This window comes from Onychomys torridus, chromosome 6 (assembly GCF_903995425.1).
Source record: "Onychomys torridus chromosome 6, mOncTor1.1, whole genome shotgun sequence".
NCBI lineage: Eukaryota > Metazoa > Chordata > Mammalia > Rodentia > Cricetidae > Onychomys > Onychomys torridus.
The window spans coordinates 21,087,308-21,225,632 of NC_050448.1; the positions used below are offsets into that span (position 1 = coordinate 21,087,308).

At 41.5% G+C, this 138,325-nt stretch overlaps 2 protein-coding genes and 1 pseudogene across 4 annotated transcripts; 2 read left to right on the top strand and 1 right to left on the bottom strand.

Moving 5' to 3' along the window:
- Nucleotides 1–30,073: 30,073 nt before the first annotated feature.
- On the top strand, nucleotides 30,074–105,294 carry Intu (inturned planar cell polarity protein). Of its 3 annotated transcripts, none has more exons than XM_036190257.1 (16): nucleotides 30,074–30,469; nucleotides 52,366–52,904; nucleotides 59,988–60,073; nucleotides 69,586–69,789; nucleotides 71,851–71,969; nucleotides 75,353–75,442; nucleotides 77,778–77,855; nucleotides 81,905–82,094; nucleotides 87,467–87,520; nucleotides 90,635–90,697; nucleotides 91,694–91,915; nucleotides 92,605–93,075; nucleotides 94,324–94,421; nucleotides 98,325–98,514; nucleotides 100,899–101,056; nucleotides 104,180–105,294. In XM_036190257.1, exons 1-16 carry the CDS (start codon nucleotides 30,381–30,383, stop codon nucleotides 104,289–104,291), a joined length of 2,763 nt encoding a protein of 920 aa, XP_036046150.1. In that variant the 5' UTR covers nucleotides 30,074–30,380; the 3' UTR covers nucleotides 104,292–105,294. The 3 variants fall into 3 exon arrangements, with proteins under 3 accessions (XP_036046150.1, XP_036046148.1, XP_036046149.1); XM_036190255.1 differs by lacking the exon at nucleotides 30,074–30,469 and adding an exon at nucleotides 39,396–39,617; XM_036190256.1 differs by lacking the exon at nucleotides 30,074–30,469 and adding an exon at nucleotides 39,396–39,617 and having other exon boundaries at nucleotides 71,854–71,969.
- Nucleotides 55,729–56,179, bottom strand: LOC118585490 (annotated as a pseudogene).
- Nucleotides 105,295–110,602: 5,308 nt separating the features above from the next.
- Slc25a31 (solute carrier family 25 member 31) lies at nucleotides 110,603–127,092 on the top strand. The gene is made up of 6 exons (XM_036190258.1): nucleotides 110,603–111,009; nucleotides 118,089–118,216; nucleotides 120,953–121,070; nucleotides 121,835–121,989; nucleotides 123,587–123,712; nucleotides 126,263–127,092. The coding sequence occupies exons 1-6, from the start codon at nucleotides 110,778–110,780 to the stop codon at nucleotides 126,461–126,463; spliced, it is 960 nt and encodes a 319-aa protein (XP_036046151.1). The 5' UTR covers nucleotides 110,603–110,777; the 3' UTR covers nucleotides 126,464–127,092.
- The last annotated feature ends 11,233 nt before the right edge of the window (nucleotides 127,093–138,325 follow it).

The window sequence follows — 138,325 nt, forward strand, 5'->3', positions numbered from 1 at the left end:
TTTTCATTTAAAAATTATTCTGAAAGTTGAAACAACTTCCTCAATATTTTTGATTACATCTTCAGGAAACTGCTGATTCCTGTAGGTCATTGGTTGTTTGCTATTGTTTCGTTTTTCTTCATTGGTCTGGCTAATGGGTCTCTTCCTACATTCCTTCATGCCCTATCTTGTCATGCTGCATTTAAAGTGGGAATGATCTTGTCATGTACCATGTACCATCTTGTCATGCTGCATTTAAAATGGTGCACACCTTTAATCCCAGCACTTGGGAGGCAGAGGCAGGCGAATCTCTGAGTTTGAAGCCAGTCTAGTCCAGGACAGCCAGGAATACAGAAAAACCCTCTCTCAAAAACTAAATGAATAAATGAATGAATGAAAACGTTCAGGGTGTGTTATGCTATGGTAACAAGATCATCCTTGCTAAGTAGAGAAGTGATAAAATACCAAGAGATAAACGAGTGAGCAAGCAATGAGACACCTTGAAGGCCCAGTATCAGCATTTGGATCTTTGAGCCAATCTTTGCTGGCACTGGCCCACTCTTGTCTCTTGTCTATGCTCCCTCAGTACCTTCTCTTGCCAAGCCTACAGCCCATCTTCCCTCCTTCTTTAAGCCATGTGTGTCCATGTTTCAGATCGGTAAAGGCATTGTGGGAACCCAGGTGATAAACTGAGGCGGACACATGTGTCTATTGGAGTCCTCTTACACCCTCTGGCTGATCTTGTCTGTGCCCTCAGGCTGGTCTCAGGCTATTTTGTCAGCAGCTGCATCTTTTTGACTAGAGCTCCTCTCCCAGAACAAGACCAACAGGCAAAGAAGTATCAGGGTATGAACTCGCTTTTGAATAGCTGTGACTGTAATGTCTCACAGGAACCACTGAAAGGAAGGACAGTTGAGTTGAGTTTACAGTTTCAGGGGGTGTAAGTCCATCTTGGTGAGAAGGCACAGTGAAGCAGCCTGGTCAGTGGCAGTGGGGCGTGCAGTGAAAGCTGCTCACATCATGGCAGAAGAGGAAGCAGAAAGGGAGACAGAGTTAGAAGAGAAATAATGAATTCCCACAGGCCCTCCACCAGTGTCCTGCATCAGCCAACCAGGTCTCCCTTCCTGAAGATTCTATAGTCTCCCAAAAAAAAAGTACCACCATCTGGGGAGCAAGCATTCAAAACATGAGCTTGGGGTGGATGAGAGAGACTGCAGATCCAACTCCAGCACTCTCCCTGAAAGAAGCCCCATCCACAGATGATGACTTTGGTATGTGGTACCCAGTTCTCTAAAAGGAGTCCTATCCATAGATGATGACATTGGTATGTGGTACCCAGTTCTCTCACCCCTCTGGTGAGATGCTTAAAACACATCTTCTAAATGGCTCCCAGAGTTCTCCAGTGGGATAAAGCACCAGTTTTTAAGGTAGTTGCTTGGGTTTTATGGCTTTCTTCCCTTCCCTCACTTACCCACTGGAGTTTAACGGGATTGCCTTCCAGATAAACTACTCATACTTAAGTCTGCTTCAAGAGCCTTTTCTGTGGTTCCCAAATTAAGAAGTTGTGATGGCTATTTGCTAATAATAGGCCATGTCAGAGACAGCGTTCCCTGTCTTACTGTGCAGTGCTTCCTGCATAGTAAGCCACGTACACACTACATTGTTGGATAAGATGGTTTCATCATTCTGGAAGGAAATCTGGAACACAAAGAGGTGAATAGTCACCGTTTGAGCCTAGCCTATGTGGCTTCAGAACCTGTGTACTTATGGTATGCTGTGCTGTGTTTCCTCACACAAGCCTTTGAAAAACAAACTAATAGAACATACAAGGTAGAAAATCAGAAACCTGGGTTTCCCAGCAACTGATTAATAAGTCCTGGTAGCATGAAAGAGGAAGAACTGTCTGGAACATTTAATAGATCCAGTACAAAGAAGGGAGCAAAGAATAGTGTGGAGACAGTGGGAGGCAGACCCCTAGAGAAGAATGTACACCAGCCTCTGGCCTCTGTGCACAGCACACACAGATACATAATTAAAATAATAAAAATAAATCTTAAGCCCAAAAAAAGGAAGGCTCAGCAGCTAAAGGATCTTGCTGTGTAACCCTGGTAATCTGAGTTAGATCCCAAAATCCACATAAAGGTGGAAGGAGAGAACACGCTCCACAGAGTTGTTCTTAGACCTCCAAACACACACTATGCATGCATGTGCGTGTGTGCATGCACTCACATGTGCACACTCACGCATGGATACACACACTAATATTTTTTTAATTTTTATCATATGTATTTTAAGTAAATACAAAATAACATTTTCTCTAGCTTTTGAAAACATCCTTAGTGTTATTTTATACCCTCCCTCTCCCCTTCCAAGTTAGAGCATCCCCTGCTATTTTCCCATTTCCCCTTTGAGCACCTGTGGCTTACTACCCCACTACTGCCCCACTCTCTAGAGCTTGCTCTTCCTGACCCCCAGGGTCCCTTTTGACTTTCCCTGTATCTATTATAGTTACACACTCACATCTGAAGATTAGGAACTAAGATCCACAGAGAAGAAAAAAAATGTGACATTTGTCTTTCTTGGTCTGGTTACCTCACTCAGTATGCTTTCTTGTTTTATCCATTACCTGCAACTTTCTATTTTTTATTTACAGCTGAATAATATCCTTTTGTGTGTATGTACCACACTTTCATGATCTATTCCTTGGTTGAAGGACCTGTACATTGTTTCCGTTTCCTAGATACTGTAAATAATGCAGCAATGAACATGGCTGAGCAGGTACCTGTGGAGTAGGATGTCCCGTGCTTTGGACATGTCCCAAGCTGCTGTGGAAATTGCTCTGTGTAAATAAAATGCTGATTGGCCAGTAGCCAGGCAGGAAGGATAGGCAGGACAGCCGAGAAGAGAAATTGGGGAGCAGGAAGGCAGAGGGAGAGAGCTGCCAGCAAGATGTAAGGTACAGGTAAGCCACGAGCCACGTGGCAAGTTATAGATTAATAGAAATGGGTTAATTTAAGATATAAGAACTAAATAACAAGAAGCCTGCCACGGCCATAGAGTTTATAAGTAATATAAGCATCTGAGTGATTATTTTATAAGTGGGTTGTGGGACCGCGGGGGCTTGGTGGCACCTGGAGAGAAGCCGGGTCACACTAGAGATTGATATTTTGCTTTTGGAGGGTTCTCCACATTGATTTCCAGAGTGGCCGCACCAACGTGGCTGAGCAGGTACCTGAGGAGTAGGATGTCCAGTGCTTTGGACATATGCCAAGCAGTGGTGGAGCCGGGTCATACTCTAGATTGATGTTTAGCTTTTGGAGGGTTCTCCACGTTGATTTCCAGAGTGGCCGCACCAGTTCGCATTCTCCCCAACAGTGCCAGAGAGTGCCCTGCACACCCCAGCATTTGTTGTCAACTGTTTTCTTGATCTTAGGGATGAGATGGACTCTCAGAGCTGCTTTAATTTACGTTTCTGTTTTAATTTACATTTCTCTAATTGCCAAGGACCTTGAGCACTTTGACTTCTTGGTCATTTTTACTTCCTTTCAGAGCTCTGTGTTTGGCTCTGTAGCCCAATTTTTCAATGGGGTCATTTGTTCCTTGAGTCTTTGTTTTCTGAGTACTTTGTACAGTTTAGATATTAATCCTCTAACAAATGTATAGATAGCTGGACACAATTCTCTCCCACTCTGTGAGTTTCTTCTTCATTCAGTTGATTATTTCCTTTGTTGTACAGAAGTTTCTCAGTTTTATAAGGTCCCATTTGTCAATTATTGACCATAATTCAGAAAGTCCTTTTCACACCGTCCTTGCAGGGTCCTGCCTGTGTTTTCTTCTAGCAGTCTCAGTATTTCCGGTTTCACACTGGGGTCCTTGATCCATTTGGAGTGGATTTTGTGCAGGGTAACAGATATGAGTCTAATTTCATTCCTAAAGGATGCTCACAGCAGAAGGCCGGTAAAGGATCAAAGGAGAGAATCAACCAGGAATGTGGGGCTGTCTGTAGAAGAAAGAGACTGCCCGAATTACAAAGGGAGCTCTTGCGTCTAGAGCCCCCCCACACACACAGTGTGACTTGCTGAATATACATGAATATAGAAAATACATGCTGAACACCTACTGTGTGCCAAGCCACATGCTGGAAATCTGTCTGTGTCTCATGTGAGCTACACTCTCTGGAAATGCACAGAAGTGAGCTGGCAAATTCAGGATAGAACTTTATCTCAGGAAGGCAATGGAGGCGGGTAAGCCAGAGGACCCGTGGCAGGTGAGGAAAGCTTAATAAACTGCACTGTATCAAAAGTAGAAACTTCCATCTTCTAAAGGCCGTGTGGAGGGAGGGGAGGTGCAAGGCTGGGAGAAAGCGCTGCAGAACGCTTAGACAAAGGATGGGGTCTGGACTTTTCCATCTCTCAAAATCAGTTGTTAGGGGCTGGTGAGAAAGCTGTTGGATGTGTTTGCCTCACAACCAATGAAAGACTAAGTCCTGAATCCCCAGAACCCATGTTAAAGATGCTGGGTGTGGTGGTACACACCTGTAATCTCTTCAGTGGTGAGACGGAGTTAGAGCCAGGCAGATTCCTGGAAGCTTCCATGTCTGGTCAGCTAGCCTAGCCCACTCAGCAAAGTTCCAGGCCAATGAGAGGCCCTGTCTCAACAGGTGGAAAGTTCCTTCAGACCAACAACAGAGGCTGTGACACACACACACACACACACACACACACACACACACACACACAAACGTGCGTACATCCACACAATAAAAAGTAAAAAAATTTAAAACTCCAATTAGAAGATGAATAGAAGACATGGAAGGCACAGCGGGGGTGTGTATGTGTATAATAAACACATAAAGAGACATTCAAATCAGCCAGTAGGGAAAGGCAAGGTAGTTTTACAGACCTCTTGGGATTGCCAAAATAGCCCAAAGACAACGCCTGATGGGTCACAGGTTTCAGAACTCTTGGGACTTTGCTCCATCTGCTTTTGGTTGCTGCATTACACTGCCTTTAAAATATTTTATCACATTTGTTTATTTATTTGTGTGTGTGTGTGTGTGTGTGTGTGTGTGTGTGTGTGTGTGTGTGTGACAGTGCATACTCATGCCAAGGGGTGTGGGAGGGTGTGTGTGTGTGTGTGTGTGTGTGTAAGTCAGAGGACAACCTCCAGGTCTTGGTTCTCTACTTCCACCATGTGGTTCTGGGGACTGAATTCAGTCTGTGAGGGTTGGTGACAAGTGCCTTTACCTAGTCTTATACTTCCTGTTAGCTTACAGTGGAAAAGCTAGCAACCACCCTGCTGAGCAGAGATCATGAGGCACAGAGAGTGAGACTTAGCACACATTCTCTTCCCCAAACTGGTCCTCCAGCAAGTCAGAAATGAAAAGGCAGAGCAGGTCATCATCTACATGGAAGAAAGCTGGCGGATCAGGTGAACATCCACCGTTTGCTGGACAAGGGAAGCAAGTGCCTGCCGCTGCTTCCTGCACCCCCGGGTGGGTATGAAAGATGATGGGGAGCCCTGATCTCTTTTAAGAAAATATTTCCATTCTCTATTGGCAACAAAACCACCACTTCACAAAGAAATCCAAGAGTAAGAGTAGGAAGCCAGTCACTAGCACCTCAGTTAGTCAGGGACAAAGCCAAGATTCAGAGCCATTTCTTCTGATTCCAAGGCCAACTCTCCAGAGGCCAGCTGCATCTCTCCAGCTAACAGCTTCAGACAGCCTTTGGCTAACAACTCCACAGAAAGCTGGGCTGGCAGGAGGAGGAAGTGTGATTCAATTGATCATTCCCACCTCTCGTCATGTGGGTTCTGAACACCAGTTTGGGCAGATTAAAACTTTTGAGTTCCTATTTGGAAAACTATATTGCCTGTGGACACCGCCTTTCATTAATAACACACCAAATGCTTTCAAGTACACTTGATCCTCACACAATCCTATGAAAAGGTAAGGCTGGCTTTGTTAAAAACCATTTATTTAAAAGTGAGACTAAGTGCCTTGCCAAAAATGACATGGTTTTCAGTGGAGGCGGACTGGGATGAGAAGTCACATTCTCTCTTGGCGGCCTTTTTTCCCTTTTTGTTCTTCTTTTCGTGTGTTTGTATGTGTGACGTGTTCGTGTGCATACGTGTGTTTACTTGTGTGTGTGCACGCGCACAGGAGTGCATGTGGAGACGGAGGTTGATATGAGAAATCTTTGGTGACTGCTTGTCCACCCTGTTCTTTTAAGGCAGTTTCTCTCATTCACACCTAGAGCTCACTAATATGCCTAGTCTTGACAGCTGGCTTTCTCCAAGCATCCTGTCTCCACCTTCCCAGGTTGGAATCTGAACTCTGATTGTCTGGCACACGTGGCAAGCATTATAGCCACTGAGCCATCTTCCTAGATGTTCTAGCTGGATTTCTCTGCTGCGGTGATAAAACATTAACCAAAAGCAACTAGTGAAGCAAAGGGTTTGTTTCATCTTAAGACTCCCAGGTCACACTCCATCACTGAGGAAAGTCAAGGCAGGAACTCCAGCCAGAGCTGAAGCAGAGAGCATGGAGGAGTGCTGCTTACTGGCTTGCTTGCTATCCAGTGCTCAGCCTGCTTCCTCATACATCCCAAGACCATATACCACATTCTTTTCAAAGCAGTCTGAGCCTTCCCACATCAGTTAATCAAGAAAACACCTCCACAAACTTGCCTACAGGTCAATCTGATGAAGGCAATTCCTCAAGTGAGGGTCTCTCTTCCCTAGTGACTCTAATTTGTGTCAAGTTGGAAAAAAACAACCAGAACACCACCCCAAAATCTTTCAAAAAAAATTTTTTTTGAGACTAAATCTTACTTATGTAGTCCAGGCTGGACTTGAACCTCTGAACCTCTGAACCTCTGTTAGGATCCTGTACATGCGCAGCTCAGGGTCTTGTGTCTTATGTCATCAGGGTTTGCTGGCAACTATGTGGTCACACAATCTGCGCCTTAAAAAAGCCAGCCTCGGGCGGGGTGGGGGTGGTGCACACCTTTAATCCCAGCACTCGGGAGGCAGAGCCAGGCAGATCTCTGTGAGTTCAAGGCTAGCCTGGACTACAGAGTGAGTTCTAGGAAAGGTGCAAAGCTACACAGAGAAACCCTGTCTTGAAAAAACAAAAACAAACAAACAAAAAAGCTGGCCTCAGACCCTATCCTCTCTTTTTGTTCTCTGCTCTCTGCTCTGCTCCCTCCCCCCAGGCCTGGCTCCCCTCTCTCTCCCCTACCCCTTTTCCCTCTTAATAAAGCTCTAAAAACTACCACTGGGTTCTGCTGTGGCTCCTGACTTTTCTGCTGGTAACCAGCGCCACCAGCCAGCGCCGTTTATCTTTCAACCTCCTCTTGCCTTAGATTCATGAATGCAGGGGTCCAGGTTCAGTTTTATTCATTCTTTTATATGTGAAAATATTTATATTAGTAACTACCCAGATTGAGATAGTAAGCATCACTTTGGACACCCCCCCCCCCAGATCAATCCCAGGAATCACCAGCAGTGAATGGTAGATAGAGCAGGCTGACACCCTGATGCTCTGCCTCAGCAGCCGGTTTCTGTCTCCCTTCCCCTCAGTCTTCACTTCTGCCATCATTCCCTTGTGTTCCTGATGTTTCACTACATACCTTTATTTCTGTAAAACATGCTGCTTATCTTTGCCCAGTCTTCTCGAACTAGCTTTTCCAGTCCATGTTTTGCTTGCAAGGTATGTCTATCTTTTATTTTTCCCTGCAGTGTGGGATTTCATAGCATGAATCCCTAGAGCTTGTTCATCAAGCACCCTTCCACTGAACTTGGGCTTTGCTTCCTGACTGGGACTATCAGAAACACCGCATCTGGGGCTATTCTTGGACATCTCTCGTGAGCTACAGGCATAAAACTTCCCCTGGGGATGAAACAGTAATGTAACTGGTAGGAGGAAAGATTTGCAGTCTCCATCACGACTGCATCCTTTCAGGTTTTCCAGTCTCTGTGCCTTTTAACCATCATGGTGTAGGGCTCTGCTCTATTGGTACCTCTCTAGAGGAGGTATAAAATCTCACTGTACCTCTTTGTGACTCTGGTTTGCATTTTATTGGTCACTGGTAGGATTGGTATCTTTTCAAACATTTTTTTTTCCGGAGCTGAGGGCCAAACCCAGGGCCCTGTGCTTGCTAGGTAAGCACTCCACCACTGAGCTAAATCCCCAGCCCCAAACATCTTTTTTCACTTCTGTTTTTGGGTTTTTTTTCCTTTTGTGCAGTGCATGGTCATGGGTTGTTTGCCTTTTTCTTGCCAGTATTTTAAAGGAGTTTGTGTTTATTTGTCAATAATGCGTCTTACATTTATTCTTTACAGACTAGAGAGTGATCGTGATAGCCACCCTTGGGGTCTTAATGAATGAGTTGATTAACTACATGGCAAGCAAAAGTAAAAGAATAAAAGTAGCAGACAGAGAGAAGCAGCAGACAGGGAAACACCATCAGATCAGGAGTTTACAACATTGAGCAGATGTTCTAACAACAAGCCCCCCCCCCCAATTTCAATCCTAAAATAGAGTAAAGGTTTTGTCAGAACAGTGTTTGATTTCTATATTCACATGTGCTAAGATACATCTTACTAGGATAAAAAGAAATGGGGAAAATCTATGGGAGACAGTTTTAAGTTTCATGCTAGTTAAACATTTTTAATCTAAGTTTTTAGTAGAGGCGAGTTAAAGACATAGATAATCATAAACAAAAATAATATTCCTAATCACCCACAACTATCACAACTGCTCTAGGTGGAAATGTACAGACATATACTACACCTGCATATATTTTCATATACATGTAACAACACACTGTGAATTTTTATCTAAGGAAATATAGATATACAATAGTTATAACAAATAAGTAGTACTTCATAAACAAATGAATTAAAATTTATCTTAATATCATTCTTATTGCCTAGTACATTTGAGTCAAATTCTATTTTTACTGTCATACTTCCTCAAGGTACAGCTTGATATTTCCAGATTGGTTTATTTATTTTGTTACTTCCTGGGTAAACATCTGTAGATGTGGTTTAGCTGTGTCTGTTTTCGAATTGGCAAATTCTCCAGTCTTTGGAATTTTCCAGATCATTTAGTTGCCTGAAGAAGAAAAAAAAATATAGATTAGATTCTTTTGACACCCCTACCCCCACCCTGCTGGTCAATAAATCCAATTACTTCCAAAGTTATAGAGTGCCAAAGATTACTTAGCCAGGTGTGGACCAAGAAAGAACTCTCTAGAATCCTTCGGGATATATACATAGCAGTCTTCCCCCACAAGGAAGACAAAACAAAGACAAGGCAAAAATTCAAAGAAAACCTGCTATGTTTTCTGTTTCAACATACCGCAATGATTAATCTGTCATTTGCAAATGATGATTCAAAGTTATTCTGCTCAGATAACACATATTTCTCCTCTCCAAAGATGATGACTTATATGTCTTCCTGCTTAGCTTTCTTTAAAGTGGCCATCTCTGGAGACAGGAAAACAATTAAACAGGAGGCTGGTTTCTGGCAGGACAGAGTGGCCCGCACTGGTCACCGCTAAGTGCACTCTGCCTCACCCCTAGTGCATTGCTCTTGGGGAAAAAAATAAGAGGATTATTCTCCTTAATCTCATGTAGTTTAATTTGGAAGCATTCCTAGCCCAACATGGAAAATAATTTAGGTCAAGCAAAAAGAGTGATGCTGACCTTGAGCAAAATTCAAGTAACTTCTCAAGGCTGGCTGTGTGTGAAGACAGTGCGTGGCAAGGGGGCCAACTAAGGAAGAGAAGCTCCTTCATCCCTAACGTCATTGTGTGGCCAGGGCTGGATGGGGTCAAAAAGTGGACTGATATCCTAAAAAGAACCCTTAAATGGGGCTATAAGGGCTTTGGTTTTTGACCCATTGCTTCTGACTGCCACCTTGGAGTCCCTTTCCCTCAGAAACAATAGAGTGCTCAGTAGCCTGGGCTTTGGAGTCAAGCAAAAGAAAAAGAGAGTACCTGTCCCCAGACTCAAGGACCTTGGATCCTTAAAATGTCCACATGACAATACAACTCTCACACAAAGAGAATAAGAATTTATCCAGGGAGCTGGGGAGATGGCTAGTGAGTAAAGTGCTTGCTCTGTGCAAGTGTAAGGACCTGAGTTTGAATCCCCAGAACCCACATAAGAGAGCAGACACATGGTACAAGCATCTCTAAGCCCAGTGCTCCTACAGAGAGATGGGAGGTAGAGACAGGAGACACTGTGGAAACTAATGAGTCAGCCAGCCTTGCATGCAAAACAGGAAACAGCAAGAGACCCAACACCCAAGGCTGTCACCTGGCCTGTCCTCAGTCCACTTACACCATGAAATGTGTGTACCCATGAATAACCACAAGAGTTGAGTTCTGGATGCTCAAAAAAATATGACATGGGGGCTTGGGGATTTAGCTCAGTGGCAGAGTGCTTGTCTAGCAAGTGAAAGGCCCTGGGTTCGGTCCTCAGCTCCGACAAAGAAAAAAAATATATGACATGGACTTGGAGAGATGGCTCAGTGTTAAGAGCATGCTCTTGCACAGGACCTGAGTTTAGTTCCCAGGGTCCATATCAGGCTCATGAACACCCATCACTTCTCCAGCTCCAGGGGGACCCAGTTCTGGTGTCTCCAGGCATTCATGCGCGCGCGCGCGCGCGCGCGCGCGCGCACACACACACACACACACACACACGATTAAAAAGAAAAACATGACAGTCATAAGTAGGAACACTTATAATGGCCAACATTCTTTTATATATGTCATTGTGGTTTCATCAATGATAAAAAAAATAACTTTACATAATTTCATTTATGTCTACATTTTTTGAGAGTCGAGAAACAATGGGCAAATCTGAAGTACCCCTATCTCAGAACTTGTTCAGCCAAGAGAGGAAAAGAGGGACATGGAGACAGAGTGGATAGAAGGGTAATAGACAGCAGTGATAAGTTAGAAGCAGACACATCAGCCATGCAGGGCATGTGGAGACCAGCCATGCATTCCATATGTACTGAATGTTACCTCTCTAAAAGGCCTTTTGTGAGTCTAATATTCATTGTTCTTATTTCAAAAATAGAGTCCTGCCTGTATTATTTCTGCAATCTACTCAGACACAAACATGCTCATTCGCTTTTTTGAGGTATTATTTTGCAGACTTTTTTTTACATACTACATGTGTACCTGGCAAGTTATTTACACACACATATACACAGTCTGCTATGCAGCCCAGGCTAGCCTTGAATTGACAGTCCTCCTGCCTCTATCTCCTGAATACTGGGATTATAGGCATGCACCACCTGGTGTGTGTGTGTGTGTGTGTGTGTGTGTGTGTGTGTGTGTGTGTTATAAAATTTCAAATATTTAAAGTACTTTGTATGATTATAATAGTAACTTTATAAAGTGTTTAGAAACACAGAAAGTGCATTAAATACACATAACCCGCATGAAAATGTTGTTGTATTTCACACACAAAAACACACTCATACATACATGGGTTATATGTCATTTAACTAACAAATGGTATACAGTATCTGCTGTGCATTTTTTTCTTGATAATAAACACAATCTCTCTATGCAATTTTGTCCACAATTCCAAAATCCATTCTAAGGACTTTGTAAATTCTAATGAAGAATGTGCATAAGTAATTTGCTGTTCTAATGGCTCAGAACTTTCATGAACGTTTTATTTTCATTACAGTAAAAATATTTGCATAAATAAATTAGCTTGAGAATTTATCTTCACGTAAATGAATCCCTATAAATCTGAGGCCTTTATTTTTGTTCCTCCTTAAAAGGGCCTTAGGCAAGTTCCACATGCCTACCCTAATTTCTGATATTGACATGACACAAAAAAAGTGAGCATCTTTAATGGCTTTCCAGACTAACTGGCAAAAGCCATCCAAAGATCAGGTGGCCTCCCAGAGCTTAGCGGTCCTTGGTCCAGTGTAATACCTTTCAATTCACAGCCGTCACTTTTAGAACATTGATTTTCCTGTTACAGGAAGCATATATGTGCTTCTCAGAGAGAATTTTAACAACAGTAGTGATTGGAAAGGAAGCCTCAGTAACAGTGTGATGACTGAAGAGACCAAAGAAGGCACAGCTGAAGAGGCCTAATGTCTCACCAGGCTGGGGTGCTCACGCCACACACAGGAAGCTGGCGGAGTCCACAATGTTGATCTGGAATGTAGCTGATGTCAACATGAGGCCAGCAGGCATGTTTTAGTGTGTGGAGTACCCAAGACATGGTCCGCAAACATCAGTATAATTCCCCCACCCCATCCCTCTAAATAAACATTAAATTGAACTTACTACTTTTGGTTTGGGAGGTTTGGGGTTTGCTTTGAGACAGAGACTTGCTCTGTTGCCCAAGCTAGTCTCAAACTTACATGCTTTAAGCACTTAAATCATCCTCCTGCCTCAGCCTACTTGGACCGCAGCTTCCTTGGCATGTTCTACTAAACAATACAAAAGTTATGTTCTTTTGACTTGCTTTGGAACGCTAGCAGGTCGGCTTTTCCATTTATGTCCAAGGCGCTTGTCCTTTATTTTCTAATGTGATGCTGGTTGATCCACTAGGGAACAGGTCAGAATGAGGCAGAGTGACATGAATGATCTGTAAACAAGAGAGTAAAAGGACAGCAACTTAGATGAGCCGTAAATGTTAGACAGTCACACACACACACACACACACACACACACACACACACGCATGCACGCACATGCACACGCACACGAACATGCGCACACACGCACACTGTTAGCCTGGGAATGTCACAACAGATAAAATGGAAGACTTCATTTCTACTCATCTCCAGTTCCCCTTATCTGATGGAATTTCCCTGCTTTCTCTTCTGGCTCTCTTGACCTCTGCCTCCTGCAGCTCCTGGACCTTCTCCAGGCTGGACTGCCATTGCTCAGGAGAGCACTCGCTCACTCCTGAAGGTGGGGAGCCATCAAGTCTGACAAATGAGAGCACTCAGTGGACAGATGTCAACATCAGAACCCAAACCCCCAAATGACAGTTTCTTGAGTTATACAGCATGTCACACTTTTAAAAGATTCACGTGCAGCACTGAAATTTAACTAACTTTCAATAGATTTTCACCTAATATGAAAAATGAGTTCCTACAGGCCAGGAAGGAATATGTTAATAGCATAGTTATCAAACTTAGATGAAATGAATATAAAAACATAAAAATTCAAGGATAAAAATGTGAGGAAACCCTTGATTTCCTCAGTTCTTTGTTAAGCAATGTCATTTTATGTTTTGAGAAGAGCGATGAATGCCCTCTAGTGTTTGTTGGAATAGATGTTTTGAGAACAGAAAGATAAATAGTCTATTTAAATAACATTTCAAAACTACTTAAAAAGTAAATGCTGCCAGATATGGTGGCTCACACCTATAACCCCAGTACATAGGAAGATCATTAATATAAGACCGGCTTGGGCTAATGAATTGTAGGAGGGCATAGGTCATAAAGTGAGGCCTTGTCTCAAAAATAAACAAACAAATAAATAAATAATTCATAAATAATTTCTAAAAAACTGAAGAAGTAAAATGTTTTACATATTACAATAAGCAAGAGAAGCAAGACAGGTTGTCTTGCCTAAATAGTATATATTATGGTATTATACACAAGATGATAACAATGAGAGCCGCACCTGAGAGTTTTCTGGAGATATATATATATACACACACACATATACATATACATATACATATACATATACATATACATATACATATACATATACATATACATATACATATACATCATATACATATACATATACATATACATATACATATACATATACATATACATATACATATACATATACATATACATATACATATACATATACATATACATATACATATACATATACATATACATATACATATACATATACATACACATACACATATACATATACATATACATATACATATACATATACATATACATATACATACACATACACATACACATATACATATACATATACATATACATATACATATACATATACATATACATACACATACACATATACATATACATATACATATACATATACATATACATATACATATACATATACATACACATATACATATACATATACATATACATATACATATACATATACATATACATATACATACACATATACATATACATATACATATACATATACATACACATATACATATACATATACATATACATATACATATACATACACATATACATATACATATACATATACATATACATATACATACACATATACATATACATATACATATACATATACATATACATATACATATACATATACATATACATATACATATATTAGACCCATTTTGCCTCCGTTCTAGTTTTCACCACTCGAAAGCAGTTGCAAGAGCCGTTCTCAAAGGAACAACATGCAGAGTTGATCTCAAAAGCCACACTTGTATACAAAGATCTTCATTAGAGGAAAAGAGCTAGACTTCACTCCACGGCCATCCGCCAGCCCTGGGAAGTGAGTGCTCTTGTTGATAACGGCTGTGGTAGAGAAAGAAAATCAGATACAGTGATGATTTGCCCAGGCAGGTGCCAAAATACATCTTGCCTCAACTCTACATCTCAGCAATCGTTCTGAGAAGCCATGCCAAGAATAAGAAATGCCAGCCCCTCAGGGTTTGATAACTAATGCTCTGTCTTCCTTATATGGCATATCCAGAGAGGTGTAAAATAAGCATGTGGAGATGCTATCTGACGAAATTCTGTCACACGATCTCTGAAAAACGGGGAAAATAAAACCGTCACAGACAAAGAGAGCGTTGGCAGGTGAGGAATAAGTCAGGCATTTGGTGCCTGTTATGGCTCTTGCCAGCATCACTTAGCCTCTTTCCAGGGGCTGCCCATCTTCCGTAGAACTGGTATTTTGTGGAGGATATTTCACAGTCTGAAGACCAAGGAATGGGCACAAAAGACAGCCTTGGTCAGAGTTTAACCCAACAATCTAAAGCTTGGATAAGACAGAGGGAGAAAAAGTGTGTTCCTTGGATGACCTGAACTGCCTGCTCCTGTGCTCCCCAAGACATGCACATCCAAAAGCCCTAGATTGTCACTCTCTTCTTGGTTGGATTAAGCAGAGTATGCTATCAAGCTACTTCATAATAATGTCATAGGTATTGCAATTGCCTAAGACATAAAGATCAAAGCTAAGTGGTATTGTGTTGTATTTCGATTACAAATGAATAGTTCATTCAGGATATAATATCATTGAGATTATGGCCTCAAAATATAATTTGTAGAGATAGATTATTAATGTTTTTTTAAAAAACTGTGAAAGGACACGAGAAATTCCTGGAGGAAATTATTATTCATTGCTGTCCACAGACAAAGATGGCTGTCTTCTTCGCTCTTTGCTTCAGCGGTCAGAGTATGAAGCTCCTCCTTCCACCTTTGCTTTCCTGGTCCCCCAGGTCCATCGTCCAAATGAATTTGTACTTATCCCATCCTAGCCTTTCAAATGGTCATTAAACGACATAATCTTTTGTTTGTTTGTTTGTTTTTCAAGACAGGATTTCTCTGTGTAGCTTTGCGCCTTTTCCTGGAACTCACTTGGTAGTCCAGGCTGGCCTCGAACTGGCTCTGCCTCCCAAGTGCTGGATTAAAGGCGTGTGCCACCACCGCCCGGCCACGACCTAATCTTTATTATTAAATAATCCATATACCTTACAGAACAAAGGCAAAGGCAAGCCAATATTTCTAATTAAATAGTTGATGCAGAATATTTCCACGAAATCTGAGTCAGACATGGCGGCTCACACCTGTAAGCCCAACACCTATAGGGTAGAAGCAGGAGGAGGCCAAGCCAGTATTGGCTATGTAGTAAGTTCGAGGCCAATGTAGTCTGCAGAGGTGGAGGGGGCTAGAAAAAGAATCAAGTCTCTTAGCATATACTGCAAAACATAAAAAATAAAAAAACTAATAAAATATTAAGATATCTATTTGTTTTCTTTAGCAGATAATTTCATAAAAATAAAATTAGCAATAATAATAAAACCTTAGTAGGCAAATGTGTTTTAGTTTGAATGTCCTCAAAAGGTTTGTTTTATTTAAGCCTTAAAACTGTGACAGAGGAGAGGTTGGTTTCTCTGCCAAATAAGGAAACTGGGGCTGAAGAAGGGCACGTGGTTCCCTCCTGCCTGAAGGGACTGTGCAGCCAAGCAGCAGGGACTCAGCGGGAACTCTCCACCCCACGCTGCCTTTGTTTCCTGTCACTGTGCACCGTGACCTGAAGCTTTATTTCCCTGGTGTCCTGTCACCATGTGGGTGTCAGGAGACAAGCAGAGAGCAGTGTGACGCCAGACCCTTCTGCGGTTTCCAGAAGGTGTAAGTTACCGCGGCCTTTCTGTCAAGAACAGTAACCCCGCTGTCCCTCCGCGACACCGACAGTGCTCACCAACAGTACAAGGGTGTGCGTCCCATTTCCGTGATAACGTCAATGGACTCTGGCTCCCCAGAGGAAACACGGCCGCACTTAAGCTGAAGTGTAGTAACAGTCAACATGATGCGCTGTGTGTATACAGAGATGACACCCACGGCTCTTCTTCACAGAAGTGTGTTTCTAGAAGGGGATTTGCATTGCCTCTTCCGTCACTGTTGTCCATCGTGACCAGTGCGGAACTATGTCAGAAATCCTACCTGTGGCTTTTGGAGCCCCTGGGCCCACTGGTATCCCAGGACACCTGCTCTTTCAGCACTGAACACTGATAATAAGGCAGTCCAAACACTGTCTTCGGGTCCTCATTTTTCATGTGACTTTCAGAAGGGATCTCACGTTAGTCTGGGGTCTTAGAGAAGCAGGCACCAAAGCAGAGTTGAATATACGAGGATTCTGTAAAGGGAAATGTCTGCATGAAAAGTTGTTAAAGGACCAAGCCCCTGTCCTGTGTGTGCAGACAGAGTCCATCCGTCCCTCAGGCTGTGCTTTATCTCTGCCATCCTGTGCTAGGTCCTTGGGGACAGCAGTCTGGGAGAGGGGGTGTGTGGCTAACCAGGAACCAAAGGATGGCAGAATTTCAGAGCCTTACTGTCAGATGTGATTTCCCCACCACAGACAGTGTGAAGGGAAGATGTAGGAAAGAAGTTGTTAGAACCTTACAACGTTAAAAACAAGATTTTTTTTTTTATTTAGATAATTCGTTAAATGGACTAATTCCATATGACTCAGAAACATGGCTTTGTTCCAAATCAGGGAATACAGATTGGACAGTTCTTCTGTTGACCACGAGGTGGAGCTCTTTTGCCTTTTAAAAACTTTTTTCTTAGTTTAACACAGGGTAAGGCTGATTGTTTGAAAGTTCTTAAATCAACTTTTAAAAGCACTTGAATGGTTTCACACTGTATTTACAACTTTGTAAACATGATTTTCCCCCAGTTACCACAGACCGATCAAATTGCAAGGTTATTTTTTTTAAAAAAGACTAAAAACATAATTAAATCACTAAAATAAAGTCATAGATAACACTTTTTTAATTATTTTTTTAGGTAAGCATTAAAATGTGATGAGTTTCATCATGGAATTTCCATACACATATGCCCTAGTCCTTTGCTCTTACCCTTAACCCTCCCCAACTCTCTGTGACCAGATCCTCTGCCTTCCCCTAGTTGGCCCTCACTTCATAACACTACTGTACGTCTACTTTTTTCCAACGAGTTGAAAACCCCATTTAATCCCCATATTCAATAGCTGCTGAAAACACTATCCCAAATCTTTCACTTGCTCCATAATTGTTTTTTATTCATCCAAAATGCTTCCTGTATAGGAAACATATTGCTTTAAACCTGACCTGGGGGGGAGGAGGGGCATGCACTGTGTTGTGGGCCAGGCACTGAACTCAGGTCTTCATGCTTTTGAGGAACTCACGTTTTGATTGAGTTGTATCCCCAGCCCAAATGCAATATTTTTAACAACCTCTCTGTGCCCTTCCCCCAAAGAAGGCAGCACACACAATTAACACTGTTTACACTGTAGACCAGGACCTTGACCAGGGGTTTCTTCTGTATCTGTGCTGTAGGAAGTTTTCATTATCATCCCAGATAATTTTTAAAAAATAATTTTGTAATAAAAATGCAAAAGCATAATAATAAAATTAGTGAGCATGTGGCACAGCTGTTAAGGATAGGGTTAGAACCCAGTTTTTACTTTCAGTTGATATTTAATAACTGCACATATTATGAGGCAGAGTCTGAAATTTTGATGCATGTGTGTCCTCATCTGCTTCCTGTCTCTGTGATAAAATACTGACAAAAACAATTTGGAGAGGAAGAGTCTGTGGGAGCCACAGCAGGAGAATCTGACTGTTGGCCCAATGTAAGAGCTAGAAAAGACCTTCCCAAGAAGTTACACTCGATGTGAGACTCCACAGAAGAGGAGTGTGGAAGGAAAATTAAAAACAGGGCTTTTGTAAAGTTAGGGCATCTGTCTTCAGCCCACAGGTCCAGAGTCTCTCAGTCATTTCTCTCTGTGTCCTGTAGAATGTTTCCTCTGTGAAGCAGGAAACTGAAGGACCATTTTGCCAAGAACTTTGGATGACTGTCCAGGCTGCCAGCTGTCTCTGTCTATCTCTGTCTACTCTTGCAAGACTCCCGAAAGTTGCTTGTATCTTTTTCCCCATTTCTCAGGTATTAGTATATCCTTCTGAGGTCTTTGGTGTAGTTGAAGACTACGTAGTTATAATTTCCTTAGTTATGATAAGAGATAAGTTATATATGAAACCTTAGACTCACAAATATAGGATAGATAGGATATCTTCTTTAGTTTTGCCAAATACAAATAGACTAGTTATTATAAATAGACTAGATATTGTAACTGTAATTCTTGCTTGATAATTGTTTTGTTATATGTAATTTTACTATGTGAAAGTTAAAACCTTCCTTTTGGGGGAAAAAAAAAAAAAACCAGGGCTTTAAGGAGAAAGTTTGAGTTTACAAACAATGGCAGGCAAGAGAGAGTGAATTTGAAAAAGTGAGAGTATTTCGGCCTGGCTAAAGCAGTACTCTAGGAGCAAGGCAAATATCTCAGTTTGCTTTCTGTTGCTGTAATAAACACCACAAACAAAAGGTACTTGGAGAGGAAAGGGTTTATTTGGTTTATAGCTGGGTAAGCTGAGGCAGAAACTCAAGGCAGGAACCTGGAGCAGGAACTGAAGTAGACCCATTAAGAAACACAGTTTACAGGCTTGCTTTGCTTTGCAGGCTTTGCTCAGCCTGCTTTCTCATACTAGCCCCGCCCATCTACCCAGGGCTGGCACCACCCACAGTAAACTAGGCCCACCCACATCAATTAGTAAAATGCCCTACAGACATGCCTGCAGGCCAATCTGATGGAGGCATTTTCTCTACTGAAGTTCTCTTCCCAGATAATGTTAAGTAGTATCAAATTGACAAAAACCAACCAAGACAGTAAACACAAAAAAATTGAAGGATTTGTGAGAACCAGATTGCCAAGGGTCTTCCAACAAAACTAAGAAGTCTTCATTTTCCCCAAGAACCATGGAACAAAGTCCATAGTGTGAGTTGAACAGAGAGGATGGAATAACCAGCCTAAGAGTGTTCAATGTCCAAAAGAGCAACTTGTTGGAGAATCAGGAATACCCGAGCAAGATAAACTGACTTGACGTGCTCCATTTGATTTGTCTTATCCATTAAAATGATAGCATCCAGTGGTGGAGAGCATTTCCAGCACCTACATGGTGACTCACAGGCATCTGGAACTCCAGTTACAGGGAGCCTAAGGCACTCTGCCGGTCTCTGCATGCACATGGTGTACAGATGTAACATGTAGGCTAAACACCTATACACATAAATGTAAAATAACAACAATAATATTGAGATACAGGACCCAGGCTCAGTGCGTGTGACTTCATTTCAGTGAGTTTTCCACTGAGTCCTTTTGAAAAGTTTGGGTCTCTCTTTTATTGGTATAAGACTCTTACATTCTCTTACTCCACACCCTTTAAGTGGATTCACTGTGTTAAAAGAAAGTGGTATCTCAGTATTTCAATTTCTGAAAAAGGCAATCGTTAATTTACTCAGTATATTCCTAGGCAGGAAATTTCAAGTGGGAAACAAGTCTGACTTTTATTTCATGCTTGGGCAGTTCAGGAACTCTCTGCTCTGTGGATCCAAGAGATCTGTGCACCATGGTTGATGGTGCATGGGGAGGGCTCCCATGTGCCTCAAAGCACAACAGCACCCATCTGGTAACTTGACCTGAAAGTCTTTTCAAATTATTACAAACTTTGCTTTTAAGTATAGTTTGAAGGCAAATAATCATGACTTCCTTAAAATTAAACAATGATACATCAATACGGAGAGAAAATACCTTTGAAGGAATGGCTTCCTGTCACCTCCCCAGTGGCTACTGTCTTCTCTGTGTACCTCTTCTCTGGAGATAATGACTAATCTACGAGTTACGTGACGTGAACAATCCGTATTCATTTACTTTCAAGCTGGTGTTTATTTCTAACATTTGCATTATTCCATTGGCTTGTTTTAAGCTATGAAGAAAGTGTTTGGTTTTCATGAGTTGAAATGCTATGGGTTTTGTTGTTGTTGTTGTTGTCCATTTTTGTTCTAGAATTCGGGAATTTTTTTTTAGATTGATGGTGTGAATTTAATTTAACCATATGTAGTTTTCAGAAATGAGATAATGTCACCAAACATCAAGAACAGGATCAAAATTTATTGAGGCATTTCACTGTGTGTACACAGGCAACCACAAAATAAGTTGTTATTAGATGGAATAAGCCTTTAATTAACCTTTGTGGAAGTCGTGTGATTACTTTGAAAATAAACCCGATAAACTCAATAACTTCCCAGGAAAACACAATTTACCCAATCCGACCCCGATGGAGATAGGACAAGAAGGAAGGAGAGGGTTTTCAAAAGTAAGTGGCAGCCCTAAACCCCATGGACAGTGTCATCAACCCACTTACAATTAGAACCACAACACACAAAGGCTGGAGAGACGGCACAGCCGTTAAGAGTGCTGGATGCTCTTCCAGAAGACCCAGGTTCAAGTCCCCGCACCTAATCAAGTGGCTCCCAACTACCTGTAACTCCAGCTCAAAAGGACTTGCTGCCCTCCACTGTTTTCTGCGTGCGCGCGCGCGCACACACACACACACACACACACACACACACACACACACACACACTTTTTTTAATTAATTAAAAAGAAATAAAGCACAGATATCAGTTTGTCCCTTTCGGATTGACAAGCATAGCTTCTGAGCTTAGCTTTTAAAAATAAAAGCCAAGAAAACACTAATAAAATCCCATTTTCTGAGCACCTCTCTGCAAAGTAGACCAGAAAGCTTGCAAACTTCTGGCTATTCATCTTTATGATCGATCATTTAAGTTGTCTTTTTGGGAACAGTCTCTTGTTTCCTTATAATTTTATTATGGAGCATGTGTCTAAACTATGCACAAAACTAGGTTATGGGGCCACCGTGATTTTGACCCAGAGTAGACAGGTAGACTTTATTTTGTATCCAAAAATCAACATATGTTTAAAATCTCAAATTTCTAGACCATGCATATTGATTTAACATCTTAATTGATTTGTTTGCCTGTTCATAACCCACATGTACAGATAAAACCCAGTGTGAATTAATTTTGTATGAGTTTTCCATCACAGACATTAATTTGCATCATCTTTTCATACAATCACCAGTTTATTCCATGGTTTTTAAATTTCCAAAATGGCCAGCAACAAATAGAATCTTCACATTCATCACTGCCTGTCATTGGCAAGTTGTGGGACTGACCTCCTCTTCCTCTGCTGCTGGAAGCATCTGCTGGGCACAACTCTCTCCAGAGACTTTTAATTTATGCCTGTGAGAATCCTATTCCCAGTTTTTAAATTGCCTACCATCTCCAGCTCCTTTTCCTGATATAACACCAATGGGAACTGAGCGCAAGGCTTCCTTGCACACCAAGCTTTATCTGTTATTCCTGTGGTCCTTTCTCATACACACACCTCCACAGCAACATGCATGAGCCAGTGCAGATAAGCAAAATAATCAGTGCTATCCTCCGCCCAAAGAAAGCTCCTGCGCACACACTCTGAACTCTGTTATCCCCCTAAATGTCAGACACTCACTTCCTGTGCAGACACTACCTTATGGAATGTCAGATTTCCTTTCATTTCCTTAATTCTTAGTTGTGTGAATACATCACACTCATGTTTACTCATGTTTATGCCTGTGTGTCATTAATGGCATCTGGGCCTTCAGAGAATGGAAAAGTGAGGTGAGCACTTCTCCACCCATCCCCATCCCCGCCTCCCACACAAGTTCCAAGGCTTAAGCCGCTTTCATCTGGGTGCAGCCCCTAAGAGTGGAAGGTGGCTCTGCACATTGTGAGACAGCACCCCAGTGAGCAGCTCACAGGGACACTCAGAATCCAAGACTGATGAAAGCATATGCACCCCGTGCACTGAGACTGACTCTCGGTCAGGGTGCTAGGAGCTTTCCATGCTCATATGTACACAGATAAGGGGGTGGAGAATATGTATAGGCTTTGAAGTCAGATAGGAGGTGAGAGGGGAAGGAGAGGTGTTGGAGGGCAGGGGGCAAAAGGACATTGGCACAAAAGCCCAGAGGAGGCTATAAGAGGAGAAGAACACAGGGAGGCAGAGGGATCGAAAGAAATGTTTGAAAAACTACCATAGTGAAACCTAATTATGTGTGTGCTAATGAAAAATAAATTAAAAGGAAGCTAGGGGTATCCTCAGTAATCCTTTATGCCACCGAACTGATACCCAGTTGCTAAAAGACTAGGCACCTGACAGGCCCTAGAAAGGGTCAGCAAAGGGCTCTTCCCCCCTGTTTAGTTCTAACACAGAGAAAAGATTTAGATCCAGTCCAAATCATGTTACCTAACTGCCTATCATCTGTAAACCCCCTTCCCTCTCTCTCTCCCTCCCTCCCTCCTCCCCCTTTCATCTTTAGGATGAAAACTCCTGAATGCTACTCATTAGTCTCTGACTTGGCAACTGTGGAAGGAGAAAACATTAGGCTGTGGAGAAGCAGGTGCTCCTGTTTGGGACAGCAGAGCAAACCGCCTGAGACAGACAGTTTAGTGCATCGGAGCTAAGAGTCAGCTCCTGAGGAAGACAAGGACTCTCAGCCCTCCGGGTGGGTGGCTGATGATGGAGGCTCGTGCCTCCCCACACACCCCATGCCCAGTTAGGAAGACGGAAAGGGAGCCTTGTGATGAACGCCTTGAGTAATGTCTCTAAAGGTTAACACAGCAATATGTACTCAGGAATATTAAGGAAACTGGGTGTGATGACATGAACATCTGTGCTCAGCACTTGGGAGGTAGAAACAGAAAGATGGCCAGTTTGAAGCTGAAGGAAAGGGGGTTTGGGGAGAAGAAAGGAGAAAGAGGAAAAGGAGGGAGGAGGGAATGAAATATTGGTAAAAACCAATGATATGCATGGGGGGAAATGTCAAAAATGCTAAATTACTATAAGCTTTCTGTGATGGTTAACACTGCTTGTCAGTTTGGCAGGATCCAGAGGTACCCAGGAGACACACCTTGGGCAGGTCTGTGAGGTGGGAAGATCTGCCTTAACTGTAGATGACATCGTTCCATGAGCTGGGTCCCAGACTGAATAAAAGGGAAAAAATGGGCTGTGCTCCCTGGTGCAAAGGCAGTGGGATCAGCTGCCTCAGGCTCCTGTCACTGACATGCCTGACGAGGTAGACTGTGTCCCTCAGCCTGGGAGATGACATAAACCCTGGCTTCCTTAATTGGCTCTTGTCTGTTACTCTATCACGGTGACAGGAAGACACTATTATTAAAAAAAACAAACAAAAAACAAAACAACAACAAAAAAAACACTGTATTACCATATGCCTAGCAATGTCTAAAAGAAAATACAGACACAATACTAGCAGAAAAAAAGTCTTAACTAATCCAATCCTGAACACACTTGCATTTGTGATGTGGAAATAGTCCTCTGCTGTCCACATTACACAGGTGCTGTGTGCCCCCAAAGCCCTGTCTTCCTTATTCCTTCTCAGTTTCCTCCTCACTTCCGACCTTCACTTTTTGTGGCATATTAGTTGAAGATGTCTTATATTTCATTTATGCTGTGGAACACTTGTTTAATGATGCAAAGATGTGTTGTATTTTTTATGTTGCATTTGTTTAACTCTGTGAAGCTGTGTTCCTTTGCCTGCCTAAAACACCTAATTGGTCTAATAAAGAGCTGAATGGCCAATAGCTAGGCAGGAGAGGGATAGGTGGGGTTGCCAGGCAGAGAGAATAAATAAGAGGGGAAGACAGGAGAGAAGAGTGAGAAAAGGAGAGAGGACACCAGGGGCCAGTCACTCAGCCACACAGCCAGCATGGAGTAAGAAGGAAAGAAAGAGATATAGAATAGAGAAAGGTGAAAAGCCTAGAGGTGAAAGGTAGATAGGATAATAATTTAAATTAAGAAAAGCTAGCTAGAAATAGTCAAACTAAGGCAGGCCATTCATAAGTAAGAGTAAGTCTCTGTGTGTTTATTTGGGAGCTGGGTGGCAGGCCTCCCAAAGAGTAAAACGTTTCAAAAAACAAACAAACAAAAAAAAAAAACAACAAACAAACAAAAAATACTACACTCACTATTCCGCCAGGTGCCCCAGCACTCTGGTGTCTGTTCCACACTGTCATGCAATAACCTCAGACTCATAGGCAAGAACCAAAGCTCTCTTGAAAATCAACTGCAGCCTCTGTGCATCTTTAGACTAAAAGGCCCCTCATCACTGGTGTGATTTCAAAGGAAATAAAGAAGTGTGCTTTGTAGATGATCAGAACGGAGGAAAGTTGACCTTTGGAGGTAAAGTGGTCAAGATTAGATCAAGATACTTCTGCAGTTTTTGTTTGTTTTGTTTTGAGACAGGGTCTCTCAATGTAGCCTTGATTGTCCTGAAACTCACTCACTATGTGGACCAGGCTGTCCTGGAACTCATAGAGATCCACCTGCCTCTGTGTCCTAAGTGCTGGGGTTAGAGGCATACAACACTACATCTGGTTACCCCTACAATTTTTAAGATCTAGACTTGCTATGTATATATTGTCCTTGCAACAGAAGGGCACAATTGCATCCAGCACATAGAAGTTCAGTGATTAAGACCACTCCACGATTTCATTTTTCTTTACTGTGCTGGGGATAGAAGGCAGGGCTCTGCATGTGCTGGGCAAGTGTTGCACCACTGAGCACTGCCATTCATTGCCCTATGCTGTGTGTTCTTCCTGAGGCACAGAATACACAGATGATTTCTGCAGTAATGCTGCACAGGTGAGCCCGCGGTGGCTGGGACTTCAGAAGCAGCCAGTAGTGCTCGACAAGGGCTTTGGAAGTCTCAAAGCACTCAGACTGTGTCTGTTGTTTGTTGTTGTTGCTTTGATTCAATACTGGACCCCATTGTGCAGCATCCTTACCAGATGTTAAAATCTCTATTAATAAACCCCTCTGGCAGAGAAGTCCATGTCAGACTAGTAAACCACTGCCTAGCCCCCTCCTCCACCACCTCCTCTTACGTCTCTTCTCCTTCTCCCTTTCCTCTACTTCCCCTTCTATTGTTTAAGATGAATTGTCTCTTTGTACCTCAGCCTTCCCTCAAGTGATCTGCCTGCCTCCATCTCCTGAGTGCTGGGATTACAGGAACGCACCACCACATATGGGCTTATGAGCTTCTTTGGTGTTCAGTAAAATGCTGTAGAGCCTGTCTTGGATCCCTCCTCATTCCCACTTGCCCTTTCCTTCAGGAATCATCCATTCCTCATCCTGCTGAGGACCAACAGCTGAGAGTCTCTGCTGAATCCTCAGAACAGCCTTCACTGGAGAGAATCACCTAAGCAAATATCTTTTCTGGATGCAAAGACCTGTCACTCGCTTCAACTCAAGACAGCACTCAAGACCATCCCCTGAGAAGGACACAGAATTGGCTGAATATTTGTTGGAACTGTATTGTAGTTGAAGTATTCCTCCTGCCCACATGATTTCTTCATTCCCCTCCTTCATCCCCCTACATTTCCCAGTAAACTTTGTATGTGGAAATCTCCATCTCAGAGGCATCTCCCTGCTTTTGTTTAATTGTAAATGTGCCATTGTAGAAAGACCATCAGTCCTGATTGTAACTTGGAAGATGAGTTGATTTGAGGAATCTATTCCACATGAGAGCCTTTCCAACCTTTGAAGGAAGTTGCTGTGTGTTTGGGAGGGAGAGTCTCAACCTTTATGTCTTAGGAAAAGAAAAAGAACCGCCCCCCTCACCCCCCAAAAAATGCAAAAGCAAGAACCCAGGAGAGTGTGGTGTGGAGAAATTCATGCCTACACTGGAGCTGCCAAGCACAGCTAAAGCCATTCCTGCCCACAAGCCCAACTGGGTGGAGTCTGCTCCATGGGCAACTTGCCATCTGCACCCCTGAAAACACCCTATGTTCGTTTTCTCTTGATACGTAGAAATGGCACAAATTTTGTGCACTCAACAACTAGCTCAGAAGTCTAGTGAAATCAGGGGTTGTGCTTAGAGTCTCACAGAACAAAGTCAAGCTTTCCCTGGGGCTAAGGCACTGAAGAAGGATCAGGGTGGGCGAAGGGGCAATCCTCTTTCAGGCTTATGCAGGTCGTTGGCAGAGTGGAACTGTTTTGTGGTTGTGAAATCTATGTCCCCATTTCTGGGCTGGCAGTCAGCCAACTTTCACTCTCTGCTGCTAAAGCTACTGCATGCCCCCCATGCAGCCTCTCTACTCCCAGACCACCACTGCTCGGTGAATTCTGCTCATGAGCATCTCTCCACCAGGGCTGACAGCTAGAATTACAAGCAGGGCTACCTAGCTGTTGGACATGTCTCTGAGCATCAAACTTCCGTCCTCATGCTGGCAAGGCAAACATTTTGCTAATGTAGATATCTCTCCCAGCCCCTCAGCTCTCTCTGACAAAGCTCTCTGCTTTTCAGGATTCATGCAACTAGGTCTTTCTCATAAAGTAGTCTCCGCATCTCATCACCTACTGCACCATGGGAACTAGCATAGCACCAGTGTGCTAAATTGTCATGTTTTCAGGCTCTGTGGATCACGATGGGACATCTCTAAGATGGTGTTTAGCAATCCTGCTTCTCCCAACTCTCACAAGGCCTGGAAAGCTCTTCACGCTTGTCATTACGGTCACTCTCTTCCTCTGGCCCAAGCAGTTCACCTTTCCTGTGCTTTTCTCAGACCTCTACCTTGGCCCCCGTCATATTCAGCAGATGATCTTGTCTCCTATTTCACACATGGAAGAAACTAACTGTTCTAGCTCCCCTGGACTTCCACCAAATAGTTGCACACTAAGTGCTTACAACATCAGAGATTTATCTTCCCATCACTCTGGAAACTAGAAGCCTCGAATGAAGCTGCTAGAAGGACTGTGACCCCTTGGGGGTTTAGAGGGCTCTTGGTTCCATGCCTAGCTTTGGGGGCTGCCAGCAATCTTTGGTACTGCTCGCTGCTTCAGTGAGGTCACTGACTGACCCCAGAGGCTCACGTACTTTAGGCTTGGCCCCCACAGCGGTGTTACTGAGGAACCTTGAACATGTGGGACTCTAAGTCATTAGGGGTGAACCCTTTCAAGGGACTGTGGGACTTTGGTCTCTTCCTCTTCCTCCTCCACTTCCTGGTGATGAGGTGAGGAATTGGCTTCTCCAAGTGTCTGCTGCTACTCTCTCATCAGGCATCCTGAAAGGCAGTGTACATACCTGCTCGTCAGATGGGGCCATCTGTTTTCACGGGTATTTCATCGTAGCGATGGAAAGCTGACAAATACATGTACAGATCCATCACTCCATATCTGCTGTCCAACAGTCTTCTCTCTCTCTCTCTCTCTCTCTCTCTCTCTCTCTCTCTCTCTCTCTCTCTCTATATATATATATATATATATATATATATATATATATATGTTCCTTCCATGTGCTTCTTTTTCCTGTTCTTTTATTCTTTATATTGATTTATATTTTATGTATATGTGAGATTCACCTGCATGTGTGTGTTTTGCCGGCATGCATGTCTGGGTACCTAGTGTGTTTTTAGTGCCAGAGGTCAGAAGAGGCTGTTGGATCCCCTAGAATGGGAGTTACAAATGGTTGTTAATCAGCGTGTGGGTGCTGAGAACCAAACCCAGATCCTCTACAAGAACAGCAAGTACTCTTAACCAATGAGCCACCCCCAGCCCCTTTTCTCTCGTCTTATAAAGCCCCCCTGACAGATTAAGGAACACTTTAATTCAGTATAATCTCATCTTTGTTATATGTCAAAGACTATTTCCAAATTAGGATCCATTTGGGTACTAGGGGTTAAGAGCCCCACTATACTTAGGGTGACATGAATTAACTTATTGTTGATTGTATTATATGAAGACCCCAGTTCCACCACTAGCAAGAGACCATGTGATCAGTCATCTGCACTGACAACTTGACTGTGCTTAGAATCACCATGGAAGCATGACTCTGGGTACATCTGAGGAGTGTTTCCTGGAAATGTAACTGAGAAGTGGAGACAGTCCCGGAATACCCAGACTAATAAAAGGACAAAGCAAGCTGAGCACCAGCATCCCTGGCTCTCATCTTCCTGACTGGGAACTCAACATGATCAGCCGCCCAGTGCTCCGGCTGCCATGTGTCCCACCCCGGGAAGGACCATAGCTCCAACCACAAACCAGAACAAATCCTTTCTTCTTGAAATTGTATTTGTCATGTGTTTTGTCCCAGCAAGGAGACAAATAACTAATGCAAACTGGACACACAAATTTTCATATTAAATATTTACATAAATTCAAGTCATAATATTTTATTGCCATCAAAAACATTCTATTCAAATTTCATATCATTGTATTATATGAATTCAGATCATATCATTGCATGAATGAACATTAAAAACATTAATTACTGATATTTACTTTTAAATTTTCGTTATGATGTATTATACTTTGATAAGCATCACATTGTTTCCTGGGATCAAAAGACAAACACTTCAGATTCTTGATACTTGATGGAAGAACGCCGGACGAGTGTACAGAACAGGCCAAGGAACCATCACAGGCAGGGAGTAGAGTAAACTCAGGCATTATTATGAAGCAAACCTCTCTCTTCACCCTCCTCATCCACTTAGTAACCAGAGCCAGAGAAATTCATCCAGAAGGAAAAACCTACATGTGATGACTTGGCTACAACGCAAGTCAAGCCCCATCTACACAGTGGCATAAAAATCAATCTATTGTTGATTACAATTAGTCTGTGTCTCCGCCGTCAGTGATACGCCACATTTGAAAACACCCTCCAACTTCTCCGTTCATTCTCTCTACCAGAAATTCCGTCTGATTCTGACTCAGGTTCAGAACCAGAACCTGAAGTCACTCGTGGGTCACCCCCTCATCTGCGCCCCCACTGAACACTGAGCTAACCTTCCATTCTTCTTCCTCTTCTCTCTCTCTGGACCATGGGGTGCAAGGGTACATGTTGCTTTGGAACCAAGGAACAGCTGAGGTCCAGTACATTTCAACGCTATCTCCCAAGGACTGAATAAAAGACTCATGTCAATCAGGCCTGCAAACAACCTTCACACTGTACTCGCTCACATATACGGTTTCTTTTTTGATTTTTGCATGTTTGTTTCCGGACAGGGCTTTGTTATGTTGACCTGGCACTTCTTACATAGAGCAGGCTGGACTCCAGCTGGTAACTATCCTCCTGCCTCAGCCTCCCTAGTGCAGGGAAGAAAGAAGAGCACCAACAGCCCAGCTTGCAGATGGTTAAAGGGTTTAAAGTCCCACCCACAGGGGCATCTGGCTCCTCTTCCCAGCTCACTTTCTCAGTCTGCAGCACAGCCAAGGGGCCTGCTCATCTGTCCCGCAAGCGCCTCCTCCTCGCCTAGCTCGTTGGTGGCCTCAGGTGGCAGCGTCTTGCCCTGGGGCGGCGCCTGAAGACTGGTGTTCTAGGCTGGGGCCGCCTGAGGTCTGCTAACCCAGGGTGAGGCGCAGAGCGTGCACCGCAGCAAGAGAGCGCCCTTGGAGCGCAGTGCCTGGAGCGGTGGAGCGGTAGAGGGGCCCCCAGGGGCTACGGGGCACCCCGGCCCTGGAGATCCGGGCGGCGCCACCAGAGCGCCCACCTGCAGAGACCTCGCGGTCGCTCCCGCCGGCTTCCCCGGGGCACACAGTCCCCTGGTGCCACCTGGGCATTCGTGTCCTTCATCCTCGATCGCAGTAGAGCTGAGGAACCGCTGACACCCGCTGCCGCCCTGAGGTTCGCCCTAGCGGTGGCTCTCCACGGGCATGTTTCAGGGGGGTAGGACCAGCATCCCCAAGCCCGCGCCCCGCAACCTGGAGGACCTGGACTCGGTGCAGCGCGTCTTGCTACACAGGTCAGTGCTGGCTCCCGGGATCCGGCCGGGCTGGGCACAGAGGCGGGTTTGGGCTAGGTGCAGGGCTCCCCTCCCTGAGTCGGTGCTGAGGTGCCTAGGGTCTCTGAGACTCCAGTCCCGCGCCAGTGGGCTCCGTGAGGCTCCACTTTATAAAGAAGGGGAAGGACCACGTGAAGCAACGCTGCCTCTCAAGGCGCTCTGCATTTTCTGCAGGAGGTTTGGGGGAAGCCGAGAGCTTTGCCTGAACTTTATGAGTGAAATTAGAAAGAATTTCTGTTTTAACTAATCTAATTTCACCCCACCCACCCACCCCTACACGCTGCGGAACTGCATAATATAGGAGTTCTCCTAAGGAAGAGAGCCTCAACTTTCCATCAGCTTATCCAACCCGATTTTTGATGCAAAACAGACGAACAAAGATTAAAACCCACGCTGAAGGCGATGAGTTTATTGGTGAGAAAGGAATCCACGGCGAGATCAAACTTGAATGCATGGCAGTTAACGTTGCTAACTCGAAAGGCCTGGCCTTATTGAGATATGATGGGAGGAGGAATCGCTTAGAAATAAATGAAGGGTTTCTCTTGGAATACCTCTGTGGTGAGAACGAGTAAGCCAGCTTAGTAAATATCTGCTAGGGAGGTTTCCGTGAGTTCCCTCATCTGTAAACGTTTCAAGTGACCCTTTTTAAGTCTTTATACAAAACCATATGAGCTGTAGAAAGTGTGAGGGAGGGGGCAGCGTTATGCAAGTTTTCTTTTCTTTCTTTCTTCCTTTTCTTTTCTTTTCTTTTTCTTTTTGTTTGTTTTGTTTTGTTTTTTGAGACAGGGTTTCTCTGTGTAGCTTTGGTGCTTGTCCTGGATCTCGCCCTTTAGACCAGGCTGGCCTCGAACTCACAGAGATCCGCCTGTGAGTTCGGGGATTAAAGGTGTGCGCCACCACCGCCCGGCTGCAAGGGGTTTTAAAATTGGATTTCTTCAACTTGAGAGCTGTCTTCTGAAACTTGAAGTTTTCTGCACCCCACTCTCCACCCTGCTAGACAGCTGTTGCCATGTAAAATGAAATACTGTCAAAGAAGGAGCTAAATTCCCAAGGACAATGATTCCTGCTTGCGTTTGATAAAGTTACAATTCAGGAGTGCTCACTGTAAAGTTACTCACAGCATGATTTTGGCCTAGCTGGGAGGAAATTTGTTTTAAACACCCAAGACTCCATTGCAGCAGAATTTCTTATTTTTCTTGTTTGAAATGTCAAGTAGAAAGAAAAAAAGATCCAAACTGATTAACACTACAGAGTCTCAAATCCAAAGCACAAGCCTGCCTGAATGAAGCAGGGCAAAAGAAAAGGGTTAAACTCAAGTCCTCAGCCTGAGGTGATCATTTCAGAATGAGTATTTCCGGAATACACCTGCTCAGCATTAGAATGAAAAGCCACTCCATCTGAATTACATAATAACTGCTACCATCTGCAAAGGCAGCCGGAGGATCTGAACTCAGTTTGTCAGTGTTATGGCTAACAGTGATTTCTTTTTAACAGAATAGGAAAGTCTTTTCATCTTTGCCTTGCATTGATTTTTGTGTGTCCTATTATTTAGTGTTTTATTGTCATTTTGTGTTTTCAAAACACCTGTTTAAAATTTGTGACGTAACAAAGTGTCTCTCTCACTTGATGAGGGTATATTTTCACACACATTCATACTTTGCAATTACTTTACATGGATATAATAGAAACACCCTTTAAATCATATTCATCCATTTATTGTCATTCTCATGAACCAGACCGGTGCATAATCTGTGTTTTAAAGTTGTTTGGGCAATATTTTTATGTTTTCCTTTTAGAAGCATCTGTTGCTTATATAGGCAACCCTATCTAAACTCAGTGGGTTGCACATACACTCCAAGTCTTGAAAGCAGAAGGCTGGAGAGTTAGAGAAGGGTTTTAGCAGGGAGGGGTAAGACAGGATAATAGGGTGTGAAAGAGCCTGAAATTCACTATATGCAGATGAAACTGTCAGAGAATAAAAAGAAGTAAATACCTTGTAAGTCATCCACAAAATTTTGGCAAAAGCTTTAAAGAGACCAGGGCCACAGGAAATTCATACTGAAGAGAATACTAGGCTATTTCATTTTATTTTCACGTTTAAATTTAAAAGCTAGGTCTTCCAGTTATTGGATTGTTAATTTCTTGTGTATTTTCCATTGCAAATATGGTTTTCAAAACCTACAGCACTGAATTGCTCAACTGCTGAGAAAGACACTAGAACCAGAACCAGACATGCCAGCACTAAAGTCACAGTCGCTCACCGGTGAGCCAAGAATTCTGTTAGGCTGCTTTGGGGACAAAAGTCAGATTGTCTGAGCCTGAAGAGAGGCTCCTGAATTTCATTTCTCAGTTATTTTTACGTAAGCAAGTTAATGTTTTGATTATTTGAAATACTCTGTAGTACTCACTAGAATTTTCTTTCTTTCTTTTTTTTTTGGGGGGGGGGTTCGAAACAGGGTTTCTCTGTAACTTTGGAGTCTGTCCTGGACTAGCTCTGTAGACCAGGCTGGCCTCTAACTCACAGAGTTCTGCCTGCCTCTGCCTCTCAAGTGCTGGGATTAAAGGTGTGTGCCACCACCGCTCGGCTCATTAGTATTTTCCAAATACTTTTAAACAACTTATGCACATGGCTAGTGAATTCAGTCCTCTCAGAGTGGCATTTCTGTTGCAGAGTCCTGTAACTTGGTGAGATGGTAACTTGTTCTTCTGTAAAGTGGGAAAAATCCACATCGTAGGGTGACACTGGGAACTTCTGTCCACATGGCAGTGCTCTGTGAACATGAAGTCCTATCAAGCTTAAGGGATGGTGTTAGTAACTGTTGTCTGGGCTCTAAAACAAAACGCAGGTGAAAGGCTATTCTTAGAGACTCCCAGAGTTCAGGAGATCTGGTGGCTAATAATGGCACTGGACTAGAACAGTGGTTTGTGGACACCTAAGCCAGCAGACAGGTGAAAATACTGGACGATCTGAAGTTCATACTTTTACCAACAGCAAAAATGTGTGTATTCAAAATGTATCAAGTATCTAGGCCTTTCTGAGGTAAATATATGCCCTGTTGATTAAAGAGTCCTGTTACCAAGATAGTATAGGATATCTTTTTAAACTTGAAAGTAAAAACTAAAATAAATAATAATAAAAGCAAAAGCTTAGGAAAATACAATGTAAAATATATACTGTGTTATTTTTTCAACAGTAAGGCATCATTAAATTTAAGGGTTATCACATCTGAATTTTAACAACACCATGTGGTGGGTAAATTATTAATGCTGTCTTCATGTAAGAAATCTGACTTTGCCCACATTCAATTTGTTCTTAGTTTTAGACTCAAAGGACACAGCTCTCTGACCAAGGAGAGCATGGCGGGGCTGCATTATCCAGCAGGTGACTGTCACTGCAGGTGACTGCACTGCACGGGTCACAGCACCGCAGGTTTTTAAAGGGCGCCGGCACTGCTTTCAGAGCCCACACAGGCAGTCGTTTCTCCAGACTCTTGTGTCTGCTCTTTCTTTCCTCCTTGTCTCTTCACCAGTAAGTTGTGGGCCATCAGCAACTCCCCCAGCTGGGCACTCCTGCTTTAGGGGCCTCTTTCCTTCTGGTTGGCAAATGCTGATCTCTGGCGGCAGAACAGTTCCGCAAATGAGCTAGAGTTTGAAGAGCTAGAGGATGAAGACGAGGATGGACGGATGAACTGGGCTTGGGGCTCGCAGGGTGCGTCGTCTGCAGCAGTTAGTGGGTGACTGACTGGGAAAGAATTGAATCCCGTCGTTAGGTTCCACAGTTTAAGTGTGTTAAAGAAGCACATTACTGGGTTAGGGATTTAGCTCAGCGGTAGAGCGCTTGCCTTCCAAGCGCAAAACTCCAGGTTCGATCCTTCCCTCAAAAAGGAGAAGCATGTTACCCCTAAGCTGCCCCAGCCTGGGTCTGCTTTTGGAGGCTTCTCTACATTCTGTTCTCATTTAAGTGATCTTGTAACAATTAAGTCCTGTACATATGAACAAGGGATTCCATTTTCATATGAGAAAATTGAGATTTCAGACTGTAACTTCATTACATAAATTTAGCATTGCAGAGTGTCTTTTATATATTGTGATTCTATCTTGGAATATTTTGGAAAACTCTACATTAGAAAGTCACGGTATTTTAAATGGTATTTATTGGTCTACCATCATTTAAAAAATGATTACTTGAAAATAATTTTTTAAAACTATTATTGCTCATTTTATAAGTGTTATTCCTGTGTTCACACTTAGGGCACTATTGATTAGTTCCTGACAAAGCTGCATTATGTCGACTTTTGCCCTGGTTTTAAATGAACATCATCTCCCATGGCCCTGTTGTCATTTATCTCTCCTTGCTAGCTTCGCCTGCTACCAAACAGAGAGTCCTTGAGCCCGCTAACGATAGTAAATATTTAATTATGTTCTTATCTGGGGTATTTTATGTCTGAATTGTATTGTTTGCCTAATTGAGATGGTAATCTATGGAAATGTTGACCTTGTGTCTCCTACCTATGAAACTAAACATTTTTGGGCTTCAATTTTTATACAGTCAAAAATAGAAAATGAGAATATACCCCAGTCTAAATCTTTAAGATTTTCTTGTGATTTCCAGTTATTAAGCCCTTGGACTAACGGGGTATTTTCAGAAGACCCTGATGTTATTTTCTTTTTCTTTCTCCATCCTTTCCCAACACAATTAAGATATTAAAAATTAATAAAATTGGAGATACAATACCACACCCACACAAATTAAATTAATAGAAATAGTTGTTGTATGTGGGTCTGTATGAAAGATCAAGCAAGGTAGTTACACACAAATTCTCTCTCTCTCTTTCTCTCTCCAATTAAACTAACAGATGGAACTTAATTAGCCCAGGAAGTTGACATTTGGAGTATCTAGTACAAGGAATTTTTATTAGACAATATACTTTTATAGGGATCCTTTTCTTTCTTTCTTTCTTTCTTTCTTTCTTTCTTTCTGCTTTCTTTTTGGCTGTGATTCAAATTTGTGAAAGGAGAGAAGTTTAAAGAAGAAAACAACCAGCAGGGAGGTGGTGGCGCAGATCTTTAATCCCAGCACTCAGGAGGCAGAGCCAGGAGGATCTCTGTGAGTTCTAAGCCAGCCTGGTCTACAGAGTGAGTTCCAGGAAAGGAGCCAAAACTACACAGAGAAACCCTGTCTCAAAAAACCAAAAAGAAGAAGAAGGAAGAGGAGGAGGAGGAGGAGGAGGAGGAGGAGGAGGAGGAGGAGGAGGAGAAGGAGAAGAAGAAGAAGAAGAAGAAGAAGAAGAAGAAGAAGAAGAAGAAGAAGAAGAAGAAGAAGCAGCAGCAACAGGTCACCTCATCATGTCTCCAGGACATGATGGATGTCAAATACACATAGGATATTCGATTGAGGGAAGATATGGCTTTTCAAAGAGAGCTATTGCGTCTTAAAGACAAAAATTGTATTGTATTTGAACAAATACATTATGTAGAAGCATCAAGGGAACTTCATAAGCCCACAGAGTGGCTCTGTCTACTGACACTGCTTGCACTAGGTATTTTACATGTATCAATTCGCTATACTCTAAACAGTCCTGCGCAGTGGGTACCACTGTGAATGTAGAGAACAGGAAAGTGAAGCTTGAAGAAATTGATGTGCTGGGGGTTGTACAGATGTGGTTTTGTAGAGAGATTCAGAACTGATCAGCCAGGCTCAAATTCACCAAGTGGGAGTATTCAAAAGTACCAACCAGCCTGTCCCAAAGAAGCACTGGTCTGGGGCAAAACTTGGGGCATCATTTCCCAAGACTTTAGAACCATCTGGGGCCCTCATTTAAAACAGAGATTTGGGAGCTGGAGAGATGGCTGACGATTTAGAATACTTGTTCTTGCAGAGGAGCCAGTTTGACTCCCAGCACCCCCAAAGTGGCTTACAACCACCTGCAACTTCAGTTATAGGGGATCCAACAGCCTCTTCTGACCTCCTCAGGTACCAGGCATGCACATAGTGCACATACATACATACATGCAACAACATATCCATATACATAAGGGAAAAAAATAAATCTTTAAACAACAACAAAAGAGATTTCTAGGCTTCCGCTCTACAGATTCTGATCCCATTGATGTGGGGTAAGGTCTCAAAACCTGTACATTTAGTAAGCTGTGAGTGATTCCTTTTGATCAGACATATTGGACACACTTCCTTAGTTTGGTTAATATATAATAGGAATTAAGGACCTAACTCCTAGCTGATACTCAGTTATTTGATTTTGGGAAAAAGTATTTTTGAGACAGGATTTCATGAATCCCAAACTGGCCTCAACCTCTCTATGTAGTCAACAATGACCTTGAACGTCTGCTCCTCCTGCCTCTCCTTAGTGATGAGATTACAGATATGCACCACCATAGCTAGTTTACGTAATGCTGGGGATTGAACTCAGGGCTTTCTGCATGCTATATAAGCACTCTGTCAAGTGAGCTACATCCCCAGCTCTGTGAAAAGCATTTTAAAGACTATACAGAACTTAGACTCTATTGTCTAGTGAAGTAACATTGGAGGTTTATGAGCACAATGTAAGATTAATAGATGCTCATAGAAATGGTAGACTATTACTAGCGGGGAGAAGACTGGATATTTTGCTAGTGAAAATGTCTTTTATAGGGCTGGGGAGATGGTAGTTGGGAGCACTTGCTGTTCTTCTGGAGAATCTGGGTTAGAATCTCAGCACCTACATGGCAGCTCACAACTGTCTAGAACTCAAATTCCAGGGGGTCTGTGGCCCTTTTCTGGCCTCTGAGCACACCAGGCATGCACATAGTACATAGATACACATTCAGACAAAACACCCACATACATAGCATAAAAGTAAAGTATTTTAAAATGTCTTTTACTTTTTTAAAAATCTTGTAATAGGTTACTTTAAAAATTAAGAAATGCAGCCAGGCATGTACATATCCACTCCCAGAACCTGGGAGGCAGAGGCTGGTCAATCTCTATGAATGTAAGGCCAGCCTGGTCTACATAGTGTGTTCCAGACCAGCCAGGGCTGCACAGTGAGACCCTCTCTCAAACAAACAAACAAACGGCTAACTTATCAACCAGGCACCTTCAGTACTTTTTATTTTGGAATGAAATCTTGGGTAAATTTTATTGTTTGAGACTTTAATGGTGGAAAAGTATATGTGTTTGATGAGAAACATAACTATTATAGTCTCTTTACTATAGTGACCTACTCCTGTCCGACAGTAGGTCAAAAGACACTTGTCATTCCAGCGGAGTCCTAGGAGAAAGAAATGCAAAAGAACAGACACATCCAGGCATTACTGAGTCTTCCCATGCAGCCTGTTAGCAATCTATGATTGCTATGTGATTACATTTCCATAGGAAACAAAAAAGGGGGTGGGGTTCAGAGAACCCACAGATGGATCAGCATACCAAGGCCCTTTTGGAAAGTGAACACTGAAGGATTCTGCACCTCTTCTCCCATACCTCACCCTGTGTATCTTTTCATCTATATTTTTGTAATGACAGACAATAAAACGGTAACTATAAGAATTTCTCTGAATCTGTGAGCCACTCAAGTAGATTAGTCAAATTTAAGGAGAGAGTTATAGGACCCTCATGTTGTAGAGAGTAGATAAGTGAAAACTAGCTGGAGCTTTTGACTGCCATCTTAAAGGGCATGGCCTGGGTGGCGATCTTGGGGAATCTCCCTCAATATTGTAGGGTCTGAGCATCTCCAGGCAGTGTCAAAATTACCGGAGCAGAGGGACACTGCTAATGTCCAATGCTTGCTTGCTTGTGAGGAAAAGTCTCTATACCTTTTGAGGTCACAGGCATCTTCTTCATTGATTGTGGTACAATATTAGGAGGAGAAAGCCAGTATTTTTTTTTTCTAGGTGCAGAGTGATATTAGGTAAATGATTTAGGCATTGTGATCTAGTGTTGGTTATCCTAATTGAATACAATCACTGTGATATTGACACCTTGACTGATGGCTTGTCTTCTAACCAGTCAGCTACCAGAAAGGACTAATGGGTGAATTGCCTATACAATGTGCCTACACTGAACAAACAGAAGGTTTACTACCAAGTTAGTGGAACAAGACTGTGTAAGATTTCACCACGGCTCAGAGTGACGTGCAATCTAGAACACATCGTTCACTTCTAGAACCTATCATATAATGCTTTCTCACCTTGGCTGATCTTGGAAAATGAAACCACAGATAAATGAAGAAGTGGCTCCTGAGGAGAAAGTGTAGTGTACTGTAATGACCAAAGTTCATTTCTTGGTTGACTTTGTTGCTAGCTGCATAACCATTCTTACCTCACTAAGTCTCTGTTTCTTATTTAACTATTGTATGCAAATACTTAGCATGGTATATGAATTGAGAACACGAGTGTAATTGAGTTGGCAATGGATGACTCAGTGATAGCTATTGTGTACCTTAAACATACTTGATTTAAGTATTCACAAATCACGGATAAAAATATTTTTTTAAAAAGAAAGAATTGAGATATTTTCATTAGCACCGAGGGGTGCATGAATGCAAAGGCGCTTTACCTCTAAGGTTCTGTCAAAACAACAACAACAACAAAAACTTGCTAAATCGAACCCATCCTTTTGGATCACAATTTTAAAAAATTTAGAAAAAAGAAAACAGGCCAAAGTACAGACTGTAAGGTATTCAGCCTGGAAAGAAAAAAAAAGAAAAGGGGGAAAAGAATGTCTGCCTCACTCGCTGCTTGGGGAAACACGGAGCAGCAAAGTTTGCAGTCTGTGGAAAGAGCACTCATTGGCTCTCTTCAATGCTCCGCGTCTTTGCTGGGAAGCTTCTCTGTCTCCCAGGCAACCGACGCTTCAGCCAATCGCAGATGAACATCGGGGTCACGTGGCCAGGCCTGGCAAAATGGCGGTGCAGCTAGCTGGCTCCGGGGTCTGAGTGTCTCCACCCCGAGCTCTCGCAATCGCGATGATGTCGGACCCCGCGTGGCGAGACTCGCGTGGGCGCTCGGCCGAGCTCCCCGGAGACCTGTCCTCACTGGAGGAGGAAGAGGAGGAAGGCGACTCCAACGCCGGGGCCAGCAGCTTGGGCTCCTGCTCCTCAGCCAGCAGCGACACGTAAGGCTCCAGGGGATTGAGAGTCCTCCGCCCCGGGAGCACGTGCGGGGAGCGGGCGCTGGCCTGCTTGCTGAGGTTTCCGGATAAGAGGGTCTCTCCTCCTGGTGGGCTCTCTGCTCTTTGAAGGATGTCTGTGGTGCTCCTGAACCCTGCCCTGTAGCACTGCCTTCTTACCACACTTGTGACTTAGACCACGGAACATTTTTTTTACAAGGTGTATTTTTATTATTTTTAACTCTGTGTACCTGTGTGTCTCTGTGTGGGCATGTGCACGTGAGTGCAGTGCCCGTAGAGGCCAGAAGAGGGCGTTGGATCCCTGGAACTAGGGCTTCCAGCTTTTGTGAGCTGTTGTGTGGGTGCTTGGAACTGAACTCTAGCCCTCTCCAAGAGCAGCAAATGCACCCAACCTCGGAGGTCCTTCTCCACCTGCAAATCCAGAGTATTTACAGGGGAAGAGACAACGTACACACTTTATAAGGCAACTATCTTTAATTATGGTGATGTTTTCTTCTTATGAAAATGAATAGATAGTAGAGAGGAAGTCTCCTCCACGCCTCACTGTCAAGACAGCCTTTCTGGCCTCAGGATATTTATGCTGTATTTTTCTATTCAACCCCAGGGCTTTCTATTTCAAGTAGGAATTCTTGGTAATACCAAGAATGAGTTATTTTGATTCACAGTATTTCATTTTTTAGTAATCTATACCTCTTGCTGTGGATTAAGGACTTCTTGGAAAAGCCTGTGGTAACTTACTTGAATGACTGTCGGTGGAAGAGTTCAGGCCACTGGGTACCCAATGGTTTTAGGATAACATTTTATGTGTAGTTAGAACTGGCAGTTACAATATCTTCAACCAACAATATGTAACACTTTTTTTTTTTTTTGGCGTTAAAAGAGAGGGAAAACTCTGCTTAAATCCATTCTAGAAGCTTAATAGGAATAGATTGTATTCTTAAAAATTTGAACAAATATAAGAATATCAACCTTTTTTTATAAGTTATTGTTGTCATCTTAAAATGATGTAAACATTTGTGGTTCTAATTTCATGTCTATTGCTATAATAAGAAATTATGACCAAAGGCAACTTAGAAGAGAAAGGGTATACTTGGCTTATAATTACAGGTTACAGTCCATTACTGAGGAAAGTCAAGGCCAGCCTGCTTGTTCTTCTACAACAATACCTCCAAACCAAAGAACTCACTTCACAGCCAAAGCTGCAAGGCAGAAAGCATGTGGGGTGATGCTGGCTGGCAGGCAAGCAGCCTTATGCTCAACTAGTTTTCTTTATAGTTTCAGAACCACAGTGGGTTGAGACCTAAATCAATTAGCAATCAAGACAGTCTCTACGGACCTGCCCACAGGTCCATCTGATCTAGGCAGTTCTTCAGTTGAAATTGTCTTCCTAGATAATTCTAGGTTGTATCAAGTTGGCAGTTATCATTAACCAAGACACTGTTCTTTCATGAATTTCCCGGGAGGAGAAGATACAGAACCTTATTTGGTTATGCTATGGAAAGCCTCAGACTGACAGTTCCATGTCTGGTTTCTCCACATCTTAGTCATGCACTGTTAGCCTAGAAATAATGTGTAATGTTCCTATGGGCACAGGAATGCTGTCTCTAGAAATTCAGACAGACTCCTGACAGGGCACCCAGCATCCAGTGGGATTTTCTAGAAATGAGTAACCCAGGAACCTTGTAGTAGGAAAACATGTTTCACGATCCATAGTACATGTGTCTGTGTCTTTATTAGTCATTCATCAATCACTCCAGATATTCTAGTGTGCTTGTCCTGATGGTACTCTCATGTTGCAAAGTATTTGAGTCTCACCAAAATTCAGATTTTTATGCCTGCCCCTTATTGATGTGTGTGACATGAAGATAGAATTGCTGACCTGCCCTGGGAAGTCTTTGTTCACATCTTTTGTTACAATATTAGATATTTACTGCCTTAAGCTACAGTAACAGTGCAAGCTGGGTCATCCTGCTTTGAGAAGAACCATTCCACTGAAAGGCCTAGGAATATGAACCTGAACTTATTTTTTCTTGTTTTAGCTGCATCTCTATCCTTGTAAGTGGTCTAGATTTTACTTGAATGCTCACATGAGTATGATTAGTTAAATGGCTAGGAATAGCCTTACCCTCATTGGCAGCTGCTGGTAGAGAGATCTTGGTGTCATTGAGGCATCTGACTGGGCCTTTATCAGTTGTCTCCAAGTCCTCTCTGAATGGGTTGTTTCTCCATCTTTCTGTCAAATTGCTAGCTAGTTGTTTTCCTTTGAATGTCTTTAATTATTTTACATAAGAATCCAGGGACCTTTGAGGGGTTTGCTCTCTTGCTAGCAAGGGGTCGAATACCATTGCTGTAGACAATGGAATATCCAAACTTGAGTTCCTCCTTGAACCTAGGTAACTTAGGTTATACCAAGTTCTGTCCCTTCTTCCTGCAGGACAGTTCTCATCCTTTGCTTTGATTTTCTTGAGTCCCCCTATTAGTCTCTGCATTTTGTCAATTTGTTTGTCAAATAATAGAGGAATTGACTTCTCTTTTTCTGAAGTACCAGTTAAGGTTGTTGAACCTGAACTTTTCTAAGAATCACCTGCCGCCTCTGTGGTCTTCATGAAACTTAATAAGAAAGACACATTACATATCCTGGACTTCAAGATTCCAGTTGCAGGGTTGGGGATTTAGCTCAGTGGTAGAGTGCTTGCCTAGCAAGCACAAGGCCCTGGGTTCGGTCCTCAGCTCCTTGTACCGCTGCTGCACAGTAACTCCGGCCCTTTGCTTGCTGAGCCATGTCTCTGGCCCCAGGTCATTCTTTTCATAGATTTGTTTTAGTAGATTTATTCTGGTAGAGAGAGGTTTTAGGTTGATGCTGTTATGTCTACACCTCAGGGAGGCTTCAGAGACAGAACTGTTGGGAGAATTGGGTTAAGGGAATGAACCACTGACTGCTTCAGAACTTAGGTAATAGACACCAGGCATTTCCTTGGCAGTGATGCCAGGCTTCCTTGCTTTGGTCTGCAGATACCATTTCATTGAAGCAACATTGATTAGTTCATGTTGGCCAGAATCTGTCAATTTTATGACATCGATTTTTAATTTTTTGAAGTGGTTTTGTTTTGTTTTGTTTTTTGTCATAGTTGTTTATAACTACATCTGGTGGGCAAGAAGAGGGGTGACTGTAAAATAGATTTTAGCTGTAAAAAGCTGAGAAACTTCTACCTAAAATAAGATTGGCTAGAGAGGAAAGCAAATAGCTCCTTCAAATCTTGCTTGAGATTTTCAGCCACTTTTTTGAGGCCTATGTGAAAACCTGGACATACACCCATCAGCATAACACATTATACCTCACCCAGATGCTTTCCCACGAGTCTGAGACCATGTGTCCCTCTCTCCCTATAGCCACTTGCTTTCTGTTGCTGTAAGTGCCTTTGCGTTTTTCAGAGATGATAAAAATTTAGTCATTTAGTTTTGTTTACCTTCGTTTTCTTGGGATAATTATGTTGTTGCCTGTAGTGATTCATCTCTCTTTTTTTCTGAGTAGGATTCCATTGTTTGTTTAGATCAATGTTTACCTTTCTCTTGAGTTTTGACATGGATATGAGTGACTTATGGGATCAAAATATTTCCTTCAAATTCATGATGCCGTATTACTAATGTACCCTGTTCAAGGTAATAGTTCCCCCTGTTTCTCCTGTTCTGAACTCTGATTTTTCTTTTAATTAGTTTATTTTTTCAATAAACTCATGTAGTTTTATAAGATAAGTAGCATGGGACTGGGTGAATGATAAAAACGGTAATTTCCAACCGCCACCACACTCAGTGTGTTGAAGAGAACTCTCTTCCTTGTTTCTTTTCCCTCCTCCTTGCCTTCTTGCTTTCTGTCTTTAGACTTGGAAGTCTCCAGTTGTACTCACATTCCCACCCCTTCCCTCCACCCGACTCACTGCCAGGCCTTGCCTCTCCTTTCCCTCTCTGTGGGGGGGAGAGGGGGGTCCTTCTAACAGATGGAGATGTTCAGCTTCTATTGCCAGCCATTCCTCCTTCCAGCTGCAAGAGTTTACTTTCTCTCCAAAGATGGGAGAGATGGTTCTGAGATTAAGAGCATGGCATGGACTGTTGTCTTAAGGGAGGACCCAAGTTCATTTCCAGCTGTGTCCGGTGGCTCACAATCATGTGTAACTCCAGCTCAGGGGGAGATCTGATACCTCGGGCTTAACAGATACACACACACACACACACACACACACACACACACACACACACACACACAATTTAAAAAAAGTCCATTTCACTCTTCTTCCCATCAGTGATCCATTTCTGGTTTTCTGGATTCTGCAAGCACTCCAGATTAAACATACAGATCTAAAGATTTGCCACTAAGATCTAAAGAGCCATAAGATGAAGCAAGTTAGCATTCTAGCATGGAGGGGATGAATCCCCACTCCTAACTAAGGTACTATGGATGGTTGGTGGCTTCTGGGTTAGCTTCTGGCTTCTTGTGAGTTAGCTTTCTTTAAGAGGGACCATACTCGAGTAGATGTCCCCACATCCAGGAGTGCACAGGCAACACTATTGTACTTGATGGGTCCTTTAAATAATAATAATATATTGTGGGGATAGAGGTGAGAGTGGATCTGGGAGTAGTTAGGGGGTGAATATGATCAAAATACAATTTTGTGAAATTATCAAAGAATTAATAAAAACATATTTAAAACAAATCTTTAAAAGACAACACAGAGCTGGGCAGTGGTGGTGCACACCTTTAGTCCCAGCACTCTGGAGGCAGAGGCAGGTGGATCTCTGTGAGTTTGAGGCCAGCCTGGCCTACAAAGTGAGTTCCAGAAGTGGTGCAAAGCTACACAGAGAAACCCTGTCTTGAAAAATCAAAAAAAAAAAAAAAAAGACAACACAGTTCTAAACCTCTTTTCCAGCTCTACTCAAAAGCTCAGTGGCTTCCTGTCCTTAGATCCCTTAGGATAACTTTGGAAGTTCATTTCCTGGCTGATCGAATCTTTGTGGGGTGTGTGTATATGTGTGTGTGTGTGTGTGTGTGTGTGTGTGTGTGTGTGTGTGTGTGTGTGTTATATGTATATATATGTGCGTGTGCCCATGTACTGACCAAGATCAGTGGTGGATATTGGTGTCCTGATCTGTCACTCTGCTTGATTCCTTAAGAAGGGTCTGTCCACAGCCAAGCACTGGACCAAGCTCAGGGAATCTTTTTGGAGAGAGGGAGGAAGGATTGTATGAATCAGGGGTGTTAAGGACATCACAAAAAAACCCATAGAAACAACTAACCTGGGCTCATAAGAGCTAAGAGTCTGGACTGACAACCAGAGAGCCTATATGGGACTGACCTAGGCCTCTACATATATGTGACAGTTGTGTAGCTTGGTCTGCTTGTGGGACTCCTACCAGGTTGCCTTGCCCAGCCTTAAGATGAGGGGAGGAGTGTAGTCCTACCTCAACTCGATATGCCATGCTTTGTTGACGCCCATGGGAGGCCTGCCCCTTTCTGAACAGAAACAGAGGAGTGGGGTGGGGTGGGGTAGAGGGAGAGGTGGGCAGGTTATGGGAGGAGAGGAGGGAGGGGAAACTGAAGTCAGGATGTAAAGTAAATGAATACTTTTTTTAAAAGAAGAAAGAAAGGGTCTTTCACTGAACCTGGAGGTAGGCTGGCAGTCAGCAAACCCCAATGACTCTTCTGTTCATGCCTCACAGCACTGGGGTGCCAGGCCTGAGTAGCCATCCCCCCTCCAACGCCTTAGATTCAAATCCTGGTCCTCATGCTTATGGAGCAAATACTCTTACCCAGTGAACCATCTCCCTGGTACCCAGCTTCATCCTCTGAGATACTTACTGCACTGAAATGTCCATCTGTTCTTTCGTACCTGCAGCCTTATACACTGTATTCCTTGGGTTTGAAATCTCTTTTTGTCTCTACTTGTCAAAATCACTGAAGGGGCCCACTCAAATGCTACCTCTTCCTAGATCCCTGTTGGCTTCTTCTTAATTGCTCTCCCTTTTACCCTCTAGAAGTGTGTGTGTGTGTGTGTGTGTGTGTGTGTGTGTGTGTGTGTGTGTATAGTTCTTGCGGTTCAGCTGTTCAGTTAGCTCTCAGTCCCAGCTGACATCTTCAAAAGTTCAGTAAAGCTGGGCTCAGTGGCCCATGCCTGTCATCCTGAAAACTCTGGAGGCTGAGGCAGGAGAATTGTAATTCTAAGCCTGGCATGGGCCACATAATAAGATTTCACCCCACAATGAATAAAATAAAAGTACATTAAAGCCTCAGCATAAGCGTAAATGCTCTGCTGGTCTGTGATTTTTATTCTGCCCCCATTAGATCATAGTCCAACTTAGCTGTATGTAGGTGTGCCCACTGGCTTCAGGATGGGAAGTGGAAACGGGGTCACTCTTGTCTAGCTGCAGTGGAGCTATGCTCCTGGTGCAGAAATATACTACACTCAGTGAGTGCTTAGTCATGGGTGCAGCCGCTCCCTGTCTTCTCAGACAGGCTTTTCTGTTGTGCCCATGGCAACTGAGGCTAGAAGAGCTCACCTGATGTTGCCACATTCAAGCTGCTACAGCATCTAGTGAGATGGGGTTTTCTGTTAGAAGACTGTCAGAGGTGAAATTCGGATGTTATCAGGGGACCACAGAAAAGCCTAGGCAGACTGGCACCTACTGAACACGTCTCAGATGGAATTCATATTAATCCATCATGTGCTAGGTCTCATTGCTGTAACAGTATACCTGACAACTTAAAGAAGGGAGGGTTTATTTGGTTTATGGTTTGAGAGAACAGTCCAACATGGGACAGGAGTCATAGTAGCATGTACTTGAGGCAGCTGGTCTGCATCCATGGTCGGTCAAGGATCAGAGATCAGTGAATGGTCAGCCAGCTTTCTCCTCTTTATTCAATCCAAAACCCCAGCTCATGGAATGGTGCCACCCACATTTACAGTAGGTCTATTAGGTTAACCTAATGCTTATAATCCCTAACTGGCAGGCCCAGAGTCTAACCTAATCTAGATAGTCACAGGCATGCCCAGAGGCTGACCTAATCTAGATATTCACAGGCATGCCCAGAGGCTAACCTAATCTAGATATTTACAGGCATGCCCAGAGGCTAACCTAATCTAGATATTCACAGGCATGCCCAGAGGCTAACCTAATCTAGATAGTCACAGGCATGCCCACAGGGTGACCTAATCTAGATAGTTATGGGCATGCTCAGAGGCTAACCTAATCTAGATAGTCACTGGCATGCCCACAGGGTGACCTAATCTAGATAGTTATGGGCATGCTCAGAGGCTAATCTAATCTAGATAGTCACAGGCATGCTCAGAGGCTAGCCTAGATAGTCATTCACAGGCATGTGCAGAGGCTTGTCTCCCAGGGATTCCAGATCCTCTTGTGTTTTGAATATGAAATGTTCCACATAGGTTCATGTCTTTAAACACCTGGTATCCAGCTGGTGATGCTCTCTTTGCTTCCAGTGTGCAAATTCAATATGATTAGCCAGCTTCCTGCTCCTGCCTTCCTTCCTGTTACCACGCACTCTGCTGTGATGAACTCTGTCCCTCTGGAACTAAAATAAGCCCTTTCTCCCTTATGTTGTTTTTGTCAGGGTGTTTTATCAAAGCCAAAGGATTGCATCTAGGAGAGACCCCATCAGGCTGACAACTGAGATTGACCATCACCTCATCACCCGTTTGTTTTGTCTACACGTGTCCTGCTGTTATACCTGTTAATATCACATAACTACATGGTGACCACTTTGGTAAAACACATTGTACTGTTCTCAAGAGGAGGAGGGTGTAATTATTTGGGATAGTACAAACATCCATTTTACTTAAATGAGGAAATGTGCAGATCAGGATACATGCTGTGTGGATCTTCTTGAAGTGGTTAAGGAAATTGCCAGGCTATTTCAAAGGATGAAAAAAAAAAAAAAATCTTGGCATTAATGCAAGTGAAGACCTAAGAGAGTCATGTAACTTTCAGAAAGGGAAAATAAAATGTTTTCTGTTGTCTTAGGGTTTCTATTTCTGTGAAGAGACACCATGACCATGGCAACTCTTAGAAGACATTTAATTAGGGCTAGCTTTCAATTTCAGAGGTTTGGTCTATTATCATCATGGTGAGAAGCATGGCAGCATGCAGGCAGACATGGTGCTAGAGAAGGAGCTGAGAGTTCTACATCTTGATCCACAGGCAGCAGAAGGAGAACTGTGTACTACACTGGGCAGAGCTTAAGCGTATGAGACCTCAGTACCTGCCTCCACAGTGACACACTCCAACAAGGCCACTCCTCCTAATAGTGCCCCTCTCTGTGGGCCAGTCATTCAGATGCATGAGTCTGGGTGCCATTCCTAGTCAAACCACCACACCTATAACCCATTACATTAGGAGTTGGGAGCTACTAGCATTTTCTCAAGTCCATTTCCTTTGATACGTTAGGGTACAGCTGTAAGTGGATGAGCTAATTTTCACATTAATGAATTTTTCTCTGGGCAGGATGCTGCTCCTGTATACTTTATTACTGAGGGTCTTAGAAACCAATTAAAGTACCCTCAGACCTTGTCTGCACCTATAAACCTAAGGTTGTTTCTGATTAGAAAAAAGTAAAATGAACATCATTGACTAACAAGAAAGCATAACACAGTGAGAACTTCCTAGCTTGTGCCATGGAGTCTCAGAGATGATAAAAGTGTGTTATTGTTGACTCCTAAGATCTGTGCACTACAAAAATGTGAATTGAAACAGCTAGATTTAATTCCTTTTCTAAAACTTTTTTTTAAAATACAGGTTAAGTTTTGACTTACAGAAAGTTGCACAGGCTGGGCAGTGGTGGCACATGCCTTTAATCCCCGCACTCGGGAGGCAGAGCCAGGCGGATCTCTGTGAGTTCAAGGCCAGCCTGGTCTGCAGAGCAAGATCTAAGACATGCACCAAAACTACACAGAGAAATCCTGTCTCAAAACAAAACAAACAAACAAACAAAAAAAGAAAGTTGCTGAGGTGCTTCTGTGCTCCCAAAAAGCCCGGCTCTCTGCGATGTTAACATCTTCCCCAGCTGTTACTCGCTTGCCAGTAGGAAGTTACTGTTGGTCTGTGAGCTGACTCCAGACTTCATTTAGATGTTACCGCTCTTCTATTACTGTTCCGTTTTGGTTCCAGGATTCCACCCAGCATATCATGTTGCTGCTCGTCATCAGTTCTCCTTCGTCTCCTGTGGTTTGTGACAGTTTCTCAGCCCTCGCTTGGTCTCTCAGCATCCATTTCTTGGTTAAGACGATGCCTGTCCTTTACCCTGTTCTACGGGAGCCAGCTGTTAAGTCTTGTTTTTCTTTTGCTCCCTAACTCTGCCCTATCATTTCCCCTTTAGGTTTCTGTCGTGTACCTCCCACATGCATCACCGTGGGTTCTTTCTCAGCTTCTCTTCCCCACAAAACAAAGGTCTTTGTTTTTTTAACTTTGTGTTTTATTTATTATTATTATTGTGTATGTTTCCAAGTGTGTATGTGCCATGTAGCATGTGTGAAGAACAGAGAATAGCTTTGTGGCGTCCATTGTCTTCTACCATGTGGATCCCAGGAACCAACTCAGGTTGTCAGGCAGTAAGCACTTTTATCTGCTGAACCGTCTAGATATCACAGCAGAGGTGTTTTCACTGACCACAGTGTCTCCTGGCCCTGCGTACTTGCTACATTTTCTGCCCACATTGATCTTTACATCATAACCAAAGGTGAATTCGTGTTCAGATTTCAAAGGTTAAGATGAGCCAGCCCTATACTTAGCAAGTGAAAAAGCAGTGCTCATGAGCCTAACACAGAGAACACAGCAGCTAAAAGGATGATGTGAAAGCAGACAGACCATTTGTCATTGTTATGTATCTCGGTTTTGAGGCCTCAGTCACCTCTCAGCACTGTGACAAGTTAGTTAACTGAGGAAGGATTTGCTTTGGATCCTGATTTCAAAGAAATGGTTGCTTGACTTTTATCTGGGCCTGCCGTTGAAACAGTCCAAGATGGCAGAGGGAAGCTGCTCACCTCATGGCAGCCATGCAGGGAGGAGACAGAACATAGTTTGAGAGACGTGCCCCTAGTGGCCCCCTCCCTCCTAACAGCCTTTTCACCTGCAAATTCATCAGTGGCTGGTAGTGCCCTGAGCTCCTCTCTGTAGCCCACTGCCCAGGACCAAACATTAGCACGTAAGTGTTTTGGGGACAGTTCATAGCCAAGCCATAGTGAAACCTGATCCTACTGTCCATAATGTGCCAGTTAAGATTATTATTCACTTCTCACCTAAAGGCTTACTGTAGGCACACAGCTATTTGGAATCGTCAGAGCAGAGCTAGCTGTGAAGTATTAAACACTAACTTCAAGGATAGGTGAGGTTGAAGCGGTCGACGACATGTGGCTGGTGGCATGGGACATCTAAAGTGATGCCAAGTATTGGGAACCAACTAGACCAGTGCAGTGTTAGCTTTGGTGGTTTTAGCCACTTGTATTTTTATTTATTTATTTATCTATTTATTTTTTTATTTATCTATTTATTTATTTTTATGGCTAACACTTAAAAAGTCTGTGTTACTAACCAGCTATCTAGACCACGGAAGTTATAGGATAGGACATTTTGAAAACGGATTTTCGTGATGTTCAGTATTTGACAAGAATTTAATTAAAGAAGCAGAGTTGCTAATAAACACTCAAGAGCAAAGAAGACTTCTGTTGGGTGAATGATTAGAACACAGATTACACTCTTTCCTACCAGGATGCCCAGCTTAAGGCTGTCCCCACATGGTGGGTTGACACTGACAAACCACTGTCACTTTAAAGAACGGCAGGCAGCTCGGAAGGCAGACCATTGCTCCAAACAGGACAGAGGGATTAGTGGGTTGCCACAGTGTGGGTGTTGTTACTGTTTAATGCTGTTTCCATTTCAATGGCAATAATTTGGGTATTTACCAACCAACTTCCCACCTATCCTCTTTCGCAGCCACAGGATGAATTATGTAAAGTGTGGGCTTTACTTTTCTTACTATTAGTGCTAATGAGGAGTTGTGCAGAAATTATAGGTTGCAGCTAGGTTCAAAACGAACTATGATTATAACTGGCTGTTTTCGGGCATGGTTGCAGTTTGTGGAAAGATGAATGCTGCTTTTCTGAAAATTGTTATCTAAACAAAGTACATGATGCGTAGCTGCATTCTAACCTGAAGCCACCCCAAGTGCCCCCCGTGCAGATAGAACCTTTACCTGTGGTTTCCAGACAGCTGGCTTCTGTGGATTCAGTCACACTTTGAATGACAAATGCAAATTCTGAGATGTCCGAGTGACCTATAACCAACCACACAGTGGCTGGATTAGTGGTGTGTGTGTGTGTGTGTGTGTGTGTGTGTGTGTGTGTGTGTGTACAGGCACATATTTGAATGGGTGTGCTTGCCCAGGTGTGCACATGTAGAGGCCAGAGGTTGATATTGGTGGTCCTTTACTGCACTCTACCTTATTTTTTGAGGCAGAGTCTCTCACTGAACCTGGAGCTCACCCTTTGAGCTAGACATGTGCTACCATGTTGTTGTATGAAGGATTTTTCTGAGAAGACACAACACGTATGTATTTACTCACTGCAGAAAGGGAACCCATAGCAGAGTAGACAGCAGTGTCTAACTTGGTGAGTCAGTGGAGTTTGTGGGGGTCACTAACAGGAGTTTTAAAGGGTTACTTACAAGAGGCAGGGACAATTCAAAAGCAAGTGTGTAGACTCGGAAGCTGCAGCCCTAGAGCCGTCTATACAGCATGTAGGCAACTCCACAGGCCCAGGCATCTCCCCTCTGCACAGCATGTGGGTAAATCCACAGGCCCAGGCATCTCCCCTCTGTAGCATGTGGGTAAATCCACAGGCCCAGGCATCTCCCCTCTGCACAGCATGTGGGTAAATCCACAGGCCCAGGCATCTCCCCTCTGTAGCATGTGGGTAAATCCACAGGCCCAGGCATCTCCCCTCTGCACAGCATGTAGGCAGCTCCCCAGGCCCAGGCATCTCCCCTCTGCACAGCATGTAGGCAGCTCCCCAGACCCAACCATTTCCCCTCTACTGTTTAGACCTTCCTCCCAGGCAGTTCCTGCTCTTTCTGTAAAGCTGGGCCTTCTAGAATTTTCAAGTTTTTGCTTTCTCGGATGTGTGACATTTTCTTTATCTCCTGAATCTTGTGAGCTTCCTCATCCCTCCTAAAGGGAGCATGTCATTTCAGAGGACACCCCTATGCAACATTATCCCGAGTCTGGCTTTTCTGTGGGGCTGGGGCTCTGAACTCAGGTCCTCACGGTTGTGCAGCAAGTACTTTACCCACTGAACCATTTTGTTCTTCTTGTTTTGCTTTGTTTTTGTTTTTTGAGACAGGGTCTCACTTTGTAGCCTGGAACTCACTGTGTAGCCGAGGCTAATCTTGAATTCATGGCTGTCTTCCGTGCCTATGTTTCTTAAGTGCTGGAATTACAGGTTTTCTTTTAAAAAGTATAGCCCAGTAGAGTTGCAGAAAAGATTCTTTCCTTTCCCCCCCCTTTTTTTTGTTTTCTTTGGTATCACTCTGCCTGTTTGATTCTCTTCCCCATTCTTTAAAACTCTAACCCCGCTCCATCTCTACTACCAAGCCTTCTGCCCCTCCCACACAGGGAGGTGGATTTGTCTTTCTCATGTTGGATGACCATTCTGGTGACCTTTCCTCTCTCACACAGTGATCTAGAGCCCGAGTGGCTGGACAGTGTGCAGAGGAATGGAGAGCTGTTCTACCTGGAACTGAGTGAGGATGAGGAAGAAAGCCTCCTTCCGGAGACCCAGACCGTGAACCATGTCAGGTTCAGTGAGAAGGAGGTCATCATTGAAGAGGATGATTCCAGAGAAAGAAAGAAGTATGAACCCAAGCTCAAGCGCTTCACCAAGATCCTGAAAAGCAAAAGACTTTTACCTAAGCGCTACCACAAAAAGAGCAGCAACAACAATGGGCCGGTGTCCATTCTGAAGCATCAGTCCGACCAGAAGACCGGAGTTACTGTGCAGCAGCGGTACAAGGATGTGACCGTCTATATCAACCCCAGAAAGCTGACCGCCATCAAAGCCAGGGAGCAGCCCAAACTCCTGGAAGTGCTGGTGGGAATCGTCCATCAGACCAAGTGGAGTTGGAAACGGAGTGGGAAGCAGGCCGACGGAGAGAGGCTCGTGGTACATGGCCTGTCTCCAGGAGGCTCTGCCATGAAGAGCGGTCAGGTCCTGATTGGTAAGTGCGGCAGCAGCTCCAGACCTTGTTTGCAGAGGGGCGTGGTTAAGGGTAGTGCCCCATAGAAGGTAGATTTACAGTCTCCCCGTAAAGTTGGTCCAAATGGTCAGAAAAGAAGTGCTTCCGTGTAAGACACACGCAGCTAGTTCAGACCAAGAGCAGCCTAGCTCATCTGTAGGTTTTGAATAATACTTTATTTCATCTTGCTTATGGTTGCTGACAATGAGAAGAAAATAAGTTGATTATACAGTGATCATTTAGGCTGAAACAGCTGTATCCAATAACATGATACAAAAATATGTAATTTATGAATAAAAATACTTTTAAATTGTATGTTTGCACTTGAGGACACCAAGTTCTTGGAGCGGCTGTAGACTGTTTCAGTTGACCTTCTTAATGACAGTGGTATTATACATAAGTTCCTTTGGAAGGGCACTTCTCTAAAATATCCCAGTTTTGAGAGGAAAAATACAAGTTATTTTGGACATACTAAGATGCATATTTTTGCATTGCTGATTTCAAGTTATGTGATTATAATGTGTGAGTTAATTAGCAACCTTATTCTACTTTATAATGATAGACTAATCAAATGTGAAAATATATCCTTCCTTACAGTTATTTATTTGTTTGTGCCTGGGCACATGTACCTGACATGTGTGGAGGTCAGAGGACAGCTTGTGGGTGTGGGTCTCTCCTGCCATCATATGGGTTCTGGGCTTGGACCTCAACTCACCAGGCTTGCTGGCAAGTGCGTTTACTCCCTGAACATCTCACTGGCTCTGAAAGCACATTCTTAACAAAACTGATTCAAACTTGTAACCATCTGAAAATGTGCCAGTCTTTCCAGCTGACCCAGCTTAAAACAGGAATTTTAGAAACATTTTAAAATGTGTCTGAGTCGAACTCTTAAGTTTCATTGTTCATCGGTTCAGAACACGTTTGGGTGTCTATTAAGTGTCAGGCATGCGAAGATTACAGTGATGCTCTGACTGTTGTGTAAAGAGCTCATGTAGTAGTGGAAGAAGCATGTTAGAAATAGGCAGACAGTGTCACAGCGTGATGGATGATATGACAGAATGCCACAAAGCTAGTTCTAAGGAGACATGTCAGGAGGATATCTGTCAGAGCATGGATTCCAAAATGCATCTCTGCATTATCTTACAATATGATGTGGCCTAGCCAAAGCAGCAGCTGTGATTCAGTGAGGGACCGTGTCTCAGGGCAGAGTGATAGAGGAAGACACCAACTCCTTGTCTGGCCTCTACATATACATGGGAACAAACTTCCACACACTTGTGCACGTACCACACACGCACGCACGCACGCACGCACGCACGCACGCACGCACTTCTCATGGAGAAAAGGCCACCCAAGAAAGGTAGAACGTTGAGTTCTGGGAAAAGGATTGACCTTTCAGTATTTCATTTGTCTACACTGGCATTCATCTAGCTGCTGTAGCTCCAGGAGCTTTTAGTGGATGAACACCTCCTAGTTCGAGGAAGCCAGCAAAGGTACTGACTACTTAGGAAGTACACGGCAGTAAGTATATAAAGACGCTCAGGCAGCAAGAGTGCTGTTCCATCTCATTGCTCTTCTGCCAGATGTGAGGTCTGGATACAAGTGCATGTGGAATGGCTTCCCACATCCTCCAGGGAGAGCTGAGGATAGGAACATTTAATTCAGAATGTTCGTGTTGGTATATATGGATCCGAGGAGCTTCAGAAAGAGCAACCCCATGCAGAGACTGTGCATGAACTTCAAGGACTGTGCCCTTGAATAAAACAAACTCCTGTTCATCACAATTCAAGACCCTCAGTTATGCTTGTGATCCTGAAAGACCAGGGCTAACCGCCAAGCTGTTGTCCATAATCTGTCCGTGTAGTATACTTCTTTATCTGCTGGATATTCTTTTCAGCTTTAGAGGATTTTGTTTTTGAATCTTTAGTTATTTTTCCATCTACTATTTTAAAGTGTCAACAGTATTTTATATAATGTTTTGGGTTGTTTTTGTATGTCTGTGTGTTTTTTATGGTTATGTTCCCTTGACACACACTTAACCACTATCTCTAATACTAGCGGTATAAATTATATAACATCTCTTAGAAAATCTCAATTCATTTTATTTGTTTATTTTTCAGATTAGACTCCAAGGGGATGCCCTGTTACTAGTTAGCTTTGCATGCAAACATTGGGTATGCACATAAACACATGGAGCCTTCCTCACATATGTACACAGTGCTGGTCTTGAACTCCTGAGTCTCCTGCCTCCACATCCCAAAAGCTAGGATTGCAGGCATGTGCTGTAAAACCTGGCTCATATTTTCCTTAACAAATAAAAAGGTATCTTTTTCCTGTGTCTGCATTTGATGACATGAGATCTCTGGAGATCTCAGCTCCATCAGTGACTGAGATTGTCGGCCTAGGTATTTAGGTAACTACAGTTAGGACACTGCACAGTTGTCTACTGTGGCGATGTACACACATACATCTTGATTTCTGGCTCTCTCGGTGAGTGTGGCGTGTTGGCTGTAACTGTGCCTGTTGTCCTTAGTAAGACAGGCCAGTGATGTTTCTCTTGTGTCCTTTCACAACAACAGAGCCCATCCTGCATTTATTTTCTTTGTTTGGATCTCAGAAACTTTCTGTCCTTTGGGGGTGGTGCCACCTACATTTCTGTTTCTAAGTGTTTTCTTAAAATTTGGCAATCACCTGAAAGCAGTAGCCAGCTGGCATCTTCAGACCGGAGCAAATAGAATTTACTCTCTTGCCTACACTGTGGAAGCTGCCTTGGTGGGCTTTTTTCTTCAATATTATTCATTTTTGGTTATAACTGGATTTTTTTTTCCTCAGGGACTAAACCTGGGTCTTTTGGCCATGCTTTCTTGGAGGGGATGAAGCAGGATGGGTGGGTGGTACCAGTGACGGGCCAGCTGCACTTCATGGGCTTGTAAGTGATGGAGAACTCATCTCTAGCTTGATTTCCACCTGGTTGAAAGTCTTGCCGTCATACATGCCCACCATACTATCTCCCATTTGGGGCAGGATGATTGAGTTCCTCAGGTGAGTCTTTACCACCTAGGGCTTCTCCATGGGTGGTGCCTCCTTCTTGGCCTTTCTCAGGCACTTAAGTAGGGAGTCCTGCTTCTGAGCTGCCTCAGATGGGAGCTGTCCAACTGCATCAGCTGCTCATAGGAGACAGCCAGCAGCTGGTTCAGGTCCATACATGTGGTGAACTTGCAGACCATCTGTTTCTTCTTCTGCTCTACTTCCACCATCTTGCCGGCTTCTGGGAGTTGGGGCAGGTGGATAACTGGATTTTATTTTTTAAGATAAGAAAGGAGAGAAGGAAATCATGCATTATCTATCTATTTATAGATAATATTTATCTATTCATGGTTTTTTTTATTGTTTTTTGAGACAAGACTTTACTGTGTAGTCCACAGGTTGATCTGAAGCATTTTATTCTCCTGCCTCAGCCTCCCAAGTTTTGGGATTACAAATACACCATCATACTCATTTTACACATTAATTTTCCAGATTACTCTCCTCTCCACCCCCCTGTGAAGACACTTTATGATAATGAATGAAGATTTTTAATTCCAAGTTATTTCGTATAGTTTCTTAAGTCCTCAACTATGGATTTCTTTTCTATGACATACGTAGCTTATGTTTTTCTTTAATTTTTTTGAAGATGCATGCTCATTTTTCAGAAATGTTTTGAGGTATGATATCCATCCATAAGTATACATTGATCATTTTGATGTGTGTGTTGTCCTCTTTAACTGCCTCCATGGGTCAAGAGTCAACATTTTCAGTACCCAGATGGTTCTGCATGTGTAAGGTCTGTCAGCATCCTGTCGTAAGGCAGCCTTGAGCCTTCTGTGAACAGAATTGATTTAGCTTGTTCTTCAACTTTATGTGACTGGGAGAGAGAGAGAGAGTGTGTGTGTGTGTGTGTGTGTGTGTGTGTGTGTGTATACATATATATGTATTCCCTTGTATCTCGTTATATACATTCTCTGTGTCTTTTCTGTGACTCAAACTACATCTCTGAGAAGTATTTCTGTTGGGCTATGCGATTTGCTCAAGCTCTTGCTGCATGAGGTTGTATGTTCAGATCCCCAGCACCCATGTAAAGCCAGATGCGGCAGTATGCATGGGTGATCTTAATGCTCCTGTGCAAGGACGGAGGTTGAGACAGGAGTCCCTGGAAGCTCATTGCCAGCTAGTCTGGCATGTGCAGCAGTGGTGAACAAGAGGCCCTGTCTCAAGCAAAGTGGAAGGCTAGGACCAACATCCAATGTTGTCCTGTGACCTTCATGTGTATACTGTGGCTTGCATGCAGCCCTCCACCCTACACACAGTGATGTCTTCTTTATAAGAGAAAGAAAGGGAAGTTCCATGTGGCTGTCATGTATAATTCCTTGGCATTGTTGCTATGTTTAGTTCTGATGTTTTCTTGAGCCCAGTTCTCACTGTGTAGGCCAAGCTAACCTAGAATTCACCCCCTAGTACAGGTTGATCTCAGACCTACAGTCCTCCTGAGTTCAAACATCCAGTATCCACATTTAAAAAAAAAAAACAAAAAATCGAGGTATTGCTCCCAGATGCCCTTGTAAACCCATTGGTATGGGGGACAGGAGGATCTTTGGGGCTTGCTGGCTGCCAGGCCTAGCTCCAGGTTCAGTAAGAGACTGTCACAGGGAATATGGCAGACAGTGACAGAGCAGAACATTCGATTTCCCCTCCCCCTGTCCTTTTGTTCACATGGGTACACAGACCTACATACATGTGTGCATATATCACACGCACAAATGGAGGAAGAAAAACTATGGGCACAAAAATTGAGACACTTACAAGTTAGTGTTTTAAAATTTTTAAGCACAAAAATATCAAACAAGTGTATGGATATTGACATTATAAGTTATGACATTTGCCCAATAAAATTACAATTCTATAAACTGTGTACCAGCACAAAAATGTTTGCTACTTGAGTGGCTTAAAAGTATAAAAACATTCTTCATTTTGGTGAACATAGGAAGATGACTTGGTGTTCAAAAATAGTCATAGCTGAAGCGAGAAGGCCAGCAGAGGCTCCAGAACTAATCTACTGAGGAGTGAGATTGAGCAGTAGTAAGCCACAGATGCTATGTGACCATCTCACCTACCACAGGAGAGGCATTCTTTTTTCCATATTTTTTATTAAGGAATTTTTTTAATTCATTTTACATACCAACCACAGATCCCCCCGTCTTCCCTCCTCTTGCCCTCCCCAGCGTCTCCCCCCACCCCACCCCACCCTCCACTCCCTTCTCTGACAAAGTAAAGCCTCCCACAGGGAGTCAGCAGAGCCTGGTACATTCTGTTGAGGCAGGTCCAAGCCTCTCCCCCTGTATCAAGGCTGTGCAAGATGTCCCACCATAGGCAGTGGGCTCCCAAAAGCCAGCTCATGCACCAGGGATGGATCCTGATCCCACTGCCAGGGGCCCCTCAAGAAGATCAAGCTACACAAGTGTCTTGCTTAAGAGGCATTCTTTTAAAAAAATTTTTTTTTACATTTTATTTAGAGAGAGTGTGTGTCCTTGTCACACTGTACAGTAAGCAGACTTGAGCTGTGCTCAAGAGAGAGACATTTTCTCTGACTTTCAAGCTGTTCGCTGTGCACATACTCTTGAAAGGATGACAGAGGACAGACCTGGTGCCTTTGTTTGTAAGATGTGCAGAACCCGTTGTTATTTCTTTGCCCACTTACACACTCATTACCCCCTCAAGCTTCCTGAGAGTAGAGAGTTGGTCTTGTAAGCTCTTGTCTTGATTCTCTTCTGCATTAATGTAGGACAGGACTTGACTTGTAAAGTTTGGAATGATGAGACAGTATCCTAGATGTATTTGTGATTTTTTTTTTAACACAGCTAGCTTACTGGGGCTTTGATAGTACTTTTAATTATGTTATTATAAACTGAAGGTCCCAGAGAAAAAGCTACCCCCTTGGCTGAAGACTCCACAGGACTGAGTGACTGGTTAGAACTTCGTGATTGAGGAGATTTGAGGTGTTGAAGATGCAGACCCAGTTGTCTTAGACTGTGTTTGCCCTAATCATTGCCCACCCTGTACCTGTCTCTTAGCCTCACATTACTTTCCCATGTACAGCCTTTTGACTGTCAGCTAAAGCCTCATCAATGTATTCTTAGCCAAACACAAGCTTCCACTAACCCCCAAGTTCCGACTCTCCCCAGAAAGCATCTGATACTTATGGAGGCTCCCCCTACCCTGGTGTGCTAGCCCACCTACCTGGGACCCTCACCAGTAATTTTGGTAACTGTGCTGATTTACAGATTCCTTTTATTCTGGCTTATGTTCACTTCCACAGCAGAACATGTTTGGGTCACCCTGAATCTGAGTTTTTGGACCATGATCACTCACATTTAACCCAAGAATAAATTGTCTCTTACTGTCTTTGGGAAGAGTTGTGTTGTGTATCAATAGTTTGAAAGTAAACTTTCATTTTAATAGTGATCTTGATTTTGAAATTAGCTGGAAGACTGGAGAACAGTCATAGGAAAGAAGATTCTGACTAAAATGTACTTGGCGGGTCAATGCTGTCGGAAGCTGTGGTACAAAGGCCTGCTGTGTAGACACCAGTCAGCGGTGGCAGCAAATAGCCCAGTGCATTGGGATTTACCACATGGATTTAATTAAAATTGAAGTTGGATTTTTTTAAAGCTATGGGTCTGAGTGGTTAGATTCAATTTTGTTAAGTGCAATACTTGGTTTATGTTAAAAATTTTCCATTTGTCCTTTGGATTTACGTAACTCTTAGTTATACCAAGACTAGGAATATTTATATCCTTAAGTATTCATGGTTTGCAGAGAGTTATGGTGCAGTGTTGGGAGGCATAATGGACGAGTTGGGTGATTGGCTGTGTCATTAATGTTCAGAATAACCTTGGATAAGTCCCTGAATCTACCACATTTTCCATTATACCCTTGAGGAAGTCTGGATAGCTGTTTTCTCATGCCGCAATTCTGGAACTTTTTGGTTTGGAATATTCACACAGTCGTCTTTTGTTTTTCTGTTTTTAGGCGATGTCCTTGTTGCTGTGAATGATGTAGATGTGACTTCTGAAAACATAGAGAGAGTTCTGTCTTGCATCCCTGGACCAATGCAGGTGTGGCCATCCCTTTCCATATTGTATACAGTGTTGCTTAAAGTGCATACATTCTGTGCTTTTTTTTTTTTTTTTTCAGATCCTGAACTTATCCTCCCATGTAATGAGTGCGTGACAGTTTTGCCTCTTGCTAACACATAGCTCAGGAACACTGTTCTGAAAGGAGAGGGTATCTACAAATAAAACATCCTAAGTAAAGGAGGCCGCAGCAGTAACAAAAATAAACACAGTTGCCAGCTTATCTTTAGAATGCCCATGTTTGCCAGTGACAGCATAGCTCTGAGAAGTGTCCTTTAAAAGCTGTGGCCAGTTGTGGGGATGCATGCCTTTCATCCCAGCACCCAGGTGGCAAAGGCAAGTGTGTGAGTTCAAGGCCAGCCTGGTCATCATAGTGAGTTCCAGGACAGCCAGGACTATGTAGAGAGACCTTGTCTCAAAAAAAAAAAAAGGTAAGTAAGTAAATAAATAAGCTGTGGACTTTATATTCTCTGATTTAAAATCTCTCATATTAGAGAAGTTTTTGGGTTTTTGAATCTTTCTATGTAGCCGTAGCTGTCCTGGAACTCACAGAGATCTCTTGCCTCTTCCTCTCAAGTACTGAGATCAAATGTGTGTGCCATAAGCCCAGCCCATTTCTTGATATGGCTTTGGTTATTTTGAAGCCTAACTATAGTGTTTTCTCTGAGGCTGTGAACACTAGGAGTTGATGGAGGCTGGAGGAGAGTAAAGAGTTTGCGTTGCTCTGTGGCCGTCAGCCGGTGGCGTGCATTGCCAGTGTGTCCCTCCAGCTTTCTGTCATGTGGCACAGTCCCCGAGGAAAGCGACTCTGAAGGTGGAAAGGGTTATTTGGTTCATAGGTTTAGAGGGTTCAGTCCTCGGTCAGGTGGCTGCTTTTTTGTGGGGGAAGCTGCTGTGAGGAGGCAAAGCCTTGTTTAAGGGGGGATACTGGGACATCGTCACTCAATTCCTGACAGCCAGGAAGCAAATATAGAGACAGGAAGGCGCTAGGTCCAGATGTCTTCCTCGGGAGCATTCCTCCACTGCCCTCACCTCTCCCTGTGCTCTCAAAGGCTCCATTACACACAGCAGTGCCAAATGGTGGCAGCCAAGTCTTTAGCATGTGGGCATCAAGGAGGCATTTAAGGCCCCATATAGAACATTGTATCCCGGATTCACAGGTGTGTGCCCATAGTACCACAAAAATGCATCTAGTCCATCTCCAAGAATTTCCAAAGCTTTCATGGGTCCTCATTGCTCAAAAGCCTGAGCCCACAGACTCCTCAAGACAGTGAAAACTTAGATGTGAGCCTCCACCCAGATGAGACTAAACCACCTACTTTCCAGGTGATGTCATAAGCATTCTCATTACCTAGGAAGAAACGGGGAGAGAATAAGGAAGAATCAGACCTAAGCAAGATGAAAACTGAACAGCCTGGCCTGCCACCTGGGATGTACAGTGGTATGATGTGTGCTCCAGGCCTTGGCACTCCCACCTCCGTGGCCTCGCTGGCTGCGGCCCATATGGCAGCTCTCTTGGGCTGGCTCTGCTTGCCATCTGCAGCTTCCCCGACTGTGCCAATGCCCCATGTTCCTGGCGTCTGACTTTCTAGGTTTTCCACTTTAGCTTCACTCTCATAACTTCAGGCGTGGCTGTCACGGGATGCCCACAGAGACAGGGAACCTGTCATACACTCTGTGGACTACCCTTTTCTTTACATTTTTGGCTGAAGCCTGCAGGGCCCTATAGCTCTCCAATTCTGCATGCCTGCAAAACTAGCTCCCCATGGTCAAAATCATCTGAGCCTTGGCCGCAGTGGTTCCTGAGCACCTTACCAGTTGAACAAAATAAAGAATCCTAGAGAAACTGCCCTGAACATACCTGTGCCATCTGGGTTTTCAGGTGTCCTCTTGAGAAGAGTTATAATGTTCCACTTTTGAGCTGGGGGTGGGCTGTGAGGGTGGGAGGGAGTCCTGGTTAATTCCTGAGTACCCTTAGAATATCCTTCCTGCTGTCCCAGTGCAGAGTCCTTGGCCTCTTCTTCTTCTTTTTTTTTTTTTTTTTTTTTTTTGGTGTTTTGAGGCAGGGTTTCTCTGTGTTGCTTTGGAGCCTTTCCTGGAACTCACTCTGTAGTCCAGGCTGGCCTCGGACTCACAAAGATCCACCTGCCTCTGCCTCCCAAGTGCTGGGATTAAAGGCATGCGCCATCACTGCCCAGCATCCTTGTTCTCTTCTTAACAGTGCCAATCTCTACATATTTACTGGCAGAAACTTTTAACGTACTCCATTTCTGGCTAAAATGTAACTCTTTCAAGTGTTTCTGTCCTGTTTTTTGCTCCTAATTCTCACTGTTAATCTGGCTAAAATTAGCAAACAATGCAATGCTACAGCCTGAATGTTCTGTGGCCTTAAGATTTCCTGTTAGGTTAGTTTTCTGTCACCTTTAAATTCAGTGTCTCACAAAGTTTTAGTGCGTAGGTAAAATGCATTTCAGCTCTTTGCTACCATGTAGAAAGGTTGATCTATCCAGTTACCAACGGAGTCTTAATTTCTGTCTGAAACCTAATGAGCCTGGTCTTTGCTGTCTGCATTTTGCATTTCTGTCAGGCATCTGGTTTTCTAGACCCTTAGCGGAACTCCTCACCCAAGCTACTTAGAGATTCTACCCAGGCTTTTCTACCCATTTCTCAGACACTTCCAGTAAACCAGCTCCTCAGGGTCCTGAACTGCCATTGGGTGTAGATGTCACAGCAACAAACTGCTTCTTTCTAAAATTGCTTAATTAAAAAAATTCTTTAATACTTCCATGGATAAATATAGTATTTTTTTCTCCTATCCAACTCCCATTTCCTCTCCCTCCAATCCTCCTGAACTCCCCACTCAGTGCATCCCTCTCCTGACTTCACGCCCCCTCCCAGTCAAATTAGAGCTGTGTGCATGTGCATGGGTGTGGAACGTGGTCAACTACCTCGAGACATAACAATGAAAAAAAGATGACCTTGTTCCTTCAGTGGCCATCCACTGCCAGTAACTCCTTGTGATCCCCTCCCCATCCGTGCTGTAAAGTTGGCTGGCCTGATCCCCCACAGGTCTTGTGCAGGTAGCCACAGTTGCTGTTAGTTCATGAGGGCAGTTTCATGTCCAGAAGACCCTCATTTGCAGACACTTGGCTCTTATAGACTGTTGACACCCCTTCTATAGTGTTCCCTGAGTGCTCCTCCACTTCTTCATATAGATTTTCTGACATAATTAGGTCCTAACCATAAGACCCGTAAGCGTCCAGTGGTTAGTGATCCTATTTTATACATAAAAAAAAGGAGTCTAGAGCATCCAGGGGACTGAGACAGGAGGATTGTAAGCCAGACTAGACTGGATGATGAGATCCTAAGAAAGAGAAAATTTAGGAACTACTTAGTGATTTTCCCAAAGTCACGGAATCAGTTACTCAAAGTACCAAATTTCAAACTAACCCAGAGCGTATTCCTTTTCCTTTCAACCTGTGTGCATCCTGGTGGCTTGATGTGCCAGACCCTACTGAGAAAGACCTGTCCAAGGTGTCTGGGCATGTATAAAACAGTCCCTTCAGCAACAAGAGAGGAAGAGAGAATGCAGGTTTATAAGTGATTCCACAGGAGACTTTAATCCTGGACATACCGAACAGTGACATCTTAGACATGTACTCAGAGTATAACCAGGTCTACAGCTTCTCGTTCTCCAGCAGACAGTGGCCTCTGAGACAGTGTAGTGGGAAGAAGGACTGGGAGAACAGATCAGACCTCCATGTGACACCTCCCAGAGATTCCAGATCTAGTTTCCTCAATTGTAATTAGAGAGGATCTAAAGGGAAGTCTTCAAATCCACTTCCGGCTCTACTGGTGTATGCTGGTGTGAAATGCAGAGGCGAAACCCATCTACTAAGTGATACACAAAAAAGTCCATTTTAGGATTTCAAAACTTGTTTTGTGTTTTTGTTTTTGATTTTTTTTTTTTTTTATATAGAAGCTTCAAAAGTCTTAGTAGCATGAGGGTGTTGGGTTGTAGAATAATGGTAGAGTGTGTGCTTAGCATGTATAGGGCCCTGGCTTACAAAGTTCAGCGCGCGCGCACGCGCGCGCACACACACACACACACACACACACACACACACAAACACACACATCATTAAAAAAAAAGGTTAGAGAACTACACATTAAGACAGATTGAATAGTGTGTGACTGTGTCTTAATTAGGGTTTCTATTGCTGTGAAGAGACACCACAACCACGGCAACTCTTACAAAGGAAAACATTTCATTGGAGCTGGCTTACAGTTTCAGAAACTAATGGTACATGGCGGCATGCAGGCAGACATGGTGCTGGAGCTGAGAGTCTTACATCTTGATTGGCAGGCAACAGGAAGTGAACTGAGACACTGGGTGTGGCTTGAACATGTTTGAGACCTCAAGCCTGCCCCACAGTGGCACACTTCCTCCAACAAGGCCACACCTACTCCAACAAAGCTGCATCTCCTAATAGTGCCACTCTCTATGAGCTTATGGGGGTCAGTTACATTCACACCACCACAGACTGCAGCAGATGCAGCAGGCAGTCCTTGACTGCTTCTGGATTGCAGGAGGAACAGCTGTGTTAGATAACTGGAGAAATCTGGGCTTGGAATTTATTAGATAGTAGTATAGGCTGAGTATCCCTTACCCAAAATGCTTGCAACCAGAAGTGAGTGGGTGAGTGCTGGGTAGGGAAGAAGGGAGAGGAGAGGCAGGCGAGGAGAGGAAGAGGGGGGGGGGAGAGGATAGAGGAATAGAAATTGATTCAACTTGGGACTATTGCATAGTTGAACCTCCCAATGCAGAACAACCTGAAACCCTAAATACTCAAAAATCTGAAACTTAAAACACCACACTGACGGATGCTCAGGGAGTCTGAAATTTTGCAGTTTTTCAGATTTAGAGACCCAAGAACTTTCCAAGCTTTACCTTAAGCAAGTCAATGAGATTGCCCAAAAGGAGAAGAGGTTGGAGGAGAGAGAATTCGCTGAGCCAATTAGACTAATTCCTTGAGCATTATTCATGAAGCGCTGTGAAAGCCCCTGCCACTTGCCAGCTGGAAGAGAAAGGATAAGGCAGCCGAGAGCAGGGGAGAGTGACAAAGACTGGAGAATTCACAGGTGCAAGGCAGGCCAGCTCTGCCATGGCATCGGGTCCTCTCAGCCCACAGTGTGCACCTGTGGAGAGGGTCCCAGCTGAAGTGGGAAGGGTTTGTCTGGTGAAGATGAATCGCTTCTTACATAGCACGGCTTGAAGACAGACATGGGGAGGAGATAACCAAAGCCACACGACCTTGGAGGTGATGGGTTATAGATATCACATCCCTGGACCCGAGGGAACCAGGGCATCATTCCTGAGCCTGGAAGGGACAAGGATAGGTCGGGCAAGCTGCACAAGTAGGAGGCAGGAGATGTGGGATCATGAACTTCTTGCATGTTAAAGACTATGGAAGAACAACAGGAAACTAAAAGGCATTTCAAACAAGACTTATTAGATATTGCTTAATAAAAGTTTATCCCTATAGCCACCTAATACCCTTAATACTTATGTCTATCAATCTTTTTTAAAAAATAGTGCTCATCTCTTTATTTAGTTATGTCTTATACCTTATGTTGTCTAAGCAACTGAACTCAGCATTTATAGTTGCTTACTATATAGGACTTCAGAAATGTCTTTCTGAAGTGTAATTATTTCTTATGATGGAACCAACTTTTTTTTTAAAAAAGATTTATTTATTATGTATACAGAAGAGGGTGCCAGATCTCATTGCAGGTGGTTGTGAGCTACCATGTGGGTGCTGGGAATTGAACTTAGGACCTTTGGAAGAGCATTCAGTGCTCTTAACCTCTGAGCCATCTCTCCAGCCCCAGAACCAACTTTTCTTAAATTCAAAATGGTGCTAAAACAGTTCCTTGAAGAATTTTAATGAACAGTTCCCTGGGGGTGTGTTTTTATTTGGGTTTGTGTCATGGCAAGGTGAAAAAGACCTTGCACCAGAAAGTAGGTAATGGCATTTGCAAAATATAATATTTAAATTAGTTTTAAAGCACATACATCATTGTCTATGAGCATAGCAAAGTAGTATCAAATTTTCGTCATTGCTGTCTCTTAAGTATAATTTCCAAATCTTTCAGTTTATCAACTCATTTCAGTTTTGTCATTTTTTTGCCGAGTCCCACCCAATCTTTAAACCTTCCCAACCACAGGAACCTCAGGCCGAGAAGATGCCCTCCTGGTGTGAGCCATGGCTCTTTCTCTGATGCCCCTTTCTGTGCATCCTCCTACACCCCTTCCCCAGAGCAGCCACCATCTTTCACACTGAATACTGCTGACTTGTGTAGACTGTTGTGTCAGAACCTCAAACCCAGACTTCTTTTTGTAACGTTTATTTATTGTACACTTGTGAGCAGCCAGAGGACAACTTGAACGGCTTGGCTTTCCCGCTGTCATGTGATCTCAGGGAGCAAGCGCAGGTCATCAGGCAGGGAGGCAAGTGCCTTACCCACAGAGCCTTCTCACAGGCCCTGAGTATTCACTTTCAGATCTAAGATGATAATTCCTAAAACCATATACTATCTCAGGGTTGGGGATTTAGCTTAGTGGTAGAGCGCTTGCGCAAGGCCCTGGGTTCCGTCCTCCGCTCTGGCGGGAAAAAAAAAACAAAAATGAAAAAACATATGCTCTCTCAACTCTTTCTTACTTTAATTATAGTTAATTTTCATCAGATAAAAAAATAAAAAAGGGTTGGGGATTTAGCTCAGTGGTAGAGTGCTTGCTTAGCAAGTGCAAGGCCCTGGTTTCGATCCTCAGCTCAAAAAAAAAAAAAAAACAACCTTTTTTTGTTTGTTTTTCGAGACAGGGTTTCTCTGTGTAGCTTTGTGCCTTTCCTGGATCTCACTCTGTAGACCAGGCTGGTCTTGAACTCACAAAGATCTGTCTGTATCTGCCTCCCAAGTGCTGGGATTAAAGGTGCCACTGCCCGGCACCCTTGATCATTCTTACACAGGATATATATATATATATATATATATATATATATATATATATATATATATATATATATATATATATATATATATATATATTTTTTTTTTTTTTAATTTTTAAAAATTTTTTTTTTTTAGTTTTTTTTTTTTTTCTCTCTCTTTCTCTAGCAATACATTAACTTTCTACTCAGCCTTTTTGGACAGTCTCCAGATGCCAAGGGCCCACCTTTCCATATTGTGTTTACAGAAAACATGTAAAGGAAATTCTGTAGACACTGGGCTTTCTCAATTGAAGTTTTCCCCTTTCTACTCTCTCTGTAAGTTCTGTTAGCCTTGGTCCACTTCATCTTTCCTAACAACATGTACATCTAGACGATTTTAAACCCCTCTCTTTGCTCCATGTTGGTTATATCTGCCCCTGTAAGAACTATCTGAAGTAGCTGACCTACAAGAAAAGTTTATCTGGGCCTGTGGTTTTAGAGGTTCTAGTCTGTGCTCAGATTTGTTACTTATCTCATGTTTGGGACCAAATACCTGACATAATACAGCTTTTGGGAGGGGAAGTGTAGGTTGGCTCTTGTCTCTTGGTTTGGAGGGGGGAAGTCCACCACAGCAGGAGAGTGTGTGGCAGAATGCATGGCTACAAGAGTGTTCAGAGGAGACTCTTCCTGCCTGGGCAGCCCAGGAAGTAGAAGCATGAATGCAGATGCTCAGCTGTTTTTTTCTTTTTTTCCCTTTTTATTCAGTGGGGGAGGGGGAGATGGTGTTACCCACATTCAGGGTGAGTCCCCCCTTCAGTAAACTTGGAAATACCTTCACAGACATGGCCCATTGTGTGCCTCCTCGGTGATTCCAAATCTAATCCAGGTGACAGTGAAGACTGGCCATCACGAGATGAGTCCCTTATCTTGAAGCCTTTAGTGGGAGTGCCACATGGAAATGGTGGGGAGAAAGAGAAGCAGAACTGTTCACTTCAAGACCGATAAATAGAAGAGAGAAAGAGGAAGAGGGGCCAGGCTCCCACAACGCCCCCTGGGGCATGCCTCTACTTCCATGGAGACCTTCCAGCCTCCCACTAGCACTGCACCATGGGCAGAGCCTTTACACTGTTGAATTTTTGAGAGACATTTTCCAAACAATAGGAACTTGCTTACACAGTAAATCCTGAGACTTAGGAGTGAAAGTATATAAAAGTTATTTTTTAAAAGTTATCATAATGCATTAGTACTTATCACATATTTAGAATTAGAATGGCACATCTTATAATAAATTATTAAAATAGGAATTATTTAGTATTGTTTTTAGTCTTTATGTATTTTCCTCAGTGTAACTTGCTGCCTTAATACAATGTTACCTCCTTTTAAGCATTGGCTAGACGTCTTTATTCTTGGTCAAAATTAATTAATTAACTGATTGATTGATTGATTGATTAATTAATTAATTAATTTGAGAGTCTCACTGGCCTGGAACTTTCTGTGTAGACTAGGCTGACTTTGAACTCACAGAGATCCCCCTGCACCTGCAAGGATTAAAGGGAATGACCATCATGCCTTGCTTACTCTTACTTTGAAAAGCATCATTTGACTCTAAATTTAAAACTTTATGGATTATTCCTTTAAAGGGGCATTTTAAAAATATAAGCATCTGGAGCACGGTGTGGCTACCGAGCTTATGACGATGCCTTCATTATCCAGCATTCATTATATGCTCATGCTGGTGCATCTTTGAAATGAGTGTGTTGTCTCTGGCCAGCTGGCACCGGGTAAGTGTCTCTGTTTTCAAGGAGGGGTACCTGAGAGGTGGAAGGTGCCTTTCAGCACCTGGAAAACAGCCGTATTCTGGATTCTGACCAATCTTGACTTCAGGCTGTGAAATTAGAACTATCCTGATAAAACTGACAGATAATCCTCGGGGTGGTGCAGTGTCCCGAATGCCAACGGTTGTTGGTTTGGTAGAACTATATTTGGCCCTTCCTTACAGGGCTACAAAGACTGTCTGAGAGAAGAATATTTGAAACCTGTCCCACTTGGAAGGAAAGGCAGCTCCCATTTGTGAGATTGCCCTTGACCCCCAGTCTCTCTCTTAACTCCCTTTGACGAGTCAGGGCTATTAGCATTGAAGACGTACAGTGACCCTATTCTACACTTAAATGATAGGGATTTCCGCCTTCTGTGGTACTTCTTTATGTGGTCATGAATGAATTTTTGTATGGAGCATTATACTTTTCACTCAGTAAACATTTGTGATCGTGTGTGTGTGTGTGTGTGTGTGTGTGTGTGTCACACACACACACACACACACACAAATGTACCCAACCACTGTGCAAGATACAAGTGAACTCACTGTCACTGTTCTCACCATTAGCCCTTGCTCTGAGGTGCCATCTCCTGACATGTGTCAGCACATGTCTTTGTTTTAAAAAAAAAAAAAATGCACCTGATATTTGCCTGGTGGAAAAATCAAACATTTTGTTTTATTTTTTTCAGGTGAAGCTGACATTTGAAAATGCATATGCTGTGAAAAAGGAAACAATCCAACCAAAAAAGAAAAAGGCCCAGTCGAGCACAAATGATTTGGTGAAACTTCTCTGTGGGTCAGAGACTGAAGGCATCCAGCCCAGTATCCTGGGCACCCCACACATCATCATGTACCTCACCCTACAGCTCCAGTCAGAGGTGTCCAAGGAGGAGGTGAGTGTCTGCTCACAGATGCTGCAGCAGGAGGGGGACCTTCTATCCTTCCAGCACATTCAGACTTCAAGAAGGAACAGAAGGGAATTAGCTGTCTCTTATCGCTGTTCGCTGTATAGTATGTTATGCTGGGTGTAGTAGATATTTTATATCACCAGTGTTTTAAAACATAAAGAGAAAAGTGCATGCACTTTTCAGCACTTCTAAGCGGTAGGAAATGAGACCCCAAAAGCTTCTTTCCTGTCCTTTTGCAGTCCGTGATATGAGTTGTGCATTTCCTCGTGTTGTTTTTTGTCTGTTTAATAAATTGAAATGGTAAAGATTTGATTAATTGTATATGTACTATTTAGCATTTTTTGTGTTCTGGAAAATACATAGATATCCAGGGGTAATAATTCTAATTTCTTACACCTTGCTGGCTCTTTGTATCTTTAGAACAAATGAGACATTTAAGCATTTATTTTTTAAACCTCCCAAGTTTGGGAGTGCTGTCCTGAACCTTTCTAGCCCACATGTCATTGTGCCTGACTTTCCCTGGGAAAGTGTGTGAATGCCTCACAAATAAACAGGTTGCTGTCTGTGGCTAGTTCTGTAGCAGTATCATAATTAGGAGAGGCTCTTTATTCTTACCACACAGAGTGGAAGCTTCTATAAGTGCAAGCTACTAACAAGGGCTTTAAAAATACAGCCAATTAAATTGGCTGGGCACTGCAGAGCTTGCCAGCCCCTCAATACCAAGGCTTTTAAGACTCCTATGGAGACTTCCTTAAATGGCCTTTTTTTTTCTACAATGAAATGTCATAGGGTCATTTCTTTCTCTGAGAGTTACATAATTGATACAGAGCTTGTCTTCAAATTACAAGATTTAAAATGCAAGGACCACAAGATGGAGACTTCTAAAAAGCTAATCAAAGACAGTTTAAAACAGCGTTTGGTATTTTGACAAAAATAGAATGGAAGGTTTGTTGGAGAAGGTTTAAATTTATTAAGTCAACATCACAGAAGATTTTAATTCATGTTTGACTTAATTTCTAGAGATAAATAATAAAATACTTTAAAGCTATTTTCACAATGAAAACTACAATAAAATTTGAATCATTATGCAGTGTATTTGGAAAACATATCCCATAGCATATATTGAATAATTTACATATATTAGATGGTCTTAGTAAGTACAAAAAGTAGGTTGCACAGTGTATCATCATCATATCTGTGATAATGTAAAAATTGTGATACATGGACACCTTGCCACGTAACAATTTCTCATATAGATGTTTAACATTAAAGACAGGACCAAGGAAAAGCTGGGCCAGTATAATATGAGGAGTTTAGACTTTCATTATAGCAATTATAACCATCGGAGCAATTGGAAGTTACTCTGAATTCTTCATGGTTTCTATCTAGAAGTTTTAATTTGCCGTGTGAGAAAAATAGATGTGGCCTAAGTGTCAGCAGAGGGAGGCTCAAGCTACCCCATGTTTTAGGAGCATCAGCACACTGCAGCTCTGTTTCCTAGAAACAGGTGCTTATTGAAAATGGAAAAACATTAACCATTTTCTAAATTACCATGTCAATTTGCATTTTCCACAATCTAAAATAAAACATGCCCTTTCATATAGATTAATTTATGCTGTTTAAACCCTCCTATATTTATGTTAGAGGTTTTATGATCTTATGATACTTCTTTTTCTTCCTATTTGTACTTCTTCAGTTTTGTATTCTCACTTTGTAAATATTTAATAATCTCACCAAAATGATGATTATCTTTTAAGATTCAGTGTGAGAAATGAAGACTCCTAGGAGTAACACCTGGAGATTAAAGCTGAAAACACTGAAACCAATGCTAACTGTAATGGTGCAGATCTGTCTCCTGGCCAGTGTGGCATTTGAAAAGCTTGTTGAAGTGACAACATTCCAGGCATAGTTCTGTCCTTGGGTTTAAAGGAGACTCTGACAAAAGCTGAAAGGATTCCTGTTTTGCTCTCCATACAAAGTCTGAACCTTCAGGACAAATGTTGGTTAGAGCATCTGAGAGCTCATCATCTGTTCTTCCCCTCACAGCAGGAAATTCTGTACCATTACCCAGTATCCGAAGCCTCTCAGAAACTCAAGAGTGTGAGGGGGATTTTTCTCACACTCTGTGACATGCTGGAAAGTGTAACTGGCACGCAAGTTACTAGGTAACAATGTTTCACTCTTTCTTCACTGTCTCATCTTAATTGTCTGTGATAAACCTATTCCTGTCTGTGGCATTGTCTACTGCTGGGCATCTGTTTCAGCTAAACATTGATTTTATATGGAGTGTATGTTTGTAATTCAGCTGCAAGTCTGGGATCTGCCAGGATCATTTAATTAACAGAGTGGGCTGTTGACCCATAGTTACAATTCTTCATGACAATGTCGTCTTTGAGTTGGCAAGATGGCTCATGGGTAAAGGCGCTTGCTATCAAGCCTCTCAACCTGAGTTCAGTTCCTGGGACCAGATGGTGGATTGAGAGAACATACTCCTACAAGTTGTCCCCCAACCCCACACTCAAGCTGTGGCACACATACCACGTGCACACATGTGTACAACACACACACACACACACACACACACACACACACACACACATTCATGCAAACACTTTAAAAGAGTTATCTTTCAAATATAGCATTGTTATGTATGTTGACTTCCTTATGTTTCTATTGTGACTGTCAACTCACTAAGCAATATGATGAATTTTTCACATGCTTAGAAAATACTCAGATTTTACAGTAATGATAGAGAAATATAGAATGTTCTGTAGGAGGAATATTCAGAATTCAGCCTCATGTGAAGTTTATTTAGTGATGAAAAGGCAAAGTCAGAACTGGGATGTCCTGCATAGTGGTGGAACTGTCGGTCAGTCAGCACCCTGCACGTGAGAAGAAGAAAGGAGAGGGAAGGGAGCCTCAGCCATGGAGAGAACCCACCCTACAGTGGTTTGTCAGGCCTGACGGATGCCATGGCTAAGTTATGGGATGAAGAGCTCAGAGCTTTTGAATTTGTTTTCTCGTAAAATAAATTACTATTTTTCTACTTTAATATTTCAATAATCTAAAATTCATGAAAAAAGTTTATATCGAGTTTTAACAGATTCCATATTACTGATAAAATATGAAGTTGGAGTTCCCAGATTTTAACTTTTGTTTTCCCATCTCCTGGTAAAAATTACACTTGAAAGTTTTAGAAGGTGTTGGGTATGTAAAATAATAGGAACAGTTTACTTGTTTCCCTAAATAAAAGTTAGGCATAATGCTCTGACTTTTTAATATGTAGATATATTGATTATATCTTTGAAGACAGTGGTACTTGAGGCTTCATTTCATATATAAATTTGTATTTATAAAAGCAGATTGTTGAACCTCCATTCATTCATTCATTCATTGCAGTGGATCAAAACAAGGGACTCATACCTGTCAATTATGTGCTGCATACCATTGAGCTATGGCTCCAGCCTCTCTTTAATTTTTTAACAGCTTTGTTTAACTATAGTCCATAAATCATTCAATTTACCCATTCTTAAAAGTGTACAAGTAGCTGGGCGGTGGTGGTGCACTCCTTTAATCCCAGCACTCAGGAGGCAGAACCAGGCAGATCTCTGTGAGTTTGAGGGCAGCCTGGGCTACAGAGTGAGATGGAGGACCAGCACCAAAGCTACACAGAAAAAGAAAAACCCTGTCTCCGGAAAAAAAAAAAAAACAAAAAAAAGTGTACAAGTAGTGGGTGGAGAGATGGCTCAGAGGTTAAGAACACTGGCTGCTCTTCCAGAGGACCTGGGTTTGGTTTCCAGCACTCACATAGTATCCCAAACCCTTTGTAATTTCAGTTTCAGGGGATCTAAAGCCCTCTTATGGCCTCTGTGGCTACCAGGAATGCACATGGTACAGGTATACATGGAGGCAAGATAACCACTCACATAAAATAAAAACAAGTCTGCTTTTGAAAAGTAGACAAGTAAATAGTTTCAGCTATATTCATAGATTGGCCATGGTCACTGTCAGAACATTTTTACCACCTTAAAAAGAAACCATGTGCCCCTTAGCTGTCAGCCTGGACCCCACAGCTCAAGCCCCAGATTCCACGGGCTTGCTAGCCTTGCCTGGGAGAGAATGAATGGAATCATAAGATGAATGCTCATTTGTTTTTTAAAAATGTGTTTTTAATTGTGTGTGTGAGTAGGGGTGGTTTGTGAACATGAGTGTAGGTGCCTACAGAAGCCAGAGACATTGAATTCCCTGAAGCTGGAGTTACAGACACCCTTGTATAACTGACATGGGTGCTGGGACCAAAACTTGTCTTCTGGAAGAACATCATGTGTTCTTAGCTACCAAGCCATTACTCTACCTCTAGAGTAATGTTTTAATCTTTCAGTTGTCTTTGGTTTGGGTTTTGTTTTAATTTAATGTTTTTCTGTAGGTTTGTTCTTTGTTTTTCTCTGCTCTATAGGATAGATGCTATTTTTACTTAATAGTTAGATCTTGCCAGTGATGATAAGACATGAGATAACCATATGCATGGAATAAGGATGGCTAGGAATACCTTTCTGAGGAAACAATCAATGTGAAATGTACTTTCAGAGTTCCTTAACAATATGTGTGTCTTGTTGCATATTCTTTTCTAAAAACTGTAATAATGCTAGTATGATATAAAAGAGGCTAATACTTGCCTAAAAGTGTATGTGCTTTTAAACTTTAAGATAAAAATAATACTGTCTGGAAAAACATCTGTTTAATAGTTCATATTTAAAGTGGCACACACTGTGCTCTCTATATTTCCATAGTTGGTTGTTGTATTTCTTTTGAGAGGTATCTAATTGTTTGCAGCTGCATGAAGTATAATTAAGAATAAACTGCACATGCATGAAACGTACACACTGACAGCTGATAGAAGCACTCACTCTGTAACCATCACACGATGTGCACATGCACCGTCCTGGAGTTCCATTGAGCAAGATGTGCATATGACTCAAGTTCTATCACTTGCTTCTATGACTGCATCTCATATTGTTGGGTTGTCATCTTTTAGCTAGAATCACTGTTTTCTTTTCTTTGTAATCTCCTTAGTGATCATGTCCATACATGGGCAATCACAAAGTCTCTATGGAATTAGTGAGCAAGGATGGAAACAGTCATTTAAAAACTAAACTGTGTGCAGCTACTTAATGTCAACAAAACATTTCACACACACCCCAGTTTGAGAGAGGGGGTTCTCTCTGTGTAGCTCTGCTGTCCTAGAACTGTGTTGTTACTCAAGCTGGTTTCAAACTCACAGCAATTCTTCTGCCTCAGCCTCCTGAGAGCAGGATTGTAGGCATGTAATGATTCTACTTTTATGTGTCCTGGGGGGTTGGAGATGATTCCAAATTTATTTTTGTTGTTACATAGCCCTTGCCTTTTTTGTGTGGTAGTTAGGTATGTGCCAAGAAATTTGCTTATTAAACAATTTGGTTCTTAAATTATACCATGTGTAACCTTTTATGGATATTTTTATAACTTCATAAAATATATTCTAACCACATCTTGAATTTGTTTTTCTTAGCTCATCCCTCCATTTAAATGGGAAACAAATTCATGTTGCCTTCTTGAAAGAATCTGACAAGTTGTTGTTAATTGGCCTGCCTGCTGAAGAGTGAGTTGAGATTTTTTTGTTTGCCTTTAAAAAACATTTCTGAAACTATGGTAACAACAGCAACAAAAAAAGGTAAAATAATGGTAACAAAGCCTGTCTCAATAAATTATGCCACTTTCATCAAAAAGCAGACTTTTTATGATGGTTTCATGATCCCAAGGTGCCACATTGGGGAAGTAGTTACCTGTGTTCTTTGGGACTATCACTACAGACAACACAGAGGTAGCATTCAGTCCAACCTCAAAAGTCCCCATAGTCTATAACAGTTTCAAACTTGTTTCAAAACCCAGTCTTTTGAGACACATGGTAATCTCTTAACTGTAATTCCCCTGTAAAAATCAAAATCAAAAAGCAGATCACATACTTCCAACAACAGCACAGGATATTCATTACCATTCCAAAACACAAGAAAGTGAGAATAGCAAGGAAATATTAGATCAAAGCAAGAGCAAAAACCAGCTGGACAAACTCCAAACTCTGCATCTCCATGTCTGATGTCAAAATGCTCTTCAGATCTCCCACTCCTTTCAGCTTTGTTGACTGTAACACACTTCTTGCTCTTGGGCTGGTTCCACTCCCTGTTAGCAGCTCTCCTCAGCAGGTATCCCCACAGCTCTGGCATCTCCAACATCTTGGGTCTTCAAGGTAATCCAGGATTTACCTTCAAAGCTTCACACAATGGCCTCTCTGGACCTCCATTCAGGGACAAACCCTGACACATACCTGGCCTCAGTGGCTTTCTTTAGTAGTGGCAGAAGATTCTATAACCTCTTTCTTTTACCCTTGACTCTAAAGCCAGAACCAAGGGGCCAAAGCTGCTAAGTTCTGCTTGCTGGGGCTGGAACATGGCCCCCTCATTCAATTATATCTTTGCCAGCTTTCTGTTTTCAATGGGTTCCTTTACTGCCTCAGCTTAACTGTCCTGAATCTTGCTTTGTAGACCAGACTGGCTTTGAACTTAGAGATCTGCTTGCTTCTGTCTCCAGTGTGCTGGGATTAAAGGCATGTATCACCATTCCTGGACCTAAGGTGTTCTTTAATTCCTTTTGACAAGTTGCAAGAATAGCTGGGTGGGTCTTGCCCTGAGATCACCATTCCTTTTATTCCATTTATCTTCTTGAGCACAGGATTTAGTTCCATTCCACTTGCTAGTGCTCTGTTTCTCCTCAAATTTTACATTTTGTATTTTTCCTTGCTCAGTTTCTCCTTTTCATTATAAATCTTTGTAAGAGTCAACACTAGTAACCTCACAACCACACTACCGAGTCTGTACTAGGTTCTTTTGAGATTTCTTCTGCCAAAGGAATTAATCCAAAACTCTTCAGTTTAGCCTCAGGCAGACTTTTCTGACAAGGGCAAAAGGCAGCCACTTTCCTCACCAAAGTTTCACAAGAGTGATCTCTAGGGAGCATACTAAAATTTTCTCCTCTAAAACCTCTTGAGCCAGACCCCATAGTTTAGATCACCTCTGTCTTCCATGCTCCTACTAGTGTGGCCTATTAAGCAGCACTTTAAAACAAACCATTTCGGGTTGGGGATTTAGCTCAGTGGTAGAGCACTTGCCTAGCAAGCACAAGGCCCTGGGTTTGATCCTAAGCTAAAAAAAAAAAAAAAAAATCCATTGCTTTGCTAATCCAAAGTCCCAAAAACGTGGTTAGGTTTATCACAGCAATACCTCAGTACCAACTTCTGTCTTAGGGTTTCTATTACTGTGAAGAGGCACAATGACCACTGCAGCTTTTATAAAGGAAAACATTTAATTGGGGCTAGCTGACAGTTTCAGAGGTTTAGTCCATTATTGTCATGGCAGGAAGCATGGCAGGATACTGGCAGACATGGTGCTGGAGAAGGAGCTGACAGGTCTACATCTTGATCCACAGGCAACAGGAAGTGAACTGTCACATTAAGCATGGCTTGAGCAAATATGGGATCTCAAAGCCTGCCTCCACAGTGATGTACTTCCTCCACCAAAGCCACACCTACTCCAACAAGGCCACAACTCGTAATAGTGCCACTCCGCATGGGGGCAGTTTTCTTTCAAACCACCACATATGCCTACACGTTTGTTCATGCTGGAGAATTGGAGGGAGTCAAAACTTAGCACAGAGTGTCTTACCCAAGTGTTTGATATCTATAGTAAAACAGTGATGCTGCAATGCCAAAGTGACTTCCTGCCTTAGGGTGACCATTCACTAGTTGGGTGAGCAGTTTTTACAGCTCTGCCCACAGCTGACTAAATTGTACCAGTGTGTAAAAGTAAGGACATCTTGCTTCTTTGGGGTCTGTCTCATTGGATTATGTTGTGAATGAGTAACTGCATTTTTTTTCTTTTAAGAATTCCTCTTCCCCAGCTGAGGAATATGATAGAAGATGCTGCCCAAACCCTGAAGTTCATGTATGGTTCTTTAGACAGGTAAGTGTTTGGCTGGACTCTGTCTCAAGTGTCAGGTCATGGTTCTGTGTCTTCTTCTACCTTTTGACAGTGGATCTTGCTTGAGAAGCAAGTTGTTTGGTTCATTCTTTTCCTTGTGACAATTTCCTCATGTTTTCTTTCTTTTTTTTCTTTCTTAATTTGTATTAAATTCAATTATGAATTAACTTTTTGAGACAGAATCTCACTGTGTACCTCAGACTGACCTAGGTCTTGCTGTGTAGCCTGGGATGGCTAGAACTCATGATCCTGCTACCTCAGCCTCCCAGGTGCTGGGACTGTAGATGTGGCCCTCCACCCCTGGCTTTTTGTGAAACTATGATGCTTTTACTACTTCCATATTATATTCCAGTATATACCATGTGGAAATTCATGAAAATTGCTAATTAGTACGAGATATAGTGATTACTACAAGTTTTATATTACAATATATAAACCAGAACATACTTGTTCATTTCCTTAGAGGCAAATATAGCATTTCTATGTAGAATACAGAGAAGATTTTTAAGTAAAAGTTTGTGTTTTCTTTGCTATTTCACTACCCTAAAATGTTTCTTTATTCAAAAAATTTAATTAAAAATGGGCATTTAGGGGCTGGAGAGATGGCCCAGAGGTTAAGACCACTGGCTGCTCTTCCAGAGGTCCTGAGTTCAATTCTCAGCAACCACAAGGTAGCCCACAACCATCTGTAGTGAGATCTGGTGCCCACTTCTGGCATGTAGGCATACATGCAGGCAAAATACTATACATATAATAAAGAAATCCTTTTTTAAAAAATGCTCATTTAGCTGGGTATAGTAGCTCACATCTGTAGTCTTGGCATTTGAGAATCTGAGGCAGGAGGATTACTGTAAGTATGAGGCAGGCCTAGGTTATGTAGGAGTTTCAAGGCCACTCTGAGTTACAGACCTTGCCTCAAAAAAACAAAACAAACAAAGCACATGTAGTGGAAATCAGATGTACCGTATGGAATGTTCAGGTGCCATATGTATGCCTTCATGTATTCTCCATAAAACATGAATATGCATGTCCATTTCAGGCATACTTTCTGCTTGTCTTTTTCTATTTTTTATCCTTCGGCAGGTTCATAAGTTTGTATAGTGAATTTTAGTTGTGCTAACTCTTCATTACCAACACACATGTGATGTGTCCTGTGACCACCGAGTTTATTAGGGTTGCTGCATGAGTATCGCCAGGCATTATTTACTAGAGCGTGGTCACTTTGCAGTGGCTACACCACTGAAGAAACCATTAGGTGCAAACAGTCCGTCATGGGCCGCTCCCCATCAGGATGAAATGTCTGTGAACGCAGTCTTGTATAGGTCTTGTGCAGACAGCCACAGCTGTAGTGAGTTCACAAGTGCAATGGCCCTGTTCATCCAGAAGGCATCTTTTTGTTCATGTCTCCCTCCACACCCTCTGACTCTTGATTTTTTCCTTTGATGCTAAGCCCTGGGTTGATCTAGATGACCCACTTAGATCAAGCACTCAACCATCGCTTATTCTTGGCATTTTGGCCAGTTGTTAATACTCCTTGGCTTTAAACCTTATGATATGATGTGTATTTATCATATTATCTTACTTACCTTACATTATCATATATATTTATCACTTATAATGTGATGCGTATTTATCATATTATCTTACTTATCTTCCATTATCATATGTATTTATCACTTATAATGTGATACACATTTTGTGATTTGAAGGGAAAAAATGAGGTAACCATTTGAATGTTCAGTGTTATGAAGGGAAAGCATTTTTCTCCAGTGGATTTTCCGTAGGTCCTAGTGCCTCTGGGGCCTAAAGTGATACCTCTGCTCTAAACGCCAGAGTATACTGGAATAGAAACTGAAAGACAGTTTATGCATTTTTCCAAACATGGTGGTCTCTCTCTCTCTTATCTATGGTGAAATTTTATTGTCACAGTGCTCAGAGCATCATGGATGAACTTCTGTGATTATATCAATCTGGAAAAATCATTTTATTTGTCACATTGTCCACTGGAGGAACCTCTGAGGAGGCACGTCTCTCCTGAAGTTGATTATTTACCAGAAACTTCCAAATGAATGAGGTGCAAAAGCCTGGTCATCCAGACACAGTACCTTTGCTTTTTTTAAATGTGATTTTAATCAATGAGGAATGAGACTGTGGTAGTAATTGTCTTTTTAAAGTTACATAAGAGCAGCAAACTTTGCTTTATAGTGTCCTGGTTGATCTGTTTCCACAAACTAGGAGATTATCAAAGATTAACTTTCTGCAGTGGGTTTCATGCATGTTCGAAGTTGTTGCATGTCCACAGAGTAGGTTCAGGGCTGAGGGACCTAGTTTCTCTGAATTTCACCTTCTGATGATAGGAAAGATCTCTGTAGTGGCAGCAAATTGAACTGATTTTTCCCCGTTCAATTGGGAATTTGAAGGACAAACTACAAAAACAAATGGGGATAGGACTGTTCTTTAAGAAGCAACAGGGAGGTAAGCAGCTATTAGTAGACATTTTGTAGCAATTTTTAATTAAGGGTTTTTTTTTCTATAAAAAGTTTTCAAAAAGTTTTTTCAAAGGTCCAAAGACTTAATGATCATTTTAAAGTTGTGAGCTAGTTCTTGTTAGTGTTATGGGCAAATTAAAGCTATATTTCTTTTCATTGTCCCCAACTAATTCATCAGCAAGTCCCATCCTGTCTAAAATGCATCTCTATTCCATCCACTCCTTTCTCTGTTTATCATTTTCCTGCCCAGTAGCTGCTCCATGGCACTACAATGGCTTGCTTCATTCTTGCTACATTAATTAGTTTTTGTAAAGCAGTTAGAATGATCAACATTATTATCTGGGTGCCAACTACCTACCTATCTGATCAGATCCCAAACTACACCCAAGCCCCTGCCTTATACATTGGCAAAACTTTCTCCACCCTAGACTCTTGTCTTTTCTCTCCTGCTGGGTCTTTCTCATACAGGGATGTCAACTTAAATTGCCTGTTTTTAAAGTCTTTCTTAATCATTTACTCTAAAACAGCAAATTGACTCGATATGAAGTTGTATGCCTATAGTCCCAGCTCTTTGGGAGGCTGAAGGGACACATGACCTCACAAGTTTAGGCCAGCCTGGGCAATGTCATAAGATCCCATCTTTAAAATAAAGCACCTGACCAGTCATAGAACCTGTCCACACTCCCGTCACCTCCTTGCCTCATTCCATCAGAATGTGTGCTCCCGGGAGTTCATTGTCTTTTGTCTTGATTTTATTGCTGCACTCCTGACAAAGAGAACAGTGATTGGAACAAAGTAGGCGCCTAAATATTTCCAGGATGAGTCAGTGACTTTTACTTTGGCATGGTACGAACCAGCCATTGTGTCATCTTCTGAGCTGCTCCAAGGACTCATCATGATTACTGCTGGATTGCTCCTGCATGTCTAAAATCAGCTATTTAATCTCTCCAGTCCCCTCCCTCCCTCTCTTCCTTCCTCCAATGCTCGTGCCCTCAATTGAGGAGAGAAACAGCTTGGCTCCTTATTTTCTGTTTCCTGTGTACATGTAATAATCCCTGCACGAGGTTGTGGGTACTGAGTACTAGGTGATTTGCAGGTGAGTTAGATCACATTAACCCCAGTTTTGACTTGGAAACAAAATTCAGAGAGAGGCCCGTTGATTGGTCTTTTGACAGCTGCCTAGTAAGATTCAAAGCTAAATGTATTGTACTGCAGAGTTGACTCTCTCTATTATCCTCCATCACTTGAAAGACACTAGGACCTGTAAATGGTTGGAAGGTAGAGGAAGGAAATGTGTACTTCAGCCCTTTTGCTTGTGCACATGGCCCCTGGGTTGGCCCAGCAATTCTTCCCAGGGTCCTCTCATTAAATACAGGAAGTGTAGGTCTTCACACCCTCCTCCAGTCACAGGACAGTGGTTGTACCTAAGGGGACAGGGAGGCAGAGAGCTTCCTTGCAGGAATGAAGCCAGTCCTCCTGAGCTAGTGCAGAAGGTGATGGACCTCTCCACAGGTTGCACTCACTCCCACCCCGTTTCTTCAGTGCCTTTTGCCAGGTTGAGAACACCCCTCGTTTGGATCATTTCTTCAGCTTGTTCTTTGAACGAGCTCTTCAGCCTGACAAGCTGCATCTCAGCGCCAGCCCTAGTGCTCAGCAGTATGATGCAGCCAGCGCCGTGCTTTTAGACAGCCTCCCTGCAGTCCGTTGGCTCACACTGCCACAGGAACTCAAGGTAATCTTAGGGGTCCTCAGTAAGAACCAGAACCATCTGCCTCGTTCTAAGCCTTGGGCTTTTTTCATTTTGTTTTAAAAATAATTTTAAAAAATTTATTACTTAGGGCAGGTCTGCTGCTGTGGTGTATACAGGTCAGAGGATGGGTTTAGTACCCTTGGTTCCTCTCCCTCGCCTATATCGAGGTTCTAGGCTTGAGCTCACCGGCCCTCTTCTCCCGTTCTCTTTCTCTTTGTGTGTGTGTGTATGTGTGTGTGTGTGTGTGTGTGTGTGTGTGTGTCTGTGTGTGTGTATGTGTATGTGTGTGCGTATATGTATGTGTGTAGGGGGTGTATTGTGTGTATGTATATATGTGTGCGTGTATGTATATGTGTGTGTGTGTATGTGTGTGTGTAGGGGGTGTATGTATGTGTATGGATATGTGTGTATATATATATGGATATGTGTGTGTTTGTGTGTGTGTAGGGGGTGTATGTGTGTGTGTGGATATGTGTGTATGTGTATTATATGTGTGTGTGTGTAGGGGTGTATGTCTGTGTATGATATGTGTGTATATGTATGTACATATGTGTGTGTGTGTGTGTATGTGTGTGCTTTAGTTTTATAGGTAACAAGTGAAGAAGCTGCTGAAACACAAGATCTGGCGACATAAACTTCAACCAATGACCCATTAAAAATAGAAATTGGTTCTCTCATCATATTTTATATTTAAGCTTTCCAAACTCAGGATTCTTTTTAGAAATCTAAGTTGTGCATCCTCCTTGGCAGTTTGGTGACTATTATTTATAGCACAAGGTCAGCTTTATGTTTCTATCCAGATTAAAGGTGGGTTTCTTCTGGGACAGAGGAGCAGCTGTGGAATGTAAAAGACTAAACATATTGTTTGGTGGTCTACATTAGCAGACAGTCTTTATAAGAATACAAGACCCACTGACAGCAAAATAATAAGGTTTGGTTTTGTTTCTGATGCTGGGGGTTGAAGCCTGGGCCTCTTGCCTCCTAAGCATGGGTTTACTCCAGAGCCATATCTCCAGTTCTTTTCTATGAACACACATGTTATATCTTGTGGGTTGTTCCATAGCTAGCTTACCAGCACTTCGTGATGGTTAGGTGTTTTCAGTGTGACTTCATGATTGTCCACCACTTACAACTTGACACAATTGGCAAGATTACTTCAGAAAGCCTCACTGTGGCTTCCATGTAATTCCTTTACTTAGAGCATTTTCTCGGTATTCAATGAGGTGCCGTTGCATGCTCATGAGGAAACCAGACTGAGTTACTGGAAAATCCTACTGGAGATTCCGTTCTTTGTGAAGCCTTTCAACACATACCTGAGTGAGTGACCTTTACTGCTGATCTTTTCATCAATACAGCAGGATGAGATGGGGAAGTGATGATTCTCACGGCAACTGCAAGTTACAGCTGTGGAAGTTCCCTTACACAGTCTGTTCTCGGGAGGAATTGGGTATCAGCACACGTGTCCAGGACACTTTCCTTCTGGGCTTTTCTTTTGTCCTTGGGTCTGTGGCTTGCCAGTCTCAGACTGCAGTGACCATTTTCTTTTCTTTTTCTAGTCCTGGAACTTGAGCCTGAGAACCTTGCATACTGGTCAAGCCCTCTGCCACTGAGCTATATCCCAACCTCCTTTTCCAAAATCACCAGTGCTTTCCTGAGAAAACAGAACTTGCCAACACAGAAAGTAACTAGATAACGTTGCCTTTAAGAGAGGAGGACCCTGGCTCCAAAGCCTGTCTCACACCCACCGGGGGTCTGTTAGCCCAGGAGAGGCCCAAGTCCCCCAGGGCCCTTTGTAATCAGAGGGCACCAGTGGTAGCTGGCTTCCTGGCCAAGAGTCACCCCAGGCTCCTGTCCCTGGTTCATAATTGCTTTATTGAAGAAGCTTGGTCTTCACATATATAGTCCATCCTTCTACAAACATCAGCCCCTCTACCTGACTGTAGAGGTAATAATGATTTGGGGTAATGTCTTTAGCTTATATTGACTTTCTGGGTTAGAGGTGGACTGGAGCTGGCTTTTTGTAACCTGGAAACAGAAGAGACCCCCTTCTGAAAACAGAAAGAAAAGAGCTTCAGGAAGGCACAAAGGAAGCGGTAGAAATACCTGAAGAGACGAACAAGGTCAGCAAAACACTACTAGTAAAGCTTACTAAAGAGAGAGAAGATCGAAATTAACAAATTGAGATGAAAAGCGGAATGTTGCAAATTCTCATACATCCAGAGGATAATTAGGAAATACTTTGGAATCCTGTATTCCAAAAAGCTGGAGACTCTAGAAGAAATCGTTAACTTCCTAGACATGTCTGGCCCACCAAAATGACTTTAAGTCGAAGCAATACAAGTATGAGCATGGGAGCTCATGTTCTAAGGCCTTTGTCAGTTCGTTTCCTTTGTGTCTCGATGGTTTCATTCTAGAAGGCTCTCCCTCCCTGGCTACTTTTCTTTCTTGGCCATTGACTATTGCTGTAGAGTCTTTGATCTGTGCCTGTTAGTTTTCCATCCTGCACTTTGCTGGAAGTGGCTCATCATTTTTAAGCACTTTGTGGTAGAATCATTGGGGTCTTTTAAAGTACATGTCACTTGCAGAGAGAGGTACTCGACTGATTCCTTTCCTGTGTGGAAACCTTTTCCTTCTTTCTCTGGTCTTACTTCTCTAGATGAGACTTTGAAAATAAGAATAGTAAGAATGGGCACCCTTGCCTCAGACCCAATTGCAAAAGAACTTTCTGTTTTCCCACTTTGAATATAATGTCGGCGGTAAGTTTGTTGTATGTAGTGGAGGTATGTCCGTCTACTCCTAATTGCTTCGGTGTTTTTATTAGGAAGGGATGTTGAACTATCAAAGGCCTTTTCCGCTGGGCGGTGGTGGCGCACGCCTTTAATCCCAGCACTTGGGAGGCAGAGCCAAGTGGATCTCTGTGAGTTCAAGGCCAGCCTGGGCTACAGAGTGAGATCCAGGACAGGCACCAAGACTACACAGAGAAACCCTGTCTATAATAATAATAATAATAATAATAATAATAATAATAATAATAATAATAAAGGCCTTTTCTGTAGCTAATGAGATGACCATGTGATTTGAGTCTCTTTATGTGATGGACCTCACTGACTTGTCTGTATGTTAAAACCAACCTTAAATTCCTGGAATGAAACCAGTTTGGTCATGATATGTGATCTTAGTGAGTTACTTCTGCACATGAGTACCAGGGTGTGCTTGTGGAGGTCAGAAGACAACTTGTGGGAGTAGGTTCTTTCCCTCCTAGGGATTGGGAACTCAGGTCCCCGAGCTTGGCACCAAGTACCTTTACCTGCTGAGCCATATTGCCAGACCTTCTTAGTTCTTTGTTGATGTTTTGTGTATGTGTTAAACTGCATTAAGCTAGCATGAGCTGGGGTTGGACATCTCCCTCCTCCCACGTAGGAGGTTGCGTGGTCCTCTTCTGCAGTGAGGAAGGCTGTTGCTGACTGTTCACCCCCAGGTCTGTGGCATCCCATGGGTCGTGCTGCAGTTAACTAGTTTCTCCATGGGGCAGGCTTTGTTAAGGAGCCAGTCCTCCAGAGTATGGCTCAGCGGTTGGTTCCCTTTCCTTCCCAGTGTGAGAGACAGAAGGGCATTTACTGTGGCAACCTGGTTCAGCTGCTGGTGGGAAAACTCACAAAAGCTTGGTGGCCCCAACAGCCTGGGTTTCCATGGAGCTTCCAACTGTGGAAATTACCCACATGGAGCCTCTGGCAACTTGCCTACTACAGTACAGGTTTTCCTGTGTTGGGGGTTTCAGCTTCTGAGTCTGTTATGCAGTTGGGAGTGCCTGACTGTGTCTGTCTGTCTGTCTGTCTGTCTGTCTGTCTGTCTTGAGGCTAGTAGTTTGCTGTGTTCTTGCCCTTCTTCAGACACAGAAGAGTTGACTTTTTGTTCTGTTCAGCTTTTGGCTTGTTTGGACTAAATACAAACTTTCTATATGTGTAACCAGAAATCAGAATCCCCAAAGTTTTTATATTACCAATAAGCTCAAAGAATTTTTTCTTCTTTTCTTTGAGATTTTTCACTGTCTTAGAATAGTCGCTTTTATTGACAACATATCGTCTAATGAAAATCGTAAGGAATTTAATCCCATAAAAACTCGGGTTTAAAACATAGTCGTGAGGCAACTTGCGGTTGGCAAATGTTCAGTGGAAGTATTTGGTTTTAATTTGGAAATAACTTAATTTGTTCTGAGTTTAGCATATGATGAGGTTTCCCTTTGGTTTTCTTTCCAGGTGTTTGAGAGTTTTTTCAACCTTGCTTTCTTTGGGCACACTGGCATTGTTAAAGCAACAATGTTCTACCTCTTTTCTACAGGAAGTTAGTTATATTAGTGTAACATCAGGCCTGAGACCAAATTGAGCAAAATTCAGGGAACAGTCTGAGATAAAAAATTACAAGTGTTCATTCCCTTTGTCTGACAGTTTTTCACCAGGCAAAGGTTCTCACCAAATGAGAGAATACAAAGTATTTGTTAGGTGCAGAAAAGTGCTGATCACAAGTAAGTAATAAGTCACACTGTGAAAAAACGTTGACAGGCATGACTAATGTCTCAGGAGCTTTTGTTGTCTTGGTACAACACAGTGTGAGACACAGCCCTGCAGAGAATGCCTTGTCCTTTAAGGAATAAGAGAATGAGAAAAGCGGGGGAGCCCTTATTTACACATAGTGTGTATGCTACATAGTTAAGTAACTATTTTTATATGTATACACATATATGCATTACAGGTTAATTTTAACTCTTTTAAAATTACGAATGCTTCAAGGAAAAGTTCCAGCAATTTCCATGGAAACAAAGCCAAATCCTATGTAGAAGATTTTTGTCTAATAACTCTGTGGGGAAGTTAAACTGTGCCAGATCCCAGGGGAACTCCGGCCTTAATGTTTTCATCTGAATAACGATTGGCAATGCTTTATTCAAAACAGTGTTTCCAGGAGAGAGACAAGGAAGAATGTTGGTATTTTTCAAGAATCCAGCTGATCAAAAATACACAGGAAGTGGGAAAAACAATCTGAAATAGGTTAACCACATTAATAATGATTCTCATTTTGCTTAGTCTAACAAGTTTAAAAAAAAAACTAACTTAAAGCAAGAAAGCAGTTTTTTAATCTCAGAAATTGTTTTGTGTTGATCAGAAAGGGTTTTTTTTAAAACCATTTTCCAGCAACTTTTAATAAAAAGTCCATGTGTTAAATAAGTCAATGTTTTATATATTTGCAAAGCTTAAAAACAGCATGTTCCATTTTGAGATATTTCTTGAGTAGTGTGACAGAGAATGACACTCATTCAGTGCTTTGGGCAGTTCTAAGTGCTTCTCATTGTGTTCACACAGGTGGAGTTGGACACAGTGCTGAGTGACCTAGAGGCCGCAGACTTCGAAGAACTGGTAAGAGGAGGAGGTATCCACTGAGGTACAGCACTGAACTCTCAGTTTGTAATCAGTGAGTCTGAGTGTCTGGCAAGAGGCCTTAGCACTTTCGGCCTCTGTTTTGACACTGGCAAATGTCTCCTTGCCCCAAGGCTTTCTATTCAGCTGGAAATACTGGCTGCACAACGTGTGTTATGAGGCTTAACCAGTGATTAACTAACTAACACGAGGACTTTGTGAGGACAGAGATGGAGATGGTTTGGTGATTTGAGAACACTGTAAGTCCGAACTGAATTTGGAACCTCCTGAGTGTGACTTTCAACTTTTTTAAAATTTCTATTTCCTTGGTCTCCCCAATGAAAAGACCAACAGGTAAACAATAAAGATCGTTAACACTCAGGTCACTGTGTATAAACAGCTCCTCTCCAAAAGGAGCTAGGTTCCTCAGAGACATGGAATGTTCCAGAACTTTCAGAAATGATGCAAGTAATGCATATTGGGGCTGATGATGTCATCAGAAGATGACTCAGCATACTGAAATGCATCCATTGTTGAAGTCTGTAAGTTCATAAAATGCTTTGAAAGAAGGGGAACCAAGTCATTTCATGAAAACTGGTGATAAGTGGGGAAGAAGCAGACATGTATGCTTCCTCTCTGAAGCACACACATATCAAGGTGACCGAGCATGCAGAGATAAAGAAGGTACCGGGCAATACACTGTCGGGAACTGCCTTGGCTTCTTTACCTTTTGCTGTGATCAAATACTCTGTTGAAGTCCATCTTTCATTTATACAGTCCAGGATCCTGGCATAGGAAGTGGTCCTCCCCACTGTTAAGATGGGTCGCCCCATGTCAATTAAGATACCCAAGATAATCCCCAACTTGCCTAGAGGTTCACGTCCTATGTGATTCTGCAATCACAGGTCGACACAGAACACGTTTTGTGGTGTGAAATCACACAAAACACTCGTGAAATACCTGAGTAAGGGATTATATCATCTAACACCACTAAGTAAAGGGCATGTCAAGTGACTGCATTTGTAGAAGGGAAGTTACACTCAGTTAAATCCACTGGAAACATGGAATATTTCTCCAACAAATAAATCACAGAAAGATGGAGACAGAGACAAGAGGAGAAAGACCTTGAAAGAGGCTTTGAAGAGACTGCTGTGTGAACCAAGTCACTATACCGTCTTCCTTGGCTTCTCATTCCACCAGGTTCTTTCAGAATATCAGTGAGGTGGGCCATGGTGGCACACACCTTTACCCAGCACTAAAGAGGCAGAGGCAGTTGAATCTCAAGGCCAACCTGAGTTACATAGTAAGGCCCTTTCTCTAAGTACATAAATATATAAGTGAGTAGACATTTGTGAGACGATTATGGAAATACAGTGCTGACAGCTGTGTATTAGATGATAATAAATCTTTGAACATTGGCATTATGGCTTTATATTTTCTTAAGATCTCTCCTGTTAGAGTACATTCTTTTTAAAATTATTTTATTTTATATGTATGTTTGTACCGGAGTGTGTATGTATGTATACCATGTACATGCTTGATCCCACAGAGGCCAGGAGAGGGAACAGGATCCCCTCCAGCTGGAGTTGCAGTGGATGTGCTCTGCCACTGGGTGTTGAGAGCTGAACGTGGGCCTTCTGCAAGAGCAATGACCTCTCTTAACCTCTGAACCATCTCTCCAGCCCCTTTGAGTACATTCTGAAGTTATTTACAGAAGAAGTATATCTGGGGTTGGCTCAAAATAATGTAATGAGAGAGAGGGAAAGAGCAAGACGTGAGGGAACAGAATGGACCTCACACTCAACTCGTCAAATCTGGGTAGTAGCAGGCACAAAGGAGCTGAGGCTACTGTTTTCTGCCTTCCAGCTTCTGCCTCAGCCTCCTAAGCTCTGGCCACACAGGCGTGTGCCACCATGCCCAGTTCTGTTCGGTCCTCTTATTTCTTAGTAGTGGTGCATCATATGATATAACACAGTTTCAAAGATACTTGGGTTATTTCTGATTTTTCATTTCCTCTATGGATAAAATTAACAGATGCATGTTGCAGGAACAGGCAAAGACAAATGGTTCTTTTCATCCTTTCCCAGTGGCATCCCAGAAGTAACTGCTCTAAGAGCTTGGAATGGATCTTTCTAGACTTTTCTGTATCTTTACATTCCTACACAAAACCCCAGATGTATAGAAATACATATTGCATATAGTTGTTGCAGAGTGCACGCTGTTCGGCAAAAATCAGATGTAGTGGTGTTTTGTTCTGGAACTTGCCATTTCTGCTGAGCAGTGCAGTAACTTTTATGCCTGTGCTATTCTAATGCCTGTGCTGCTCTCTGATACAACATCAGACGTAGCTGATCGTCCTCTGTTGCTGAATGTGGCCTTATCTCTAATTTGTATTCCAAATAATTCACTATTGGCTTGTGCAAAAGTGACTCGATTCACTCAGTTATCTTATAGATCCCTGGAGGAGGGATTACTTGAATAGTGTGTGTGTGTGTGTGTGTGTGTGTGTGTGTGTGTGTGTGTGTGTTCTGATTTTTAAATATCATTCACTTGCCTACAAATAAATTGTGCTAAATTGTGCTTTCAAAAGTAGTGCATGGTAAGATTGGATATCGTGGGTTAAATAGGATCTTTCTTGTCATAACAGTCATTTTCAGAGTCCCTCATGGAAGAGCAAATGCTGTGTTCTATTGTTGTAGGACCACAATTAAAGTCATTTAGACAAGTAAACACATTGGTCTTTCACCCCAGTCCTCTAGCATTTTGATGTCAAAGGTACCATAACAAGTTGTTTCTAGGGCGGTGGTGGCGCATGCCTTTAATTCCAGCACTCAGAGGCAGAGACAAGTGAATCTCTGTGAGTTTGAGGTCAGCCTGATCTACAAAGTGAGTTCCAGGACAACATGGGCTACACAGAGAATCCTATCTACACACACACACACAACACACACACACACACACACACACACACACACACACACACACACAAAGTTATTTCTAACAAATACAATCTCTGCTTCAATTATTGCAGCTTAGCTAGAATATTTTTTATCTTTTACATAAAAGTAAGTAAATAAGCACCTCATTATAAATCAACTGTGAATTTCTCCCCAGTCCGAGGATTACTATGACATGAGACGGCTGTACACAATTTTGGGGTCTTCTCTGTTTTACAAGGTAAGTTGAAGTTAAAATATTTATCAATATCCAACTGTTATATACATAGACTAAAAGTAAATTTTCTCAAACTTTTACATACATGGAAGAAATGTTACCTCTTGGCTTCTGTGTGTAGGCACAAGACTATGGACTGGAAATGAGACCTCAGAGATTTGTAAATACCATAAATATTTATGTTTTACCATATGGTAAGGCATTTCCAAATGTGCAGTAGTGAAAGACTACTTAAAAGAATAAAGCATATAAAAGAGAAGAGCACTATGTTCTTTTTTTCAGAATCTTAAAACATGACATGCATTTAGTGTGTGTGTGTGTGTGTGTGTGTGTGTGTGTGTGTGTGTGTGTGAGTGTGTGTGTGAGTCACAGAGCATATGTGAAGGTCAGAGGACAACTTGAAGGAGTTCTCTCCTTCAACCATGTGAGCTCCCAAGATCGAACTCAGGCCATCAGGCTGGTAGCCAGTGCCTTACCCCTGAGCTCTCTCCAGCAATATATTCTTAATTTCCCTTTGCAGTGATGTTCTTGCTCTTTTAACCTCTTCTTCAGAAGTGACATACAGTACATCTTGTGGCATTGAGTAACTACTTCCACATAAAGCATTAAGAATCAAGTCAGTTTAAGTATTTCACTTAAAAATACCTTTAAAAACAATAAATAACATACTTAACATAGAGTCAGTGCCATAGGAGGTACACAGAAAAGAACAAGTCTGTGCTGACCTTGGCCCCTGCTTCCTTTCTAGTCCTGGTTTTACCAAGCTTTCACAGGGATCCCACTTGAGGTGATCTTGTTTTGTCCAAAGCCTGTCTGAAGCCGTCAAACTTGATCTGCAGTTTGCCTCAGAAAAAGTATGGATTTTACCAGCTCTTAGCTTACTCCCCCTGGAACTGCATTGTTTGAAGTCTGCTCTTGTCGTGTTTATGAAACTCTTAGAAATGCAGATCACTGATTTCTGTTACTAGCTGGCTTTGGCTCTTGGTGGTTAAATCCCAGGGTTATTTGGTGTGCAGCCATCTACCTAAGGATGATGTTGTTGAGATTGCCGCTTACTGCCGCCACTACTGCCTGCTGCCTTTAGCAGCAAAGCAGAGGATTGGCCAGCTGATAATATGGAGAGAAGTCTTCCCGAGCCACCACCTCCAGCCTCCTGCAGATGCAGACGCTGAGGTCTTCCAGGAACCCGAAGGGAGATATTTTTTACTAATTGTTGGACTGGTGAGTTATGGACTTCTTCCCTGAATTTCATTTTATACTTTTTAAATCTACTTGCTTAAATACACAAACAAACAAGCTCATTTACAAGCATGAATATGTTAATTACTTGTATTCAAGAAAATGGTATGTGCCCCTCTATTTCCTTTTTTCTATATCTATTTAATACTCATGAAGAAATACTAGTAAAATCTAGTGTACAATTTTAGTAGGGTCTGAAGATGTTTAGTTCCCCTTCCTATAGTGGTTTTTTCCTTTGACTTGTTTTGGAAAACATGGAACAATATGTATTTGAGCCCTGCATAGCAATGATCCCTAAAATCCCAGAACTTTGGAAGGCTGTGAGGCAAGAGGATTCCAAGTCTGAGTTTGAAGGCAGCCTGGGCTATACATAAATCCTGTCTGAAATGATGGTGATGATAATTGAGGCTATTTAAAAGTTATCTTAGGAAATTCTGTGGACTAAGAGAATTGATTAATGGTGAGTTGATGCTTTATCAAAATAAAGCAGTGTGAGAGTGTTTCCATTGGAAGTCAGGAAGCTTTGATGATGGTGAAAACAGAGGAGAGAGAGATTTTCGGGACTCGTTGAGTTTTTGCCAATGCTCATATGCCTTTAAGACAAGTTTTTATATATGGACTATAGTAAGTATTTTCATGGCAGCTGAACCTGTACTAATCTTCCTTTGCAGCGACATTATATGTTGTGTGTGCTTTTAGAAGCTGGAGGCTGTACATCTAAAGCTATTGGGAATCCTGGTCCAGATTGTATCTATGTAGATCAGGCCAGAGCAACTCTTCATCAGCTGGAAGGAGTAGACTTCCGCCTCGAGGAGCAGCTAGCCTCATCTCTGGGGCCCTGCCTGTCTTGTGCTGACTGGTTCCTTGCTGCACCACGTGAAAAGACAGATAGTTTGACCACTTCACCCATCCTCAGTAGACTGCAGGGGTCCACCAAGACAGTGACCTCTCCAACATGCAGAAGAACCTTTTTCAGTGACTATTCCTTCAAGGCACGGAAACCAAGTCCCTCCCGGAGCAGTGGAGGATGTGAGCCTGGTGAAGGTGGAGAAAGTGTTGGTACTAGCCCACACACTACCCCAGATGCAGTACGGAAGCAAAGAGAATCCGATGGTGCAGAGGACAGTGTGGCCTTGCTTAAGGTGTGTGTTCATCCAAGTGTCTGCATTGTGATCCATAACTGCTAGGAATTTCTTTAGTTAGGAGAATGTTCCTTATTAGAAATGGTGGGTATTGCAGTCATTGCTCAAAAACCAAAGACTTAGAAGTGAAAAGAGAAAGAAATACCAAGTGTCATCACATGAACCCTTGGCATCTAGGATGTTCGTGTCACAATGCTTCCAGGTAGAGAAGCTTCAACCCCTGATCTGCATGCATTGGTCTTTCTTCTGTGTTGACAGGGATGACAGAACATCCTAGATGTGGGGCAGTTTCAGTGTCGATCAAAGTAGCCAGTAAAATAGTTAACAGGCACAAATGATCAGAATGAAGAGGAGATGCCTATTTGTAATAGCTAAGGTTTAAAATCTACACTTAGGGATGTAACAAACATTAAAACTAACTGTGGGGTTTGGGGATTTAGCTCAGTGGTAGAGCGCTTGCCTAGCAAGTGCAAGGCCCTCGGTTTGGTCCTCAGCTCCAGAAAAAAACAAAAACAAAACAAAACAAAAAACCATGACTGTGAAGCACAGAGGATGTGTGGGTATGACTTTTATCTGCTTTTTCCATACGTACTATAAAATATCCAAACAGTCGTTAGCATCATCGACACCCTTGGGAGCTTTGCACTTACTCCTGTGATGCTTGGGTCTCCCCAGACAGTTTGGAACTTGCTATCAAGTAGATGGAGGTGATAGCAGACAAGGCAGAAAGAAGCTTGAATCTGAAAATGGGCTCCGTGTTTCTGAGTGGTGTGCTGTGCACAAGCACAGATATTCTCTCTCTTATACACAAACAGTGGGATGCATTGGAGCCATGAATAGAATATATCAGGAAGTGCTTGCATCCTAGTTATAACCTGTTATCTCAGTTGGTAAAATTGGTAGGTAACAGAGACCAAGAGGATTTGGGTAAATTATGTAGACCCAAGCTCTAGTCAGCTGCCATGAGTAAGGCACATACCTGTGACCTTGAGGCGTCCAAACTGCAGGAAGAGAGACACATACACATGCAAAAACATTTGATAATGGAACTGGTAGGGAGTTCTCACCATGGCCTCCTGACTTGACCCTCCTTAGCAAAGAATAAGCCAAGAGATGCAGATTGGCATAAAAAGTATTTAATGAAAGCATGTATAACAAAAATAGCGCTCTTACAAGGTTTTGAATTTCTGAATTATTTCTGCTCTTTGATCCTATTCTTAGATACAAACTGACCTACTTATCTTCCAGCTCACTAGAAAGAAATCGACACTTCCAAATCCGTTTCATTTGGGAAATTCGAAAAAAGAACTTTCTGAAAAAGAATTGGAAGTCTATAACACAATGAAGTAAGAGCCTTCTAGCATGCCTTTTCTCTTAAACTCATTGTTGTTGAGGGGCTTTACAATGAGAAAGTGTAGAGACAAGTCAACAAACGTAATTATGATATAACTCACAGATATGAGGTAATATCTATGGTGCCTCTGTAATGTTTCATTTACATTTGGGGAAATGAACATATTTGTAATCTAAAGAAAACACCAAAAGTGGTATTTCAAAACATGAAAGTTGCTCTATACCCCTCTCCCACAGACAACACACTTTTTGGATATCTATTTTTTAAATTTGAGTTTAAAGACTCTAATAGATGCCTGGTTATGCCCAGCCCAGTGCCTGTAAGTGATAGCTGCTACTGGCAGACAGCTTAGATGCTCACTTCTAGAGAACAAAGGGTTGGCCATTTGCCTAAATTCAAGAAGCTGTGAAAGGCCATCCACACTTCCGGTTCCATGTGGTGGGTGGTGCCTTTAGCAACTGCGGCACAGTTCAGCTTCTCTGTATAGTGCTTCTGTTACTCTGCCCTCGGCTGCAGTTCCATAGAAGAGGCTGCAGTTCCATAGAAGACGTCCCACTAACTTCTTCTTGAGTCTCCCTCTCAGACTTTGGGTCCTAGAAACTGGTCCTGAACAAATAGATAACACTCAAACTTATGTTGAGTAAGAAATTCTGAAGTAAAAAGACCTGAATAAAGAAGGAGTGTATGATTTTCTTATAAAGTGTTATACAGTCGCTGTGTGCACGTGTGTGTGCACGTGTGTGTAGATGCGTGCATGTGTACTAGTGTGTGGAAGCTAGAGAATAACCTTGATTGTCATCCCTTAGGAGTTCCCTAGCTTGTCTTTTGAGACACGGTCTCTCACTGGCCTGGAGTTAGGCATGCTAGGATGGCTCACTAATGAGCCCCGGGGCTCCACTGTTTCTGCCTTCCCACAGCTGAAGTTGCAAATGTGCACCACCATGCCCAGGTTTTTTCATGGGTTCTGGGGTTCGAACTCTGGTCTTCATGCTTGCAAGCAAGCCCTTTTCTGGCTGAGCTAACTGCCTCATAAGAACCTCTTTTACATTTATTATGTGGCTAGCTACCTGATCTGCCTGAATCTTCTTGCCTGATATGTAGTGTTGATATCATGTGTAGGGCCAGCTGATAAAACAAAATTAATTGCATTTAAGCAATAAGACATGTAGAAGTAGAATTCACATACATGGGTGCAAAACCACCACCGTCTAAATGCTAGAAATATTTTCTAAGTGCAAGTGTGTAAATAGCAGTTGCCAGGAAATACTTTTTTTTTTTCCTGAAGTTAGGGCAAAAGGAAGATACCTTACCTTATTAAAATAGTGCTCTGAAAATCTAATGTGTTAACATTTAATACCTCCACACATGTTTAATTTTTTTTGGTTTTTGGTTTTTTCGAGACAGGGTTTCTCTATGTAGCTTTGGAGCTTATCCTGGAACTCACTCTGTAGACCAGGCTGGCCTCAAACTCACAGAGATCCACCTGGCTCCACCTCCCAAGTGCTGAGATTAAAGGCGTGTGCCACCACCATCTGGCTACATACTTAATTTTTAATAGTTCAAAATTTTTAAACAAATAAATTTGAATACAACCTTCTTTGGTAAGCTGAAACCCCTTTAAAAACTCTAGTCTTCCATTTAGCAAATAAGTTCAAAGTTTGAGGTAATTTCATTACTGCCATACCATATATTTTAAATGCATATGTTGTTTTGATATTATATCTCATAAAAGGAAACTTTAAAATTTAATAGCTTACATAAATCCACATGTATAAATCACAGGGTTTCTTTTTGAAAAGATGCCAAAGATGTTACTCATTACTAATGTAGAAGCTTCATTTTAAAAGTATGTTATTAGATAAATGCACTCTATTACTCTAACTTGTATGCACACACCATTGTAAATATATGATTTTTAATCTTTTACACCAAGCATCTTATTCAATGGCAAAGTCACATCCACTCTGTATTTTACAATCCCAGCCTACCTCCACCTCCATGATACTATTTTGCATGAAGGTCCCTGTTTTCCTCCCTGGCTTTGGCCTCCCATCTCCTGAAACTGAGCACTGGAGAGGAAAAGGTGGGATACAGAGAGAGCAGGCTGCAAAGTCACCGAGCCCTACTTGGCTGTGCAGCCGAGTCAGGTTCGCCCCAGCTCATCCCAGGACACTACTTCCCCGTGGTTAAGAGGGGCAGAATAACATTTACTGTCATGCATGATCCTTATGAAAACTGAAATTAAGGTACTTTCAAGCACACACTATGGCACATAAAAGACATTCGTGGTAGCTGTTATTCTTTCTTGCTTTTTTAATTCTTCTTCCTTTGGGGAGGCATAAACATTATTTATAGATTCTGCTGACCTATCTGATATTATATATGGAAGGAATATATTGGAAAGAAAAGAAAAACTGAAAACAGTGAATATTGTTGGAACATGGTCCAAGAATAGAGTCATGTGAGAATTCTGAGTGTTTGTGAGAAAAAATGCCAAGAAACCAAGACAAGAGTCTTGTGACCTCAGTTTCTTCAAAACGTGGAACTGGTTTTTTTTTTTTTAATTAATTAATTTATTTATTATGTACACAGAAGAGGGCACCAGATCTCATTACACGTGGTTGTGAGCCACCATGTGGTTGCTGGGAATTGAACTGAGGACCTCTGGAAGGGCAGTCGGTACTCTTAACCTCTGAGCCATGGCTCCAGCCCTAGAATTGTTCTTCAAACGTGCTCTCATGCCCTTCCCAGGTGTAGCACTAGGAGTGAGTTCACATCACTTTATTCATTGCAGCTGGCTGTTGTAATTTGTTTACATCCTCTGTGGAAAAACATGTTTCTACCATATGTGACTTGCTCGCTACATGTGGCTTGTCTGCCATGTGCAACTTACCCTTGTGATTGTATACTTTACTCATGTGACCCCTTTTAACCCTCAGAGCAAAAATTGTCTGATGCTCTGAATAAAGTTGGTTATTACATGAGACTGTAGTGGGCCTCATTTAGACCCCACTCTCCCAGTTCCAGCACCTCTGGAGCGGTAAACAAAGTGTAAGAAGAAAGTTGTAGGGACTGGAGAGATGGCTCAGAGGTTAAGAGCACTGGCTGCTGTTCTAGATGTTCTGAGTTCAATTCCCAGCAACCACATGGTGGCTCACAACCATCTGTAATGAGATCTGGCGCCCTCTTCTGGCCTGCAGGCACACATGCAAGCAGAACACTGTATATAATAAATAAATAAATCTTTTTAAAAAAGAAAAAAAAGAAAGTTGTAGTAGTGTGGAATGCTATCACCTGTTAGCACAGTGATAAGGATGTTAATCCAGAGTGTGAGAAGAAAGTTGTAGTAGTGTGGAATACTATCAGCTGTTGGCACAGTGATAAGGATGTTAACCTAACTTTGTGATTGCTAATCATTTTTACATTTATTCAGAATCATCATCAGTATTGTTGCCATGCAAGGAAGTTTAGTGATGCTGATTTCAACGTGTTTACTTTGGTAGGAGAAAATACTGTATGTGCCCTACTCTAAACTGATACCGTTTTTTTACAGCTTGTTGAAAGTTAGGCCAAACATGAGCTCAACTATTCTTACGAACCATGGAAAAAAAAAGGGCTGAGCCAATTGGTTGTTTAGTGAAGAGACAATTTAAGTTACTTGCAAATGAATTTGTGTTTGTTCTCCCATGGCTGGCACTGTTAGCCTCCACTAGGGAACTAAGACTAGCCTAGCATGTGCTTTAGTCAAGGACAGGGAATTTAACCGTTTGGCTCAACTTTCTGTCCATAATTGTACTGCTAAAGTATTTCATGTAGTCTTGTGAGAATGCTGCAAAATTCAAAATGAAATAATTCTTCTAACTTTACTTAAATTTCCTTCTCTCTCCTTTACAAGATTGACCTCTGGTCCTGATAATACACTCTTCCACTATGTTGCCTTGGAAACAGTGCAGGGCATCTTCATCACCCCCACCCATGAAGAAGTGGCTCAGCTAGGCGGTTCTGTCCACACTCAGCTAATTAAGAATTTCCATCAATGTTGTCTCTCTATCCGTGCAATTTTCCAACAGACATTGAAGGAAGAGGTAAGTATTTAAATATAGTTTTCTGCCAATATCAACTCTCTGTTTTCTTTAATCAATATGACCAGCAGTGTTTCATTTAACTCAGTTATACTGAGCTCTGTGGTCTGGAATCTTACCTGTGGAAATGGTGGACCTGGCTTTTCCACATCAAAGTACAAAGTGGTAGTTTATAATATCAGCCAGCCACTCATATCTGATATTTGCCTTTTAACCATTTGTTAATCGATGGCTAGTGCTTCAATCCAGGATGAGATTTCATTTAATGTGGCACACCATTCTTAAATAGTAATTTTATATATAATTAAAAGATCAGGGTTTGGGGATTTAGCTCAGTGATAGAGCACTTGCCTAGCAAGTACAAGGCCCTGGGTTCGATCCTCAGCTCAAAAAAAAAAAAAAAAAAAAGATCAATTGGATTCTTGTGGTGATGGGAAAATTGGTATTGAGCTCTTGTTATGGAAAAATATTCAGAGCTTTATGGCTAAGACTGCAGCTTCCTTGGCACAATGCTTATCTAACATCCAGGAAGCCCTGGGTTCCATGTCCTACTCTGAATAAACCTGTACAGTGGTGCACATCTGTAATCCCAACACCCCAGAGGTGGAAGCAGGAGGATGAGAAATTCAAAAGTAATCTCTAGCCTTGTAGAAAGTCTGAGGCTAGCCTGGGCTACATAAAACCCTGTCTCAGAAAAAGGAAGAAGGACTGAAAAGGTAGCTCAGTGGTTAGGACACTTACGGCTCTTGTAGAGGTCCTGGGGTTTGGTTGCCAGCACCACATTAGACAGCTCACAGCCTCCTGTTACTCCAGCTCTAAGGAATCTGATGCCCTCCAGACTCCATAAGCACCTGCACACACGTGATGCATGTAAACTCACATATACTCTTTTTTTTAGCTGAGGATCGAACCCAGGGCCTTGTACTTGCCAGGCAAATGCTCTACCACTGAGCTAAATCCCCAACCCCGCATATACTCTTAATAGTAAATAAATCTTTTTAAAAGAAAGGAAGAAGGGAGGAAGAGGGAGTTGTAACTGATCTGACATCTGTCCAGGAGCAGCTCTCTGAAGACCCTGGTGATGTATGCAGCATACCAATTTTGTGAAGAATCTGGGTTTAAAATAGCATTGGGCTGTGACTAAGGAGCCCTGGCCTGAACCCTGACTTTCCCGTTTCCTCAGCTGTAAAGTGATCCAGGCAGATGATATCACTTCTTGGGGCCCATTCAACAGTGGAATTCTGTCTTCCATGCTTTCAGGTTCTCAGAAACTATTATTAAGAAGAAGTGTTACATTTGACTAGGGAAGCCTCCCTGTTTTCACATCTTGGGCTCTTTCTTCCTCCATGAACATTCTGGTAGATGCTCTGGAAATGTCATCACCCTATTTGGTCATGTTTAGTAACAGATACTAGCCTTAACTATTAAGGCACCTACTCTTGCACAAGACACTATTCTAGATGCTAGGAAAGAAAACAAACTAAATCCCTTCCCTGAAACCCATCTCCCAGTGAAGGAGCTAAATGAACTGACAAATACCAGTGTTGAATCCAGTAGAGTAAATGTCAAGAGGAATTCAATCATGGGCTGAGTGCTGCAAGCTCCCCTTATCTTGACAAGCAAGTTTTGAATGAAGAGGGAAAAGGTTGTGTGGTTGTCTAGAGAGCACAGCTTCTGACAGAGGGACACAGCCCCTGTGGGTACTCACTGGCATGGACACATATGCGGACACACACACACAAATCTAAAAAAATAGACCAAGCCGGGCGGTGGTGGCGCATGCCTTTAATCCCAGCACTCGGGAGGCAAAGCCAGGTGGATCTCTGTGAGTTCGAGGCCAGCCTGGGCTACCAATTGAGTTCCAGGAAAGGCGCAAAGCTACACAGAGAAACCCTGTTTCGAAAAACATAAAACAAACAAACAAAAAAACCCACCAAATTCGATGACACATGTCTGTAATCCAACAACTCCAGGGCAAGAGGCAGTAAGAGAGCCACAGGTTTGAGACCAGCTCCAGGTCAGCCAGGGCTATGTTGTGAGAACCTGTCTTAGAGATGGGGTGAAGAGGGAAGGGGAAGGGGAGGGGATAATATTTGCTCTCTGTTTGGGGAAAAGCTTGTAACCTACCTTAGGAGAGAATGTTTAAATCAAGAATTGAAGAACAGGAATTTTCTGCAGGCTAACAGGAAGAATAGCATCATAGACACTTAGAACCAGAGTCAGCCATCATTATCATCTACAGATATTTCTGTGAAACCATTTTATCATTCTACTGGGTTCTGTGTTTGCTAAGCAAGCATTCTATCCCTGAGCTATATTCCCAGCTCCAAACATTTTAAACTAACACTGAGTACTAGTCAGTACTCATAACTGCTGTTCATTTTCAGAAAAAGAAGACACTACGTGCTGCGGAGCATTCGGAGTCTGCAGAGTCAGTGGCTGCTCTGACCCCTGTGAAAGAGCATGGTGTGCTGTTTGAATGTTCGCCTGAAAACTGGACCGATCAGAAAAAAGCACCCCCAGTTATGGCTTACTGGGTGGTGGGGTGAGTGTGAGGGAAGTGTGTGCATGTCAAATGAAAGATTAGAAACGTGAGGCACAGCAGCAGAGGTAACTGATATCTTTAATCATTGGCCTGGGATTGTAATCCAGCTGAAATCTATTAACGTATTTTTGCGTTTGATTTTTTGTTTTTGGTTTGTTCGTTTTTTTTTCTCTAAATACCTCCCTTGTGTCCTTCCAGTGGAGATAAGAGAGGATAATGGGGGGGGGGAGTTGATAAAAGGATGGATGGATGGATGGTCAGTCGGTCAAGAGCAAGGCTTCTCGGAGACCTTCCCAAATCACTAAGAGGACACTGCCCCCACATTTCCTTCCCTTTCCCCCACATCTTCCTTTCCATTTGTCTCTCCTTCCTTCCCCTCTTCCTTCTTCTTCTTCTTCTTCTTCTTCTTCTTCTTCTTCTTCTTCTTCTTCTTCTTCTTCTTCTTCTTCTTCTTCACTTTTTCACACACTCCTTCAAGACCCACCTGGCTGGGTTACTCTGTCCACTGTGGGCCAGCTTCATTGGCACTGGGCAGCTGTTTCTGCCTTTTCTTCTGTGTGGAGCCCCCTTACATCTGTCAACACTGCTGGGTTGTCCTCTACGGAGGACCCACGCAGAGCTTCCTCGCCCTCTGAAGTGGCGCCAGTCACTTTCTGCACCACCTCCTTTACTGGGTTTTTGAGTTTGCTTATTGCCATTCCCCTCACCAGAATGCCAGCCTCATGAAACCAGGGTTCTTCCATGTCTCCCCCACTATTGATGTCTGTTGTAGCACCTGGCACTCAATAGCAACTTGATAAAATATAAAGGTGTATTAGATGGAGTGATGTTAGGCAAACAGCATGGGTGGATGAGTGAGTAGCATAGTGAACCCAGAGGCAAAAATATAGTCACTTTACATCTTGTGGAAGAAATATAAAATACGTAACTCACTATGTATTTATAGATACAATATTAACATATCTATATATTTATATGTAAATATGAATATCTACATATATGTATGTGCATGCACACACAATAGATAGCAATTCTGAAGAGAAAAAAATCCAAGGAAGGATTAAGAAGCAAGGCACATTGAAAATTCATTTGATCCTGTTTAAAAAATGAATTGTCTTTGGAATGAGCCTTCTAGGTTAAGGAAATGGGGTGGACGAACAAGTGTGCACACAAAGGCAGTCATCAGGCATGGCAGCGAGATGTGTTGACGGGATGTACGTGAATGACCCACACAAAGATAAACTGACTGCACTAGAAATCTTCAGTTAAACCTCTTGCTGAGAGCCTCTGGTTCCTAGCGAAGGAACTGAATTTTTAAGGGAAAGGCTGAACAACAGAAGGTTCTTGAGGCTGGGGTAAAGAGTATAGAGGAAAGGACACAGTTTGGTAGAATTATAGTTGTTGGACACCTACAAGGTAGTTCTAGGCTATGTGATAGGCACTTTACAAATGATACAAATCAATAGCCTAGCCACTGGTCCATAGAATTGAGAACCACCAAATCAATTGTGGAATCCAGAGCCTCCTGCGCCTGTGCCCAGACCCACTGAGTCAGAATCTGGGAGTAGGACTCTGGTTTTAAGCTCTCTTGTGATGTAATAGGTGATTAACTAGGTTTGAGAATATCAGACTGAATGTGTTTTTATAATGCCATCAGAGCTGTGTTACTATAATTTATCTGGACATAGCCTACAGGTGCTGTTAGGTAGGTGAACACCCAGGTGCACGTTCAGAACAACGGAGAGAAGAACAGAGTATGTAAGAGAGCTTTAAAGGATGTCAGACAGAACCATCCCCAAATAAAGTGTTCAATTTATCTGCATTGTACTGAAGAAAAATAGATTTAACTTTTCTTTTTGAGACTGAAACTCAAAAAGGATGGCCTCAAACCCATGATTCTGCTACCTCAGCCTCCAGAGTTCTTACAGTTCCAAGTGCGTCCCACCATACCTGGCTCTGTATGAAAAATTTCACTCTTTAGAAAAAAACAAGCAAAATTTTAATGTTAGGTGGCAGTGGCATGTGGGCAGATTTTTCTATCCTCCCTGCCAGCTCCCAAATATCTACAGGAAGACTTCTTATTAATTATGAAAGCTTGGCCAATGGCTTAGGCTTATTACTAATTAGCTCTTAGCACTTAAATTACTATTTACTTAAATTATTTTTACTGATCTGTGTTCTGTCACATGGCTTTTACCTCCATCCCATTTTTGTGTCTGACTCATTCTGCATCTGTCTGGCTTCTTCCTGCATCTCCTCCCTTCTCCTTCCTAGCATCCTCTCTGCCCCCAAAATCCTGCCTCGCTATTGGCCATTCAGCTTTTTATTAAACCAGTCCTGGTGACAAATCTTCACAGTGCTAAAAAGGTTATTCCACAACAGTAGGGAGGTAGTTCAGTGGTAAAGTGCTTGTCATGTAATCGTGAAGATCCAAGTTCAAATCCCTAGAGCCTGTGTAAAACCAGACACAGCAGAGCACATCAGTAATTCCAGTGCTGTTCTGGAGGTAGGAGGCAGACAGGAGAAGCCCAGAAAGCTTGAGGTTTGCAGCAGCAGACAACAGAGTTCTCAAATAAGGTGAAAGACTAGAGCCAATGCCTAAGGCTTTCTGTTTGCCTGCACATACACACACCTTGTTGTGCATGGACATTCAAACACTCATACAAATGCAGTGTTAATCCATTCTGTCTGCAAATGAGTTGTCATTTTTATGTTTTAATAATAATAGCAGTTTAAAATTTAAGTGGAAATAAAATATTTCATGGCTACTTTGCTTAAAATGATACATGAAGTATTGTCTGGGTGGTAATAATAAGCAGGTTTAATACTCAAGACTAAGGGGTATGGTGATGTGTATTGATTAAATAGGAGTTTTTATACTCTAGGTCAGTAACACTAATTTGGACATACATTATTTATTTAGAAACCGAGCTGTATTCTATTTTCTGTAGATTTAGATTCATGCGTTTTGGGTGGTGGTGATGGTGGTGGTGGTAGGTGTTTTGTTTGTTTTTTGTTTTTTCAGCGTATTATTGCTTTCCCCAAAACAGAAAGAAAACAAAGGGAAAAGGTTTTTATCACCTTTAATTTCTGAAATGACCATTTTTTTTTTTCTTTTTGCAGGAGGCTCTTCCTTCACCCAAAACCTCAGGAACTGTATGTCTGTTTTCATGACTCGGTCACAGAAATTGCCATTGAAATGGCATTTAAATTGTTCTTCGGGTTAACACTGTAGCTGTGTTTGTAGGATGCAAAGCAACACACAAATGGACGAACTTGGGACAGTGTCAGAATGGCCGAAATCAACATACAGACATCAGGCTCAGCTTAGTCATTTTTCAGTATTGAACTTATCTTGTTAAATATTGAGATGCAGTGCTGTTAGGTTGGTACATCCAGTCATACGTAGTGTTATATGAGACATCTGAGCAGATACTTGATCAAAATACGGAGACAAGATTGCTAATTTATTGCCATTTTAGTATACCATGCTAATTTATTGAATAGTTTTAAATAATGTAAATTCTTTAATAAAAAATTAATAGATGTTTATTTGGGGATCATATTCAACTCATTGTTTGTTTTTCTTCAAACCCAATGCTGACTTATTCCTGGTGAAGGAATCATAAAATTGAAGAGCTGACAAGGTTCTGTAGTTGGTCAGTTCTGTGCTGTGAGGGGCCCTGCACCTGTGAGGCCTCAGAGCATCTGTGTACTAATAACATTATTATTGCATTGGGATTTTTGAAAGTCACAGTTAGGAAAAAATGCATTGTTTTTGTTTTTGCGTATTGGTCAGTATCTAAATTTGCAATATCTGTGTTCTGGTTTCTTAGCAAATCAAAATCCTTTGCATTAGTTTAAGTATTTTAGTAGACACCTCACTGCTGAGGAACAGTCAAAGTTAAGTTATATTTATTTGATTCTCTTTACTCTTGGTGATAAACTTTATTTTGGATAGGATACGTATTTTTAATCATAAGTTTCCATTGCTTTTTTCCTTCTTGTTGAAGGACAGTCTGGCACATGTACATTTTATATCGCCTCTACCAAGTCATATTAAAAACACTGGAAGAGGGCTGGAGAGAAGGCTCAGAGGTAATGAGCAGGTACCTCACTGGAAGAGACCTGAGTTCGGCTCTCAGCATCCACATCAGACAGCCCAAAGCCATGTGTAACTCCAGGGACTCCTTCGGCCTCCACAGGCAAGCACACACACACACACACACACACACACACACACACAATTAGAAAATAAAATCCTTTTAAAACACTGGGAAAAAAAAAAAAACAGGTTAACACTGTTCTAGGGTAACTTCTTTTGTAAAATACTAATTTTGTCTTACAAATAAGCGTCAGTCTGTACTGGATTTTCCCAAAGGGAGAGGGAAGGAGCTTTGACTGACAGCAGCTTACTTGAGTTTCAGCAGTGCAGAAGCTGACTAGACATAGGTTTTCTCTAGCCATGAGAATTTAGTGTATGGAAGAAAAGAAAAATACTGTAAATGCTACACTTATTATCACCATCCACCTGAGTGGACTTCCCATGGACTCCATACCCCCACTCTTCCCAGTCCCTGTTAGTTTCTCCTTCAAGAGTTATGTATGTTGGAAGGCAGGCTATCTAAAGTCCATCTAAAGTTCATCTGTTTTCCCTCCTTTGAACATGAGCCTTCCAGCTTAAAACTGCAATGCATATCAGTGGGCCTTGAGCCATTTGGTCTTATAAAAAATACTGTTGAAGAGTCTCATCAAGGCGTTGGTGACGGACACCCACTGTTTACATCATCAGCGACTCCCGGGCTTCAATTTCAGTTTCCAAGTTAGAGAAGGCAATTGTGGATCTTGAAATGTAGAAAACAGTTTGAAATATCTCTCCTCTTAACAACACTGAATCAAATTAGTTAAGACTGTCTTCTGTCTTAGACTGCCAGTGTGCTAATGTATGTGTCCCAGCATTTCTAAAAATGTATTTCTTAAATGTCTTATATTTCTGGATATATCCTCAAATCCCAAGTTGTTTCTCATACTGATCATTATGATCAGTGTAGCTGTTGATCACCTCAGGTTTTCAAACAGAACACACTAAGACTTGGAATTTTAATATAGGGAGCTTTTTTCCCACTTAAAATTTGATCTGGTGGTGCTTTCTGGGTGTCAGATAGCCATGAGAACAAAAAGTGGTCTAAAAATACAAAGCAGACAACAGATCTTAAAGATGGGCCATTTGCTGTGTTGGACTATAATGTCCATGTTGAAGAGGCATTGCATTTTTGAAAATAAAATGCTGTCTTCTTTTTCATTTCCAGGTGAATATTGGAGGTCAACTTAGCTGACCATCTCTCTAAATAGTTCAGACTCACACCTGAAACTCAATCAGTGTCTTACTGTTGGACATTGATGTCCTGCCTGTCCCCTTTACAGGGAGGGGACAAAGTGACAGGTGCAGACCCATAGTGATGGGCTTTCAGAGAAATCTTTCTGAGTTAGGTTATTCATATCCTAATAATAATGTTCCAAAAAAATTTATATACAGTGTCTTCCTAGCATTCTTAGAAAAATGCGACACAGCCAGGCATGGTGGCACATGCCTATAATCCCAGTATTCAGGAGGCTGAGGCAGGGGGCTATAATAAATTCAAGGACAACAGGGCTATATAACAAGGCCCTGTCTCAGACAGACAAACAGAAACACAAGGACTTTCTTACTACTGTCAGTGCTTCTTGGCCTCAAAGAAATTTTAGAATGTTACCTTTTCTTTGCTTCTCTCTCTCTTCTCCCTCTCTTTATTTTGGTTCTGTCATGTTAAAACTGTACCTAGGAGGCTACACAGCATTTCACCTTTTGTGCCAAGGGACTATGGATGATGATGTACGTGTAACAAAATGGTAATTGTGAAATAATTGCTTTTTAAATATTTCTGACACAAATTGAAAAAAAACTGTGGCTAGGTTTGTTTGTCTGTTTTAACCATTATTTGTTTCTGTGTGTCCTCTAAATCATGGTTGTCGCATATTATAAAGTATGAAGTGTGAGCTGCAGCTACTGTTTATCAACATTAAATGGCGTTTGCTTGGGAACCAAAGGACACAGCTGAGTCAGGCCTGTTACTGCACAACATGACCCAAGTGAGCTGAGAAATTTACTCCTCCATCTTGTTTTGAGAATAAGATTTATATTTTGGATTTTTTCAAATAGTAAGTGCTATTAAAACTTGAACCTACACACCAAACCCTATGAACTAATTTAATTTTAAAGAGTTTTATTTCTGTATATAATTAAAGCTATTTTTCTACATTATTCAGAGTTTTAAATAAAAGTGTTTTGGAGGTTTGTTTGCAGTATTAATTGCCTTTTAAAATTATTGTACTTTGTGTGTGTGTGTGTTTGTGTGTGTGTGTGTGTGTCCATGTGCTCACACACCAGCATGGCAGAGTGTACAGTCTCTTTCTACTCTGTGGGTCTTAGGGATGGAACTTCATGCTCGGCAGTGGCTGCCTTAACCTACTGGACCATCTTGCTATCCTTATGTTACCTTTATATACACTTACCCAACAAATGTTTCCTGAACTTCTACCCACTGCCAAACACTGCAGATACAGCAACAAACAAAATAGCTAATGCTTTCTGTTCTTACAGAGTTTGTGTTCCCATGGCAGAGGGAGACCACAAATACAGTATTCTGCTGAATGCTAAGAGAAGCAAGAAGCCTGGTAAGGATTTGCTGAGGTGACCTCAGACCAAAGTGAGAAAGTGTCAACATGCTGATTCATGGGCGAGAGCAGTCTACTGCACGGAGGCCCTTCCCCAGGTACTTCTACAGCAGTGTAAACCACTAGAACTTCTTGCCTAGATCAGCAGAGTCATGAAGTTAGTCAGTCAGTTTCAGTCTAGAGTCTGCGAGCTTGACTAAGCTCTCTCAGTGTTAAAGGCAGCATTTCTAAGGAAGTGCTTTCTTGTTGGTCTTGTATCACTGGATACAGGTAAGTGGATGCAGATGGTAACAGAGGAATAAGCAATAATATTGTCAGCTGTCAAGTCAAACATGAACGTGGAGGGTGAGAGTGGAAACAGCCCTGAAGGCAGCAGACTTTTTTTCTGTTTTCAGAGATATCAGGTCTGCTAGGGCCAGAGATAGATCCTGACTTTAAAAATACAAGCTAACTTAGAGAGTAATTGAAGTAATACCTTCCCTAAGCATTTGCAAGCATTCTTGTTGATGCACTTCATTACTTAAAGGAGATAAACATTTCACTACAGGTCTTGACAAAAAACAAAAAACTGCTCCTTTCTGGAATTTGCAGCAGGCTTCACAAAGGGTCTTGAAATCAATGTGATAAGAAAACTTAACTTAAAAAAAAAAACAAAACTATGAGTGATGATTAAACTGGTTGCTTCAAGAAGATTATTCTGGACACAGTATATTAAACAGACTGATTGAAAACACAGGCAGAGTTGGAGAGTCACCAGAAAGCAAGCAGATGGAAATACATGGACCAGAACTTGCCAGCTGAGGTCATGAGCAGTAATCAAAATAGTAACCAGATTCGTGGTCTATGATCCTGGCCTGAATGCCTAGACACAAACTTAGGAAGGTAACAGCATGCTGAAGATACCAACAAGAAATTAGGTCCTTTTGTTCAAAAGCTCATCCAGCTCCTGCAAAAGTGTCTCTAGGTACTGTATTTACTGAAAAATGTCAAACATGCTTTAAAAAGCAATTAGGAAGATGTTGCCACAGTGGGAGCCAGTGTATTTAATTTAAAAAAAAAAAGCCAGAAGAAAAGAAAGATACTCTGTACCCAAAGCAGCTTGAATGTGTTACCAGCTTCTGATGAATCCTCAAATGTGCTAACAGGGTAGGCTTGTTGCACTGAGACCCTTTCAGGGACACCTTGAGGTTAAAACTACTTTTTAATGTTGTTGAAACTTGCTTTTTTCACTTTCATTATGTCCTACTGATACAATGGAATGAATTTTCTAGGGGTTACATGTGTAATATTGCCCAAAAACCAAAGCAATAATGTTTAGTGCAACTGTCTTTTGTCGAGTATAAAATCCTGTCAAGCCTTTGTATGTTTCACTAACTTCTAGGGAACACAGAGAAACACAAGGCAGCCTGGATGCTTCACTGCCTAAGGGAGTGCCTCGGTTTCTCAGGACCTGAAAGGCACACAGGATCCCAGAAACCATGGACTCTAACCTGAAAAACCTATGACATATGCCTCTCAAGACCAGACCAACTCCCTGATTCCCTGCAAGGAATCAGCGTGAAAATGACTAAAATTCACTGAATATATGAAAAATAAAATAAAATAAAAACATACTTTTATTTATGCATGGTGGCTTACATTCCAGAGACTAAGATGGGAATTTTGCCTTAAGCTGGTGGCTAGCCAAGGCTAGAGCTCACTAATTCTTTTAATTGACTCACAATTAAAAGAATAATTCAAGGGCCATGGTGGCACTTGTCTTTAATCCCAGCACTCAGGAGGCCAAGGCAGGCAGATCTCTGTGAATTTGAGGCCAGTGTGGTCTACAGAATGAGTTCCAAAACAACCAAGGCTACATAGAGAAACTCTGTCTTGAAAACCAAAACATAATAATAATAGTAAATTTATTGATGTGCTATGTAATAGACTTGTCATTAACTGGGTAAGTGTACATTTTAAAAGATCTTTAATATGGTACTTGTCAGCATATTTAACAATAACCAAAAAAAAAAAAAAAAAAAAGGTTTTTGTAGACTCCAGTAAGTTTTAAGAGAAAGGTTCTGTGGAGGGAAAAAAAAAAAGTTTGTGAATTGCTCTTTAGAAAGTCATTGGTTCTTAAACCTGCAAAGTAGAATACCCCCAAAGGGAGCCCCAGGCATGATGGTCCATGCCTTTAGTCCTAGCACTCAGAAGATAGTCAGGCAGATCTCTATGATTTCAAGGTCAGCCTGGTCTACATGCTAGTTCCTGCACTGCCCAGGCTACAAAGAGAAACCTGATTTTCCATAAAACCTGATTTAATGATTAGGGCCTAGCTTAATACATCAATTTAAACAAACCAACAACACAACACAGCACTGCCCTATCTCCCTTTTAATGTTCGGCCTCAATCAAGCATCACTATTGAATAGAAATTTCAGTTTAAATAAAATATGGCAGAGGAACATGTTGGCTTCTGGGGAAGAAATACCAACTCCAATGTCCAGGGTGACTGGACAAATGGTCTCTGCTAAAGCAGACTGTGACATCTATTTAAGCTAGGGGCTCACATAGCCCAGGCTGGCCTCAAATTTGCTGTGTAGCCAAGGGTGCCCACACCTGCTGGCATTACACACATGCAGCACCTGGCTGGAGTTGTGGCTTCTGAGAAGCAGGAGGTAAACTAACTGCAAACTGAATCAGATGCACTTAATCATAGTGTGCAGTAGGTGGAAGTATCTTCCGCCCAGCAGGAGCACTCAACGCCACCCCCACTCCCCCCACCTAGCCTCAGAACAGCAGCTGCACAGTGCGCACTTGGAAACACGTGTTGGGGTCACGTGCGCCACGCCAGGCCGTTGGGCGCGCCTGCGCAGCTCTTCGGCCTGCACCGGATGCGCTGTTCTCCCGGCATCCTTAGCGCCGCTTTCCCGCCAGGGTAAAGCCGAGTCCGTTTTCCGGTCCTCGTCATTGTCGCTTAGGTGTTGGTGCGGTGCTACAGGCGTCGGCTACCCGACTTCTGCCCAACATGTCGAGCGAACCCTCCAAGAAGTCTTCAAAGAAGGGGCTGTTCGACCCCATGTCCTTCCTGAAGGACCTGCTGGCCGGCGGGGTCGCGGCCGCAGTGTCGAAGACAGCCGTGGCACCCATCGAGCGGGTGAAGCTGTTGCTGCAGGTGCAGGCATCCTCCAAGCAGATCAGCCCCGAGGCGCGCTACAAGGGTATGGTGGACTGCCTGGTGCGCATTCCACGCGAGCAGGGTGCGTATGGTGCCACACTCGGCCTCTTCGTCCTGGACACGGGTGAGGGTGAGGGGTGACTCCAGAAACGGTGGCCCAAAGAGAAAGGGGGTCACCCACAGCAGGAGTGGCTTAGGAGAGGTAGTCCAGGGGAAAGGGGCTCATCCAGAAGAGGTTGACCCAGAGAAAAGGGGGTCACCTAGAGGAGGGATCGGACACGGGAGAAGGTGACCAGAGGGGGTTATCTAGAGGAAGAAAGTGACTCGGCAGAAAAAAAAAAAAAAGAGAGAGCAGAGCAGTGGTGGCGCACGCCTTTAGTCCCAACACTCCGGAGGCGGAGGCAGGCGGATCTCTGTGAGTTCAAGGCGAGCCTGGGCTACAGAGTGAGCTCCAGGACAGGCATCAAAACTACACAGAGAAACCCTGTCTTGAAACAACAACAACAAAGAAAAGTGACACAGCAGAAAGGGGGTTATTCCGAAAAGGGAGTCATTTAGGGGACAGGGTGACGGCAAAAGGAGCGATCCAGAGGAATCTTTTAGATCAGGGGGTCATCCAGAGAAGAGGTAACCCAGAGGACAGGTTTACCCAGAGGAGGGGGTGATCCTGAGGAAGAGGTTTGACCCGGTGGAAGGGGGGGTCATTCAGAAAAGGGGTAACCCAGGGGAAAGAGATCATCCATAGAAGGGTTCAAAGGGTAGGGTGACACCAGAAGAGGTGGTGCAGAGAAATTGGGTTACTCAGTGGAAAGGGGTATGTTTTCCAGAGAAGGGGTGACCCAGAGAAAAAAGTATTGCAAAAGAGAGGAGAGGGTCAATTAGAAACAGGTATGTAGGGTGGAGGTAGTTGCCAGCTTAGCCTAGCAGATGTTTTTGTTTCTTGGTTTGGGGTGGTGGTGGTGGTGGTGTTTTGGTGAGTGTGCAGGAGCACTGTGTTTTGAGACAGGGTCTGTGTAGCCCTTGCTAGCCTGGAATTCTTTATGTGGACCAGGCTGGCATTGCACTTGAGGTGATCTTCCTGCCTGTTTTTGAGAGTCCTGAGATTACAGGTCTGTTTCTTAACCTGCCAGAATTTAGTGTCTTGACCCATCTAACAGGCATTCCCAACGCCAAGAAGGCCTTAAATGTATCCTGTGTGTAGGTGAGACCTGAGCCTGCCCTTTCCATGTAGGTCTGTTACATCAGTATTTGTACTTTGAGTACACTTTTGCCTGGCCCATGGGGAAAAAAAAGAGTGTATGACTTCCCATGGTGCAAGATGCTTTATGTTAATTAGTATTCAAGTGGCTTAGATATTTCTTGAAGTTGTAAGCTTTTGAGAAGTACAAATACAGGTACATTATAGCCTTTGTATTCTGATGCTTAATTGGCAAAAAGCTCTACTTGTTTTGGAGAACCACTGAAGACCAAGCCTTCCAACAAGGCAATCTTCTCTGTGCAGAATGTCAGAGTAGGCCAGAACTCAGCAATCATGACTAGTGGTGTTTTAATGTAACTTCTAAGAACATTTATTAAAAACGTACTTTGTGCATCTTCATGTTTGCATTCATGTGTGCCATGTCACAGATGTGGAGTCAGAATGGCGTGCAGGAGTCACTTCTCAGCTTGCACTCTGTTAGCATCCTGGGGGTAGGACTCAGGGCTTGACAGCAGGTGCTCTACCTCTTGAGTTCTAACATGATTTTAAAAATCAGAGTTAAAACAGGAAAACAGCAACAGCACTAAACAAAACACAAGTAAACTGTGGGATCAGGATTACTTTAGTTTCTTTTTTCTTCTTAGGTATGGATTTTTTTTTTTTTTTTTTTTTGGTTTTTCAAGACAGGGTTTCTCTGTAGCTTTTGGAGGTTGCCCTGGAACTTGCTTTGTAGACCAGGCTGGCCTCAAATTCACAGAGATCCACCTGCCTCTGCCTCCCGAGTACTGGGATTACAGGCGAGCGCCACCACTGCCCAGCAGAATTTTTTATTAATACTGAAATGATTTGATAAAATAAACAATGAAAGCCCTTCATGGGCCATTGCTGGAAATGGTTCTGTTGAAAACCCTGTACAACTTTAAAAAAGGAAATAGGTTTATCATTTATTCAAAGCAGGAAATGAAGTGGTTTCAACTCCAGAGCTATCCTTTCTTTTGCTGCTAGGTCTGTGGTAGCATTTTTCCAAAGTAAAACAATAGAACAGTCTCTCCAAGTGTAGTATTGCTTAAGCTAAAATGTTGGGGAACAGCCTGGGCAGCATACTCAGACACACCATTTGAAAAAAGAAAATGGGGATTTGAGGAAGGTCCTTTATTTCTAGATATGTGGTTACAACTGTTCCTGACTATCGAGTAGAATATAGGGCTTAAGAGTGGAATCGTAGGCATTGTATAAACCATCTCTAGAATACCCATCTGCAGGGCTGGCAAGATGGCTCAGTGTTAAGAGTGTTTGTTCTCAGGTAGAGAGGACTTAGGTCTGGTTCTCATCACCGATATGGTAGCTCACAACCACCTGGGATGCCATCTTCTGTCTTTGGTGGGCACCAGGCTTGCACATGGTGCAGATACATAAATACAAGCAAAACACTCATACACATAAAATAACTTTTCATTTTTTTAGATAAGCTCTCACTATATAGCTCTGGCTGGAAGGAACTCAATATGTAGACCAGGCTGGCTTCAAACTCAGAGATCCCCCTGCCTCTGCCTCCTAAGTGCTGGGATTAAAGGCATATACCACCACACTTGGCTTAGAACTAATTTTAAAAAAAAAAAAAATAGATTGCCTGTATGGAGGCAGGGATAGGATGATAACAAGTTCAAGGGCCTGCCAAGGCTATGTTTGGAGGCCTATTTCAAAAAAGGAAGTAGCCAATCTATTTGTTTTTACTGTATCTGCTTTAAATATTTAGGTAAAGTGTTCTAGTCAGGTTGTGCTTCCCAATGCTAATGTAATTGTATCTTAAATATTTTTGAGGGGCTTTTTTTCCTGAAAATTTAAAAACAAGTTTCTTGATTTTTTTTTAAAATATGACTCCTGTACTTGAGTTAATTCTATATTTTTTCTAGTCTTCATTATCTTTACTTTTCAAGATATAATCATAAGCAGAACTTTGAGAAATTTTCTGTTCTTGTATGTGGGTTATTATTACTAAAACATAAGGATAACTCACAGCAGGGAGAATATTGCCATCTAGAGGCATTTTTGAAGTGTTATCAAGGAAGTTTTGTGTGTACAAATTCATAGGAGTATAATCCTAAATCACAATAACATGGAATGCCAGGGTCAGAAGGACTCCCACAAGTTCTGGGAAGCCCTAAGCTGCTGCTTAGTAAGATCTTCTCTCAGAAAGAAAGAAGGAGGGAAGAAGGACCCACTGTTAGTTTCAAATGTGATACTCTTTTTGGAGGGGTCTCATGTTGGTTTAAGGGTATCTTTGTCATGAAAATTTCATTTGTATTCAGTATGTTAACCAAAGCTATAAGACTCTTCTGTTCTTTTGTGAGATGAACATCTGGTACAGTAATCAGAATTACAGTGAATAACTCATGATCTGAATTAGCTAGCCATTTCCAAAGTGATCAAATGTGTGTGAGAGTCATGTATAAAATGGGAAGACCAGCGCCTTTCTCATGTGACTGCAAACCAGTTTCTTGTTTTTATATTTTTTAATTTAAATGTCCCTTCATTAGTTGGAAAGATACCTACAAAAATGTGTTTTCTGAACCTTTTAAAATTGAGCTTAATGTTTGCCGATAGTGTCAATGTATTACTATGGCTGTGGTCCAGAAAATTAAATCTTACTTAGCGTCATTTACACAGTCAGGTTCACTCTGAATTCTTTCTTCCAGAGGTGAGACTCTGAGAAAACGAATGTGTAGCTCTGTCTCTGAAAGTTTTTATTAACTAATAAGAATTTAAGTTCCACTAAAAATACTCAAGAAAAGATTTACACCATCCTCTTAAATTTAGCACAACTCTTTAAAAGCAAGAAATACTCCCTTCTAATTTGTTTAAATTCCTCATGTTTAATTTTGTTTTACTTCATTTTCACTTGACGGTTGCTCTCCCCCTTTTAGAACCTGTCTCTATGTATTCTAGCTGGCCTCAAATACTGGGGTTAAAGAAAGATGTGTACTTCCACACCTGAAAATGTACAGCCTTCTTTGTACAGGAAGCATATGCATGATTAAAGTGTTTGTAGGCATGCGAGTTATTCTGTCAGACTGCTTGTGTTTCAATTCTAATTCTATATAGTTACACATTAGACTGAACAAATCCTCTGTGCCCTATAAGCTGTTGTAACTGAAAACTTCATCTGGATAAGGGAGAAAATGCTACTCCTTAGTGGTAGGTAATGGTGATAAATGAGCTCAAGGAGAAGTATCTAGCACATAACTATTTTTCTTGTTATTATTGCTTCAAAAATTATTTCTCTAGCTTTCTTGACATTATACATTTAACATGTACAGGGGAATGTTTTTGTATGTGTGTTATCCTGATAACCACAACCAAGCAAATTAACATTAGTCACCACATGCACTTAAAACATTTTGTATGTTTTTAGAATTTTTATGATTTACTCTTTTAGAAAACTTGAAGTATACACCAGTAGTTTCACTGATAATCACCATCCTATGGATCCCCAGTTCTGCGACCCCTCCCATCCCAATGGGAGCTGTTTGCTTACTTTCATGAGTTTGTCATTTGCTTTAAAAAAAAAAAAGTTCCCATACTTTGTGTTAGATACCCAAAACTTATTCACTCCATATAACCAACATCTCACTTTTCCCAGACCACCCCTGCCAAGCCTCTAGGAAACACCATTCTACTATCTGCTTCTGTTAGACGTTTTTAGATTCTTCACATCAGTGATACTATGTGACATTTTTCTTTCCGTGCCTTCCTAGTTCATTAAGCATAATATCTTTCAGGTTCATTTCTTTTATTTATTTATTTAGAATCTTTTTATTTTGTGTTAGGATTTCTTTTTCTTTCTTTTTGATTTTTCGAGACAGGGTTTCTCTGTGTAGCTTTGAGCCTTTCCTGGATCTTGCTCTGTAGACCAGGCTGGCCGCGAACTCACAGAGATCCGCCTGCCTCTGCCTCCCGAGTGCTGGGACTAAAGGTGTGCGCCACCACCGCCCGGCTCATTTCTTTTATTGAAAACAGATTCTCATATACAGTAAATCCTGACCACAGTTTCTCCTCACTCTCACTCCTCTCCACCTCCCCTCCCCCCAGATCCACTCCCCTTCTGTTTCCTCTTCAGAAGAGAGCAGGCCTCCAAGAGATGACACCAAACAGGACTAAACAAGATACAATCAGACATGGCAAAAAGCCTTCATATCTATACTGGACAAGGCAACCCAGTAAAAGGAAAAGAGACAGAGACACAGCCGGGCAGTTGTGGTGCACACCTTTAATCCCAGCACTTGGGAGGCACCTGGTCTACAGAGTGAGTTCCAGGACAGCCAGGCCTGTTACACAGAGAAACTCTGTCTCAAAAAAGAGAGAGAGAGAAAGGGATATACTTTACCTACTGTTAGGAGTCCCACAAACCCACCATGCTACGTACACTCAGAGGACCTGATGCAGACCCTGGCAGGCCCTGTGCTTGTCACTTCAGTCTCTGTGAGCCCGTGTGAGCCCTGCTCAGTTGTTCATGTGGGCCATCTTCTCCTGGTGTCCTATCTCCTCTGACTCCTGCAATATTCCCTCCCTTTCTTCCCCAATCTCTGAGATGAGGGACCAGTGGAGACCTCTAGTTTATACTCTTTCCACATAATGTCTGGCTGCAGGTCTCTGCACTAGTATCCTCAGGTTCTTAGTTGCAAGTGCCAGGACATTTCTTTTAAGGATCAGTAATTCCATTATTTATATATTCTACATCTTCTTAAGTTATCTGCTGATGTGTGTTTAGGCTGACTCTGTATCTTAGCTAATGTGTGTAGCACTGCACATGCATATGCAGACATTTTCAACATCCTATTTTAGTTCCTCTATAGATGTACTTAGGAGTGGGATTGTGGGCCCGATGGTAGTTCTGCTTTTAGTTTTGCAGAGAATCTCATACATTAAACATGATTCTTTTCCCCTACATACTTACCTAATATTTTTGTCTTTTTCATGGTAGCTGTTCTAACAGATACAAAATAACTGTGGTTTTAATTTGCATTCTCCCCATTTTCAAGTCCTGGATAAGGAAACATTTCATTTTATTAAATCAATGTGTTTTGAATGTTTATTTTTAAGGGCCTGATTTGGGACATTCTCTAGGTTGGGACTGAAGATACCCTATTCAAAGTACACAGTCAAAGCACTTGACAGTTTGCCATCAAGATTATGGAAGAGTTAACTGTCATTTTCTAGGGGAGCTTTGGACTATAAGGATCGCTCTGGATTTCAAGTCCCATGATGGCTGAATCATGAGGGTTGGACAGTCCATGGAGAGCTGAGGTGGGGGATTAATACTTGAACAGACTAGGAGAGACTACCTAGAATTTTGTTTGTTTCTTTCTTTCTTTGTTTTTGTTTTTTTCAAGACAACGATTCTCTGTGTAGCTTTGGAGCCTGTCCTGGATCTCACTCTGTAGACCAGGCTGGCCTTGTACTCACAGAGATCCACCTGCCTCTGGCTCCCGAGTGCTGGGACTAAAGGCGAGCACCGGCACCGCCCAGCTGAGAGATAAAATGGATGGGCTCTTCTTCCACCACCGCCCATCCCCCTTCTCCCTTTTCTGTATATTCCAGCCCTCCTTCAAAATAGTTCCAGAACATAAAAAGAAGAAGATAGAGGGTTTCTATTATGTATGTAGAATTCAGTAAGTGGATCTGTTTGTTTGGTGCAGTATACTAACACATAACAGCTTTATTACTGTAGGAATTGGCGTCAAGGTTTGGGGATGAGGCCGGAGGTTATTAGTGAGCTCTGCTTTTTTCCCATTGATGAGTCCTCTTTTGTTTAGCTGATACTTTTGATAAGTTCTTTAGATGAACAAAATTGGGATGGGCTGCATAGTTAATGCTACAGTTTCTTCCTTCAGTAGGAATGTTAAAACACATTCTTTACTAATTCTTTACTAATGCAAAATGGATTTATGTGTTTGATTCTGTAGGTTTTTTAAGTTATTGGCGTGGCAATTTGGCAAATGTTATTCGATACTTTCCAACACAAGCTTTAAACTTTGCTTTTAAGGACAAATACAAGCAACTATTCATGTCTGGAGTTAATAAAGAAAAACAGGTAATTATGTTTCAATATGTCTAAAATTTTCTAAGAAACTATTGAATTTGTCTTACCTATAATGTCTTATTTAGAGTGAAGGTGCTCTGGTAGATGTAAAAATAATAAAAATGGAACACATTAAATGTTGACAAGTTAGCATATATATTGTTAAGAAAATATATAAAAATTATATTAGCTTCAACAATGTTCTTGAAATCTCTTAGCTTCAATAACTAAGGGATCATTAGTCTCAATGAGGCATTATTCCCCAGAGTAAATATTAAGTGTAATTCTTATCTTATAATTACTGCTCTCATAAGCACAAAGAAACAGCCATCAGGTTTATATTACCTACCACTGGGGTTGCTTATTCCCTAAAGAAGTGAATTGTTTTTCTTTTATGGAAATGAAGCATAAGAGGAGTTTCTGGAGTGTAGTTCAGTAGTAGAGCACATGCTTTGCATGTGTAGGACTGTGGGTTTAATCTTCACAGAAGCTAAGACAAGAAAGGTCAAGCCAAGAGAAAATTATGTAATAAACAGATGGAGGAAGCCTGGGAAGATGGTTTAGTAGACAAAATATTTGCTGCACAAGCAGGATCTGAGTTTAAACTTTACATCACATATTTAAAAAATAATTGGTGGTATGCACCTATAATCCTCATGCTAGGGAAGAGAGGCATGAGGCCTGGGACCTACTGGCCAGTCTGCCTAGTCTATTCAGTGAGCTCTGGGTCAGTAAGAGACCCTGACTCCCCATACCCACCCTACCCCAAAAATGCAAGGTATATAGCACCAGAGGAATGAAACCCAAAGTTGTCCTCTGGCCTTGACATGAACACACACACACAAAAAAAAAAAAAAAAAAAAACCAAAAAAAAAACCATGGCAAACAGAAGATACACAAGGGTATGAGAGGCTTAATAACATAGTAAACTTTTTAATAACTAGGGATAGACTAAAAAGTACAGTAACTATGTAAGCTAGTCGCCGCCTTTATCACCATCATACAAAAACAGAAGGATACACCAAAAAGGAAATGAGAAGGTAATACCCTTGATGAGCATGGATGAAAGAAAAAAACCTTCATCAGCACATCAGAAAGAAAAGAAAGTATTCCTTATGACCAAGTGGGATTCATTCCAGAGGTGCAAGAATGGCATAACTTACATGTTTGTAATTTGAAGTTCAAGGTTACTATCACAGTGATCTTTGGTGGAGTTTCTTTAGGTCAGAGGATCTTAACCTGGGATCCATGCTATGTGAACACTACCAGTAACACCAGATGTATATGTTTATACATTGTGATCTCTTCCCCCACCTCCTGGGAATGAGTCTATCTATAAATTTTAAAAAAACTTCAAGTATCAAATATCAAAAAATAACATTTCCATTTCTATTCTCACTAACTGCAAAGACTTCCTATTTTCTCATGTCAGATTCCTAAGAAAGTCTGGCCCAGCTCATCGTTTTCTGCCAGATTTCTGTGGGTTAGTTACCTACCCTAGTGTCACATGTAATCTCCTGATACAATTGGCTGTCTGTGATTATGTAATATGATACACAGTAGTACATGTACATTTCACTTAAAAGGATCCATAAGAATCTAGAAATAGTAAGTGGCATTACTTATATACTCATTAAAACAATTATTTATTGAACATGTGTCTTTGGGAAAAGTCCCATGACTTGCTCTGTAAAAAAACAGATGACCTAAGAATCTGGCTTCCAACCAATGAAAACAACTGGTTGATAGATAAAATCAAATGTGTCCATTCATATAGCACTATCATTTGACAGTTAAACAGGATTAAGTATAGTAATAGATGTTGCTACATGAATCAACCTTGAAAGCATTATCCAATGGAAAAAAACACCACAAATAATTACAAATTGTGCTATTTGGTTCATATGGCATTTCCAAATTATTAATACTATAGAAATAGAAATATTAATAGGGCTCAGGGAGTTAGGGAAGATATAGAATTTCTTTGGAGGTCATAAAAATGTTTTAAAACTGGTGATAATTATTTAACTCTGTGAATCCAACCATTGTTGAATTGTATTCAAGGAAAAATTGTATGAAGGGTGAATTGTATTTAAATATATTAAGTAAAAATAATCTTGACCTCAAGAATTATAATCTGAAGGAGTATAAGTATATATAAATAACTACAGTTGAAAGGTTTTAAGTACAGTTTTAAAATAAAAAGTCTGGAATGTAGTGACACATTTTGAATCCTGGTCCTTTGATTCATCTTTAATATTCATAGGAAGAGGATATGGTTATAGAAGTAGAAGTTAAAGCATGATGCAACAACTTTTTGTTTACAAAAAGCAATGGGGAGGGCATTCTAGGTCAAGATGAAATCAGGAATTTCAAAGCAGCCTAAGACTTAAAACTAATTTTAGAAATATTAGGGCTGAATGTAGCAGGAGACTGAATTTTACTAGAATATTTTTACTTAATTCTTTTGTCGTTACAAAGGCCTTGTATCCTGCATTTTCCTTAACAGCCCCAATTTAGATAATCTGTTCTATTCCTGTAAGCCCATGATGCTGTCCTGAGCTCTATCCCCAGCATGTGAGTAGAATGGGGGGCATAGGCTGTGTGGATATGAGAGAAACATTTTGCATATGTCATAGATGCAGCTTATAAATACTGGGTTTCTTTTTAACCTTTGTGAAAATTTGATCAGCTATTTTGAACAGTCAGGTTCTACAGATTAATGCTTTTTAAATTTGTATATTTCAGTTCTGGAGATGGTTTCTAGCAAACCTGGCTTCTGGAGGGGCTGCTGGAGCAACATCCTTGTGTGTGGTATATCCACTAGATTTTGCCAGAACCCGACTAGGTGTTGATATTGGGAAAGGTACAGTTTTTATCAGTATTAACTATTCCTTTGTACTTTGAACCATCTATGTATCAACACTGTTATCAAATATAATAGTTTTTGAGATTTATTTTTATTTATGTGTATGTGTATGTGTCTGTGTATACAGGTGCTGTTAGAGGCCAGGAGAGGGTGTTCAGTCCCCTGGAACCGAAGTTGCAGGCATTAATAAGCCATCTAGCATGAGTGCTGGGAACTGAACTCATGTCCTCATAAGAGCAGCAAACACTGTAACCACTGAGCAATCCTTCCAGTCCCTAGTCTACAGAATTTATTCTGAATCAATATGTAGTCATCAGGCTTACAGTATCTGCTTTTTTTCTTCTTGAAGGAGAAATGGAAGTGGGCATTTAACAACAGAGTAAACCCAAAGCTTGCCTGTCACTTGTCTGTTTTTCTCATCGATTGTTCTGTATGCCTTATTTGTTTATAGTGGTTCTCCTTTGGTGAGATTAACATCTCTCACCCTTGAGATTTCCATTGTTTCTCCCTAAATATTTTCTCATAAGTTTGATGAAATATTTCAAGTCAAATTACTTACTTTGTAAGACATTAATATTTTCAGTTATTTCTTTTAAAATACTTCATGAAACCTTGAATGAATGGGAAGATTATTTTTGTCCTTTAGTTAGAAAATTTTCTGGGTAGAAGTCTCAGATCATTTGAATCTTTAAAATGTTTAATTACTTTGATTAAGATGTTTGATGTAAATGTTACTTATAGTTTTCATTGCTTTGTTTTAGGCCCTGAGCAACGGCAATTCAAGGGTTTAGGTGACTGCATTATGAAAATAGCAAGGTCAGATGGAATTATTGGTCTGTACCAAGGGTTTGGTGTCTCCGTTCAGGGTATCATTGTTTACCGAGCCTCATATTTTGGAGCTTATGACACCATTAAGGTAATTTGGTGACTTTAAATGGTTCTATTAGATACATGGTTTGTTCCTTTTATCCTAATTAGTATATTCTAATTAACATATAATTACTTTAATTACATAAATAAAAATCAATGATAAAATAGAGATGAAATTTCATCTAATCCATTTAATCATGACAATTATATGACTATATAATTCAGTTAAATTATGACTGTTACGACTGACTTTACATGAACATTTTGTCAAGAATGAAGTTTTTAAGGTTTTTGCATCATAAACAGGATGTCATGGAAAGTGTATTGGTTGGACCTCTGTATCTTCAGCAAATAATAAGACGTGTTCTAACTTTTTTGCTGACTTACATTATTATTTTTTTTTTTTTTTAGTTTTTCGAGACAGGGTTTCTCTGTATAGCTTTGAGCCTTTCCTGGAACTCACTTGGTAGCCCCGGCTGGCCTCGAACTCACAGAGATCCTCCTGGCTCTGCCTCCCAAGTGCTGGGAGGCATGCGCCTCCCACTGCCCGGCCTGCATTAATTTTGTTACCACTTTTTATATGCAGATAATCAGTGTAGGAACTAAGGAAGGGCTAATTACACATGGCTTGGTTCAACCACTGGCCGCTATTAGATTCTGTGCTGTTTTCCAGCTTGCTTTGCAGTTTGCTTTTGCAATTCAGACTTGAATAGCACTTCCATAATGCAGGGAAAAGAAAGGTTATAATAATGGCTGCCATTTTTGAGCTGCTACTTCATTCTACAAACCTTATTAAGTACTCTACAACTTCATGTTATTTTGTAATTTTAAGACACATATTTTGAAGATCCATAACCTAAGAATTGTTAAGAAATATATTTATTAAATGATAATCAGAACGTTTTTGCTATTAACCACTGTAGCATGGAATCAGTGAAAATATCAGGTTTTTTTTTATTAAAAGTTGAGAGGAATTTTATACTAGACTTACATGTTACTCCTCTTTTAATACTATAAATATAGTTAAATATAATTATTGTGGTCTGGAAAGATTACTTTTAGCTTAGTATATTATTATTGGAAATGGCATCTCAAATGTACAGACTGTAATATAGTCATAGAACATGTCCTGTGCATTCTCCCTCTGCTTTTCTGATATCTCCTGCAGTAGTGACAGTTAGGAATGCTTCTTCACTATGCTTTAAAGTTGCTCATCAAATATCATCAGGTATCTTTTCACTTTTCACCTACACAAGAAATACCTTTTTTTGGTGGTTGAATGCTGACATTTTGTTTAGGTGCCATTAATAATGAGTCTATTTTAATAGGAAACATGTTTTATTTCCATAAATCCTGAAGCATCATCATATGTGGACATCATACCTTTTCTTGCTAGTCTGCTGTTGTGAACTCCATACTAGATTTGGTTTCCACTGTGGTTCCAGATTTTAAATGCAGGGCCTTCTACATTTTAGGCAAGCACTTTACCACCAAGCTACTTTCTCAACTCCAGATGTTTTTTAATTACACTTTAAATATTATTTCATCATCATTCATATATTTATAAAAATATCCTTTGAATTAAGAATTTAAGATACTTTGGAAAACTAGATTATTAATTACATGATACATTTTTCTCCTAGGGCTTATTGCCAAAACCAAGGGAAATCCCGTTTCTTATCTCTTTTATCATTGCTCAAATCGTGACTACCTGCTCTGGAATACTCTCCTATCCTTTTGACACAGTTAGAAGACGTATGATGATGCAGGTAATGTATTTATGAGTTTAACTGAATCTGTGTCTTACATGAAGATGTAATGTGTTTGAATTTCAGAGACATTTTATCTGGAAGGTAAGTTCGTTTGTCTACTTCCTATATTCCTGCTTGTATTGTTTACTGCTGTAAACGAGCCACCGGCCAGCAAAGCTTCTTCCTTTCTGCTGTGGAACAAACTGCCTTCTACTTCTGAATTTCTGGGAGTGTGGAGGGGAGTGATAGATTGGATGAATATGTCCATCTTTTAAATTTTTTGGAATAATTATTATTTGAGGTGTATAGATGTTTTGCCTTTGTGTATGTCTGTGCACCAGCTGTGTGCCTAGTACACAAGCAGGCCAGGAAGGGGGCATTGGATCCCCAGCAACTGGATTTACAGATGGTTATGAACCACCATATGAGCTCTGGGAATCAAACTTAGGTCCTTGGAAAGTTCAGCAAGCCTTCTAACTGCTGAGTAATCTCTCCATTCTTCAGATATCTATCTGAACCAAAATATTGGTAAACGGAGGCTTTTTTGTCCTCCCCGGTCCCACTGCCACTTTTAAAATAATCACTCAGATGCTTACTATTAATTACAACTTGTTTGGCCTATTGCTCAGGCTGATTACTAATTAGCTCTTACAGCTTAAATTAATCCATGTCTATGAATCTATATTATGCTGTGTCTCATGGCTTTACCTGTGCCTTAATACATCTTGCTCCTCTGGTGACTGTCTGGCATCTCTTTGGCTCCACCCTCTTCTCCCTGTCTCTGCTTGGATTTCCCGCCTGACTCTATTCTGCCTTGCTATAGGCCAAAGCAACTTCTTTATTAACCATTGGTAATAAGACATATTTACAGCATACAGAGGGGTTATCCCACAGCGTATTACCTCAAGTAAAGTAAACTCAGTTATAGGCAATTAGCATGATAATTTGCTGTTATGGTATATTTTGATAAAAGTTACATAATCTTTAAGTCCAAGGGTGAAAAAGTATAATAACCTGTGTTCCACACATAAAATGCTAAACTTTATGTATTCCATCACTTGCACGTTGCATTCATTTATTGAATAAACATTTGAATACTTAATCTACACACAAATACAGCCTGCATCCAAACTCATAATGCTGTACTGAAGACACACAACACAGTTAATGGCTGAAAGAAAGTATGCAGAGGACCTGGGAATGCATAGCAAAGGAATGCACACTGCCTACAGTGATCAGATTCAGCTTCCTGGAAGCAGATCTATCTCAGTGACTGTTGAGTGGAACCCAGGGATTATGCAGCTTTCCTTGTGACAGTGACTTTGACAGTTGCAGTTCTGAGAAACTGATTCTGTAGTTCTAGGATTTATTTTCCTGGAAATTGTAAATTATGTTTTGGTAGGGTTAATTTTCTATGTTTTCTGAGTTTTAAAAATAATTATCATAGAGGTTGTTATATGTTACTTTTTTTTTTTATTCTGAAGAGGGTGCCAGATCTTGTTACAGATGGTTGTGTAGTAACATGTCGTCGCTGGGAATTGAGCTCAGGTCCTCTGGAAGAGCAGCCAATGCTCTTAACCGCTGAGCCATCTCTCTAGCCCCCATGTGTTACTTTTTTAAAATCTCTGATCATCTGCATTTATGTTGTCCTTGACATTTCTAATAATTTGGAGGCCATTCTTTTTTTCTAAAACATTACTTACAGAAAATTTCCCCCAAAATATTTCAAAGAACTAGTTTAACTTTTCATGTTATTGTTTTCATTATCTTTTGACTTAAAAAAATCTTTGTGTGTTTGTGTGTGTGCATACTCAGGTGTTTATCTGTGTGAGTGCCGGCGTGCATGTAAAGGTCACGGGACAACTTCAGGTGTCAGACCTCACTTTCCACCTTGCTTGAGACAGGGTCCCTGGTTTCCCTGCCAGTAGCAGGTTTGCTGGCCCTCAAGCTCCCAGGAGTCTCCAGTCTCCACCTCCCTCCTTACATAGTAGCCTTGGGACTTCAGGTTTTAAGTGGGTTCTGGGGATCTGAAGTCAGGTCCTCACTCTTAGAGTAAGCTCTGAGCCACCTCTGCATCATGTGTGCTTGTTTCTACTTCCCTATGACTTGTGCTTAATCACTTGTTCCTGCTTTATTTCTTCCTAAATGTTTAAGCCTAATCAATCTTTTTAGCCCCTTATAAACTTGTCACTCATACTGCATCTACAAATTTAATTTAAAGAGTCTGAGGTCATTTGTTCTTCCAAGTTTTCTTAACAAACAAACAAAAAAATAATAATTTTCCTAATCACAACTTTCTAGTGATAATTGCTCTATATTTGTACAGTTAATTGAAATGTGATGAGATTAAACCATGATTTATGTGATGTCATCCTTTAACATTTGGCAAACCTAGTATATGGTCAGTTTTCAAATGTTTCTGAAAAATGTGAACGTTCTTCACTCCCTCGGTACAGTATTAAGTATATTCTCACTAACTCAACACAGCATTAATTTTACTCATAGTACTGGTGTCCTAAAATGTCCTAAAAGATAATAAACTAATAGAAAATTGTCTTTTTAACATAGAGTGGAGAGTCTGAACGGCAATATAAAGGAACCATAGACTGCTTTGTGAAAATATACCGTCATGAAGGATCAGCTGCCTTCTTCCGTGGTGCCTTCTCCAACATCCTCCGTGGTACAGGGGGTGCTTTGGTGTTGGTGTTATATGATAAAATCAAAGAATTTCTCAATATTGATATTGGAAGTGGTTCATCGGGAGATTAGATTGAGAAATACATGTTTCTAATGTAAAAAGCATGAAAATTACATAGCTGCCATTTGTGTATATTTTGATAGTGTGTTACTACTTCAGTGTCTCTTACAGTGTTTATTCTGCAATAAAGAAAAGACATTTTCAAGATTTTAGTATTAAAAGTCAGAACAAAATGGGTTTTCTTCCCACTTAGACCCAGAATCATTTAGGGAAGCATTTTATTATAGGTAGTGTATGTTACTTCTGTTAAAAAATTCTTACACTTGTGATGAACACTATATAATGTGAAATCTGAGAAATGAAAGTATCTTTAAATTTCTGTTTGCTTAGGACAGCTGTAATCCCATCTTTCAGAAATTGTATAGTATGACGAATAGTTCCTAAACATTTATCAAGGGTTGTCATCAGTATCTCTTACATAAATCAGCTTTCTTCTGCAGCAACTGTTATTGGAGCTCCAGCATGACTGTGTTAGCACTTATAGTTCCATAGTTGATAAGTACAAATTGTATCATTAAAAAGTTGATAATGACACTACCAAACTATTCTATGAAAAGTATAGAATGGTTTCTTTTCTAATGTTTAGTCTTGCTAGTATGTCTTGGAATAAGAAATTTCTCTTAAACATTAGATTTTTGTATTCTGTATTGATAATAAAGCAAGTTCAAAACTATTGTAATGAGCCTTTTCTCCCCAACACACACACACACACACACACACACACACCACAACACAACACACTCTTTACCTATAAGCACACTTTTAGTTGAAGTGGAGCTGGCTTACATCTAACCAGCAAAAGATGTTCCTCAAGCTGGGCATGGTGGAGTATGCCCATAATCCTAGCACTGTGGGAGACTGAGGCAGGAGGATCCAGAGTTCAAGCCATAGAGATTCGTGGATTCATAGAGAGACCCTGTCTCGGGACAAATAGTTCTCTAAGGAGAAGTGGTAAGTGCTATTTCCAGGGTTTTGTAGGAGATTCTCATTTCTTCAGAGATGTGAAATTAAAAAAAAAAAAAAAGTACCTTTGAAATACCCAAGATTTTAAAGTTTTGTTTTTTGTTTTTAAAGATTTATTAATTTATTACATGTACAGTGTTCTGTTTACATGCCAGAAGAAGGCACCAGATCTCATTACATATGGTTGTGAGCCACCATGTGGTTGCTGGGGATTGAACTCAGGACCTCTGGAAGAACAACCAGTGCTCTTAACCTCTGAGCCACCTCTTCAGCCCGATTTTAAAGTTTTGATGGGTAAAAGAATGTTAGGCTAGTGGATATAAGCTATAAAGAAATTTTGTGAGGCTACAAGTTGGTATAATAGAGTAGAAAATTTTCCTGGTGCTTGGGTCAAATATATTTCAGTGACTAATTCAAAATATATTGGTAGTGTTACTCAAAGGAAAAATCTCTAAGGAGCTTTTAGTATGATTTCTTATAGTGGTCAGTGTAACCCAAGTCATAGAAACGAAAAGAAAAAATATTTTCTTTCAGATCAAAGAAATAAGTAAAACATTTGGAATAGTTTCCCACATAAAGATGAGCTAAGCTGTTACTACTTATAGAGCCATGCTTAGAGCAAAGAAATCTTTAAAGTTCTGAATGGCATAGGTAAAGAACAAGCTAACCACTATATTATTAGACTACAGTCCTAAGCCTAGAAGGTGTAGTCAGGAGAGAAAAGTTAGATGCTTAGCATCCTAGACTGAGCTGAGCTCTGTATGACACGAAACTGTTATCAGAGATAGTTAAAATGAACAAAATAATATAGACTTCATAAGGAAATAAATTGATAGCAAGACTAGTGTTGGCAAAGCACAGCAAAAGTGTGCTTAAATGGATACTTCACTAATGCTGAATTTCTCAGTCTTGTTTGCTAAGTTTCTTTACACTTTTATTTCTAAAACTCTTAGGAGTTAGAGCAACATTTTCCCTCCATGGGATATTTGAGTCAATATGCTGACTAAAATTGAACAGTGAATTTAAAATAAGGTATATAGTTTATGTTCATGTGTATTTCAATGGGACTTAGCAAAATGCAATTTATTCAAGTGTTAATGAGCATCTGTTTAGTATGTGGACATTATTATTTCAATCAGTTCTATAAAACAGTACTGTGGGAGGCTTAATTTTCTTTTCTACCAAAAAGGGGGCCTCATTTTTTTTTAACTGTTTGAGAATTTCATGCATGGATAAAATATATTTTGAGCAAATGCACTCCCCTCCAAATTCTCCCCTATCCTCATCAGCACTATTTCTTACCAACTGACTTCTTGTACCAGTGTTTTAAACCCACTGAGTCCATTTAGTGAGCATGGGTATAGGACAATCTGCTGGAGCATGGGTAGCCTCTCAGGTGGCTATATCCAGGAAAGAAACTTTCCCCTCCCCCAGCAGCCACCAATTACCAATAGCTCCTCAGCAGGTGGTGGGACTTGAGCCCCTCCTGAGTGCATGCTGGGATTCTAGCTGACTTAATCTTGTGCAGATCATGTGCATGCAATCACAGCCACTGTGAGTTCATCTGGCGAATACCATTTCACTGCAAACATCTACCTCTTGTTCATAATCTTTCCACCCCCTCTTCCACCTTGATACCTGAACTGCTAGAGTGTGATATAGATGTCTCATTTAGAGCTGTATTAATTGTTCCCCACTGTAAAAAGAAGCTTCTCTGAAGATGGTTGAGAGATGCACAAATCCATAGGTCTAGGTAAGAACTGAGGAGGCAGTTTATCATTATTTTCATTTAGCTAAATAGTAATATTTGGTTCTCCAGCAAGGTCCTGTGACCTCGCCAGCAACAGGTTTTTGGCCCAGGTAAAGGTATCAGGCAAGAGTTCTGTTTTGTGAAGCTGTCTTTAAATCCTACAGCATTTTCACCACTGTTGCACCAGTGGGCATATCTTGTTGGGCCAGTTGTTACTGGCTTGCAGAGTTCACAGCATGGCAAGTTTGTGGATGATACTTCTCCCTGGATAGCATGCATAGCACCTTCCAGCCAACAGTATGAAAGCTAGCCAAAAAAGATTGAGATTCTAAGTTGATGCTAATTTGATTTCTCCCTATCTTGTGTTATCATCAGCATTAGGGTCTTACTCAGTTCTGTAGGGTAACCAAGAACAGTGCAATAACCTGTACAGTTTGGGGGAAATCTCTGAGACCCCACTGACAAACAGATTGAAAAGAGGTAATCCATACCTAGCACTGGAGTTTCTGTTTAATAGCCTGTGGTGTCTGAGGGAGGCATTGCTCCTTGTTACAGACTAACTCCATTTAAAGTCTGTCTCTCTCTTCCTCCTTCCCTCCCTCACTCCCCCCCCCCCCCCCCCCCGTGTGTGTGTGTGTGTGTGTGTGTGTGTGTGTGTGTGTGATTTTTTTCTATGGTAGTCAGCTTCCATATGGCATTTTCAAATACCTTTAGTGTTAGTTAGCCCTTACCATGACTACTCCTCTGCTCTGCCCTCTCATTCCCCACCCCATTAACCCTTCCGCATTCCCTTTTCCCCATTCATAACCATGTGTGTTCTGTGTCCCCCTTTCCTTGAAATCTACCCTGCCATTGCACCTTACTAGTTTCCTGCCTTTTATGGGTACTCCAATTCATACTGGAAGATTTAAATCTAACATCCACATATATAAGAAAGATGTCATATTTGTCATTCTGGATCTAGTATACCTCCTTTGAATGATTATTTCTAGCTCCATCCATTTACCTGTAAATTTCACCATTTTATATTTCTTCTTTACAACAGAATAATATTCCATTTTGTGTATTTGACAGCACATTTTTATTATCCATTTAGCAGGTGATGGATATCTAGGCTGTTCCCATTTCTTGGCTATTGCGAATGTATTAGCAATGAACATGGTTGAGCAAGTATCTTTGTAATAGGACAGAGTCCTTTGGAAGTAGCAATGGCATAGGAAGAGCATGTGGTCTGTAGATCTAGCTTTTTGAAGAACATCAACATTGATTTCCACATGATTGTACCCACCAGCAATAAATAGGTGTTCTCTTTCTCCCACATCTACACTGGCATTTTGTTGTCTTTTGAGGGGGGGGGGGGGGGTTACTTCTGATTGAAGTAATATAAAAACCTCAAAAATTTAATTTACATTTTCCTAATGACTAAATATGTTGAGCATTAAAAGAATATCTTTCAGCCAGTTATATTTCTTCTTTTGAGAACTCTGTCTAGTTCTATACTCTAATTTTTAATTTGGTTGTTTTCTTGATGTTAGGTTTTTTTTAGTTCTTTGTATATTTTAGACCCCAACCCTCTGTCAGATATATAATTGATAAAGTTTTTTTCTCATTCTGAAGACTGCTCTTCATTTGAATGTTTGCCCTTTGCTATTCAGAAGCTTTTTTAGTTTAATGAGGCATCCCATTTGTCAGTTACAGGTCTTAATGCCTGTGTTACCAGACTCTTGTTCAGGAAATCTTTTTCCTGTGCCTGTAAGTTGCAGCATAGACCCTACTTTCTCCTCTGTCAGATTTGGCGTATCAGGTTACATTGAGATCCTAGATCTATTTGGAGTTGAGTATTTTTCAGGTGAGAAATAAGGATCTAGTTTGGTTCTTCTACCAGTAGCTATCCAGTTTGAGAAGCATCATTGGTTTTAGATGCTGTCTTTTTTCCATTGTGTATTTTTGGCCTCAAAGTCAGATGGCTCTAGTAGCTTTGACTTGCGTATCTTGGTCCTTAATTGTATTCTACTGATGAGTTTGCTTGTTTTTACGCCAGTTCCATACTGGTTTTATTATTATACCTCTGTAGTATATCTTGAAATCAGGGTGGTGATAACCCTAGCAGCATTTTTATTGTTCAGGACTTTAGGACTTTGTTTACTATCCTAGGTCTTTTGTGTTTCTGTGTGAATTTTGAGGCTATTTTGTTCAGTTTCTGTGAAGAATTGCATTGGGATTTTGGTGGAGACTATACTAGTTCTGTAGATTATTTTGATAAATTGGTCATTTTCACAATACTAATCCTACTAATCTACAAACATGGGATGTCTTTCCATTTTGTATTTTCTTCTGTTTCTTCCTCCAGTGCCTTAAAGTTTTCATTGTACAAATTTTTCACTTTTGGTCAGGTTTGTTCCAAGGTATTTTGAGGCAGTTGTAAAAAGGATTGTTTTCCTGGTTTCTTTCTCACTTAGTTTCTTGTTGGGATATAAGATGGCTGTTGGGTTTTATGTGCTAATTTTGTATCCTGCTACTTCACTGAATGTGTTTATCAGTTGCAGGAGTTTTCTTGTAGTTATATCATCTGCAGATAAGGATACTTAGACTTCCTTTATATCTTCTTTACCTCCTCTTATCTTGCTGCTGTAGGTCCACTTCAAGTACTGAGGCTGGTGGTTAGGAGCACTGGCTGCTCCATGGTGCCTCACAACCATCTGTTACACCAGTTCAGGGAATCCAATGCCTTGGTCTGACCTCTGTGGACAGCAGGGTGAATCACCTGTATACATAAAGTAATACAAAAAAATTTTTTTAAGACTTTAGGTACTAAATTGAATAAGCCTGAAGAGGATAGACGTCCTTGTCTTGTTACTGTTTTTAGTAGAAATGCTTAGAGCATTTCTGGGTTTGTTATATATTGTTTCATTATGGTAAGATATCATACTTGTATGTCACTTGTATGCCTTAATTCTACAGAAGTTTTATCATGAAATGGTGATGGGGTTTTGTCAAATGCCTTGCCTGAATCTAATGAGATGATCGTGTAGTTTTCTCCTTGAGTGTGTTCATGTGCTGGGTTTTATTTATTGATGTATGTTGAACCACCCCTGCATCGGTGCGATAGAGCCAACTTGATCGTGTTGGATATGTTCTGGAGTTCAGTTCGGAAATGTTTCAGCTCTCCTGTGATGAGCACAGAGAGATTGGCCTATAATTCTGCTTTTTAGTTGGATCTTCTCTAGCTTTTGGCATCTGAATAATAATGGCTTCATAAAAAGAACCTGAAAAGTGTTCCTGCTTTTTCTGTCTTACAGAATCGTTTAAGGAGGGTTTTCTTTAAAGGTCTGGTAGAATTCTCTGTTGAATCCATCTTTCCTGGGATTTTTTGTTTGTTAATACTTGTTTGTTTTGAAGTTAGGATTTGGACAGGGGGTATTAAATTACTTTCTCTAACTTATTTATTGCTATGGGTCTGTTTAAAATTTACTTGGTGTACCAGGTTTAACTTTGGTATGTCATATTGTATCTATCAATTCACATATTTAAAATTTTTCAATTATTTCTTTCTTTGGTTTTGTTTTTGGAGACAAGGTTTCTCTGTGTGTCTCTGGATGTCCTAGAATTCACTCTGTAGACCAGGCTGGTCTCTATCTTGGAGATATCTATGTCTGTCTCCTGAGTGCTAGGATTAAAGGCATTTGCCACCATGCCTCTCCAAGGAATATGAATTTTAAAAATCACTGTGATAATCTGAATTTTCTCAGTGTCTATTGCAATATGTCCCCTCTCATCTCTTAATTTTATTAGTTTGGATTTGCATACTCACTGTCTTCCTGTCTCTCTCCTTCCCTCCTCTCCCTCCCTCTTTCCCTTTTCCTCCTCCCTTTTCCTCCTCCCTCAGTTAATTTAGCTGAAGGTTTGCCAATCTGGTTAGTTTTTCAAAGAACCAACTTTTTGTTTCATTGATTCTTGTTTTTGTTCCTAGTTCGTTAATTTTGCCTCTTAATTTTGAAGTATTGCTTCATCTGCTGTTTTGAAGTATTGTTTGCCCTTGTGGTTTTTTTTTTCTTTCTTTTTTTTTTTTTTTCTGAGACAGGGTTTCTCTGTAGCTTTAGAGGCTGTCCTGGAACTCGCTTTGTAGACCAGGCTGGCCTCAAACTCACAGAGATCCACCTGCCTCTGCCTCCCGAGTGCTGGGATTACAGGCATGCGCCACCACTGCCCGGTGTTGCCCTTGTTTTTCTAAGGCTTCCAGGCTCATTACTATTACTTTGGGATTACTCAGATTTTTTTTATGTAGACACTTAGCACTTTAAATTTTCCTGTTAGGACTAACGTCATCATTCCTCATAGATTTTGGTTTATTATATTTTCATTTTCATTCAATTCTAGGATTTACATTTTTTTCTCCTTGATTTCACTAGTGACCCAATTGTCATCCATTGCTTTATATAGTCTGAGTGAGTTTGTGTGTTTACACTTCAATTTCTCTTGCTGTTGGCATCTAGCTTTTAATCCATTGCTTCACATAGAATGCAGGATGTTATTTGTTTTCTGTATTAGTTGAGACTTGATTCATGTCCTAAATATTTAATCAATTTGGGAGACAGTTCCATGAGCTGATGAGATGATGTGTATCCTCAAGTTTGGGGTGGCATGCTCTATAGATGTCTTTTAGGTCCATTTGACTCCAGTGTTTCTCTGTTTAGTGTTTGTTCAGGTGACCTGTCTTTGATGAGACTGGAATACTGAAGTAACCCAATATCACTCTGTTGGAGTACATTTTTCAAATGAAATTGGGTGAACCTTTATTTGCTACATGCATGTTTAAAATAATAATATCCTCCTCGTGTATTATTATTTTGATGAGTATAAAGAAACCTTACCTCTGCTGACTAGTATTTGTTTAGTCTATTTGTCAGATGTTAAAATACACTGCTTGTTTCTTAGTTGCCTGTGCTTGGAATACCATTTTTCCCCTTATCTGTATAGTTGATGGTAGAGTGTGTTTCTTGGAGTCGGCAAGATAGATCCTATTTTCTGATCCAGTCAGCTGTGCCTTTTTATTGGGTGAATAGAAATAATATTCAGTTATTGCTGGCAGTTAGGCATTAATTCCTGTAATTTTCTTAATTTTGTGGTGTTTTCTGTGACCTCTTTTGATAGATTGTCATGACTGAAGTATTTCTCCTAGAATCCTCTGCAGAGCTGGGACAGTGGTCATAAATTTCTTTAATCAGTTTTTATCATGGAAAGTTTTGATTTCTCGTTTGATATTAATAATTATCTTTGCTAGGTATAATAGTATAGGTTGCTAATGACAATTTTTCAGAACCTAGAATACGTCTTTTGGGCTCTTCTGTCTTTAGCATTGTCTGATTAATAATCAGGTGTTATTCTGAAGGGCTTTCCCTTATAAGTGACTTGATCATTCTCTCTCAAAGCCTTTGTTTATTCTGAGTTTTTAATATGTAAGCTGCAATATATTATGAAGAATTTTTTTTCTGTTCCTGTCTGTTTGGAGTTCTGTAGGCCTCTTATAACTGGATAGACATCTTTCTAAGTATGAAATTTTTCTTCTGTAATTTCACTGCAAATATGTCCCATGCCTTTGGTGTGGTAGTCGTCTTCTATGCCCGTAATCTGAAAAATAGTTGTTGTTTTTTTCATGGTATCTCAAAACTTTCCCACATTGTGTTCATTTTTTTTTTTTTTTTTTTTTTTTTTTAGTTCTCATTGATCTTTATTGAATGATCCAGTTCCTTTACTTTGCTTTCTGGTCCCAGCACTGTTTCTACATAATCTGTCTGTTGTTGAAGCTTTCCAGTGTAGTTTCTAGTTGGCTTACTGAGCTTTTTATTTCCCATCATTTCAGTTTGTCTCTTCATCAGTAATTCTCTTTATTGAGTTCTGTTTTCATGTTTTGTATTGTCGTCCTTCGTTTAATTCTTTGCATTCTCATTGAGTTTCTTGAGTGCAGTTTAATCATTTTTTTGAATTTTTTGGAAATTCTGTAAGGCTATTCTCATTGAAGTCCATTATTAAGGGATTAGTCATTTTTGGAGGAAACAAGCTATCTTTTTCTCTTTTTCTGATGTCTGACAGGAGTTGGACAGATGAGGAAATACAGCAGAGTACTTGGGTCATGGTGGGACCCTTAACCTGTGGGGGTAGTGCTGGGGAGACCAGCGGGGGTTGGGGCTTATTCTTAGATAAATTAGTAGAATGCTTGGTAAAAGGACCTATTATCATGGTTTACAGAATGCTTAATGACCTATAATCACAGACTTCAACTCTACACTCTACTTGCCCATCCAAGGAATTTCAGGCAAACAGAGACATCTGATTTCTTCACATACTCAACGTTGCTCTGTGCCACCCTGTACCTTGTTTTTTTGTGTTTTAATTTTGTTATAACTTCTTTTCCCATTGACTACGTCCTTCTCAGTATCTACCTAGAAAGTTACTCATTTTTAATGTACAAGGTTTTGAATGAGTTCTTGTCTACAAAAGTGGCACACCATTTCTGGTCTTTTGGTTTTTTTGTTTGTTTGTTTTTCATTTATGTATTGGTTTTTCTGGACAGAGTTTCTTTGTGTAGCTCTGGCTGTCCTGGAACTTGCTCTGTAGAGCAGGCTGGCCTTGAACTTAGAAATCTGCCTGCCTCTGCCTCCTGAGTGCTGGGATTAAACGTGTGTGCCACCACCACCTGCCTCATTTTTGGTCTTTTGAATATGGAAGCTTTTTAGACTTATAGGCAAATCCCTATTAGAGTATTTATTATAGGGTAGGTTTCTATTTATTTCAAAACTACTCATGTATTAGGACTTCATTAGTATGAAGCATATAAAACCAGGTACATTCCATACTCACAACCTAACAGTCATATTCTGGAGTTCTTAGCATGGATAGATTTAGTATTGGTAGGTAGACTAGAAAAAGATGAAGGTACTAAGTGCTATCAAAGGAAAGAAACAGTCAGCTGGAAGACAGCAGAGGGAGGCCATGGAGGAGTGCTTCTTATTGTCATGCTCTTCAAGGCTTGCTCATCCTGCTTTCTTTTACACCCCAGGATCACCTGCCCAGGGGTGTCACTATGCACAATGTGACTGGGTTGTCTCACATCAATCACTAAGGAAATGTGCCACAGGCCAGTCTGGTGGGAGCATTTTCTTAATTGAGATCCCCCCTTTCCAAATGACTCTAGCCGTGACAAGATGGCATGAGAATAACCATCACATTAATGAAGCAGATATTTAACTCTAGGGGTTAGGAAAGGGAAAAATAGACCAGGTCGGGGCTATAGCTTAGTTGTAGAATGCTTGCTGAGCATGTGTGAGATTTGGGAAAAACAAAAAAGAAAACAGTAAAAGCAGATTTAAAAAAGACATAATAATAAAGGCAGGAAAATCAAAAGCCAGTTCTTTTAAGTAGTAGTGATAAGAACCACGACAAAGACATAGGCAATATTAAGAATGGAAAAAAGACAAAAACACTAAAGAGATCTGACTTGAATAAATCAACAGGTTCCATTTTTGAAGGTGTAGATAAAATAGTAACTTTCAATAAAAATATGACTGTTGACTCAAAATAGTAAAGGTGACCAGTGGTCATAAATCCTTGTCAGAGAAAAGAGGAATCCTCCTTCTAATTCTAGAAAGTAGTGTGGTGTTTTGAATGAGAGTGGCATCACAGGCTCATCTATCCGAACGCTTGGTCCCCAGTTGGTGGAACTGTTTGGGAAGGATTAGGGCCTTGTTGGAGATGTGTCACTGGAGGTGGGCTTTGAAGTTTCCAATGCCTGTACCATTTCCAGGTAGCTTTCTGTGCCTTCCTCTTGTGGGTCAAGATGTATGCTTCCAGCTACTGCTTCAGTGCCGTGCCTGCCTGCTACCATGCTCCCCATCAATAAACTCTTCTGTAAGTTGCCTTGGTCGTTGTGTCTTATCACATAAATTAAAAAAAAAAAAAAAAAAAAAAACAACAACTAAGGAATGGTTGGTTTCAATTGTGAATTTAGATGCAAATGTTCTACATAATCAAGTCAAATGTGGTATATCTGAAAACAATCAAAATCATCTTTGGATCGCTGATTTAGCTCAGGAACATGAGGATGCTAAAGCATCTGCTAATATTTTTCACTGAGTAACATATTGGGAATAAGGGTACCATTTTATTCAATGATGACCAGCATTTGGCTAAGTTTCAGCATTCAAGAGAAGAAAAACTCATAGCAAACTAAGAATGTTAATTTTTGAATTTCTTATAAACATTTTCTGTAGAGACAAGCATGTTCACTATTATTCCTTATAGTCTACATTTTATTGGAAAGCTTAAAAATCATTAAGAGGAAAAATAATGAAAGGACAAAGTGAAGGAAGTTATTTCCTAGGTTGTGTGGTTTGAAACTGAGAAAGTCTAAGAAACTAAAAACACTAGAATCTACAGTAGAGTGCAGCACGTTTGCTGGATACACGATCAATATAAACTATCATCCTTATATTCCAGTAGCAGCTAAACATAATTACATTGACCTTTCGGTGCCAGACACTAATGCTATGTTTACATTTAGTCTAAAAAACAGTCCAGTGAGTAAAACCATTTCAAGAGACACCAAGCCCACGGCTTGGAAAGTAATTGCCAAGGGTCCTATAGGCGGTAAAAGTTAAGAATGCCTGGGATTAAGACCTAAATCCATGTAACTTCTAAAAACTTGTCCTGTTTTAACTTCTAAGTACTCATTTCCTCCTGTTAGCTGTAAAGAATGAGAACTCTTTGTTCCTGGCATCAGTGATTTAATATTTTAAGGAAAACTTACACCTGAGGTTCCAAAGACATTATAGATAAATACAATGGAATGTTGGTCCTAGAAGAGCTTCAAGATTATCCAGGAACAAATCTAGCCTCTGGTGGATTAATATCCCTCAGGATGCTAGCTGAATAAGGCAACTAGGTAGTGGAAGCCACTGAAACCCAGAGTTCTGATGGGCCAGAAGCATCCAATCCCACTCTGTGCGCGCACTGCCTGCTGGGAAGCCAAGTCGGGTGGTCTCCCAGGGAAGTGTTCATTGAGTGGGACAGAGCATGCCTCCTTCGAACTCTGGACAAGAAAGGTTCTTTAGAGACACTAGGGTGGAGGCCATAGTGACCTCCCAGTTGACTTGGTGTCGGACCT

What these genes read in the sequence shown, in the direction of transcription:
- Intu (XM_036190255.1), top strand. Translation starts at nt 39,469, where the DNA reads ATGATGTCGGACCCCGCGTGGCGAGACTCGCGTGGGCGCTCGGCCGAG. An exon ending in CCGCAGACTTCGAAGAACTG is followed by an intron (nt 87,521 to 90,634) that starts GTAAGAGGAGGA and finishes ATTTCTCCCCAG; the next exon opens with TCCGAGGATTACTATGACAT. An exon ending in AACAGACATTGAAGGAAGAG is followed by an intron (nt 98,515 to 100,898) that starts GTAAGTATTTAA and finishes GTTCATTTTCAG; the next exon opens with AAAAAGAAGACACTACGTGC.
- Slc25a31 (XM_036190258.1), top strand. Translation starts at nt 110,778, where the DNA reads ATGTCGAGCGAACCCTCCAAGAAGTCTTCAAAGAAGGGGCTGTTCGAC. An exon ending in GCGCATTCCACGCGAGCAGG is followed by an intron (nt 111,010 to 118,088) that starts GTGCGTATGGTG and finishes TTGATTCTGTAG; the next exon opens with GTTTTTTAAGTTATTGGCGT. An exon ending in AGGTGTTGATATTGGGAAAG is followed by an intron (nt 121,071 to 121,834) that starts GTACAGTTTTTA and finishes GCTTTGTTTTAG; the next exon opens with GCCCTGAGCAACGGCAATTC.